This window comes from Watersipora subatra, chromosome 1, assembly GCF_963576615.1.
Source record: "Watersipora subatra chromosome 1, tzWatSuba1.1, whole genome shotgun sequence".
NCBI lineage: Eukaryota > Metazoa > Bryozoa > Gymnolaemata > Cheilostomatida > Watersiporidae > Watersipora > Watersipora subatra.
The window spans coordinates 62,585,027-62,729,205 of NC_088708.1; the positions used below are offsets into that span (position 1 = coordinate 62,585,027).

Sequence of the window (144,179 nt, forward strand, 5' to 3'; positions counted from 1 at the left end):
TCGTAATCCTCCTACTCGTGACTTACATGTACATTTATACCGTAAGTGTTTACTGGTATATAGACTATGTTTTGGAGTGATTCAACACTCACAGACGGGATGTGGTTTCGCCAAACCATGCGACTATCAAACAGAAACCATCTTTCAGTAATTTGAACCAATAAGCGAAGCTCATCGGTTTCGCCTACATACCTTGACCTCGACATTTTCAGTAATCGTCAGTTTACAGTGGTAAAATCATTGCCTTATACGTCGATTTAAATAACGCCAACTCCTAAAGTTGGTTTCTTTTCTATTTACACATCACGTTAGACTACGCGTCATAAATATGTGCGGCCATCGTGTTATAATCAGTTTAAAACGGCAGAAGCACAAAAACTCCGTCTATCGCATTAAACAGATGGTCTCCTGTAGAACCAGTAATATTCACATTTTGTCTACGGTTATTTCGCCTAGCAAACATCTACTGCTTGTTTTTTATATAATTAATATACAACATATACTTTATCATTGTTATATGCTTATTTAACGAACACGTTTTTCTTATGTGCTCATACAATCTGTAGCCTTTTACTTAGGTTTCTTCTGTGTTTTACGAATCTGCCTTTGTTTGCATTTTTGTCGGTAGGTTTTTTAAAGCTTTTTGGGCAAAGATGTTGTTTGATAAATTTAGTACAATGATTATTGTCTAGCGCTTTTAAAGTTATGGCTGTGTAAGTACCTTAACGGTTTAACAAAGTCAGTGGTCTAATTGGCTGGCAATATAATCAGGGAGCCTCAATATCACAGCTTCCTACTGTAACGGTGAAGTTCAAACAGAGTCGAGTTGTTGGCACAATAATAAGAGGTTGGGAGAGGGCTATAATGTTTGAATGATGCTGAGAGCTAATGCTACCAATAATCATGATCAGAAAACTAAGTCTACAAAAAGGAGCAAATGAATGTAATTTTTTGCTACGTGTTTGGATAAAACTAATTATTAAATGTAAAATTATAATTGTGGTTTTTTGTATTTTATAGAAGCTTTCAATTGGAGCGTTACAATTGTTTTATGTTGACGCCCTGTCCGTCTGTAACCCAAAAAGATGTATAAAGTAGCACTAGTTTGTGCGACCTTTTTGGTTGTGTCACTTGGTGCACCCGTCAATCCTGGACCTAACATCCCAGAGGTTAAAGAAGGCACAGACCCAATGGGGGTGAGCATAGTTTTAGCATATGGTTGGGTATTCACTGAATTGTGTCCACCTGTGACTGTGATCATATTTGTGGCTCCACTGATTGTTATTATTTATTGGAAGTTGCAATTCATATTTTTTACTTTATCTGATTTTAAAAGTACATTAGTATACATACAGAACTTACATCAACCTTTTTATTTGACTTAGGTAGCCATATTGTCTTTATTTTGTCACTAGAATTTGTTACTGTATGTTTGTATACTGTTTTCGTGTTGACAGGAGAATTTCATGTCATTAGAATATAAGAAGTATTTGGAGGAAGTAGTACAACTGCTTGAATCGGATGAAGCATTTAAAAACGAATTAGAGAAAATGGAAGCTGATAAAGACAATGTATGTTGCTCTCTTGTGCACTAGTGTGACAAATTGCCTTCTTTATCGCAGGATTCTAATCTTCTCGTCCTAAAATACAGAGAATACCTCAATCAGACTATTTATATCCTTGAAGAAGATCAACAGTTTCGTCGTCTTGTTTCAAATATTACTGAAGAGGATGTGAAGGTCTAAATTCATGTTGCTTATAGTCACACGGCGGGGGAATTGCTCTCTGTTGCCTTTGCATGCATTCTGGAATAACCCTACACTTCTTGACAGCTGCCAACAATATACATCTAACTCCGTCATGTCTTGTCTAACACATTTGTTCATTTGCCACGTTTTTAATTCAAGAACTATTGCATTGCTGGGTGGTTAGGTCAAGAATGCAATCTCTGTGATCTGTTCTGTATAACTTGGCTTCTGTATAACGTGCAGATGGCTTCCCTAGAATCAACCAAGGATAGGTTAACTACCTCGTAGTCAATGACCAGCCATCAATTGGTGTGGGGCCCGTTTTAAAGCACTCGAGTTCATTACTGATCTCTCATGTAGCATTCCTTGCATTAGCCCTGGCTTTCAAACGTATTGGCTATGGCTTTTTGACTCAAAGAGAGCTTCATCGAGAGAAGTGCACGGTCAATGCAAGGACCAATCAAGCATTTTCTTTAGTCCTGACCGAGATCTAAAGTTCTTATGTTATCAACCACTGAAGATGCTTGTAGGAATTATTGTATTACATGAAGTACAAAGTTTTAGATAAATGTTGAACTCGGTAGACTTTCTAAACCCCAAGTCAGAGGTAGTCGTGCTGATTGCAGACTGGACAGATCGCTCATTACCTTCAGTTTGCCAACAAAAACACTCGAACTAAGCTTGATGAATTGAAAAGGATGGAAGTTCGGAGACTCCGAGACCTTCACAAGAAGTTAACACAAGAGGCCGCTAGTGAGTGCATTAATTGTTCTCCAGGTTTTTCTGCTGCATGCTTGATGTTACTAATAGTTGGCTAAATCAGGTGGATGTCATAAAACCCGAATAGCCATAGAGGCTGCTGTAGTCTCTTTCATTTAGAAAACTTCCTGATGATTCATGACCTTGCAAATGAGTGCTGATAGTTTCATGTCTGGTTACATTTTATTTCTCTTACATTTTAAAGATGAAATAAGGGCTGGCAACAGACATCCACAAGGTATAATAGTATGTGATCCTAACACCTTGCTCGCTTTGTCCTTTGCATCACAGGGTGTGGTATGCGTATGCTGAGGCGCATGGCTTGCTCATTCTGTCTATATACGATTGTTTACTCCTTTAGGATATTTCTATTGTTTCTCCTTTTATGAAATCCATATTTATATATTTATACCCATAAAATGCTGTTTTTACATTTTCCTATAAGTTTGCTTTTCTGTTAAATTTTTGTGGTTATATAATGTTTTTATGTGTGCGTAACATTGTTTATTTTCACTGGTACATTCCAAGTAGGTTCTCCTCTAGCTATAGTTCTATCCACTTTTCTTATAACAAAAATTACTATGTTTTGCTACACTAACTACTGATGCAGCTTGTTTACTAACTAATGATCCAGCTTGTTGGTTGGCTGAGCTCAAGGTCACATGGGAAATGTTAAGTTGCATGATAAATCATTACTTTGATTTCTCCACTTCCACATTACATTATCCACTTCCACATATTAGTCCTTCATACAATGCTCTAAGCCTTTTCTTGCTCTACCAGCATGTTATGACATATTCATGCCTTGGATCATGCTATCAACAGCATAGTTCACATACTGCACAAACGGCAGCTTATGTCTCATGGAGCTTGTGATTTCCTTATAGATCTTCCCAATGTTGACACGGCTCACATTGACCATGAGAATCCTCACACATTTGAAATTGAGGATTTGAAAAAGCTTATCAAAAAGGTAAGTGTTGTTGGTCATCAGGCCAACTGGAGGCGGTATTGATACTTTGTACTGACTGGTAGCAACAGCATGTGTCCTTTCTAGCATTGCGTCATATTTTTAAATATCAAAATAGGGTTGCTGTTAGATACCTTCTTCCAATAATTTCTATAATTGTATGAGTAATCTGTAGTGCAAAGTCACCTGTTCTCTCCCATAATTTATCATTGTACAAGAGCTGATATTTCGGCTTGTTGAGCTCATCATGTTTATGACTGCTCTGCTTCATTTACTGATTGTTAACCCGTTTTTCTAGCTGTGTCAATGTCACATCCGCGCCCTGGCATATGCTAAAGTTAACTATGAACTATCAGAATTTAAGCCTTAACTAAACCTGCTTGCTGAATTAAATGAGCAGAGATTGTGTACGGGAACTGTGTTTATATTGCAAGTTCAGCACAGCGTAAGGTCTTCTTACACTCTGATTGGAATATTACTACATGAATTCATAAGCTGTAATAGCCACCTTGTTTAAAAGCAAGACCTACTGCCTTGTTCAATACCTTCCTGGTTCAACACCTACTACCTTGTTCGAATCATATAACTCGTCAAAGAAGAGCTATGCTAGCATCCTTGATGTGACTAGCTTTGAACAGACAATTTCTTGTTTGGTTTACACACAAACTATGTGATGCCCAAGAATACATTCTATTTAATAGCAACTAGATTCATCACACCATTCATTGCGATGATTCTGATAATATTTAGGTACGTCGATGTGCATTCACTAGCTCTATTCTTCAGCAATATATCTATTGCTTTTGTTTGTTTTACTTATTCCTCAAATAATATATTTGGTCCGAATATGGCAAGGATGTAATGGAGCTTCATGAGAGAACAATTCCATAGATTGTTACTTCATACAAGCTATTGCTCTGGCATTATATTCTAATTTGGACAATGGAGACAATAGTTTTATTGCCTAAACTGGGTAGTTATTTATAAACATTTATTAGAAAGCCATAATAAATAAACTCCATTGTTGCTCAGACAACGGATGACCTCAGCGATGTGGACAAAAAGCGTAAAGAGGAGTTCAAAAAGTATGAGATGAACAAGGAGCATGAGTATCGGGAGCAGCTCAAGCACGCTGCCGATCAGGAAGCCGCCGACCAACTGAAGAAGGAGCATGAAGAGAAACTGAAACGACACAAGGACCATCCCAAGATGCATCATCCGGTAAGTCAGCCTTTGATCTTTTAGGTTGTACAATCTCTAACTATGCTGGGCTGTAATACAACATGATCCATCAACATTTTGCTACTGAGGCTAACTGAGAGTATCATTAAACATGAACAGCAGGTTCATAGTGTTAACCATGGACTAGCTTTCTGTGGGCAAGGTCTCATCACCATCTAACTATTTGACAAGAAAAGCATGGTTATTTAATATCTCTTCTAACAGCCCCTGTAATTAATAATGTGTTCATGATTGTTATTGAATTTAGAATTGGAATCGTGGATAAAAGTCTTGTATAAAACTCACCATGTAAACTGGAAATCAACCTTGGTATTCCTGCTGTTTGCAATATATATTCATTATTGACTGATATGCTATAGAAGGTTACTCACTACGTTTGAGTAGGATAAAGCTATCTCCTGTAATCTGCATGACAAGTACTCAAACTTTATTTCTGTTTTGTATTGAGAACTAGCGGTTGAAGAGTTAGCGGCTGAGACCAACAGACTTAGCTTGAACAGGGTTGAAAATACCTGTGTAATAGAGTTGTATTGTTCATTACTGTCTAGCAGGCAGGGTCTGTGATTAATACTTGTCAAAGGTGACATGTTCAGGGCTTCCTTAAGACAACTCAATTTGCAGATGATGTAATTGTTATTAGTTAACATATTATTCAAATTCAGGTGATTTTAAAAACATTAATCAGATATGAAGCATATATGCAAAAACAATTGCATGGATTATATGGTGAATATTGGTTACAAATAATAAGGATTGTGGGCAGGCGTTTTATCTCATGAAGGTAGGAAAGTTATATCTCTCGTGAATCTGAAAACATGGCATGATTTTGCATTACATGGATTAAAAGTTTCAGCTCTTAATAACTCTTTCTTTCCAATTTGTGAAATTGTCTGGTTATAACTGGCAGTGTTGACAATTTCTAGTTCTGTCTAGTTTGTACCATGAAACAATTGATTGGGAGAGCTAATAACGAAAGTATTAACAAATATATAAACAAACCACAAATTGGTCAACTTACAGTTCTGATTTATACATGAACACCATAAGTGTGTTAGGTATGTTTACTGTTTGTCAGAAGATTACTGTAATTGCCTGTAAACTCCTCTCATCATATGTTATGTTACAGTTAGCTTTTACTATTAATATTAAAGGTTGACTCGCAACAAAATTCACATTACAGTTATTTGATATCAAAATGTTCACCATGTCTTTCTCTGCTTTGTTGTAGGTGCAAAATATGTGGAAATGTGATTACAAGCTCTTAAAAGCTCAAAAATGAATAGTTAATTGCAGCCATCACTAAAACGCTGTAGGTTGGAATCTCTTTATTTTGATGACATGCTCAACTTGACTTGGCTATTGTCTTGACACGTGATGTTATAACGTGAAATAAAAGGCTTATAAAGGGCTCAATATAAAACGTCTCGTAGCAATAGTTTATGGCAAACACTTCAGGTTCTATCGGAAAGCCCTTATCAAATATAGACGCTCGCTACTTTCCAGTTTTGTTTCAGCTTGGTCTAATCATCTAGTCGTAATCTGATCATGTGACCCATACTTCCTGCCAAATGGCGTGCACAGTTTCTGCAGCATTTTTCGACTATCACAGGTGACCAACAGGCTCCTCATGTTTATCAGAGGATGATATGCACTCTTTCGAGCAAAGGTTAAAAAATTAAATTAATTTTTAGGCTAGGTTTTAAGGTATTAGTGCTCAATGTGACAGCATTACAATGAGGATGAAATAGACGCATAAGAACAATAGACATGGTTTTTTGAATGCGTGAAGTATATTTGTGAAAATATTTTGATGGATCAGGCTGCATGAAAGTGCAAACAGAAGCACATCGTGTTCAATTACGTCCCATTTGAGCCGTTTTGGAGAGGGATTCCAATCTACAGCGTTTTCATGATGGCTGCGATTAACTGTTCGTTTTTGAGCTTTTAAGAGCTTGTAATCACATTCCCACATATTTGGCACCTACAACACAGCAGAGAAAGACATGGTGAACCTTTTGATACCAAATGACTGTAATGTGGATTTTGTTGCAAGTCAACCTTTAATCTGCGTTAGTCTCCTCCTCACTTCTCTTTTCTGTTCAGTTGGTGTCTCTCTGCATTCTGGCACTCGCTTTAATTTCTTGTTAATTTCTATCCAATGGAAAGAGGTGGTGCTCAAGAACCTTAATGCTCCTGCTATATTTCCTGTCTGCTGTGAACTGTTAATTTGGTAGGATCAACCGCCAGGATGTGTTGCTCAGCTGCAGTTGTTACCTGTAAACCGCTTACCCTCCTTCTAGACTCATCTCTGTCACTTATCTCCATCATTCCTTTCTCTGATGCCTACCTGCTCCTTGATGCCTACCTGCTCCTTGATGCCTACCTGCTCCTTGATGCCTACCTGCTCCTTGATGCCTACCTGCTCCTTGATGCCTATCTGCCAGGGTTTTCTCCTTAACATCTTCCTTAACATTTTAATGGTCACCAACTCTTGAAAAATGTTGCTACAACTTGAAATTGTCTTTAAATATAACAATCATTGCAGAGTTCAAAGTTTTTAGGGGGCATGCTTTGGTACAATAAGGTCAACGGTAGGTGCGTCAGCTAGTACCTATTGCTCACCATAGACTACTCCTGATGAATTACCTGATGGATAACATGGAAACTATCAAAACAGTTATTAAAAATTATTAAAGAGCTATTTTACTAATTCAAAATTACTAGGAAACAAATGATTGGCTATCTCTGCAATGCCAATTGTTAAGAGCTTGTATTCCAAAAGTTAGTGAAATCATGTCAGTTCTAACTTCCAACATATCCAGCTAACTAAGCCACTTTAAGCTATTCCACTTGGCTTACTCCTTAAACATCTGCTATCAGGGAAACAAAGCACAGCTGCAGGAGGTCTGGGAGGAAGAGGATGACCTTGATCCTGAACAGTTTGACCCTAAAGTCTTCTTTGGTTTGCATGGTGAGAATCCTGCTTCTTGTCCATCCGAGTCTGCTCTCTCTTCCGGTGAAGGTGCTTTGTATTTGATGCTAGCTCTTTTCCTTTGTTGTTAATGGTTGTCCGGTGTCCAGCTGTAACATTCTTAAATTCTTCTGCTAGGTGATAGTTGGATAATTCCTTGTTCGTAATTTGTATGAAAACTTTCTTATAATTTAAGGAGTAGAGAACTTTGTGGCGTCTAGGCTGAAGGCAGTAGTGTGGTTGCTTCTTGTTTCACCTCGCTCATGGTCGCTTCATTGGAAGTTGCTAAGAAGGTGTTTGTGTTGGCCTTAAGGGTTCTTGAAGCCATGGGATAGGCTGAGTTTGCAGCCCATTGTTGAGTTTTGCATGGAACATCTCTCAGCTCATCTCTAGGCCAATCTATCACCACTTCAGCTCAACCTCTTTTCGCACACCTCTGCATGCAGTCTCTTAATATTGGTTCTTCTTTCTTGTCATTCCATTCCATACGATCTCTTTAATCTTACTTTTCTTTCCGACTAATTCTGTGGACTAAGGTACCATGTTAATAAGAGCTAGAGTAATGCTCTCATTGCAGTCAGAGTTTATCGGGATAATCGGTGTTAGTTGTGGGTGGATTAGCTGCTCTGCTAGTAATACTTGTCCATTGCACTTAGGCTAACAAAGAACAGCTAGAAGAGGTTTGGGAAGAAGAAGATCATCTGAGCCCAGATGAGTTTGATCCTAAGGCTTTCTTTATGATTCACGGTAGGTCAGGAGCTCAGTTTATGCACCCGGCTATTCTTCTCATATCATTTCTGCTGGTTGCTCACTAACTGCTATTCGCTAGAGCTTTCTGACGAGCTATTGTGTAGATTATCTACCCTTGATCACGCATTACAATCTCAGAGTTTCAAGTGTGTAAATGCATGCTTGTGAATTGATTTTCACACTAAGATCCCCTTTGCTGTCTACAGACAGACATGGAGCTTTATTGGTTTAAATAACTGTTTGTAATGAGAGTTATATAATGTAAACATGCTTGATTTCAGTTGATCTGTATTTTCTCAACTCTGAAAACAGTGATCGTCTTAATTTTCAATACTTTCACTTCCATCTACAGTCGATGCATTTTACCTACTCCTAGATTTATCTGCTCTTGTATTGCAGTCTAATATTTATACTTTTGTCCAACCAGGCCTTGGCTGTTGTTTAAACTACCTATGTATATAATCTGCTTGTCTCTGCCAGTGTTATATGTATATTTACCTTGGTATTCTTTTAGTGAACTAGTAGTTAGCCTGTTAGTGCTACATGTATAGTAGTGACAGTCTAATCAGCATTTGCCTTTTTAACATCTGAATTGGGGAGAAAACAAAGGATTTACACTGTTTCATTGATTCACCTTTGTATCACATCGCACATTCTTATTGCCTTGTTTCCTTCCTATAGATATTGATGGTGATGGATACTTGAGCACACCAGAAATAGAAGCTCTTTTTCAATTGGAGGTATGATTTGTTTCACGGGCTGCAACTTGTATCATGCGCATTCACAATATGGTTCTTATGTTTTGATTCATACCACCATACTGGTAACATCTGTTTCCCTATCGACAATACTGAAGTAGTGTGTATCTCTATCTACAATACTGAAGTAGTGTCTGTCTCTATCTACAATACTGGTGTAGTGTGTGTCTCTATATACAATACTGAAGTAGTGTGTATCTCTATCTACAATACTGAAGTAGTGTGTCTCTATCTACAATACTGGTGTAGTGGTTTCTCTCTCTACAATACTGGTGTAGTGTGTGTCTCTATCAACAATACTGGTGTAGTGTGTGTCTCTATCTACAATACTGAAGTAGTGTGTGTCTCTATCTACAATACTGAAGTAGTGTCTGTATCTATCTACAATACTGGTGTAGTGTGTATCTCTATCTACAATACTGAAGTAGTGTGTCTCTATCTACAATACTGGTGTAGTGGTTTCTCTCTCTACAATACTGGTGTAGTGTGTGTCTCTATCAACAATAGTGGTGTAGTGTGTATCTCTATCTACAATACTGAAGTAGTGTCTGTCTTTATCTACAATACTGGTGTAGTGTGTATCTCTATCTACAATACTGAAGTAGTGTGTCTCTATCTACAATACTGGTGTAGTGGTTTCTCTCTCTACAATACTGGTGTAGTGTGTGTCTCTATCAACAATACTGGTGTAGTGTGTGTCTCTATCTACAATACTGAAGTAGTGTGTATCTCTATCTACAATACTGAAGTAGTGTGTCTCTATCTACAATACTGGTGTAGTGTGTATCTCTATCTACAATACTGAAGTAGTGTGTGTCTCTATCTACAATACTGGTGTAGTGGTTTTTCTCTCTACAATACTGGTGTAGTTTGTGTCTCTATCAACAATACTGGTGTAGTGTGTGTCTCTATATACAATACTGAAGTAGTGTGTCTCTCTATATACAATACTGAAGTAGTGTGTCTTTCTATATACAATACTGAAGTAGTGTGTCTTTCTATATACAATACTGAAGTAGTGTGTGTCTCTATCTACAATACTGAAGTAGTGTGTCTCTATCTACGATACTGAAGTAGTGTGTCTCTATCTACAATACTGGTGTAGTGTGTTTCTCTATCTACAATACTGAAGTAGTGTGTTTCTCTCCCTACAATACTGGTGTAGTGTGTGTCTCTATCAACAATACTGGTGCAGTGTGTGTCTCTATCTACAATACTGAAGTAGTGTGTGTCTTTATCTACAATACTGGTGTAGTGTGTGTCTCTATCTACAATACTGAAGTAGTGTGTGTCTCTCTCTACAATACTGAAGTAGTGTGTCTTTCTATATACAATACTGAAGTAGTGTGTGTCTCTATCTACAATACTGAAGTAGTGTGTGTCTCTATCTACAATACTGAAGTAGTGTGTTTGTCTCTCTACAATACTGGTGTAGTGTGTGTCTCTATATACAATACTGAAGTAGTGTGTGTCTCTATCTACAATACTGAAGTAGTGTGTGTCTCTATCTACGATACTGAAGTAGTGTGTGTCTCTATCTACAATACTGAAGTAGTGTGTGTCTCTCTCTACAATACTGAAGTAGTGTGTCTCTATATACAATACTGAAGTAGTGTGTGTCTCTATATACAATACTGAAATAGTTTGTGTCTCTCTCTACAATACTGGTGTAGTGTGTCTCTCTCTATCTACAATACTGGTGTAGTGTGTTTCTCTATCTACAATACTGGTGTAGTGTGTGTCTCTATCTACAATACTGAAGTAGCGTATGTCTCTATCTACAATACTGAAGTAGTGTGTGTCTCTATCTACAATACTGAAGTAGTGTGTGTCTCTATATACAATACTGAAATAGTTTGTGTCTCTCTCTACAATACTGGTGTAGTGTGTCTCTCTATCTACAATACTGAAGTAGTGTGTCTCTCTCTACAATACTGAAGTAGTGGGTCTCTATATACAATACTGAAGTAGTGTGTCTCTATATACAATACTGAAGTAGTGTGTCTCTATATACAATACTGAAGTAGTGTGTCTCTATATACAATACTGAAGTAGTGTGTGTCTCTATCTACAATACTGAAGTAGTGTGTGTCTCTATATACAATACTGAAGTAGTTTGTGTCTCTCTCTACAATACTGGTGTAGTGTGTCTCTCCATCTACAATACTGGTGTAGTGTGTTTCTCTATCTACAATACTGGTGTAGTGTGTTTCTCTATCTACAATACTGAAGTAGTGTGTCTCTCCATATACAATACTGAAGTAGTGTGTCTCTCTATCTACAATACTGGTGTAGTGTGTGTCTCTATATACAATACTGAAGTAGTGTGTGTCTCTATATACAATACTGAAGTAGTGTGTGTCTCTATCTACAATACTGAAGTAGTGTGTGTCTCTATATACAATACTGGTGTAGCGTGTGTCTCTATATACAATACTGGTGTAGCGTGTGTCTCTATCTACGATACTGAAGTAGTGTGTGTCTCTACGATACTGAAGTAGTGTGTGTCTCTATCTACAATACTGAAGTAGTGTGTGTCTCTACGATACTGAAGTAGTGTGTGTCTCTATCTACAATACTGAAGTAGTGTGTGTCTCTACGATACTGAAGTAGTGTGTGTCTCTATCTACAATACTGAAGTAGTGTGTGTCTCTACGATACTGAAGTAGTGTGTGTCTCTATCTACAATACTGAAGTAGTGTGTGTCTCTCTCTACAATACTGAAGTAGTGTCTGTCTCTATCTACAATACTGAAGTAGTGTGTCTCTATATACAATACTGAAGTAGTGTCTCTCTATATACAGTACTGAAGTAGTGTGTCTTTCTATATACAATACTGAAGTAGTGTGTCTCTATATACAATACTGAAGTAGTGTCTCTCTATATACAATACTGAAGTAGTGTGTCTTTCTATATACAATACTGAAGTAGTGTGTCTCTCTATCTACAATACTGGTGTAGTGTGTGTCTCTATCTACGATACTGAAGTAATGTGTGTCTCTCTCTACAATACTGAAGTAGTGTCTGTCTCTATCTACAATACTGAAGTAGTGTGTCTCTATATACAATACTGAAGTAGTGTCTCTCTATATACAATACTGAAGTAGTGTGTCTTTCTATATACAATACTGAAGTAGTGTGTCTCTCTATCTACAATACTGGTGTAGTGTGTGTCTCTATCTACAATACTGAAGTAGTGTGTGTCTCTATATACAATACTGAAGTAGTGTGTGTCTCTATCGACAATACTGAAGTAGTGTGTCTCTCTATCTACAATGCTGAAGTAGTGTCACCCTATATACAATACTGAAGTAGTGTGTCTCTCTATATACAATACTGAAGTAGTGTCTGTCTCTATCTACAATACTGAAGTAGTGTGTGTCTCTATCTACGATACTGAAGGAGTGTGTGTCTCTCTCTACAATACTGAAGTAGTGTCTCCCTATATACTATACTGAAGTAGTGTGTCTCTCTATATACAATACTGAAGTAGTGTCTGTCTCTATCTACAATACTGAAGTAGTGTGTGTCTCTATCTACGATACTGAAGGAGTGTGTGTCTCTATCTATAATACTGAAGTAATGTGTGTTTTTATCTACAATACTGAAGTAGTGTGTCTCTCTATCTACAATGCTGAAGTAGTGTGTGTCTTTATATACGATACTGAAGTAGTGTGTGTCTCTATATACAATACTGAAATAGTTTGTGTCTCTCTCTACAATACTGGTGTAGTGTGTCTCTCTATCTAAAATACTGGTGTAGTGTGTTTCTCTATCTACAATACTGAAGTAGTGTCTGTCTCTATCTACAATACTCAAGTAGTGTGTGTCTCTATCTACAATACTGAAGTAGTGTGTGTCTCTATCTACAATACTGAAGTAGTGTGTGTCTCTATCTATAATACTGAAGTAGTGTGTGTCTCTATCTACAATACTGGTGTAGTGTGTGTCTCTATATACAATACTGAAGTAGTGTGTGTCTCTATTTACGATACTGAAGTAGTGTGTGTCTCTATCTACAATACTGGTGTAGTGTGTATCTCTTTATATACAATCCTGGGGTAGCATGCATACATCTGTCTGCCTCTCTAAAGGTGTCCTGTAGAGTTCATGACCAGCTGCTCACAAGTATCTATTTGCAACTTTACTAAATCCTTAGGATATGTATAGTAAGACATTGGTTATAAACCATATCAAGTTAGTTTAATGTCAATAGTCTGTCCAACTTTCAATCAGTTTTTGCACCCTTTTCATATTTCTGCTTCGGCTAGTTGCTCCTTTTTAGTGTGAGTCACTAGAGCTCTAATGCAGCGGTACTGTGGTGGAGGTAAATGTAGAATTCCTATATGATGCTGTGTCAATGCTGGCATTTGCTCTTGTCTCACAGCTCGACAAGGTCTACAACTCGACTAACCCAGATGATGATATGGTAGAGAGAGATGAGGAGATGAATAGGATGAGAGAGCATGTTTTTGGAGAGATCGATACTGACCGAGATGGCTTTGTTTCCCTCGCCGAATTTATAGAGTCGACCAAGTCTGAAGACTTCGACAATGATGATGCCTGGGGGGTGAGAGGAATCACATCAAATGTCTCCGCTGTTCTATATATTGTGGGGACTTGTATGATTATTATGTGACAATTAGAGCGACGCATAGCTAGTCAAAGTTGGCAAACACATGGCTTGTAAAGAGACCAAAATTATGAAAACAATATACGGAGTATAGCAGTTGTGCCATATGTGACACACGTGTATCTGATAGCGAAAATGATTCTCATGATGGTTTATAAGTACTTATAAAATACATTCTGGTTTAGTAACACTAATTATTAGTACTACTTTTAATTAGTAGTAAAGTTTCAGATCAATTAGTCATTTACTATTGACCAATTGACAATATTCATAAGAGCTTTAGCAACAATAGTGCTGTTTCACTTGAAATGGTCAACACTAGTAATCTAGTAGCGATGCATATATTGAACAGAAGTAATAAGAGAGAGATACTATACAATCATACTCCATACCCCTACTTTACATACAGGGGCTGAGTAGCGAGGAGGACTACGACAGCTCGGAGTTCGATGAGTATGAGAAGGCTCTAGCAGAGCAAGAACGGCTCCTTCAACAAAAGCACAATGTGAGTATCACAGGCTATTATTCTTCTATCGCTACTTTAGCTGGGCAGACTTCCTTAGGTTTAGTAGGTTAACTAACATCCAAAATTAGCGAGAAGTTTTGTCATTTTGTTGTGCTGCTAATATTAATGTCATCTCTAAGTTAGCTAGTCAATTGTATATTATTTACTCAGTTAGAGGATGTTGTCTTAGTCTCTTTTAGTATATTCGCTTCAACCCTAATATTTATTTTAACTGTATGTTTGTTCATCTGCTTACTACAAAGCAAGTTTGTGAATACTTCAGTTTTTCTTTGATTGAGCATGTTTGTATCTCAGCATGTCAGCAATTCGGTACAGAGTCGAGTGATTGAGCGTGTTTGTATCTCAACATGTCAGCAATTCGGTACAGAGTCGAGTGATTGAGCGTGTTTGTATCTCAACATGTCAGCGATTCGGTACAGAGTCGAGTTGAGTGTTTCATCAGGTATTATCAATATTGCTCTAAAGAGTTGTGTTTATTATTACATTATAACTAGTATAACAAAAAGGTTATCTCGCACTAGGTCAATAGCATCAGGTATATAGCATCAGGGATATAGCATCAGGTATTAATAGCATCAGGTATTAATAGCATCAGGTCAATGGCATCAGGTATATAGTATCAGGCATATAGTATCAGGTGTATAGCATCAGGGATATAGCGTCAGGTGTATAGCATCAGGTATTAATAACATCAGGTGTATAGCATCAGGTATTAATAGCATCAGGTATTAATAGCATCAGGTATTAATAACATCAGGTATTAATAGCATCATGTCTTAATAGCATCAGGTATATAGCATCAGGGATATAGCATCAGGTATATAGCATCAGGTATTAATAACATCAGGTATATAGCATCAGGTATATAGGGTCAGGTATATAGCATCAGGTCTATAGCGAGTTTTGCTGTGTTTTTTAACATTATTAATAGTCCTCTTCTCCATCAGATTCAATGATTGAAGCAAGCATACCTTCATAAACAATTAGCTATACAGTCAGATTGTATTAAACAATAATTATAATATTTCACAGTAAATCAGCTAGACACGCAACATCCTTCTCTATCAGTAGGATTGTCTATCTATATTAGTCCTAAGAGCTTGTTTACTGATGAACATTGCAAATGGATGCAAAAAATCTAAAATGTGTTCAAGACCTTTTTGTGGGCAAATAATATCCAATAATAGGTGCCACTCCTAAATATTTACATATCCACTCGCTGTTTTCCAATATTGCAGCAAACCACTCCTCACCAAGGTATAACTTATATTATAGTGTCTGCCTTTGTCCTGTGCTCGTCATGTCACAGCAATGCGTTCATCTAAGATGCCCAATGCATCATCTACCACCTAGTTAAACATTATTTGTGCATTACAGAGGCTATCAGCGCTGCATAGATATGTTACTTGTATTCCGTCTCTAAGATGCAATAGCTTGATTCATCTGCTGCTCTATGTTCTTGTGCTGCCAACTGAAGGAATATCAACACTGGGTCATTAAAAAGGGTCTCCATTAGTAATATTTGCATAACTCTACTTTGCTCCATGCTTACATTCATTGCTCACTCTATTCCTAACGTTACAATATACTTGCAGCCTAATGAGGAAACTGAAGGAGCTGGAGCAGTACATGATAATATCCAAGTAAGTATAATATACAAGTATAATATACGAGTAAGAATAATGTACAAGTAAGAATAATGTACAAGTAAGTATAATGTACAAGTAAGTATAATGTACAAGTAAGTATAATGTACAAGCAGGGTTGGAAAAAACTGCGGTTTTTATGAAAAAACCGAAAAAACCAGGTTTTTTTTGTTTAAACCGGTTTTTATGGTTTTTTTTATAATTTTAACAAGGTTTTTGAAATTTTAAGTGTAATTAATATCACTAACTATAGCTGCATGATTGAGTATCGAACATACATAAGTGGAATCATCTGTTAAAGATGGTACTGTGGGAGTTGTTATGGGAAAAAAGAGAGAAAACATATGGAAATTTCAGAATAAGTCTTTAATCAAACATGATTGATGAAATACATAGCAGAAATCTTATCACATAAAGTGAATATTTTACGTACTGCTCTATATATAAGTAGGAAATTTAATCCAAGTGATTAGTCGTGTGGTAGTGTAGAGCAGAGCATAATGTAGATGCATTGCTAGTGCTTGGAGCAGTAGCAGATGACTCAACTTTTATCACCTGAATACTAGCATCACAGTCTAAAATGGTGTTTTCAACTTGACATCTGGCTACTTGAGCTTTCAGCCTATTTGCGTGATATTGCGTTACGACAGCACCCCTATTAAATTTTGTCTTAAAACTTTTGCCTTTTGCAGTTCGAGTGAAAAACTGCCAAACAAGATCCTGCTTGTGAGGCGTGTCGGAAAGTTGAGGCACAACTTTAACTTTTCAAAACACAAAAAACTTGATAAACTGAATTCTAACAATCCAACTACTTTGGCTTACCACAATAAATGAAATATTAGTTTGCAAACTGGAAGCTTTTGCCCAAAAGGATTTTATTGTTAATTTCTAATTGTAAGTAATCCTTTCTCAATGGCCAGACTTGTGAAAGTAGGTATTCATTCATTATTACAAACAATGATTGGATTAGTATGTTTTACATGGTTTTTATATTTCATCATAAAGGTATAAACACACTAGGCGATTTTATCGCGAGCGTCATGAGGAGGGCGGAGATATCGCTAGCGTGTGCATAAACACACTTGAGCGATTCACTAGCAAGCGATATAATGGGCACACCCACAAACTGCCAATAAAATTTCGTATCATTAGTTTCTTCGGAGTTGTTAATAAATTTAGGTCAGTCAAAATGGCGCCGTCTAGGCGACAACGTAAACAACTTACGCATTTGTTATTAAACCTATCTCACTTTCACGGATTGTACACTGCCTACACTACAAGGAGACATAAGAAAAACGATTATTGCATTTTTAACTGTAGTATTTTTCACTATTTTTATACATATCTTATTTTGTAGTAGTTTTTTATATTTAGGCCTAATGTATTAAATATTTACCGTTCTCAAGATGGTCAACCTGTGCAACGATTGATTCCAAATGTTGGTTTTCAACTTGGATTTTTTGTAATTTTTGTTTGTTATGGTGCACATGACTGGGAGTGCTATTATTAAATTTATGAACAATTCAGTGCTCGTTCTGAAGATGTTTCAATATTAACAAAATAGCAAATTGTCGCTGCTGTACGTTGGTGAACATCGATAAGAAATAATTACCCGCCATAAAATTGCATTCTGGTAAAATCCAACCAATCGAAATGCATCTCGCTAGCGATAAAGTTGTGCAGAGAAAGTCTAGCGTTATCGCTCTGGATGAGCACGCTGGGTGAATTCTAGCGCAGATTAGCGCCACGCAGCGCGATATCGCTCTAAATATTGCCTAGTGTGTTTATACCTTTAGAGAGATCATTATGTAACTCGATAAAAGCAATTGAAAATCAAATTCACTAAGTCATTGTTGTGCTAGGATTTCATGTAGTTTCAACTTGAGCTCTGTCATCAATTTACTACTTGTCATGAATAAACTTCCACAGCGGATAATGACATAGAATTGCATTTCTATCGCACATGAACGACTAGGAGCTTAAAATCTTATGTTTTTCACACAAAAATAATGAAAAAACCATAAAAACCGGGGTTTTTCAGCTGGTTTAAAGCTGGTTTAAACCGCTCGGTTTAAACCATTGGTTTAAACCGAGCCAACCCTGCCAGTACAAGTAAGTATAATATACAAGTATGATATACAAGTAAATATGATATACAAGTAAGTGTAATGTACAAGTAAGTATAATGTACAAGTAAGTATAATGTACAAGTAAGTATAATATACAAGTAAGAATAATGTACAAGTAAGTATAATGTACGAGTAAGTATAATATACAAGTAAGAATAATGTACAAGTAAGTATAATGTACGAGTAAGTATAATATACGAGTAAGAATAATATACGAGTAAGAATAATATACGAGTAAGAATAATGTACAAGTAAGTATGATATACAAGTAAGTATAATGTACAAGTAAGTATAATGTACAAGTAAGTATAATGTACAAGTAAGTATAATATACAAGTAAAAATAATGTACAAGTAAGTATAATGTACAAGTAAGTTTAATTTACAAGTATAATGTACAAATATAATGTACAAATAAGTATAATATATGAGTAAGTATAATATACAAGTAAGAATAATGTACAATTAAGTATAATATACGAGTAAGAATAATGTACAAGTAAGTATAATGTACAAGTAAGTATGATATACAAGCTGTAAATTATATGATACACTCGGGGATAGCCTTATTGGCCATGAAACAAGTCTTTTATCTCATTATGTTCTATTCTACCCCTTTCTTTGGTATTCAACAGATTGAGGTTGCTTTCAATAGAGTTGTTGCACATTTTCATGCTTTAAATCAACAATGCCAAAGTCTGCTGTGACTTACCCGATCAGGGATGAGGTTTTGTCTTTAGTCATAGCATTTAGGTAGGAAGTATCATGCATATTGGTGTAGTGCTTTGCACTCTTCGCTGTCAAGTGGGAGGTCGCTGGTTCAATCCCTGCAATCAATGAAGAAGGGCCTTTCTTAAATAGTTCTTGTGGTAAGAGAGACAACCCGACAGAAAACCAAAAGTAGGCCATGATAAACCACTTCACAGCTCTCCCAATAAAACTCATAAAATAGAGTTTTTCGAGCGAGTAAACTCGCCAACTAAACTAATAAAACGCTCCAAGTCATGGCCCAATCCAGGAGAAGATCATGACATCAGGGAAATGTCTACGGCAGAATGCTCTTAACTAACTAGAATGTGTGATATGAAGAGATAGGTAATTCACCTTTGTAAACATAGGCTTTATATGCTGCTTTGCTTCTTCTGTAATTTTGACACTTGAAAGATGCTTCATTGCGAAGCAACGTTTCGTACTTCTAATTTCATACTTCAAGTTTTGTACTTCTTGAGAAGCTGCGGACTCTTGCTACCTAGGTACACAGAGCAAATGTACCATAATTATTTACTATCGTATGCTATTATAAAAACAACTGTTATCATTGTTAACATTAAATTATCTTATTTATTCAGAATGAAGTGCCAGCAATTCCTGTAGAAGCTGTAGAGACAGAGAATGCAGATCAACCCGCTGATGTTGGCAACCAATAGAATTACGTCTCTAAGTCACAAAGATAATTGCTGATTTTATTTTTTGTTTGTATGATGTTGTCTGTTCTTATTTCATCATGATTCTTGATCTTAGTTGTTACTCCGTAACATAATTGTATCTTTTGTTAGACTCAATATGCACCTAAAATTGAATAAATTGATCACTGATCCTCTACACCAGTGTTTTGTGTACAGTCATTACTGAATAAGAACATTTATGATAATGAAATTGCAAACCTCACGGTTAAATTGCTTACATAGATGAGACTATTTACTTTTATTTATTCCTTATGGTTTTAGTGCAAAGTTTTAGCTGTAGCATATGTTAAAGATCGTTTAGCAAAATATTGCTCGCCTGTCATGTTAACTGCACTGGGTGTACAATTATTACAAAATTTTAAATTCAATCACTGGGACAGAGTACGAGCTCTGAGTTGATCGTTAAACATTTAATACATGTAGGTAACTTAATTGACCATACGAATGTTGCGCGCCTGCACATGTAGTTATCATAATTAATGGAGTTGCGCACCCTTTTAGCACATTGATAACTAGAATAACCTTTCCGACAAGTAAATGAACGCAATTGACATCAAAAACGCGCTTAGATTAATAAGTATCAACGGCTTGCAAATAGTGCCTTTTCGATGAAGATATCGGCACAATCGACCGAGCGATCGCGTTGTATCCGAAATGGAACTAGCATAAAACAGTTGAGAATATTTAAGAATCGAAAATGAATTGGCAACATTTTAAACTCTAATGTAACCCATTGGTTGGAACATCATATTGATATGACAGGGGCTACAGAGCTTAAAGAGCAGGGAAATAGATATTTTTGCGATAAGAACTATCCGGATGCCATTTCAAGTTATTCTAAAGCTATAGTAAGTGTATTTGGCCAGTGTGCCAAGCTATTGTACTGTATTGAAGCACTTAAAAATTAGTTTAACAACTATTGGTTTAAAGTAATAGTCTTTATTGGACCCTTCAGTGTGTTTGTTTTGTAATATAGTACACCTTCAAATCATCTACGACATTTTTATATTATTTTGCAACATGTTCATGAGTCAATGCCACTTGAGAAGATGTCGTAGCAGTATTTCAACAAGTTGTCAAACAGCTATGTGAACTTTATTCACTCACATATTTAATCGTCGAATGTGAAACTGGTGTATACGGTCCAGTCAGTATCCTTGTCATTACATTGTCTCATTGCTGCACAAAGCGTACAGTAGGCATGCGTATTAGGATAGTACAAGGGCGTGTACGTGTTTGTGGTAGGCATTCCTTCTAGGGTTGTGACAGTTACGAAAAAAATTTAGCTGTGCATTGATAAGTACTTGCTGATGCCAGCTGTAAAATGTGTTGCAGTTGCAAAAAACTTTTTGTGTGGATATTTATGTAGTTGCAGTGCATTGGCAAAAGTAAGTATATATATATATATATCTTCAATGATATACAGCCCCCCACTGGGGGGCTGTATATCATTGATATCAGTAAGTAAGTAAGTGATCTATTACAGCGCAGCAGTAGCCTATAATTGCATTTGGTACTTTTACTGCTATGCAGTAGCTATACGTGTAGTACAACTAGTTTTAATGCTTAGCAAGCAGTATTGGTTCTGTGGCAGCTGTATCCACAGCACAGTGTGCAGTTCTAAATGCAGTGATGTTGCTAGTATGCATTTTGTACTACTAGAAGCAGTATGAACTTTTCATTACACTGTACATACATGAAAAGCCCATTTTCCTGATAACTTATTGTATTGGTTTGACTTGGACCAATGATATACAGCCCCCACAAGGATAGGCTACAGGCATCATGTGGGCGGGGCTTAATGATCCAGCTCTGTTGGGATGAACCCGAACACAGCACCCGAACAAACAAATATGCTGAATAAAGCCCCTAGTAAGTTTACAAATATTATGAACAATAGTGGTTATTTTATTAATCCGTTGGTTTCATTTTGTTGTCAAATAAATATAGTTGCCAAATAATGTCACCGTTATGATCAGTCAGTTGCCATTCACAAGCATTCACGATGTTAGTAGTTTTGAAATCGTGAAATAGCCCAAATTCGGTTTCATATTTAGATTTTGAGTATGAAAACTACACTCCACAGCTTTTCCTGCTGTCCCATTATATTGGCCAGGTAAAACAATGTGACAACGATGAAATACTTTGTCATTTTATATTAGGGGTGGCAAAATATTATCAAAAACTAGGAAAAAAAGGTCGTTGTTCGGGTGCTTTTGGGTAAATTATATTCAATTTTAGGCATATACTACGGCACCTACCTACTTCAAAATTAGTTTCAAAAGTTCAAAAGTAGATAATTTGAAATTTTTTCTTTTCCATGGATCCATTTTTTAAGTTAGGTGTTACCCCTACATTGTAGAAATTCAAGGTTTGCTATTGTGAACCGCGGGGCCTACTGACTGAATGAGCTAATGACAAGATAACAGCGAGTCGTGTTTTCCAAAACCTAACAAGGCAACGCGACCGCCCCGCAAGAACTGTGTTAGTTCCGAAAACTAGGCTAGCACAATCCTAACAGAGAACGATCATTAAACCCCGCCCATATGATAGCCGTCGCCTATCCTTGGGGGGGATGTATATCATTGCTTGGATGCAACCACAGCATGATTGTAAGATGTGTATGCTGCTCAAATTTGAGTATGAGTGAAATTGTTCACAATCAATATTGGTTAAATTATGGTTAAAATGAGCTATCTATTATGGTTTTAATATATAATGTTAATGAGAGCACAATACAAAGACCTCAATTTTATCGCAATGGTGATAATGCCTGACTCCCTATTCCAAAATAATAAGGAAGTTACAACGCAAGCTAATGAGCTTGCTAAAGCTAGTATCTGACAATTTTGTACATAGCAGTACGAGTGCTTGGAAAGCCAGCAGTATCAGTTGATTCAGGTATTGACTTCATACTAATGCTTAGTTACAGTACACAGGCAGTTTCAAGCTTTGAATAATGCACATTTGCAGTATGCATGATTTGTTGGGTTTCAGGTAAAGAAAGCACCATGGGAGCAAATGCATAACAAATCATAGTGGCTATTTTCAGTAGAAGCGCGGTAGCAGTAAATGTCAACTTCGCATTAGAAAGTTGTAATTCACAGCAAAACCACTGCCTACTGCGCTGCAATGATGCCGTGTAGCTCTAATATGTCACAACCCTGATTCCTTTTAAATTAAGACAAGATACTTGAAGTAAAGTTCTATGCAATTACTGTAAAACCTCTAATTGAACGCTACCTCTATTTGAATGCCACCTTCATTTGACCGCCACCCTAAGAGAAGGGTTGAAATATAGAGCGCCACCTCCTTTTGACTGCCGCTTCGAGATTATTTGATCTTTACGAGACCATATTATCAATTGATCAATAGAAAAGTGTTCACAAAATTGTATTAATAATGAATCATTTACATCAATAACAATTAATTCTCTTGTTATCCAATTCCAAAGCTTTTCTTTTTTTTCGTTAAAACTTTGAATGCAACTCCATAGAAATAATTAATAGCTGTCTCAGCCTAATTGTAGTTCCTTGTTTAACTTGGTCTTGATAGTTCAAAGTACATTTATATCAAAATGGTTTAAATTTACGATCGTGGATGGACTTTGAAAGCAACGCCATAGAAATAATTAATAACTGTCTCAGGCTTATTGTAGTTCCTTGTTTAACGTGGTCTTGATAGTTCAAAGTACATATATATAAAAACGGTTTAAATTTACGATCGTGGATGAACTTTGAAAGCAACACCATAGAAATAATTAATAATTGTCTCAGGCTCATTGTAGTTGTTTGTTTCACGCTGTCCTGATCCTTCGGAGTACACATATATATATAGAAACGGTTTGCAAGTTTTTGGCCAAAGGTTACTCTTAGCGAGCAAAACTTTTAGGCGTTGCGTTTGCGCGAAATACAACACGTGAAAGTTTTGCTCTGCCAAAAATTGTTTGGACGCTTATATCGATTAGTTCAGCAGTGCAGAAGAGGATTTGAGGTCAGATGACATTGTAGAAGATATTGGACAACCAGAAGATGTTTGTTCAATCGAAAGCAACAATCAGAACGCAGCTATGTTAGCAAATGATGCAAATATTTTCTTCTTCAGTGTAATATAAGTATGGTTTATTTATGACACTTGTTCATGAATATATATTTGTAGCATTTGGTAGATTATCATTATATAACTTATAAATTTGCAGATTTATAGTATATTATTTGATAGCATCATTGCAGTAATCTGATCTTACAGTTGAATGACGCTCGTAACTCCTCTTCTATCACACATAAAAAGCTAGTTTTGGCTGCAAATTGTAGCAAACATATCAATAGTGCAATGAACTTTCATACAACATTGTTAAATATAGATATAAAATAAAAATATGTTTTCAAATTTGGAATGAAATATAAATTGAAAGCTCCACCAAATTGCAAAGCAGGACAGGCTTTAATATCATTGCAGGTTAATTGCAAGCAATAGATATCAAGTGTTAAATGATTACCTGATTGTTTAGTGAAAGTTTCACTTTTGGAAAACAACCATTAAAAATAGTAGCTCATATCAAGCACACTACTGATTCATTCATCACACTTGAAGAGGTATTGGCTTACTTCTAGATTCCAGCTTGTCATAGGCCTACTGCATTTAGTTTTCATGTTTTTGAAATATTGTTTTTAAATAGAATAAGAAATCCAGATATGTTTCAAACCATGGAATGAAGCTAAATCTTAAATGGGATCAATAGCTTCCAATTTGTCTTTTTATTGCAGATAAAAAACAATTCAGTTGCTACATATTACACAAATAGAGCTCTTTGCTACATTAAGTTGAAAAAATGGGAGGAAGCAATAAAGGACTGCAAGCGAGCCTTAGAGCTAGACAGCAACACCGTCAAGGGATACTACTTTATTGGGGAGTCATACTTGGAGCTCAGCATGTTTGATGAATCAACCAAGAACCTCATGAAAGGTGCGCCTTTCGTGTAACAGGAAGGAAAGCTTTGAAAAATCTTGTCTTGACTATATCTCAGGCATCTTCATTGTTACTTTCAAACGTACCTTCAATTCACACAGGTTGATTCTTAATCTATTCTCATCAGGCTTGTTCTTTAAATTTATGATCAGCAGATTTTCCTACATCCCAAACCTTATTGTTAGATGACTGTTATGTTATCATATATTTGGTACCATTGACAAGCCTAGATTTTACTTCAAACAGCTAATCTTGTCTTAGCTCTAAATTATTTTAGTCGCACTCGGACCAGTGACAACTTTGAATTATTCAATTTATCCAAATCTTGTAGTATTGTCGAGATTTTATTATTAATATTATGTTAAAAATGATCTAGTAGGGGTTATTTAGTTTTTGAAACTGATATCCTACTTACTATGTTTGTGTACGAGGTATTTTAGGTAGCTATGATGACTCTGTAGTTATGAGTCACTGTGATAACATTTGCAGGGCTCTATGGACTGAAAGTCTTTGAGGTAGAGTAGAACGATGAGATTGTTCAGATAAGATAGGAGAACAGGCATGGGGCGATCTCCTCTTAGATTTAGTTCTTTGTACAAAAAGAAACCATCATTGCTACTTGACAGGCTATCAAGTTGCATTTCATTCAAGAATTTTTGGTCTCTTTACTTCATGGGAAAATAACTACAATTTTGTAGTTTTATTTTAGAACTGTATTTTTATGCATGCTTATCAATGAACTTGTGAGTGGAATTTCATTTGTTAAAAGCTGGCAACAGGAAGCTCATTTTGAGTTCAAACATTCTTCAAGTTAGAAAGAAAATACAAATTAGTTATAGTGGAAAATTTTATTTATGAGAATAATATAGCATTTTATCATTTGTCATTTCATTTCATCATATTCTGTTTTATTTTGCCAGCATTCGATTTAGCCAAAGAACAGAAATTAAACTTTGGAGATGATATATCTGGGGCGCTGAGAAGAGCTAAGAGAAAACGATTCCAAGCTTTTGAAGAGAAAAGGATAAAACAAGAGATAGAACTACAGACCTATTTGAATAACCTCATATCCGCCGACAAAGCCAAGTATGTATTTGATTGGCTCGGACTTATTTATCGGATTTATCTCATATAGTGTACCTTGTCGATGCCACTCATTCAGACAGCTGACTATCTTTCATACAATTTGTTTGTTCACTTACATTGCTGTTTTATACTCGTAGCTATCTCATGTTTATTTGCTGACCTTGTCACTAGTTCTAGTTCTGCTTCAGTGTCAGTTTAAAATGCGGTCAGTCTGACATACTTTTCTTTACTGCTGGTTTGTTAATGCCAATAGTTTTTTCGACACTTGTACTTCAATTTGTTACTCTGCATCATTTGCCTACTCATCTCTGTCATCTTATTACGGAGACTGTTTCACAGGGTTCCTCACTGTATGTATTGTTCTAAGGCTTGCTAGGTATTTAAATGTTCTTCTGCATCAAAATCTTAGTATGCGCAGGATTTCCTCTTCATCAAATATTTGAGTTCCTCCTCATATAGTTCAACCTTATCATACAAAGTTAATCTATCCTAATAGTTGCTTTGTGTGTTGAAACCATTGTAAGTTAGAGCAAATTTTCACCTAAGAATACTTTTCATTTTCTTTAATTGGTTCTACAGCTCAGCAACTTGACAAACACTGGTAACTATTACTTAAATAATGATATTGCATAAGGCTATGTACAAATCAAATATACAAAACTATGTTATATGTATGGTAATAAATTAAATGAGTGAAGGAATATTCAGTAAAAATATAATTTTATTATCGCGTGGCCTTTACTATTAAGCCAGATGAGCAGAGGTGTAGCCTGTTCTGGTCTCAAGCTTTCTTTTTTCTCGTCGCTCTCACTGGTTGCCCTTGATAATAACTGGTCAGCTTCTAAGGTTTTTCAAAGAACTTGTTGGGTTTTTTATTACACTTTATTTCCTTTTACCACTAGCACCGCTTGCACTGCTGACCCACAAAACTTTAATGCTATAAGAGACTAGCTGTCATATGTCAGAAAATACTTCATACGTTGAGGCTCATTTTTGTTCAAATCTTACATCATACTTTGAAGAATTCACATGTTGAGGTGAATCGTAGGTAGAGGTTTGACTGTACAGTATCTTGCTTTTCACTTCCAGCTCATAGCCAGCAACCTGATATGTTTTTACCTAATGTCTTTGATATTATAAATTTATTGGTAGCTGGATTCAAAAGGCTTGTTGGTAAATTTTTATGCGTGCTTGCACTTATGTTGATGCTGATCGTCAGCGTATCTTGTATTTAACATACATTGTACTTGTCATTGCTATGCATGCCATAAATCAATAGCAGGTCATTCAATAATATTTTATTAATTGCTTTTTAATCAGAAAGATAGAAGAGGCTGGTGCATCCACAGAAAGAGAGCAAGCAGAAATGGACTGTGTGAGTTCCACCGGTTTTCTTTTTGATTGTCGTTTTGATGGATATTTTACATTAGCCTTCTCAACGAAATCTATCGCACAGCTTATAATGAGACTTTAATACAGCCTCTTCTCTGTATTTCCCAGGCAACAGAAAATGGTTGTATTCAGCCGAGAGCTTGAAAGCTTGCCCTAAATTGATTCATATTGTATATTATTTTATATAGGTAACAATCCTTGAATTCTTTGATAACTAGGTGTGAACTTCCTGTAACTATCAGTTAGCATTTTTTGTTTAAATCTCCCATAATCTTCTTCCCGTGCAGGCCATCGCAGGGTGGATTTCCAACAAACCATTTTTGGCACCAACTCCGTAAGTCTATTAAAGGCATAGAGAAGGTGGCCAGTTTCAAGAGAGAACTTGGGTTGTATCTTTTAACATGTGAATAAAACTGATGACGACAAACCCAACGCCACGACTAGCTATGCTATTGCGTATTATGGGCTTCATCACTCTTCCAGCTTTTTTTTTGCTTAACTAATTTTGTTGATGAAAATAAATCACAAATCGCATCTTGAACGTTTAAACTAAAGTGAATGCATTGATGAGCAATAAACATGGTTATTGAAATCATAAAAAATGGCGGAATCAGTAGAGTTGCCACCCATTTTTTTTATTTATGGTGACCCATAAGCGTGTGTGAAAGATATCTTATGCAGTTGTCTCATATCGTTGTCAGGATAGCAAGCTGGCGGAGCTGAATGACATGTTCAAGCAGTTGGATGAACGACGGCAGACAAGGGATGTACCGGACTATTTGTGTGGCAAGATAAGCTTTGAATTGATGCGTGATCCAGTAATAACCCCTAGTGGCATCACTTATGATAAGAAGGATATAGAAGAGCACTTGCATGTATGTAATCAGTTTCACTCACTACCAGCTATTCTTATAATTCATCCATAGCTGCTGACTGAAGCCGTCTGTTTGCTTAAATCAAGTTCTTTTTACATTTTGCGACATTGAAAGATCAAAGCGATGTTTGAATGAAACAGATCATAGTTACTATGTAAACACATTTTGTTTTGTATGTTTGTTTAAACTAAATTAACACTCAAATGGTTTATAACAAATATCTTTGAGTAAATATCTATCATCAACATTATCGTTCTTTTTACAAAACATTTTTGTGTGTCGAGATACCCTCTCATCATGTCGTGTTTCCTGCGATATTATCTTTTGTCAAAGTATGCTAGTCGGTTATAATTGTGAAAATGGATACTTTATCATTGGTGAAGCCTATCCCACCTTGACTTAGATTGTCTATTGCACTGGTCAAGAAACTTTCCAAAACATCTTTACTTACGATTCAATTTTGCATTTTTGAGTTTTTCTAAAAACAGGTTGTTTATAATAGATAGCGTGTTAGACCACTACCTTGCGGTAAGTGCTGGAATTTAAGCTATGTTTCCGCTGTTGATAAAAAGACCACATCATGATGCTATCCATCATTTAGTTTGATGATTCTACGCAGTAGATTATCAAACTGAATGATTCTGCAGGGGATAAGCCAGCAAGCAGCCGATACCATTGCTCGCTGGCTTAGAAGTTGTGTTCCGCAATGTTATACAGGAAGCGAGTCACTTACTCTTACGCTGCTGTCTGACATGAAAACTGGGTATTTGCCTACTGGCACTATTCTGTTTTTGTATTTACAGAGGGTGGGGCACTTTGACCCGGTAACCAGAGCAGAACTAACAGCGGATAAACTAATACCTAACCTAGCTATGAAAGAAGTAGTGGACACTTACCTGCAGGAGAATCCTTGGGCTGAGGAGTTTTAACTATTTTAATCAAGTTATTTCGAGTTTTATTTATTCACAGCTTTCGTCTCCATGTGGATGGTCTCCATATTTTAGGTATTCACACCCTTTACCAAAAAGTACGCTGAGCAATTTCAGAAGGTATACTAGTGACCAAGAGTTATTCGCATATAGTGCAGACAACTCTGATTACATTCACTTTATATCCTGCCTTATAAGTACCGGCTTCGACACGGACGTCTATAGCCTGTGGTCCAATTTTGAATCAGTTAATGGTATTGGTCTATGACTCTCCTTAAGCATTACTTTATAAATACTGTACGCTGTAGACAAGCAGCTCTTCAAGCATTAGTAATTATTTCATGTGTTTAATGCTGGTAACTATCATTAATTTACCATTTAATTGCTAGGTGATGTTACTACCACTGTCTGCTATCATAGTAGTATTCTTTGTTCGTGTCATGGCTGTCTATATGAGAAACTAAGTAATCATGGATCTAACTAGTCATGATATGATTCGATCTGGCATCAATCTATTTATTTTAGCATGTTCTCTTCTTAAATACTAACTTATGTAAAAAATAAAAAAGGAATTTTCTACTGTACTGAAGATAAATTAAAACCAGACAATACAAAAGCCAAACTAGAAGGTCGACAAGAGGCAGTTAACAAGGGACTGAGAAACTGACATGGAATTCTAATTCATTCAAATTGATTACATTTTCAAGTTTGGTGAACAAATGCCTATGGAAAAGTGAGAATAAATTTGCTCATCCAAGAATGCACAGTCAAGCATACCAGTCTCGAAAGCTACATGTACATCAGCTCAGTGCAATTATTCTATCAAACTTGGAATTCAGGAATACTTTATTTTATATTGGTACATGTAATTCAAGATGTTAATGCCGAAATTGGAACTTTTAGGTTTGCTATTTGTAATATTGTCGCTAGACAATCCACCTACTGGTATACATGCTTGAGTAAGAAGGTTGGCATCACGGGTGATAGCTACATACTATATTAGCAATCTTCTGCAGCTGCACACGATTTTTCATCTCTGATCGCTCTTTGTTGGCAGTTATGACCCGATAAAACATCGTACGCTTAGTTACAAAATCCTAAACTAGCCATTTTCAAATCGTAGAACAACAAAACTCGATTGCTTCAATTTTAAACAGCCACACAGTTTTTTTCGTGGTCTGATTCTGAATCTTGAACTGAAACAGATGGACAATTTTTGAGAAAATAGCTGAAAACTTGCTACAGCAATGTTAGTATTGCTGTGCCGTATATGTATCTTATGTTTTCAATCTTAGACAAATTGGAGATCCATTTTTCATTACATTTTTAAAAATAGCTTAACGTTTAACTGAAGTTTGTCAACAAGTATCATTGAGCACAATTACAAAGGAGCTATTAAATTGCAAACAAATGCTCACCTTTTGGTGGCCTTAATAAAAAATTCTATATTAAATTTGATGAAACATATGCCAAGATGAGAGGGAGTAGAACAAGAATAAACTACCTGCAAGGAAGGCAGTCATAATAAAAAAAGTGAAGTGCAAGGAAACTAAACAAGTATGTAATGAAATATATTAAAATATTCATTGAGTTCCATTTAATCTTAGATTATCAGAACAGATTACCTGGATAAGCAATGCCAAGTAAAATCTTCAATTGGCATGTTGTTAACACTTTTTTAACACTGAAGCCTGATCTTGTGTATACAAGCAAGTCCTCCAAATCCTAGATCGCATTAACAACTAATCAACTATGGAAGCACTCATAGCAGTTATGATCCTTTTGAACGGAATATCATATTGAAGCTCCAAGTTTGGAGCTTCAATATGATATTAAAAAATAATTTTACCAAGTTTTATAATAGTATACACATGTGACAGCAGGTCGTTATATTGATGGCTGACTGTTGCAGCTACGAACAAGCTTCATAAAGTGCAAGGAAACTAAACAAGTATGTCATGAAATATGTTAAAATATTACTTGTGTTCCATTTAATCTTGGATTATCAGAACAGATTACCTGGATAGGCAATGCCAAGTAAAATCTTCAATTGGCATGTTGTTAACACTTTTTTAACACTGAAGCCAGATCTTGTGTACACAAGCAAGTCCTCCAAATCCTAGATCGCATTAACAACTAATCAACTATGGAAGCACTCATAGCAGTTATGATCCTTTTGAACGGAATATCATATTGAAGCTCCAAGTTTTGAGAGCTCAATGAAAAAAACAAAGCAAAGACAGTAAAGAGTTTTTTTTCGCATTCTTTCAAATGTAATGTCTAACAGGTATCTGGAAAAACATTTGTGGATGTAAACTGAGCCTGATAGAGTGCGTGTATTTTATGAATAGAAAAATAGTTTTAGTGTAAAGCGCTTGTTGAGAAGAATTTTTTGTTTTTCTCTTCATTACCAAGAATTTCAATCAGTATGTCATTAAAAACTAATGCTCCGACAAGTAGCCATTTTTCATTTCTCTGTCGGTTGGAAGTGCATTCCGTATTTTGTTGATATCTCAAAAACTAATAGACCATTTTTTTCAAACTCGAATTATGCTGAAAACATTTATCCGCACAAAGCGACTAAAGTTTCCTTATCTTGTCAATCAAAAGACAACTAGTTTTTGGTCACCAGCCATTTTTCATTTCTCACTCAGTTGGAAGTGCCGCTGGTATTTTGGCAATATCTCAAGAATTAAAAGTCCAATTGGCTTGAAGCTTTGGAATGATATGGAAAACCTATACCGCACAGAGCCACCGATTTTTTTGTAATTATCTGTAAACCAGAAGTACATGAAAACAAGGTGAAACTACGAATTCGAGTTTACACGGGTTCGTAGGATCAGGTGGAGAAACATTTCTCTGAATTATCACAGGCCCAGGCTCTAAAGTGTTAACTAGGCTAATCCATAGAAATAATATCAAAAATATGGATTACTTAAAAAGTTATCATTTTTTGTCAGAGCAAATGATATCTTTGATTAGATTCTAGCTTAAATAGCACATAAGATACATGTAGTTTCAAGTTCAACATTGTTGGGTAGAATTTTAATGTAATTAGCTTCCGTCACTCATCACTCAAGGGATGCCACCAGCAAAGTTCACATAGTGGATCATAGAGTGACAGTAGTCTACCAGCAGCCTTAATACTTTGGAAACTAAATTAGGGATCCATCATTGCAGTTAACATCAAATTCTATGATTTGGTCTGAAAAGAATGAGCAAACGGAACCATTGAATAAAATGAAACTTGACGCTATTGTTTTGAGTAAATAATTGCTTTCTCCTGCATCTACAAGATGTAGTATAGAGGGCTGAGGAAACATTGCCTATCACAATCAATTTATTGTGAATATAATGACCTCGCCTTTTTCCCAATCGGGGACTGCCAATTTATTACCATGAACGCTAATTTGTCCAGCAGGTTCAGGCAGTCTATCGCTGTGAAGTTCTCTCAGTTTCTTACCTGCCAAAATAAACAAGCTATTAGAGCAATATTCTAACAAACATTTGTATGCAACCTGCAAGGGTAGATTAGTATGTTTGGACACCCTCATAGCCGTTTATGAATCAGGCATGCGGCCTATCAGTAATTACATATTCGAATTGTGATGCAAGGGCCATGATTTGTACAAATTATGGCCAGCATAATTTGTTTCAACTGTGGTTTAAGAACTTAGCGCACCCAATAAAAGCGATGTCCCCCTTCTGTTACGGCAAAGATAACTTTTGAACAAGGTTTTACCTTTGGAGGTCGATGTTATAAATTTATCTGGCTACAACCACACAATGTTCAAGGGTGCATTTGAATCAAACAGCTTTTAAAAGATGAGTTTGAATGGTCATTTACAAAATTTAACAAACAACAAAATGTAACTGTGCTACACAAAAATTTTCTACTCTCTTCCTGACAGCAGTTGTGATAAAATGAGAAGCGAGTTCTAGTTAATTACTTGTGCCAGAATTGGCAATTTTCATGTTATATATTGCCAATTTAGCTAGACTGCAGCACAGTCATCTAAACTTGCTATAACAATTCCTTGTTTACTGAGCATTCTTGGAATACAAATTACTGAGGAATGTTAGTTCAATAATAAGGTCAAGATTGACTAGCTTTCTTTTACATTGTAGTAGGACTCATGGACTTAGGGTGTACATTAGCAGCATGGAGTGCTTCTATAGACTTGCTAAGTTATCACACCTTTCCTTGTTATATAATTGCTCATATTTGTTTGATTTATATTTCTGTTCGTATTTGTATCATTATGTTTGGGCCATCTTCTAAAGAGTAATTTTTTAAATGGGTGTTTTTTAGCCAGCATAATTGGCTAATCGCTAAAAAAATAATTACTTGGCATTTTCACAGGAACTTTTATCTACCATCAGTTGTTGTGAAGTTGCACAAAATCTCTCAGAAAGTTCTAGAATAACTTAATATAGAATATCTAGGATTGTAACCTGGCGAGCTGAACTTTTGCTGAATGGTCATTTGCAAGTCTTTTTTTGTACAAGTATGCGATTGCACATCTAGAAGGTTAGACATTTTATTTGTTTTTAAAATGCAACAGACCGCTTGCAATCCTAAAAATATCCCTTAACAGAAGCTCGAACATACTAGAAACATAAAGCTGAATAAATCGGCTATTATTTTCAAAATATACAAACCATTAAAATATTGTGTAACAACAATATACAACACCTAAAGTAAAATAATTTAACCAAACTATTCACTGTTAACATCACTTTTTTGTTAACACCACGTTCAACTTCTTTTGTCGCATTACAAGAAATGCTATAGCAAGATTAAAAATTCATATCTGTCAAGTTTGCAAGCTTTATGAGAAAAAGTGAAATGTTTTTCAATGTCCTATATTTACAATCTAGAAGTTTGGCAAGTATTTATAACACAGACTTAAAATTCAACTATGTCATTTCACAAGCTGCGTTTTAATGCAACACTGTGTCACTTAGCAAATACAAATAACCATTTAGTCTGATAGAAATTTCAAACAACCATCATATTTAATTAATGAATATTCTAGTGAAAGGAGGTAAAATTTCCATTTAATAACGAATATAGAATTATTTCCTATTTCGTTATTATTTGTAATACGGCAGTGCCAAAAAGTGCCATAAATTAAGTTTATATTAAATATCTCTTCATATCTTCATATCAGCTACATGAACCGGCTGTGAGTGACACTTGAGTTCAAATAACTACAAACACTTTTTTGGTTCAACAACGAAAAGGTCTATTCTTTTATATGTCTGTCTTTCTATACAACATTTTATGTCAAATATTAGCCAGTTCAACGCTGATCATTAGCCAATCATTACCTATATATAGCGGAAAAAAACTCCCGATAGTGCAAGGGTAATATAACTAATTGCGAGCTTGCCAGTTATGAATTGTCAGTCTGTGTGGTTAAAGCACATCAATTACATAATTTTTTATCATATATTTCAATACATCAGAGTCTTGGCTTTTGAATGAGCCCATTGTTTGATGTGGTGAGACAGACGTTGGTCGGTGTTTATAAGATTTCCACAGAGCTCTACCGCAGAAATGTTCAATGGTATAGACTCGAAAATTGTGATGTCACAATTTTCATATGCGGTGTTGTGTGCTCTTACCACTTATTTTATTGCTTACCGCTTATATTGATGAACTACGATAATGACGCTAGTGTCAGGCGAAGGTAGGACAACTCCAGAGAACCAATGAAGATGACAAAGGAATCAGTGTCATTAGTTTTCCATGTAAAGATTATTTCTATGATAAATAACTCAGATTCCAAGCACCATACTATGTTTTCCCGATGATATTATGCACTAGCCCTCTCATTTTATTGTGATGTTGAGGGTCGCGACTGAGACTAGGGTAATTAATTTTAAGCATTGTGTGGTCTCGCGAAAGTGCGATTGACATGTATTCCTAGAGCCATGCAACTGCAGGTCACAATTTAATCGATGTGATTTCATTACCTTTATCAACGACAGTATATTTGTTGAAGCATAAGTAACCCAGAACATGTGTTTGTATTGGTCGGGCATTAGCACGATCCTCTAATGCACGATCCCCGGGCGTTGTTGATTATCTAGAATCCTCGTTTATTATTAGCACTCTCTGGGTTTAACAGCACTGATTGTCACAGAAAAGCGCAGCCTCAATGGCAGGGAAAGGGATCGACTACCTAAGGCTAAATAATAATTGTGACATCACATTGTGGGAACTGAAACCAAGTATTTTTTATTGCAGGGCATACTTTTGACACCCTGTTTTTCATAGTTCTATTAATCTTTGTGAATCTGAACCATATCAGAGGTTTAAATTTATTTCTCTAAAAAACCAATTACACAGACATAAACGAAAAGAAACAGATAATATAGTAGTGCTTACCACAGGGAGATATGATGTAGATGGTACGGTTTCTGAAGGTAGAGACATAGATGAGTCCAGTTGAGTCGTGGCTGACCCCGCAGGCATATGGCAAATCCCCACAAGACCAGATTTGAGTTAGACCTTTATCATCAACTCTGTACTTCACTAGTGAGTTGCACTCCGGGTAAGGCGTATGCCTACGGTAGTTCTTACGGTGTTTCCTCAGCTCGTCTTCACCGGTAGTTGCTAGCAGCTCGTCGTTAGGCAGGAAATATGGCACCCAAAGGGTGGGTGCGATTGTACAGGTCCTGCACTTTTTGCTTGCAAAATCATACATAACAACTTGCCGCAAATCCGGGTTTGTAACGATTATGTACTGGTTAGACACTGTAAGGAATGGCAAAATATTGCTTTGCACTGTGAATGTGAACAACTGGCTTGTGTCTGTTAATCCATAAACGTATTCCTCTACAAAATAGGAGTTGCCTTTTCCATAAAGAATGTAATTGACAGAATGTTTAGATGTTTGCATACAAGAACGCAAGTCCTTTAAATGTGTCACATAGGCAGCTCTGCTTTCTCCACGGAGCTGATGATATATTCCTTCAGCGGTTCCGATTTGTAGGTCACCATTTTGAAAGTGGCTCACAGAAAAAGAATTCTTCCCAACAATTATCCTGAAGTGAAATTTCACTTCCGTAGGAATGTTAACTAAGTTCATATGCAGCCCTGCAGTTCCTACAATAATACAGATTATAAAAGAATGGCAACATATAAAACAAAGATGGTGAGTGGAGAGCTGTGCCTGAGCAACCCATTTGACTATTACCAGTTCTACTAAAGCCTGCTCAAGGCGCACTACAGTGGCATGTGCCGATGAGTGTGACAATTGAGAAAAATATTTTTGCTGAAATTTCCGGGAAGTGCTTACCCTAGGACACTTATATTTCGCTAGTATTTAGTTTCGTGAGTAGCACACAGAGTAAAATTTCGCTGCAACTTAATTTCGCAGCTCTGATGAGTGCGAAAATATAGTCATGTGAAAATAAATACAGTGGAACAAACAAATTAGATTCCTCAGGTCCGGTCCTCTAGTAAAAAAAGTTGTTATATTTGCGACTAGTTTGTATTTGTAACCCGCAGGTATAAATGTTTGGCAGAAATCGATAATTCAACGTGATCGCTTGCTGCCATTTGTTTCTTGGACTATCAATGACGTCTCGGTCCTTTCCGTCGTGACCGATATGGTACCAATATTAGATCTCAAGTATTTATAGCAAGCGATGGCCATGGCACGCTTTGAGTTCACAATATTTCAAATTTTAAAAAAATCAAATACAGTACATGTCTCATAAAAAAGAAAATAGATAACAACCAACATCACAACCAGAGCTGTATAACATGGTTGGACCTGGTGAGGGTTGTTATCGTTTTTGGTTGGCAGTAAAATTCATCACTACAATAAGTATTATTTAATTGTATGACTTCACCTACCAGACTTTCATCCTCATCAGTTACAAATTCGGTGACTAAACTGATATCATCATCTTCTTCGTTTGTCTTGGCTTTTCCAAAAAAACTTGTTATCTTAATTTGCTTTGCCATGCTGCTCATTCGGTGTATTAACGAATTTACTAGAAATTTCCCAATGAGCTCAATCACACACAAAATTATCTGCATTTCTAATATGACGATTTTGTTGTGGATATCAATGAACTACAGGGCCGTATTCCCTTGGACAGCTGGCCGGCTAAGACGCCCCAACTTTTTAGGAATTTCATAGTCCAACGGCTATAGAAAGGTTTTTATCGCTGTAGAATATCACTTTATTCGAAGCCATAGATACAAACGTCAACTTTTAGTAGTTCTTAGGCGTCATTATTATCTTCATCAGCGGCAAAATATTTTTGTTAACGACTTTTATAAAGGTTTGCAAAATATCAAGTTTTAGCAAACATCTGCTTGCCCATATCCTACTTAATGAACTTGAAATAAAATCGGCAAAAATGATCTTTGTTAAAACGCTTAAAAGAAAAAGATGTCTTCTTTCTGAGCTTTTCAACTGCATACAAGTTTTGCCTGTTTTAATTTTAAAACGTTTTGTCAGTCACATCAGCTAAAACAAAGCAAATCTCAAAAAATAGAAAAATGTTGATACTTGCCAATAAAATTTTTTAAAACTTCACGTGAGAGGCCCGGCTGAGGCCCTGCATAAGAGAAACCAGTTGGGAGCTTACAGCACCCCCCCTTCTCTACACCCCAGATGTTCATAACTAGTCGTCTAACATTAGCCCCCCAACTTGCAACCAGTGAATACAGGCCTGCGTAGAACATAGCTATTTAATTTCGAATTTTCGCTAGTTCGTTATGATAGTTTAGTTTCGCGCATGAATTTTTCGCTTGATGATGACTCCGCGAAAACGCGAAAGTTAGATGCCGCGAATACTTAAGTGTCCTAGGGTAGTCAGCTGGCACTTGCTGGAGAACAAACTATGAAAAATGTCTTGATGCAAAAAATTAAAAATGTTCTGTAGCTTAGAGCATAATTTTTCAGTTTTCGCCCACAATTTTGGTAGAATAATTGGATTTTCGGTAGCTGAAAGCAGTACTAGACATAAGCCTATGCAATAAAACAGAGCCTGAAATATGTTGATCCGTTAATGTCTTACATTTATAGCTAGCATACCTATTATAGGCCACATACATAACTCAAGATTTAATAGCGGCTGGAGTTGATCAGTGGACCAAAATCTTCCTTTAGAAATTACTGGAATTAGTTTAAAGGTTTACTTGCCACAAAATTCACATTACAGTCATTTGGTATCAGAAGATTCACCATGTCTTACTCTGTTGTGTTGTAGGTGCCAAATATGTGGAAATGTGATTACAAGCTCTTAAAAGCTCAAAAACGAACAGTTAATCGCAGCCACACAAGACCGCTGTAGTTTGGATTCTCTTTCAAAAACGGCTCAAATGTGACGTAGTTGTGAGAGATGGTTTCTGTTCACACCTTCATGCAACCTTATTCGTCGAAATATTTTCAAATATACTTCACGCATTCAATAAAACCATGTCTATTGTTCTTACGCGTCTTTGAGCACTGATATCTCAAAACCTACCATAAAAATCTGTTTAATTTTTTAATCTTAGCTTGAACGATTGCATATCATCCTCTGATAAACATGACGAGCCTGTTGGTCACCTGTGATAATCGAAGTGCTGCAAAAATTATTTGCGAAGTATTGGGTCACATGATCAGATTACGACTTGACGATTAGTTCAAGCCGAAATGAAACTGTAAAGTAGCGAGCATCTATATTTGATACGGGGTCTTCAGTAAAACCCGAAGTGTTTGTCATAAACTAGTGCTACGATAAGTTTTATATTGAGCTTTTTATTGGCCTTTCAATTCACATGAGAACATCACGTGACAAGACAATAACCAAATGTAATGACAACGTCATCGAAATAAAGAGATTCCAATCTACGGCGGCTTTTCGTTTTTGAGCTTTTAAGAGCTTGTAATCACTTTCCCACACATTTGGCACCTACAACACAACAGAGTAAGACATGGTGAATTTTTTTATACCAAATAACTGTAATTAAAATTTTGTTGCCAGTCAACCTTTAAGAATCAAAACAAAGTGTACCATGAAGATGTATGTTAGTAGAGAACAACAAACACCAAAAAGTCAGTCAAACATTCACTACTTAGCAGCCATAATTGATAGAATAAGCAGGAGGCTTCATGAGAGAGCTGCAACACGATCACATAAAAATGACTCAATGGTGAAAACAAATCAGCGACATTTGACCATGTGACTTGGAACTATTCTTACAATAATTGTTAATACTAATTAAATCAACAACTATCATCTGTGTAATAGGCTATATTTTGGCCTATTATTATGTTGCTATTTGCTCAAAACTATTTATTCAAAATTATAATACGACTTTCACTATTATGGTTTTTAGTCTCTGGCATCAAAATATTAAAAACTCAGCCACCAGAATGAACACTTCATTTGGATTTCTGGTCACCCATCCTGAAAAGCAAGTAACAAACAGGGAGTTGTGTACTCATCGCCAATTCGGGTTAAAGGGTCTTGCTAGTCATTGACCTTTTCAAGAAAGTAGGACTTTGAATATCTTTTACAAATCACTAATACTGGCTTTTTCAATAACAAAGATCTGATTTTATAATTTGCTGGAAAATATTGCAAAATGCTAGTGAAGCGGTAAAAGAATTATGTTCAGCAACACGACCATCGTCTCAGCCATTTATCACTCTGCATACTCCTCCGTATCGCATACTGTTATTCTCATGCCTCTCTATTCTCTTTATATTACTTATGAACAAGCTCTAAAATTCTTATATTGTCATTAGACTCATTATTAATGCTTGATGAGCAATCAAATTGCATACCATCACACAAGACAGCAGGCAGCCTCTTAAATTGTTTCTGAATCTCAACATTTGTGTTTCGTATGAGCTCATCTGCCATCTGGGACTTCGCTTTGACTTTCTCAGTAACATGACTGTCTCTCAACCAGCTGTGTATTTTATTATATGATTCCTCTAAATGCTCTCTTTTAGCAAACAGCTCGGAGTTGTATGCCTCCACCTCCTTTGTAAGTTTCATCTGATGGGCACGTAATGTCTCCTTGAGCCTTTCACTCTCGGACTGGATCCGTACAATCTACAGGTGTAGCGAGACAAATCTTTAAGTGATAGGTATTTGCTAAGTATTGTTGGATTTTGGAAAACTGAAAACGGTTTCTCTCAAATAGATGGTGTTATATCACTATGCATAAGCGTCTGAAAAAATAGCCCTACAACATAATGCAATATATTCAGAGAGCTCCGCATGCATAAAAGTATGGTGATGCAGTGTGATCACTGAGAGCTACAACATAGCTCCATCTTGTCAAATCAATTGCTTCAGTAACATAATTGCAAGCATCGCATATAACTTAGCTGCTTATCTGTATATATAAATCTCAGAGTTTTTTTTGTTAAACCGCATGTCCAGGATAGCAATTAAAATCTAGAAAAAATGAAAAATCCGCACGAAACTAGATTTGATCGCGGCACCTCCATTTCTATAGGCGGCGAACTTAACCATTAAGCTACACGGAATACAATGAATGCCTTGAGCAAGTAGTCATTACATTGGTTAAGATACATACGCTTAAGAGCTTACTTGGGGTTAATAACTAGCACTGTTGACCATTAATGCTGGCCAAAATGCTGGTATTGTTTTAGTAAAGATTTTAGTAAAGATCTAGCTTTCCAGGTAAGTTACTTAAAGTCATCAAGTAATTATTCTATTACTCGTGCAACGCCAGGCATTCATCTAGTTTTTTATATATACATGTAATATGAAATACCAAATTCAGAAGGAGATGCTGTGCATTATTGTAAAAAATGAATGCATGTTATTGCCAGCTGTTCACCTTTGTAAAATACTCCTTACGAATAGCTTTACAAATTGTTTAGTGAAGCATGAATGAATAGGACATTGCTATGTATTGTTTATCTTGTCCACTAATATTCTTTAACAAACATTTAGGAAAAGTTTAATTTGTAAATACAGTAAAGCTTCAGCCAAGCCATCTATTATACTAGAATAATGCAGTTTTTCATTGTTATACAAGAGTTGCCGGTGAAAAACCAGCAATATCGAACCAACTCAAAATTTGCGCTTTATAAAAATTTTTGAAACAACGTCTCATTGCTCTAGCTCCACTGCATCAAATGTTTTGTTTCAAAGACTAACTTGGCATCAGTTGAAGCACTGAAAATTTAACATTGCAAAAAGGTGCGATTGAAGTCACAATTTAGAAACACTGGAGCAATCACCATAAAACCACTATTTGGAGCTCTATTTTTTAACCCTTCTCCTATAGTGGCACTTTATTAAAGGTAAAATTGCATTTTTACCTTTAATAAAGGTAAAACTTTACCTTACTTTTACCTTGCTTTGAGAACTTTAGTAGCAAAATAATCAGCTGAAATTTACCCATTCTCAATGAACAATTTACTGTTCACGAAATGATTTTAAATGTCCACATTTTTAAAGAATTTTTTTACTATTCCATACCATAAACTACACACAGAGGTAATAAGAGAACAGCTAATATGTAAATTGCAATGATTGTCTTCACAAGGTTGAATAATGTACTGTGCTGCTATATTTGCAGCAACTTGTACCTTGGCCTCGTCTACTCAGTCTCATGTACAAAAAGGTAATATACTATAAACGTGTCGAAATAGATAGCCTGTTTCATTTTAAATTTAGTAAAAAATATCCTATCTATGAACATAAAGATTTGATGTTTTATTTCTAAACTTTAACATTAAAGGTTGAATTGCAACAAAATTCACATTACAGTTATTTGGTTTCAAAAGGTTCACCATGTCTTACTCTGTTGTGTTGTAGGTGCAAAATATGTGGAAATGTGATTACAAGCTCTTAAAAGCTCAAAAACGAAAAGCCACCATAGATTGGAATCTCTTTATTTCTCTGACGTTGTCATTACATTTGGTTATTGTCTTGTCACGTGATGTTCTCATGTGAATTGAAAGGCCAATAAAAAGTTCAATATAAAACTTATCGTAGCACTAGTTTATGACAAACACTTCAGGTTTTACCAAAGACCCCGTATCAAATATAGATGCTCGCTACTTTACAGTTTTGTTTCGGCTTGATCAATCGTCAAGTCGTAATCTGATCATGTGACCCAATGCTTCGCAAATAATATTTGCAGCACTTTTCGATTATCACAGGTGACCAACAGGCTCGTCTTGATTATCAAACAATGACATGGACTCCTTCGAGGTAAGGTTAAAAAATTAAATGAATTTTTACGGTAAGTTATAAGATATCAGTGCTAAAAGTGACAGGATTACAATGACGATAAAATGGACGCGTAAGAACAATAGACATGGTTTTATTGAATGCGTGACGTATATTTATCCCACAACTACGTCACATTTGAGCTGTTTTGGAAAGAGAATCCAAACGGGGGTCTCGTTTGGCCGCGATTAACTGTTCGTTTTTCTTAGCTTTTAAGAGCTTATCATCACATTCCCACATATTTTGCATCTACAACACAACAGAGTAAGACATGGTGAATCTTTTGATATCAAATAACTGTAATGAGAATTTTATTGTCATTACAAGCAAGTCAACCTTTAAACATCAAAGAAACAAAGGCTAGTCCATGGTAAGATTACTATCTAAAAATTTTATACAGTAAGTGCACAGTAAGGTATCGTAGCAAATATCAAGTAAAATAGAAAAACCACCGTACGAACTTTTGTCTTCAATTTTTGACAATTGTAACATAATAACTTTAAATATAATAAGAAACAGACAGAAGACAAATTTTTTGTTGAAGTCTGAGACGTAAAAATCATGAATTTTGTGGTTGAAATCTGACTTAATTAAGACAAGAAATATGACTGTAGCTTGTTCCTAGTCAGTAGCCATGACAACACTTCAGCAACAAACTACTTGACACACGCATTTATTAATTAAACAAATATCAACAGCAAGCAAATGTTTAGACTGTTCAAACTGAATCTGATTTATTATGTTTTACTCTGCTAGATAGTGCACCATGGTTATTGTAAATAAACTTACTATGGGAGCAGATTGTTTGAATGAATTTGGTCTCCTCTATAATTTTAGAAAGTGACCTACCAAAGTGCTCCACCACCTGCAGGGTACTAGCCTCTTCTCTTCAATATACCAACTAAAGTAAATAAAATAGTAGTAGCAGGTAATATCTTACACTCTCCTGGCAGATCTTATCTATTAGCTTTAGACTTGCTCGCCCCTGCGCCTCACATTCATCGAGAGTCAACCATGCCTGCTTATTCAGCCTGCAAATCTCAGTGAGCTTGTCACTTGCTGACTTGAGAAGTCGCTCAAAGTGGGTTTTTATCTCCTCATTGTGTTTATTGAGAGAGCTGAACTTGTGTTGCAATTGGCGCGTGGCTATGGAACGAATTAATCTGATTAGAGTCTTGAACAAACAGAAACATAGATCCAAATTCGCTGAAAATTGGTTAGTGGATTCTAACATCAAATACCAATCAATGCAATAAAGATTTTTCCAGCTACCGCTAGCTTTCACATAAGTTCTTCATAATACTCAAATATAAAATAAGCTTTTTTGAAATTATTATAAAGTCTTACCAAAACTGAGAGCTCACATACATTCATTTGGCTTTTAAAAGTAAATAATAAGTGGGACCTATGAACCTTGAACAAAAGTATTTACCTGAACATGCTGCGGAGAGGTCACATTCAGCACACACCAATTCATGACACTTTTCACAGGCTAAGATAATCTTCTCATTGTGTTTCTTACACCTGACGGTATGAGGAAACTGGGAACTCTCATATATGGCAACAGATATGGTCTTATGCCTTTCACCAAAGTAGGAGTCATGTACCTACAACAATATCTGCCAGTAAAACAAATGGTTGAATACACAAATTCTAAACCCGCTGATAGAGTTTTAAATACTTTCATTTGGACACAAAGATAACTAGTAATAAAATTGGCTGTCAATAGAACTTGACAAATTCAAAGAAAAGACAACTCTGCTTCCAGAAGCAGTTGAAGCCAGAAAATGTATCGGTGCAACTAATTCACATACAGTTGGCTGCAATTAACTCAAGTTTTAAATAGCTCCAATCCCAATATTCAAAAGCTAGGATCACTCAGAATGACCCTGATTTTACACAAAGCACATCAAGAAAGAAGGAATTAATAGCTAATGGCAGTTCCGCAAGCACACTCATCACTTAACTACCCACACTTCCTCTGGTAATATATAATTATTGACTGCACTATTTGGCTTGTTGCTAAAAAGTCACAGAGAAGCAGTGAAGTGTACATAACAACACCATGTAAAAAAGAACATGAGCCCCTGAAGACTTGCTAACTTAAAATGACTGACTTGAAATGGCTGAATGTAGGGTTAGCTCAACTCTGGTATTTAATAGTACCATTTGTTTATCAATAGATCTGGAATGAGTTGCTATGGGGTACCATTTTCATATAGGTAACATTGAGGCGAAAGAACACCTCAATTGAAATCCATAATTTCTGATCTGAGTTAGGCATAACTTTTAGACTACCAAAGGTGACCTTCAATAGACATGGATTTCAGATCTATCCTAACTGTTATAAAATACAGCGACTTTGTACTGTGCATTGTACAAGCTTTTACATCAGTGATAAGCTGGTAAAACAAAAATGATACAATGAATTGTAGATGAGCTACGTATACAATTTTGGACTGCTTGTGAATTGCAGAGAACAGTCCAAGTGTTCATGGTTGACATGAATTTCATGGGTAAGTCCTTTCAATACTTGAAGTAATTGACTGATTAATAAAACCACCCCTTATGGAAGGGGTGGCCTTTAAAAGGGCAAAGGAGGGGGCAGGTTTACCGGTTTCTCTTCTATCTCTCCCTTGGGAAAGAAAGAAGACAGGCGTCATCACCAAGGGATCATTATGAGAAGATATGTGAAGATAAGAAGCAGAGGGTTATGAGAAAGATCAACAAAAGGCTGAGCCCTGGAGAGATCTGCTCTGGTTGTACCATCAGTATTTAGAGAGTGTCAAGAAGCAGCACCCAAAAACTGCTGGCACAATATTAGTTGACCTTTGTTAGAAATGTTTTAGAAGGTAATATTGGAGATGCTTTTAGTCCTTCGACTCTTACCAAAACAACTGAAGACATGACAATGATGGATGCGCAGGTGGCGTTTGTAATTTAACATGCTCACAGATGAAGCTGGAGGAGAAACAAGATTACATGGTAGATCCTTGGTCAATAGAAACATGGTTGCTATTGACCAAGGATATGAAAGAGTAAAATTGGACTAGTTAGCGGTTTCTATTAAACCTGAAGCCATCTAGTCTGAGCTGTGCTGCAATATGGCAGAGGGGGCATCAACTCTCAAACAGAAGTAAATGGATAGATGATGACCATACCAATGAAAGGAATAATTAAGGAGCAAAGGTGAAAGGAGTAAAGAGGAAACAGAAGCGTCTACTACTGAACAGAGAAGACCTGATGGCAGAAATGTATGAAATAATTTGTCTACCATGACAGAAGAGAATGCAAAGGACGCTTTAGTACAGAAGTTGTGTTAGTTTTTTTGGGTAAATTGATTATTATGTACGGGATGCTGAGAAACCTAGTTTGTGACCTAGTTTGTGAGTGTTATTAACCTGCTTGTGAAGTTGACATTATTTACATTCAGATGTCTTCAAAAATTTATGTATGGCTCAGAAATCTTGCAATTCAGCCAAGATTGCTTCATTTTCAATTTCTCGTTTCAATATTATTGTTTTCCCGTTTCTAATGCTAGATACTTACCTGCTTGTGGGTGTCACATATCTTTTCTTTGCACTTAGTGCAATAGCATACTGCTAGCTGCTCATCACAACCATCACAATCACATGTCAGGGTAGTACTGGTACCCTCAGGTTCCAATTTTACTGATGGTAGCTTCTTCAGGTCGATGCCATTATAAGCTCTCCTAAAACAAGTCATAATAGTGATAATCCATGTTAAGATCTGTGTGCAATCCTAGTCGCAAATATTCAAATCATTTTCACTTCAGAAACACATTTATCATTTCTTATAAAGTCAAACCTCAGCATACAAAGTAAATACATTCTGATATTTTATTTGTATGTGAAACTGTCATAGCTGGAGCAAATATTCTTACAGAGATACCTTGTATTTGGGTTAATTCGCTTCACAGATCAAGAACTTAACAATTGATACTTGAAATAATTATATATACCATCTATACAAATGCATTCAATAAAATTATGTAAAAACGGCATTGAAAAAAAACTATATGTAACAAACTAATCTAACAAGGTAAACTAACGACGTAAACTAACGAGGTAAAAGTTAATAAAAAGAGATTACTATTTTTACTTTGCATTTGAGTTAGAGACAAGCAAGTACAGGTGTTGCTCAGAGTTGGCATTTTTCCCGGGAAAAACTGTTTTTCCCAGGGCAGCGAGAAAAACTGGTGAAAACCGGGAACAACTGGTAAAAACCGGGAACAACTGAAAAATAATATAACGCCAGAATTTTTTATCCAAATATTTTGCTAGACAATGAAATTTAATAAAAATGGAAAATTTGACTAAACAATTAGTTGTGTGACTCCATATTTATATTAATCAATAGCGATCAATCAATCAACTTGCAGCAATGTACATGCAGCTGGCGTAAAACTAATAATTAAAATAACATAAAGTATGCCACAAATAATTGAAAATGACATTACCATAAAACCTCCAATTGAACACTATGGCGCTTTATTTTTCAACCTTTCCTCTATAGTAGTGGTCATTTGGAGGCGGTGCATAAATAAAAGGCTGGCAGTGTATTTTTTAAATGGTTCGTCAGAATTTTTAGAAAATAAATTTAGCCCGATTACGAAGGAAGCGAATGTCGCCTATATTTTGCTCTCTTGTTCCGTTGGAGCGATATTAAATCTTTTGGATGCAACAAACCTGCTAACTTACATCCAACTTGTCAAAGATCTCTTAATAAATATGCATCGATAAATCGAGAAATATCTCTACCAGTTGATGTCTACGGCTTGCAATTGGCCTGCGATGATACTATAGCCTGTATTCTTCTTTGCAATTTGTTGGCATTTTCAATTTTTATTCCATTCTAAATTTGAAAGCAGTTTTTGATTTTATATCTAAACTTAACAATGTTGCATGAAAGCTCATTGCACTCACTGATATGTTTGCTACAGTTTGTAGCCAAAACTAGCTTTTTATGTGCAATAGAAGCGGAGTTATGACCCTCGATTCATTATAAGCCATGTTAAGACAGCTGCAAGGATGCTATTACATAACATGCTATAAATCTGCATATTTCTAAGTTATGTAATGATAATCTATCAAATGATACAAATATATATTCATGAACAAGTGACATAAACGAACCATACTTACATTACACGCAAAAACAAAAATTAACGTTTTGAAAACAAAAAAATATTTCCACCATTTGCTCGGATAGCTGCATTCTGATTGTTGCTTTTGATGGAATGAACATCTTCTAGTTGTCCAATACCTTCCACGATATCTTCTGGCCTTAAATCTTTTTCTGCACTGCTGAGCTAGTCAATATTAGCATCTAAACAATTTTTTGGCAAAACTTTTACGGGCTGCATTTTGCACCAATGCACCGTGTAAAAGTTCGCTCGTTAAACGTAACCTTTGGTCCAAAACTTGCAAACCAATTTATATACATGCTCTTCGAAGTATTTAGACCGCGTTAAACAATAAACTACTTTTAGCCTGAGACAGATATTAATTATTTCAATGGTGCTGCTTTCAAAGTTTTAATAAAAAAAAGTGAAAAGCTTTGGCGTTGTACAACGAGAGAATTGATTGTTATTAATGTAAAAGATTCATTATTAATACGACTTTGTGAACACTTTTCTACTGATCACTTGATATAATGGGTTAATAAAGATTTTAAAAAATAGTCAAAGTGGCGGTCAAATGGAAGTGACGCTCAAATAAGGAGGGTGGCGTTCTATTTTTCAACCATTCTCTCGTAGTGGCGGTCAAACAGAGGCGGCGTTTAAATAGAGGTGGCATTAGAGGCTTTACGGTATATGTCTATATATGTATACAGTAGACGCTTCTACATTGTTAACAATCTGTTCTGGGAATGTTTACATTATAGGGATCTTACGTGATATTTTACAGTAAAAACATGTAAATTGCCTAATCTAACCTGTCTAAGATCATCCCTAACTCACCCCTTTTGCGTTTTGAAAAAGGAAAAGACTAGACTTAACTTTTTAATTTAATAACTGTCACTTAAATGAATTATTGATTTGTATCGATAAATTTACTCTTTTTTGTCACTTTCACTCAGCTCATGGTCCATGATTGCGGCAATTTTACAATAAGTTACAAGTAATGAGTTACAAGTAGGTTACAAGTTCTCCTTGTAATGAGTTACAAGGAGAACGCACACCTTCAATGTCAATTTGCCTTGAGTTTCTTTTTTTATTTTAGACAGCAAGGTCTATTTTGAAAAAGAAAATAAAAATGTTTCATATGTCTAAAATAAAGCAAAAGATATTAAAAAAACAACTTCGCTATCATAAGAGCAGTGTCTATGTGTTCATCTGCCTATCCATCAAAAAGTTAAAGGTTATGATAAAAGCTAACTTTCAAAGATCCTCTAAGTCGTGACATTAGATCGGTAGACCGATACTAACACCTATATCGAATAACTGCGCAGCTACTTAGTATATGTACATTATGGAGACCTGATAAATTACCAAATTAGACCGCCAGGGTATTGGTACATGCATATTTATTAGGGAAAACTCTATAAATAGTTTTCTCTTTGAAGTGGGGCAAGAGGGAAAGCGATATTTTTAAGACTAACTTTGTGATCCATGTTATCCAAATCGAATCTGAGAAATTGCGCCGACTTCATTATTTACGTTATATGGAATTTTTTACGTAGTATGAAGCAAAAACTTTACATAAATTTTTCACATTACATTGAATTTACATTATAAGAGGTATACAACATCGAAGCATCTACTGTATATGTATACGCATAAATCTTTCACGTTACATTGAATTCATGTTATAGGTGGCATACGTCATAGGAGCCTCGACTGTATATGTATACGGATATGTGTACATATATTCACGTAGTTGGCAATCATGAAGAGATAAATATCTCCTCTACTCACTGGCAAGTGGCGCAAGTGAATTCCAAACCACCTTTAAAGTCTCCTTCCATACAGGGAAAACAAAAGACATGATGGCATGGCAACTCCCTAGGATCAGTCATGTAACCAAACTGCTCATAGCAATATCCACATCTGTAGTCTTCAGAAACTCCACAGGCAGCCATTTTGTGAATACTACAAGATCAGTGACAGGTAGAAATTTATAATATATACAACTCTTCACATTGACAGAAATATTCAATAATCAATGTTAATTAAAGGTTGACTTGCAACAAAATTCACATTACAGATATTTGATATGAAAAGATTCACCATGTCTAAAGGTAGGGCCACACGAGACAAAATTCTCACGAAATCGGCGAAATTTGGACGAAACGATTCGGACGAATTGACATTTGGACGAATTCGTTCATTGTTGGTTGCGCACGATGAGCGAATCCTGAATTGGACGAAACGTCAGAAATTCCTACGAATCGTTGTTTGATTGGTCGGTTGAAAAGGTTAGTTGAATGTTGAAGGTCGTTTTCTTTGGCGCATATCCAGAAAAAAACGGTTTAGTTGAAATGGAATCGGCTTCAATTTATCACCGCGTTCTGATTGGCTAGTTGAAAGTTAGTTTCGCACGAGTCCGTGGTGGGGAAACTCTGTGTGGCAGGTAAGAAATTTCGTACGAATGGAATTTCCCAGATTAGTTGAAATTACACGATACGTGTGGCCCTACCTTTACTCTGTTGTGTTGTAAGTGCAAAATACAGTCAAACATGGATAACTCAAACTTCACGGGACCGAGCAAAAATGTTCAAATTATCAGAACGTTCAAGTTATCAGAGCACTGCCACAAGTCCATGTATTTACTTATTTATTAGTAGATAAATGTACATATACAATCTATAATATAAATCAAAAGCACAAATGGCTTGTTTCAAATTAAATGCTTCTAATGTAAAGTTTTAAACTTTTTCATCAAAAAGTATAGAGATTTTTCTGTCACTTGAGATTGGTTTGTTTTTTGAGGTGAAGTTATTGCCAGGACGTTTTTTAGATTGACATTGGCAAAACTTGATCGTTGTTGAAATGCTCAAAAGAAAAGACATCTTTTTTTAGCGTTTTACCCATGATCAATTTTGCCGATTTTTCTTGAAGTTTATGCAAAGATTTTCTTACTTTATCTGGGATTCGTTAAGAGCAACACTCCGAGGCAGTTCAATTAAAAGTTTTACGAGGTTTACGGTACATTGTATATCACTCACGCTTTTTGAATGGATACTTATTGAATGTACACACGTATTCTGTGTTTAGGTCAAACGATGAATAGTTTTTTAGCTAAGACAACGTATACGTTTAACTACAACACTTTTTAAGACGTTGATTCAACACGGAATCAACGTCGGAAAACTATTCATCACGGGCTAGCCGGGTCACGCACTCAAGGATTTTCGCCACGCTAATACAGAACAAAAACAACATGCTGTTTTTGTTTTGTATGTGCGTGGCGAAAAATCCTTGCGCGCGTGACCTGGCTAGCCCGCGCTTTTCATCGTATAGAAGTATAAATCAAATTTCACCAAACCTTTAGAAAAGTCGTTGACAAAAATATTTTGCCGATAGTGGTAATAACGACGCTTATGAATTACGAAAAAATGAGGTTTACCTCTATGGCTTTGAATAAAGTCATTTTCTAAAGCGATAACAACCGTTTCGGTAGCCGTTGGGCAAAAAAACAGTTCGAATTAACAGTGTTGAGTTCGAGTTATCTATAGCAATTTATCATTACGTGGGAACGGACCAAAGAAACCGTTCGAAACAACCATGTGTTCGAGCTATCCGTGGGCGAGTTATCCATGTTTGACTGTTCGTGGAAATGTGAATACAAGCTCTTAAAAGCTCAAAAACGAACAGTTAATCGCAGCCACACGAGACCGCCGTAGTTTGGATTCTCTTTCCAAAACGGCTCAAATGTGACGTAGCTGTGGTAGATGGTTTCTGTTTACACTTTCATGCAACCTTATTCATCGAAATATTTTCAAATATACTTCACGCATTCAATAAAACCATGTCTATTGTTCTTACGCGTCTGTTTTATCGTCATTGCAATGCTGTTACTTTTAGCAGTGATATCTTATAACTTACCGTAAAAATTCGTTTAATCTTTAGCCTTAGCTTGAAGGAGTACATATCATTGTCTGATAATCATAACGAGCCTGTTGGTCACTTGTAATAATCGAAAAGTGCTGCAGAAATTGTTTGCGAAGTATTGGGTCACATGATCAGATTACGACTTGCCGATTAGACCAAACCGAAACAAAACTGTAAAGTAGCGAGCATCTATATTTGATACAGGGTCTTCGGTAAAACCCGAAGTGTTTGTCATAAACTAGTGCTACGATAAGTTTTATATTGAGCTTTTTATTGGCCTTTTAATTCACGTGAGAACATCACGTGACCAGACAATAAATAAATTTCATGACTACGTCAGAGAAATAAAGAGATTCCAATCTACGGCGGCTTTTCGTTTTTGAGCTTTTAAGAGCTTGTAATCACATTTCCACATATTTGGCACTTACAAGACAACGGAGTAAGACATGGTGAATCTGTTGATACCAAATAACTGTAATGTGAATTTTGTTGCAAGTCAACCTTTAAGGGAGGTATACCAGAGATGGAAAAAATCATGATTTTTTTAATTTAAATCAGATATTGTTGGTTTTAATCAGATTTTTTTGAAAACATCAATTACCAGCTTTTTTTCATAACGCTAACATAATATTATTTTATTTTGTTGCAGTGTGCTACATGAATACTTAGCAACAAGCAAAACAACTTTGCATCACTTTAATTTATGAAGCTGTTTTTATTTCAATTTTAACCAAGTTGTGCAGTTCATTTGTGCAGTGTTGTTCAGTAGACTATCAAGTACTATTTTTTGACATAGAAAAAATTAAAAAAGTCATCAAACATGATTTTTTGAGGATCATTGAAATCATGATTTAAATCAGTTGACTTTAATTGGCCAACCCTGAGGTATACCTTTCAGGAGCATCTACTGCACATTTAATTAGACCTCACTCTATAAACTTTTGATTTTCATTTGTTTACTAGCAATGGAGTAGCAAACACGTGACTGATAACAGGCAACGCTTCACACAAGGTTGAGAGTAGTCATTGCACAAACACTGTAGTAAATGAGCCATCCCAAACGTCATTTAAAATATGTCAAAGAACTCTGTTTATCACATCGAGTAATAAAACCTTTAACTTTGAATGCTGTTTTTATTCTGGATAGCAAAGATTGATTCAGATTTGATATAGTTCCAGAATATTCTGGAATAACTGGATCAACTTATACATGAGTAATGTCTAAAATAATACATTTCTTTGCCTTGAAATGCCTATCAACTTATACATTATATCTAGGTATAAATCAATATATAAGGTATACAGCAAAACCAGTTTTGACTTACAAAAGTTTTTACTTACGAAACAGCTTCTAGAACAAATTAATTTTGTAAAGGCTCCACTGTAATTGTTTATATGTAAATAAAAAGTTGAAAATCTAATCAGGCTTAGTCTAGAACTAACCAAAAACACGATGATTAAGCGATTACAAGTAAGGTTAAATTTAACTTACAGCAATACACTGTAGAGCAGTGGAGTTAATAAAAGAACTAAGATTTGTCTGCCCAATGTAATCAGTATTTTGCTCTCGAAGCCTGCTACCACGAACTGTTACAAACGCGCGAGCTATCGTTTGAAGGCTGTACTATAATGCAAGTAGGTAAATGTGTTGTTTGACACTTTGAACTACTTTAATAAGGAAGTAATAATTAATTACTACTATGCAACAATTAGACAAATTAAAAATGACAAGGACATTTTATGAAAAACAGAACGCATTTGGGGCGCTGGCTGCCTTTTACCGCGACATTTCAGTACGGAGAATGCTTTACGCCTCCCAAGGACAATGCAACAATTGTATGAAAAGTAGAGCCATTTGACTTGTTCTAAATCAGTGTAACGTTTATCATCGCAGATGTAATTGATTTTTTTTCAATATGTTGGCGTCCTTGTCCAGAACGTGAACTGGGCAAGGACGCCAACATACTAAAAAACGGTGATTATAATAACTTTATTCGATAGCCAAATTAATTTTTGCTAAACCACACTCGTTGTAGTCGATAAAGAGCGTAAACGCTAGCAGCAGCACAAAGCTAATATTAAAACCATCCTATTAAATAATTGGATCTTTACCAGTAATAGCGATGAGACAGAGACTCTTCGAAGATTAGAAGATTCACGATCGAAATGGGGAAAACCCTTTATCGTTGCCGTAGCTTTTGCTCCGTTAAAATAATTTGTACGATTTATGGTTCATATTATCGTCGGCAGTACAATGAGACTGCAAGCTACTATTAAGGCTACCTCGCCACGCCGTGAACTATACAAACACTGCATAGCAACAGATATATACAGTATTAATTAAACATACGTAAACTGTACGTACCTACGTAAGTTTGAATATTATGTGCAACGAAAAAAATGTATCAATCCATTTGTTCGGTGAATTGTGAAGTGGATTTAGGTTAATAGGTTAATTAAAAAGGGTTGTCTGACCCCTGACTTTTTCTTTTAAAGGGATCGCAACTCCTAACTTGTTGCTGCTTCAGTAAGAAAAAATACCACGTCCATTGGGTCCTGACAAACGGAAATGACCAGAGAGATGCAACTGTCCTGCTCATGCACTGTCATGCTTGCACAATCTGAGATGCTGGTGCAATCTGTGAGATTGTCAGCTTAGTTGCTTATTGGAGGTTATACTTGCTGGTGCACTGTGTTGCTGGTGCAATCTAAAAGATTAACAACCTAACTGTTGATTGAAGATGATACTTGCTGGTGCAATGTGTGTGCTGGTGCAATGCAGGTGAAGTCAAGCTAGTTGATGTTTGTATAAAGATCCAGTGAAGGCTGCATTATGTCTTGTATTGTGCACAAGAATGAACATATCCGTACAGGCAGGGTATTTATATCCATAAAGGGTGGGCCTTAGCAAGTTCAACCAGGTTAAAGAGAATATCTAGGTACATAAGAGTTTCGAATGAAAAACAGGCCTTGCTCTCAACGTATGATTAGATAATGGCTACACATATAATGACTACTCATACAAAAACAAGGAATAATTATGGATATGTATAATTGGTTATTTGTATCAGTCCACATCACTTGACCGTTTGAATTGGCCAAAAAGAGACAAACGCTTGGCAACACTTTCGGTTCGAAAGAGAACAACTTCAGACAAACAGGCAATGCGGCGGGCTGAAAGATTTTTGCAGATTTGCTAAAGCGCATATATACTGGGTGTGGATCTTGATGTAACACAATGTTGCCTGCTTTTTATTTAGATATGTATTATTTTGTTTTTAAACTTGATCCCAATGCTTTCTATTACTAAATAACATCGATACATGAGTTGAAAGGCAACAAAGCATATGCACACTTCCCGGCACTAAAATAATAAGTACATATAACCAGTGATGTAGTGCTAACCTTTTTTTAACCATAACTGTAAAGTTGAAATAATTGGATGTAGGCGACCAAGAGTCGCAACGCAACTCCACCGCCACGCAGTGACAGTTGGAACAGCTGGGGGCCTGGTTGGCGCTGTAAGGCACCCAGTGGGTCCAGGACAAAGCCCTCGTCGCCAAAGCCTACAGGGCTTTGAAATCATATATATGGTATGAGAAATGAGCACATCTGTAGTAATAAATAAGTTGAGAAAATAATAAAAATTTAGGAATATAGTGTTGCCAAGAGCCCTGGGAAAGACAAGCAACTACTGTGACATAGTCGACTATAATGACATTAGTGTACTTGAATAAATGAAATAGAGCTATAATATACTTTGAGAATTGGCAGTCTAAAAATTTTTAACTCCAACTATAGTTACACTTAAAAAACACACAAATTTTCTAACCATAACTAAGTTAGGGAAAGTTACGGTAGCACTACATCACTGCATATAACCTCCGCAGGTTGAGGAGTGAACCTCAATGAGGTTCACTGAGCCAATGAGGAAAACTTCCTCAGCCTACATGGTCAATCTATGGGTAGATTTATTCATAACACATTTATTACTTTTTTGGTATCTTTTCACTTGCTGACGTCAGCATTAATCTGGATACAAAAGTTTTTCATACACAGCAGAATTTCATATTGTATTAAGTTTGTACCAAATATTCACCTAAATGTAATAGTTATTATTTAGAAGAAGCTGCTAAAATTAATCTATCATCCGTCACCCAACAATTCTTCAGTTAATCAGTTTCCCCAGCTTTAAATCTTGCCAGTTGCCAGAAGCCAGATTGCTCATTTAGACAGCCAGTACTTTTTTTGCCTCCTTTTTTCAACTTTCTTCAACTACCTTGAAGCGATGCATTCTTGAGTCAATAACCTGCCCTGATTGATGGATTACTATACTAGGCCATTCTTGGTTCTACTATCGTATATTTGAACACTCTTTAGTAGATCTCTCTTAAGCCGCCTTATACGCTTCTTTTAGTTGCAGTGTGAAAATGAATACATACAATATTTACCCTATACATTTTAATAAATGTGTTTGATATTTGCTTTTTGGTATATTTATATAAATGCTTAAACCTGATTTTTATTATATAAAACTTCCACATTATGTCAATTGTTTGCGTCATTAGCTTTTTTAGAGTGGCCTGATGCTAAATAATCTATCGATTGTAGATAAATTACCTAGCGATGGACTTTCTCTATCCTATAGAAAATGACTAGATCAAGCTTTCTATTAGTTATCAGGTTATAAACTGGCAATTGAATATTTTCTTCTACTAATACCAAAAATGTACAAGCAGATATAATTCGAATTACAGCAGTAAAGTATACACATAGATTTTTTCATTTAAATAAATTAACTGCTCAGCTCCATGACTAGCTATGTTAATGCACATGTAGGTTCTCATTACACCTATTTTCTTCTGTCTCTCACAGTTATGTAATTTTCAATGAAATGAACTAAACAGACACATACAGATACAGAATGAACCTGCACTTCCAGCCATACAGAAACATAATAGCAAGAAATGCCCTACACCACTGTTTAATAAAACAGTCATTACTGTTCAACCCGATGTCTGTACATGTACTATTTTTCATTATTTTATGAAAAAGTACCCTTTGTTAATGTATCCATAAGAGTATATAAAAGATTTATAGTGCATGTTAAAATGAATAATATGGTCTATGATGGGGACATGGCAGCAATAACCTACATCTGCTGCTAAGTATTTATCTCAAAAATCTTTGAGATGCTGACTGCAGGTCTAATTGTCTCCCACTACAGGTTGTATGTGTGCCATCGATATTTGTGACGAGGTGGATTTGGTTAAGTATTTTAAGTTACTTTACGGGTGACTTGGCATCAGGGCAGGTCATTCTATCATTTTGAACAAACTATTTTTTATAAGCTTTCTGTGACACTGTATAGTCTAATTGCGGCAAGCTGCAGAATTAGTAAAATATGGATATATCTCAGGCACCCATGTCACAAAAAGCCTTTGTTCTTCATACTCAAATAAAATCTCAATAATCATGAGAGTGGGAATTGCAATTTAGCCTTATGAGTCTGCGTTATAATGCCATTAGATCCATATCATGGGTGTTAAAGAAATAAAGATAGTGAAATCATACTTACTATAAGTAAATCATAAATCACAGTAATGGGGTCTTTTCATCTCACACAAAGAGCAAACTTACATCTCTTGCAAGCCAATGTAAACTTTGACGGTTGAAAACATAAAAATTATTTCTTCTTCACAGGAGATAACTCTAAAACTTTGATAATCCAAAACAAAATTGTAGACTATATAGCCTAAAAGATGGCTAATCAAACCGTATTGAACACGTTGATGCAGAACCTAGTTTTATTATTGAAAATGAATATAATAAGCAATATATAAGAACATAATAATAAGCTAGATGCTTTTGTTAAAGCTTACCCTTACACTGTTAAATATCTGGGCTAGCGTGATCAGCATGATATGTAATATAAATCATGATATAAACTACATACATGCTATATATAGCCTGATATGTAATGACTAAATTTAGTGATTTCATACATTTTTGAAGCAGACTCTTGAACGTACATGTACTATTATTTTTTCACTTTTCTTTTTATAAATTGAAATGATTGCGTCGCCTAAGCGTCTGTACCCCTATGGTACAATTACCCATTTTTCCTATCTAGTCGTCATGCTACGTCACTGTGGTTACCCCACATGGTGTGTAGATAATTAGAACGCAGGGTCAAAACTGACACCACCAACACAAAAAAGTCTGAGTCATATTTGCACTTGCCACGCAGACTTTTGGCTTATGCATATATCTTGTGGTTTGCGCCAGCAAAAAGATATTTCTTCATCATGATTTGCGTAAAGAAAATAATTGATAGAAAATATAAATGGTATGGGAGCAGTCATCCAGCTTACAAAGCATTTGAAACAGCTTTGGGAATGTCGCCCTTCAGTCTTTTAATACTGTTGCACCTGCTGTGTGGCACAAGGTTTAAAGGTGGACATGTTTTGCCGATCAGCAGTGATGTGCATTGATTGACGATAACCTAAGCTGGCTATCTGTATATACTGTTCCCAATGGTAAATGCCACCTTTGAAAAAAAATACAACTTTGTTCTGGTTCTTTTGTTGTCAGATGCTCTCGTTTCTTATGGAAGGCTTGAATCAGAGGAAAACAGTTCCTCAGGCCAAGCCAGCACCTCACTACACTAACAAATAATTTATTACAGTAGATTTTACTCAAACCAAAACTTTAAACTATATAGCTTAGGGATAGTTCATATCTTACCTTTAGCTGTTTGATCAAAGTCTAGTTTTCTCCCTACTGGCTGAACAGCTTTTTAGCCAGATGATAATATACATTGCTGTGAAAGCTTGTAGTAGTGTGAACTCATAAAAGACAACTGCCATAACTACTGATTGTATTAGCTCAGCGGTAACCTTTAATTATTTTAATTCTGAATACGTAACATTGAACTGCTTTTATGACTATATACTACTTATGCATGACTAATATAGTGATCGTAGTTATCTCGACTAGTAAATAAATACTTGAGAAGTCAAAAAGTTTTCATGTAAAAAGCTACTCATCCTTTTTAATAGCCACCACTAGGGGTCACTTCACAGATGACCTACATACTCATAGGTAATCGTATTGTTGCATCTTGCCTGCTATTGCATAGTTGTAGAGCATAGCCTTCATTCTGGAAGAATTAAGAAATGCCTGAAAAAGTTGGTGCAGTGTGGAAGGTGAAAGAGAAATATTTTTTTGAAGCGGAAGTGGAACCATTTTGACAAAAGACTATTATTATTAGCCAATCCTTAAAGGTTGACTTGCAACAAAATTCACATTACAGTTATTGGGTATCAAAAGATTCATCATGTCTTACTCTGTTGTGTTGTAAGTGCCAAATATGTGGAAATGTGATTACAAGCTCTTAAAAGCTCAAAAACGAAAAGCCGCCATAGATTGGAATCTCTTTATTTCTCTGACGTAGTCATGAAATTTATTTATTGTCTTGTCACGTGATGTTCTCATGTGAATTGAAAGGCCAATAAAAAGCTCAATATAAAACTTATCGAAGCACTAGTTTATGACAAACACTTCGGGTTTTACTGAAGACCCCGTATCAAATATAGATGCTCGCTACTTTACAGTTTTGTTTCGGTTTGGTCTAATCGGCAAGTCGTAATCTGATCATGTGACCCAATACTTCGCAAATAATTTCTGCAGCACTTTTCGATTATCACAGGTGACCAACAGGCTCGTCATGATTATCAGACAATGATATGTACTCCTTCAAGCTAAGGCTAAAAAAATTTCACGAATTTTTACGGTAAGTTATAAGATATCACTGCTAAAAGTGACAGCATTACAATGACGATAAAACAGACGCGTAAGAACAATAGACATGGTTTTATTAAATGTGTGATGTATATTTGTGAAAATATTTCGATGAATAAAGTTGCATGAAAGGGTAAACAGAAACCATCTACCACAGCTACGTTACATTTGAGCCGTTTTGGAAAGAGAATCCAAACTACGGCGGTCTCGTGTGGCTGCGATTAACTGTTCGTTTTTGAGCTTTTAAGAGCTTGTAATCACATTTCCACATATTTTGCACCTTCAACACAACAGAGTAGTACATGGTGAATCTTTTCATATCAAATAACTGTAATGTGAATTTTGTTGCAAGTCAACCTTGACGAGAGGACTGGGTATGTAAGAGAGGACTGGGTGTGGCTATGATGATCATTGTTGCCGTTATTGCTTTTTATCGCCATTCTCAACGAGGGCTGCTGACTTTGCTGGTGTTTAATCAGGATTCTTGGAAGATATAATTTATATGCCTTTCTCAATGATGGGTGAGCTGAGCAATTTTTAGTCAGGCAGCTTGCTTAGGTGTTACTTTGCAGATGATTGGAGCCACTCAAAGGAACAAGGCTAATCAATGAATACATCGGAAAAATTTGATATGCCAAATTCATTAGCTTTTGCCAATAATGTGCCTATAAGGATTAGTTTGCCATTGGCCAATTTCAACTACAACTTGCTGGGATTTAGTTCAGGTTGGAAATTGTACACAAAGTCGGCATTGGAGACGTGGGTTAAAAGTTTGTCAAGCGATCTCATGTTGCTATAGCAAAGTTCCTTATTGGCTCTGAACTTTGTTAGTTCTTGTAAACAAAAGAGCTGATAACCTTGGCTCCCTGGAGCCTAAATATGTAATGTATTTTTGTTGGCAATCACATGGGTTGTTGACAGTCTAGTAAGAACTGCTAAAAGTACAAGTAATAAACTCACACGCACAAGTGTTAAGTTGCAAAAATTGTTTGCGACGAGAATATTCTGAGCTAAAATGGCAAACAACAAGAGCAATCACAAAGCAAAAAAGAAATTTTATGTTACCCAGATTAAAACTCCTGCACTGTAAAACTAAAAATACACGCTGCTTACCTGAGAAGCGTTACACTGTACAGGTATAAAACACACTATAATATCAACAAATGGACTGAATCTATACAAAAAGACTCTTGAAAGGCACAACGCTGTAGAATATATTATCTATCTGCCAGTACATACTAGCATTATCTTTTATTGATTATCTGGTGGTGGAAAATATGCATTATATAGCTGCTGCCTACCAATATTTTCTTTGTATTTATTCTATAATAGACCAGCAACATATGAATAATAATGGACGTGCACAATATTAAGAATATATTTACGTGATACAACTCTGTGTTGTATCATGTAAATAGAATTTGAGATTTATTAGGCTATCACTAAACTTGTAGTTAAGGTTGTCCTACCATACAAACCACACAAAACAGATCCTAATCATCATTTTCTTATAAGGACGAAAAGTGCATAAGACTCCAATAACCTTTTAAATTGGAGGTAACAAGTGTAGACATAACGAGTGCAATAGTGCTCTCTGTCGACATAGAACCTAGTTCTAGCGGCTAGCATGTTTTTTCGTTAGCAAATTGATCTCATATTTTGTTGGCATATTATACATAGCTTTTTTTCTAGTTAGAATTTCTGTTACCAGATTTTTATTTTAGTCTATTGCATAGATGACATAAAACATCAGTTTTAAAATATGAATTTGCAAACATTATGTTATGGCGACAGTCTAATGCAGATACTGATACAGAATTTCTTAGTTTCAGAACTCAGCACTATCTATGGTTAGCTGAGTATGAAACACAAACTTAACAACAAATGTTTTTCCTGATACCGTAATTTAGCCTTGGATCTTATGAGAAATATTTAAATAATTTACTCTGTTTAGATAAGTATAACAGTCCTTAGTTATTTGGGGTAAACATCTACACGTAATCCCTCTCTACCATTTGTGGTTACACTTGAATGGACAGAACACTCTCAGTCCTACAGAATGTGGACGTTATTTAGTACCTTCATTACCTATTACCTGTCTCTTTGACTCAAGAGCCTCTATAAACTATACTTTAGTATGAGGGTTTAGCTGCAGTAAAATAAACAACACCAGATTGCCGAATATTATCAAAGGGCTGCTTATGAAATGGTATGGTATCTTTAAGTATTTATATACTGAGCTGCCTAATGGTTTCAATAGACATAACCTGCTGATCAGCAAATGGCAATATTCTTTTAGATGTTGCCACAAATCTTTATATCAAACATGTTTCTGGAAGTTTTAGGCTATGCTTAGATTTGGAGAATATTCAAGGGAGCCTAACAATCCATGTAGTTGAAATGCAAACAAATCGTGAGCACTTTTCACAAACAACTTTACATGAATTTCTGCTAAGTTAGCAAGGATATCGTAAAAAGATAGTTTTATTATAACTTTTCACCATGTATTTACTCAACGATGTTTGTATCGAGTCAAACCACTCAAGATTTTACTCAGCTTCTAAAACTTTAGACCTGTTGTTCCACATATAGGTTAGCCTTCTCCTTTGTGACTATAATATCGGCGTAAGGTTTCCTGTTTGAGGTGAATACTTCGTTTATGGGGATAATAAATTTGCCAAAATGGCTGCTGTAGTAATACATTTGTAACAGCCAACACAAGTTAACAAATGAAACATTTTGGAGATGTTTCTTGTTTCTTTTCAAGTAATCTGAAAAGATAATGTGCAAACATAAGGACACTAATTATATGCCAATAAACTCACGGTAGCTGATTCTGATCTTACTACTATTGGTCTTGCTGCCATTGCAATGAAAGATATTTGCAAGTGTGTTTTCTAATAAAATATAATAGTATTAATAAAGATATTTGAACTTAAAATAAAATATGAAGCTACTTTCAAATGAGTGTGTGTGTGGTTGCGCAATTGTGGTAGTCTGAGAAAATGGTATGAATTGTCATAGGTTTTGACTGATTTCATGCAAACCTCACACGCATATGCTCTACTTTTCACCACTTTGCAAAAAAACATTTGATTTTAAGACTCTGTCTAGCTCCTGAGAACCTGTCACTTAAAAACCTATCTGTGGGCTACCTGTGTTGAAAATGAAAAGTAACTGTGAATATTGCTGGGCTTAATCCTAGTAATGCCTAAAAGCATCCTTGTACCAATCAAACTAATAAACATTGTTTTAAAAACATCTACTCTCTATGCAAGTTTTATGATAGAATATCGCATATATAAACATAAAGGACAATGCTTATTATTGCTCAAGTTTTAGGCCTCTGATATTATTCACTGAGTAGGTGCGGCCAGGCTTGTACAGCTTGTGCAAGCCTACAGGCAATTGAAGCCTACACAGCTTATATAGCAACCAATAGATAAATTGTTTGCTAGTACCACTTGTGTTATTTGTAATTAGCTGATCCATGCTAAGAACTAGTCTTTAAGTCACTCTAAATCTTTTTAATTATTATAAATTTAATAATCAGTTTATCGATATTTTAAACTATAGAAAAAATCAAACAACAACACAAGCAGCCATTTTATTTTCTGTTCTTAGCAAGAAACCCAAACACTCTTTTGGACCTTTGTAACCTTCATATAATTCATAATAAACATTTATCTGTCAATGGATTAAGCATTAATCCTTGAATATAGGCCACAAAGCAGAGAATCATTAAATTGTATGCGTATTTATCCTTATAAGTGTGCCTCGCTGCTCTTCATCTGACAAGAGCTATGTCAATACTTATATAGAGCTGTAACAAGCAGTAAAAGCAATTATAAATGTCATCAGCAGTGAAAACAGAAACATGATTGGCAATAAGATAACAATATAAAAAGACGAAATTGAAGGATTTTATATAGAGGTCTTTTTTCCAATAATCGTAAGCTAAGAAGTTGTATTAACAGTAAAGGGTCACCTGCCTGAAACTGCCCTGGTTCTTATATACAAGTTTTGCTGGAGCACTTCTAGCTCCTGGCAACATACATATCATCGCAAACATTATAAAATTCCTGATAAGCAAGTGCTCAGTGTTGAGTCCTAATTAGGGGAATTTTTTTATACTTTTAGCAAGAAAGAGTGAGACTGCCAAAAACTAGAGCGCAACGGGATGCTGAGGCTGGCTACATCTCTATGATTGGTGATCCTTCAGTTGGGTGAGTTTAAAAGATTTTGAAATCAACATGACAGGATTAATTCTAGAGTTCTTGTTCCTATCACTTATAAAAAAGGATGATAATTGGTATACACGCACCAAAACAATTTTGGCAAAGAATACATTGTCTGCATCTTGAATGCCTTCTCTTTTGCTAAACTCCATCTTTTTGGAAGTTCTAAAATTTTCCAGTAGGAACAGTGTTAAAGGTTGACTTGCAACAAAATTCACAATACAGTTATTTGGTATCAAAAGATTCATCATGTCTTTCTTTTAGACGATTAGACCAAGCCGAAACAAAACTGTAAAGTAATGAGCATCTATATTTGATACGGGCTTTTCGATAAAACTCGAAGTGTTTGTCCTAAAATAGTGCTAAGAGAAGTTTTACATTGAGCCTTTTATTGGCCTTTCAATTTATGTGAGAACATCTCATGTCAAAACAATAACCCAATGGATTGACTATGTCAGAAAGATAAACTAATTCTAGTCTATGGCAGTTTTGTGGTGGCGATTACCTGTTTGTTTTTCAGCTTTCAAGAGCTTGCAATCAAATTTCCACATATTTTCAACCTACAACCCAGCCGAGTAAGACATGGTGAATTTTTTGGAACCAAATAACTGTAATGTGTGCATGAAAACATTCTGATGCTTATATGGCTCTAGAATAAAAAATGTGAGAATTTTGCATCAAAGACAATAAAACTTTGTACGAATTTACTATTTAACCAGACCAAACCAGTTTATCTGACTAAAAACAAACTCTTTCCAGAAAGTTTATGTTTTAGTTTCCATTAACTATACATTTTGGACTAATGTAATTTAGACATTGTGCTCAAATAGAGTGCAATTTTAATTTATGTAACGTAAATTAATGTTTCAGGGATTTTGAGTATTTGGATAATTTTAAAAAGTAGTATGTAAAGAATTTGGGTAGGTTTTATCAATGTGGGTTGCTTCTGAAGACCCCCTTCTCCCGTGTCATATTGAGACTACTACAAAATAATTTGGACTTAACCATAGGTTGCAACAAAATGTGGAAAAGCAAGTGTTATAAATGATAAAGCTGATAACAACTTTTTTCTGTTTCTTGTAAAGCTGACAAAAGTTGCTCAGAGGGCTCGTCTTAGCTATAGCCTAAAATGTTAACAAATGAAAACTTTTCCTTATAAGTTATGGCAAACTAAAAACTCTTCTATTGGTAAAGTTAATTTATGTGTCCTGTTTTGGCAACATTTATAAATCTATAAAAAAAGGTTGTAGTTTTGTTTGTAAATTGGTTGATCAAAAGAGACATCTCAGTTAAAAGCCACTCCCTGCCTAGCATCAACCCTTAAATAGAATAGAATACTACAACCGACATAGATTGGCTTAAAAAACCAAAGCAAATAGTAAAATAGTTTCTAGTGATGCATTCATTTTAAAAGATCAGAAGGATACTCAACAAATATAAACGTAAGACTGTCAAAACATTTAAAAAACTACATTGGTTTCATCAGAAACAGAAGAGAGCAAAATACTTGTATAACAACAAACAATTGAAAAATCTCTGCTTGCTTTCTAAAATGGGACAGTAGGCTACCGCGATTGCCAGCAGGGAAATCCCCTAATAGTTGATCCTTAATCTCTTGATAAATGTGTGACGCAAGATTAAGAGCGCTTATCGCTACTCTGCCCTTTCCCGACTACTAGCTTGCGAAGTAGATTTGTGTGCAGAGTAGGTATTGTGTGCATTTTACTTGGCATTTCGTTCTGGCACTACGGGTTGCTAATATTACGCAATTCTTTGTTTGATAGAGAGAAAGGTAAGTGTCATTTATTAGCCTCGCATTTCTTTATAGCAAGAGTTTCTAGACATGATAGTCCAAAGTTCCTTATACAGTTTCATTTGGCCAACACTGCAACTAATAAGCAATTAAGAGAACATCTCAATTTGTTCACAGATTAAAAGTATGTGGTTTTTGGTAGTTCCTGTGAACATAGGCTTCTGTGAGAGCAGCCAGTACTGGTGAATGCTTAAAACTGTCATTAGAAATCTTTATTTATCTTTTCTTCAAATTGTGACAAATTGCTTCTTAAAACACATTCAATTTAGCCTTATTTGCAACTTAAAACTAATGTTATTTGTCTTGACAACAATGTTTGAGTCTGCAAGCTAAATAAAATAATGGCATCATAGCAACAAACAAGTGAAAAATGTTTTTGCTTGCTCTCTAAAATAGAGACAGTTCCTTGATTGCCAGCAGGGAAATCCCCTAATAGTTGATACTTAATCTCTTGATACATGTGTGGCGCAAGATTAAGAGCGCTTACCGCTACTCTGCCCTCTCCTTACTACTAGCTTGTGAAGTAGATTGTGCATAGCTCCTGCAGCTGACTGTAGGTATTGTGCACATTTTACTTGGTATTTCTTTCTAGCACTAGAGTTGCAAATATTGCTTACTTCTTGGGTTCATAGAGAGAAAGCTAAGTGAAATTTATCAGCCTCATATCTATTTATTGCAAAAGTTTCTAGACATGATAGTCCAATGTTCTTTATACAGTTCAAAAAATAGGAGAGATACAGTTATGCAGCAACCTAAGAAGTGACCTTCTAACTCTGCTTGTGATTTAAAACACTTTCAGATAGTTTTTCTATTCTACTAGAAAAACTGTTTGATCTCTAAACCAGCATACCATTGAAAGCATAGATTATACTAAAACCTTTTGTCTTAAAGAATAGAGAAAGCATAATATTATTATGCTTTATTATTCATCTTGAGGTGTTGACTGATGTTTTAAAAAAAGAATCAAGGAGATTGACCAACCAGAAGCTGAGATATGGCCAGCCAAACACAGGTCTACCAAAAAACAAAAGTGTTTTGGTAATCATCAATATATGACGTATGAAATCGACTTGTGTGCCATTGGTCAATTAAGCCAACTAATGCGCTCTCTTATAACAATCACGGCGTTTTAATTGGTTTAATCCCTGGGAGTATAGAACAATCAAATTGGGCCTAACAATCATCGCTCCTAGAATTCCGAACCAGTCCCTCTGACGTGTAGATTAGTTTTAGCATAAAATAATTACACGCATCTATTATTTCGCAACATTTCGCTATCTTGCTAGTTCAGCTCAGTTTTGTTGTTCTCCTACTTAGCTTCCCTATTCAGACTCATCTTTAGCGTTGTTCAGATTTTTTTAATTATAGCTAATAAATGGAATCAATTAAATCAATCATCAATCTCGGTTATCATTTGGAATTTTCTACAAATTATATTAGTTACATCATTTGTTCTATACGCAGTTATATTATTATTTTGTATAATATGCATTATGAATATTATATAAATCATAAAAAATAATCATAGATAAGATAATAGATCAATAGAAAAATCAAAGCAAAAGTTATCGTTTTCTTTTCTTATAGCAAGAGCAGCACGGTCAAGTTAGTCTTTTTAAGATTATTGCTGTAGTGAACTTCCAGTCTGTTAATAGTGACGATAATCATGAAAATCAACTGAATGCTGCAGTAGATACACAGTAGAAGAATGCTGCAGTAGATACACAGTAGAAAAATGATGAAGGAACAAAAAGTCCCATTCCTATTTCTTATTCTAACAAACTGCAACTCGCGGATATCGCATATAGACTATACACGCGCCGTTCGTTGAACAGATGATCTTCGGAGCAAATCCGTGGAGATCGAGTTAAAGTTTGAAGCACAATAGTCAACATCTGCTCTTCTGCTTTGAAAAATCATGGCGAGGGGTTGTGGGCAAATGCCTTTACCACACAATGTTTGGTTGATTTTTCTGAGAACCCAGAGCTAGTATGTAAATTATTTACTATCGCGAGAAGCGTTTCACATCTCGTAGCCGAAACAATCATTATACATAACGGCGGTAAGGGTGCGCAACTCCGGCACATGACCATTAAGTCGATTTTATACGTCACAGTTTTCGGGATTTTTGAAGGGTTTTCCTCTGATTCTTTATTAGGTAGACCTGTGTTTGGCTGGCTATATCTCAGCTTCTAGTGGGTCAATCTCCTTGATTCTTTTTTTAGAACATTAGTCAACACCTCAAGATAACTAATAAAGCATAATAATATTATGCTTTCTCTATTCTTTAAAACAAAAGCTTAGATAACTTGGAGTTTGATTACACCATCAAAACTTTTGTCCGGTAAGGGTTGGATTATGACCTTTAAAAGAGGGGTTTATTCCAATAGCTGTAGATTTTGACATGGCCATAAATTCTAAGAAGAAAATTCAATATATATAGTAAACATATTTTTATGCTTGAACTTGTTGTGTTATGCTTCAATAGCAACCTCCTCACTATTTCTTGACTTCACATTTATGTTTAACACCCTATTTGTTTGCGAGTGATATTGTCTCATTACACAGTGATTATTATGAGGTCAGCTAGTTAACTTATCTTTTGAAAGTTCTTGTTTACAATTTTACTGGGAGACACACTATTTAGTGCTGTTCAAATTTAGGCTCACTGCTGCATTTTGGTTTCATCATTGCTATGAATTGATATGTAGCCTCTGCTGACGCCCAAACAAATTTTAGCGGTTTTAGACTTATAGATTCGGCTTATTAAACAAGTTGGTTGTTTTCACTTCATGCATTGAACTCTCTCAGTAGTTTTAACAATGTTTCAAACATACAGTTTTGTATGACAACTTTAATCTAATGTATGATGTTCTCCTTGAACTCTGCAGACCAACTAATGGAGATTTTGATAATGCGGGATTTACAAGCTACCAGAGTTCACTTCATCAGTCTAACAATTCTTTAGAGGTAATTATTTCAAATTATCATTTGTGTCAGATATTTAGCTTAACAAGAAACTGCTCACATGTAACTAATCTAAAAATCATATAATGTGAAGGTAAACAACTCTTATGACATAAGCAACTGTTTTTAAACTGCTGGCCACAAAACTAATATAATTTAGTTATAGAATTATTAAAAGCCTCTCTGAGTGCAACATATGCTGTTGCTGTGTCAAACTTGTCAAGGCATCTACTGTTGTTTCTGCATTTAATTTTGATAATTTAGAAATAATTATAATGAAGATTTGAAAGGGTTTGCCAAATAAGGTTGACTCATTTAGTCTCAATACAATGAGGCAGAAGGCGAGAAGTGTAGAGAAGACCATAAAAGTTGTCATTCCCCATACCGGCCCTGGTGAAACGCTCACCACGTATCTATACGAAATGAACACCTTGACTTCCCCGAGTACCAATATTGATCACAAGCATTACATCCTATTCAACTTTATCAAGCAAACCACAGGAAAAAACAGTTTTAAGAAATATTGAACAAGTGAAAGTTAGAAAAAATTGCTATCTCCAAAGATATCAAGGTTAATATGTATTAATAATTGTATCTAACAACTTTCATCTCCTGTTGCATGAGAACAGCTATTTTTAAAAGTCTTTGTATCAGTATTGCAGCTTTATGATGTGATTGTCGACAATACAGACTTATGTGATAACATCTGAGTAGTGTTTAACAAGTAGCTGATAGGATAATAGTAGATGAGTCTTTCACCATTTTGTTTTACTGTGAAAGGTTGCTGCTGGAGTCTCACAACCAATATGGGGACCAGAATTTATACCATTCTAAAGACTAAAATGTTCATGTGCTGGCTAGAAATCTACTATTCAAGTTTCTAGCTATCAAAAGGCTAACACTGCACTGAAAGTATGATAGCTGCAACATCTAAAACTCTCTTTTAACCCTACATTATATGATATGACATAGATGTAGCAACAGTTTTGTAGAGTTGCCCTATCATAAATAAAATTGTGGAAAACCTTTATTTGGTCCAAAAAGAGTAATCCTTTTGCTACACAATGATACTAAATTAGGTCAATTTACATCAAGTCATTTGACCTGGTAGGCATTTTAATTTGGCTCACTCCTACTTTGAGTAAACTTCTTAAGCACACCAAAGCTATCAAGCTGGAAATATTCTAACATGACAATATACCACAAAATGAAAAGACTTAATTAACCAAAAAAACCCCAATTCTTTTTGTTTTCATGTGATAAAATCGAGGTGCGAAATGGTGTGAAATGAAGTAATACATTAAAGAGCCTGTCTGGGGCTTATGTGGTCTGGGTATTGTGAGGTTAATTTTATTCCTTCACTATTCCTTCATTACCTGTTTCTAACATTTAACTTTAAAAAAACTAAGTTTTCGAGAAGAAATACTGTTTAGTATATACCTAGTATCACCTGATGTATGAGAAGTACATAGTTGCTTGCTAATTGAATCTTGCCTCTACCTGGCAGCCTCTAAAAATTCTGATGTCATGATGCATGCTACAGTTGACAGGCCCAATTGCTCCTCAGAATGTGCGCACAGATGTACCTGCACATGCGGTTATTCAACCTAGATCGAGGTCACACTCTCCGACAGCCCCGGCAAGGGCCCCTGCTAGGGTCCCACCAAAAGCCCCACCAAGGGCCTCACAAGGATCTGCATCACAAAGTATGCTCATAGCTGGTTTCTAATCACAACTCTTGGCAGTAGTGGTGACAATCACACTAGTAAAGTGAAAGATTAGGACATCTAAAAGTCTGAAATTTAAAACACATTGAACATTTTTATAAAATTTGTTTTTTAACTAGACTGCAGATGGATACATTAAAATGGTACTTAAAGTTTACCAGTCATTCATTGTGCTGTTCATTGTGCCATATATTGATCCTTTGAAAGATGATTATTTGTGTAAGGACTCGAAATATGAAATATCATTGTTGCACTCTGCATAATGCTGTATATCATGTTTATGTGAACGCTAAAGCTTTGTCATAACTTAATTTACAGTAAAACATTAAACATTTTTAACTCATTGCTTTCCACTCTTTATGACCAAGTAGTTAGTTCTTCCAATTAATATGTAATGACAAATGTTTAACAAGAGAACAGAGTGGTGAAATGTTTTGAAGCAAATTACTTGCTATAGGAATTCACAGAATGATGTGTTTTGCGTACAACTGCAACCTTAAGTACCTTCAGAATCTTGTTGGGTTTTCAGAATCCTTCGGGATTCAGAAGTCATATTATATACTAAAATAGAGATGAAAAAATAAAAAATCCCATCTATAAATAAAAATGGCAGGTAGAGGAAATAAAATGAAAACTATCAAATTATATTTATTTATATTTATTATAATTATATTTGATATAACCATGCTATTTGATTCATACTTTGAGCTCTGCATTTAAATATCTTGGTTATCTTAACAGCATTCTAGCAAACCGAGGATAAAACAACTACTGCAAATGCTAAATGTATACGCAAATCACATTCTTTTTATTTTTAAAACTCTCCTCAATCCCAACAAAGTTTTTAAAAATATTTTCCAAGTTTTACAAGATGTATAGAAATATTGATGATTTATTTACCTTAAACATGCTACTTCAACAGAACGTCACAAGGAAGTTCTTTATTAAACTTATATATTCATTATATGTATAATTATGATAGCATGTTTAAAAAGACAAAAACCAAATACAAGCATGGCTTCACAAAAACATTATCTGCCAACTAAAGATATCATCTGATTCTGCCCATTCAATGTTTGTTTGCTTCCTTTGAATGTGCAAAGCAAAGCGAGTCTTTTCAGTTTGTGATTCCCTCAAGTTTGGACAAGGTATTTTGTCTACTGAAAAAAAAACTCTGTTAGTTTGCTTTTGTTCTTTGATAAAATTGATATTTTCATAAGTACTCAGTAGTTGATAGTCAAATATAGGTGTGGTTGACAACAAAATCAATTTTTACCAAAACATAGTCGAAAAATGATGTCCAACAATTTCATCTTATTTTGTCTATTTTAATAGTTATATGTTGATGGTTTATTAACTCTACACATTGTTTTTCTAAAACTATTGCAACAAAAGAATTCTTGTTTTGCTAAAATTGCTTCAAATTACTCAGTATGTTGGAATTGCAGATGTTGTTATAGAGAAGAAGAAATTCATCGTGGTTATCATCATTATCATCTGTCTGTTTGTCATATTCATTGTTGGAGGACTTACCTTCATGGGAAAGTATTTATCAGGTTAGTCTAAATACAAACTACATGTGCACACCTACCAAAGTCGGTCAGAGATGTAATGTTATTGATCTTGCTTATGATGCATGTATAGACCTTTTTATTAAATCATGTTCTATTAGGTATTAAAAGTTGTTCAGTATTTCTGACTAAAGCGTAACTGTATAATTTAAATTGCAAATCTATAGTCGTTTAGTTATCTTAATTGTGTTTCAGATACAAGCGTGATAAGAAAACCTTTTGGTTTTTTTAAAGAAGATCCAGTACACTTGTGAGAAACTAAACATAAAACTGTGATAATACATGTGGGTATATTTGATGACAGCAACTATAAATATATGGCTATAGAGCCATTTATCATTATGGTACAGATTAAACGCATCGCTGGCAGTGCCAAGTGAGACAAATAAAATGGGTGGAACTCTTTTGAAACTATCTAGCCATCTGGCGTATGTCAGAATAGTTTAACCATTAGTGGACTAATTCATGCTATTGCAGCTGTACTTATAAGGCTGTTGTATTAATACCAGCAAACCAGTTTAAATTTGTATTTGCTTTCCAAGAACTAAATTCCTGATAGCTTAGAGCAAATAATAAAAATACAATATTACAATAGAAAACAAGCAAAAGGATATTAACCCATAATTCAATATCTGTAGAACAAGAGATGCAGCATTACATCCCTCTCACTGCTAGCGTAAACTTTAATAGTGGCCAGCGCCTTATCCTATCTTACTAAATAGTGCAGCTGCCAGCAGTCCAACAGTTAGCATTTTCAAGCGCTTTTATAACAAGTGTAATTGCTTGTGATAGTATGGGCATTCTGTGTGAGGCTCATGTCATATTATCAGCTAAATTCTATTAGCAATGCATAAAAATATTTCCTAGCAGACAGTTGCTGATTTATTGTAGGATTGATTGAAAGTTTATAGAATCTACTTATTTCAACTTTATGGGGATCGTGAAAAACATTGTTTTTTTTCAAAGTAAGAACAAAATCTGAGTTGCTTCAACCTGAAATGTGTTTTGATTGCATTCTTTTTTTACTCGCAGGAAAAAGAGACTTTTCAGAGAATCTAGAAACTTCTACTACCACCAAATTTGTTTACACTGAAGACGATGATTGGACAAGTACAACCTCTGTTGTCGCAACAGCTGAAAGCACTCACCATGACTCCTTTGTATCCTCAACACCTTTTTCCAATGACAGTGCAGCAATTGGTGACCTTCAAGCTTGCCAGACCGCAACAAATCTAACTCGTAGCTGGAGGATGGATCACAATGGATCAGACATAAGACCAGGATTTGGGCCACATGCTAATGACGGATATGCCTGTGACTTCCATGAAAACTTGAAATGGTTCAGGTTTACAGGAGAAGCAGGTAAATCAATCAAACTTGAAAATATACTCTATAGTATAATTAGTTATTATAATTTATCATTATGAAGCCATTTCGATAGTTTCCTTTCATGTAGTTTTGCTCCTGATTAGCTCTTCTCTATTCATATATGTAACTTCAATTAGACAGAAGTTTTTTAATTTCCATAACAAGTAAGGTTTTTTCAGTGAAGGCAAAGCGGTTCATCAGAAGATATGCAAAGGAAAACTGTATGTATGTTATTTGGCATCAGTCACATATTTAAATACTTCAGTTTGATAAACGTCCTTGATATACGATTAAGCCTCATCAGTGCAGCTCAGAGCTCAGGCAAGGGACACAAATCCCATTACCAATGAGAGTTGACTTCCTGCCATAAAACAACTAAGTTGCCTCATAGATATATATATAAAAATATATATATATATATATATATATTATTTGACATCAGTCACATATTTAAATGCTTCAGTGGGATATAAGTCCTTGTGAAAAGCCTGCAGACATTACAGAATTAAGTTGAGTTGATGCAGTGAAAACCTGTCAATGAATTTTTGTCTTTTAGTATTTTATAATTCAACATAAAATAAGTTCCTTTCCTTTACAAGTAGAATAATGTATTCTATTGCGACAAGCAGCAATAAAATGAAGCAGCTATAAACCGTTCTGCTTATGCAGAGTTGCATCAAGCAGCAAACAGCAAATACATTATGAACTGTCCTTGCATTTCAAAGGCAATCGTCTCCTAAACACCTGTCCACCATTGAGAAGTTGTGGAGGATTCTACTCCTTTTGGACTGATTCAAAGATGCCTCAACAGGTTGGAGCTGTATCTCCTATATTTGTATATTCAAGACACGCGGAGGAGCCTGAAGGGGACTGCAAAGAGATCGCTATAGATGCAGTTGTAGTAAGATGTTCATGGGACACTGATCATGATTATATATACAATATTATTGGTAAAAAATATGAACAATGCGTAGCAACACTTTGTGGCATGAGGTGAGTCAGAGGGCTAAACAATCTCCAGAATCAAATTGTATAGTACATGTGTTAGCCTCATTTTTGCACACAACATGCTTTCTAGGTCTACCAGAAACGGTTACTTTACTTTCTTGTAACATCCATAACAGTGCAGTAGGTGTAACAGTTTCAACTGAAAAGGATAAAAACAACACAAATGATGATGAGGTAATATGACTAAACATACCTTTGTCTTAATACTAATTGATGTTTTTGTGTTCCTTTTTTCTATTTATAATGGTTGTACCAAGAATTATTACAAAAGAAAATTATTTTATCAGGCTTCCACAATGCAAACACTCTAGAGAAGAACTTCACTTAAACATCTGCATGACCTTTTGTCAGTAAATCTTTGTTTATGCAATGTAAAAGCTTTAAAACAATGATTGCTATTTATTTTCGCATATGCTCACATGAATGAACACATGTAACAGAGGGTATAGGACTTTATGTACTTATAAGTTCAGTGCAAACATGAATGCACACATGTAACAGAGAGTATATGACCTTATGTACTTATAAGTTTAGTGTGAACATAAATGAACAACTGTAACAGAGGGTATATGACCTTATGTACTTATAAGTTCAGTGCAAACATGAATGCACACATGTAACAGAGGGTATAGGACTTTATGTACTTATAAGTTCAGTGCAAACATGAATGCACACATGTAACAGAGGGTATAGGACCTTATGTACTTATAAGTTTAGTGTGAACATGAATGCACACATGTAACAGAGGGTATATGACCTTACGTACTTATAAGTTTAGTGTGAACATAAATGAACAACTGTAACAAAGGGTATATGACCTTATGTACTTATAAGTTCAGTGTGAACATGAATGCACACATGTAACTGAGGGTATATGACTTTATGTCCTTATAAGTTCAGTGTGAACATAAATGCACATATGTAACAGAAGGTATAGGACCTTATGTACTTATAAGTTCAATGTGAACATGAATGCACATATGTAAAAGAGGGTATAGGAACTTATGTACTTATAAGTTTAGTGTGAACATGAATGCACACATGTAACAGAGGGTGTAGGATCTTATGTACTAATAAGTTCAGTGTGAACATGAATGCACTCATGTAACAGAGAGTATATGACCTTATGTACTTATAAGTTCAGTGTGAACATGAATGCACACATGTAACAGAGGGTATAGGACCTTATGTACTTATAAGTTCAGTGTGAACATGAATGCACACATGTAACAGACGGTATAGAATCTTATGTACTAATAAGTTCAGTGTGAACATGAATGCACTCATGTAACAGAGAGTATATGATCTTATGTACTTATAAGTTCAGTGTGAACATGAATGAGCAAGTTCAACATTATGTTGGCAGCAAAACTAATCTTGCGAAATATTAGCCTGCAACAGCAATTGCTGGTAAAGTTATATGTTGATAGCTTTAACAGCACTTTGAATTGCTCTATGTTAGTGTTATGACTTAAGGTTAGACATGCCACATAGATTGTAAACACTCATACAGTATAGCCAAAGTATATTAGACTTCCCTATTTTAAGCTAATAGCTTTATAAAATTTATCAAATCAAAATTCGATAGGATTTCATCATAAATTTAAGCTTTTCTTGGACCTCTGTGTACTGAACCATGTAACAATATTGCAGTTAAGCCAAAGATGAAGGCTGATTCCATTACAACCAAGTTAATAAAATCATAAGTTATTTGATAACTTTATAGAAAAAATAACTAGCAAACTATCGCCTCATTTCATTTCAAACCAATGATGCTATATACTCATTAGACTACAAGAAATATGCGACTGCATGTGAACAAAAAAGAGCAATGAAAAAGGTTTGCCATTGTTCATGGACATTAAAATTTCACTCACATGCAGTCAAAAAAGTCACATCTCTTTAGCTGCAAAACCGGAATTGGTAACATTTAGAAGAAGTATTAAGATCACAAATAGTTTCATGTTATTTACTTATCGGTTTCTATAGATCAACATTTTTCCTGCAACTCAATAATAGTGCATATTTTATATACAGTCTTACTAGCAATACATTTGAAGGTAAGAAAAAAGCAGTGAGGAGAATGTAAAGCAAACATGGTATGTGGTTGCTGATGTTACTTGTGACAATATTAAATGTTATTTGTGAGCTCAATACAGAAGGTGTCAAAATAGAAATATAGATATGCCCTGCAATGATCAACATCAAACAATTTACACTGCTTACAAAGAGAGACAATCCGACAATCTGATTCCTGAATAATGAATGATAATTTTTGACAGAGTTGATTACTTGGAAACTTTACTTTCTCTTGAATTGCTAGAGCAAATAGTACGACTATAGTTGTACTATTTGCTCTATAGCAATTCAAGAGAAAGCATGCAAGAACAAGAATGCGATAGCATTCTTGTTCTTTTTCTTGGAACAGGCACTATGCCTAGTAATTTTGTTTCTCTATTTTAGTATGGCAGGTAATACAGCAAGTTCTTTTTTCTCTTTCTATGATATCACAGGTAAAACAGGTACTTTTCTCTTCTCTTTTGATATGACAGCTAATACAGCTAACACAGCAAGTACTTTTCACTCCTCCACTGATATGACAGTTAATACAGCTAGTACTTATCTCTCCTCTTTTGATATGACAGGTAATACAGCAAGTACTCTTTTCTCCGCCTTTGATATGACAGGTAACACAGCAAGTACAGTTCTCTCTTCCTTTGATATGACAGGTAATACAGCTAGTACTCTTCTCTCCTCCTTTGATATGACAAGTAATAGAGCTAGTACTCTTCTCTCTTCCTTTTGTATGACAGGTAATACAGCTAGTGCTCTTTTCTTCTCTTTTGATATGACAGGTAATACAGCAAGTACTTTTCTCTCTTCCTTTTGTATGACAGGTAATACAACAAGTACTTTTCACTCTTCCTTTTGTATGACAGGTAACACACTAGTTCTCTTTTCTGCTTCAACAGGCTAAAATCCATTTCAAATATTTATGCTCTATCAGTGTGTTTCATTGTCAATCATTGGCCAGTTGGTCAAGTAACTGTTGTTATTTTGTTGGATCAAGTTTAGTTCATCTTGAATGCTTTTAATGTTGCCTATGCACCATACCTACGAAACATTATTTTATTTAAAAACCCACTTGTTTAACACTGTAAAGTGTTACTTTAGACTAATCGTAACAGAAATAATGGCATTATAATAGTCCCATGACCAAACAAGAGTGCAACGATTGATTGGGAGAATTATGATAAATGCACATGTGCACACAACTCCCGAAAAATTATCCGTTAACGGCTGTCACCAAACCCTTGCAACGAAATCCTATCAACAAATTTAACTATTTTTCAGTAAAGTCGTTTAAGTATAATAATAATACAAGACGCATATAAACCTATTTAAATATGTTACCAAGCCTTTGAAAGGTTACAGCAAATTCCTAAAACTAACCCATCTGATCGGATTCTACACAAAAAGACAGATTTTTAGAACGAAAGTCGCCACAAAACGCTTGAAAAGCTTGGATTAATAAAAGTTAAGACAGGAAATTGAAACGCCGGGCGACAGAGAATAGAACGATAAAGTCTTGCGCGTTTCACGAAAAAAAACGTGCACTTTTCACCAATCTATAGCATTGTCGAATTGCCGAAGGTTTCGGCAATTAACATAGGAGTACAGAAATCGTTTCATTCTTGTCGATTTCACCTTTTCATTTTCAATTTCATTTGCTGACACATTTGAGTACTTTCGTATTCTAACTGATGTCCAACAAAGTATAAGTAAAGGAAATGACGATAATATTTTTTAACAGTTCTTATGAGATTATTACAATAATTAATTATAAGTTTGGATGACTACAGAACAATGACTACGTAGTACAGATTTTATAAAAATCTATTTAAATATCACAACTTCGCGATATTGTTAGCTATGCCGTTTTGAAATGTAAAAAAAGTGCTTTGGTTTTATATTATTACTATATAAATAATATTGGTTATTCTAATAATATCAGTGCATTTTACTTCTAATATTGGCCCATATTGCATTTCTCTTTTTGCAGGAGAGATATAAACATAATCTTTTCCTTTCATTATTGCTATTTGTTGTATATAATAACACCCACACCCAGGACATTACAGCTACCATTGCAGTTATCCTATTTGACTGCTAATATTGCATTTCTCAACCATCAGCACCCTTTCTTTTCCAATATCACTTTGGTTGCGGGCTGTATGACAGTAGAATTTCTAGTATTAATACTATAACTTTTTAGAGTTATTTTAAAGTCAGGAAAATGTTTACAGTGCTTTAAAGCTCTTTCAATTTTCTTTCAAAAGCAAATAGAAAAAAATAGTTGAAAATGAATTACAAGCATAACCCTCACTGAGCACTCATTGGACAATAACTTTACAACCTGAATTCACCATTAATCATTACACTTGAGTGACTCTACATCGTTGCCACAACGTAATAGATTTCAAAAACCATCACTTCTTTTCTGCATTAGATATTTCATGTTATTGTTAATACAAGCCATAGACTACGGATGAAGAGACAAAAAGGTGTTCAATAATAACAGAGGAGTACCAGGAGGCTGCTAACAGATTGGTATGATGTCACAAAAACTTTCTAAATACACTTTGCTATAGTTTAGTAGTGAGAGTTCACAGGTTATCGCTCTCTTTAGCCATAATTTAGGTGTTTGATTTATGCATAATAAAAAAACTTCATGATATAATAGTTTTTGTTTTAACAACTGGTTTCTATGCTACATTTACTGACTTCCCAGTTAAAGAGACACCGCAGATGCATGTCTATGAGATCATTGTAGAATGTCAGTGCATAAATGAATACAACAAGTTTAATACAGGGATTCTATATGTAGATCTAGATTTTTTTGTGTGAATCTAGATCTCACATTTGTTATAAAATACAAATATTCAGATAATAGATATTGGAGAGGGCAAGTTTGTCGTATTGAATGCAGCATAGAGCTTTTAGTTGGTGCTTGTAGATCTACGGTGACTGTGATAAATGTATTATAATAGCCCTGACAAGCACAGATTGAATACATGTTACATGCAGCTATAGACAGAGCTTATGTGTTACAGTTATATTACATAAAAATCCATTATTTGTAGTTCATACAATTAACACTATTAATTAGTAACTAGCAGCTGAGACATTGTCAATTATAATTGCTGAAAAAATAGATGCAACCATTGAGCCACTCGCTATAGACACTTATTTATCTTTTGTACATAAAGTTTTACCCTTTCTCTGTTTTTGCCTCTTACTTGGAAATCTTTCAGCAATCTCTTCTCTGTGCCTCTCATAGAAGTTTTCTTACTATGTCTTATTTAAGGTATTCATAGGTTCCTATTAGTTGATATTTGTTTATCATAAACCTGGTCCTAAACAGCAGCATAATTTTTAACTGGCATAATTTCTAGGCTTAAAGGTAACTTTTTCATAAAATAGTATTGACTTTGTAGTTGATAAGATGAAATTTGAGTGATATCTTTACACTCTTTACTGTAATAAGAGCAGAATCCGACTGCTTGTTAATCTGAAGCCTAGCTAAAAGCGGTAAGAAAAAGGATGAACTCTCACCAGATTCAAACACAAGGTCTGAGATTCAAAGGCACATACAGTACCACTACACCACTCAATCACCTTGCTGCCCCATAAAATAATCACGGCTTTAGTGATTTACACATGACGATCTCACATCTTACAAATGAGAAATATAGCATAAATTTCATATATACTAGTACGCCGCTAGTGTTCTAGTATATATTAAAACATCATGCTTGTCATCTTGCTTAACCATTAGCACAAAAGATCTCTGCTGAAATGAGGACTGTATGATGCTCTTCTATGAAAAACCCTGAACCAAACTATTTATTTTAAAAGGTATACTCTTTGTATAATTTATTTTATAAATATCAGACATCATATTGTAACCAGTGTAAGCTAGGGCTATATTTTTGAAAGTCTGAGCTGGCTTGATTAAAAATGTAAGATCAATTGTTGTCAGTGCAGGTAATATAAATTTAAAAACAGTCATTGACTGAAAACCTGCATTAAACAAAGTTTTTGTATCTGTGTGACAGTCAAAAATTAGCCAATGGATTTGTTTAGCTTACTTTTTACAATAGCATTTGTGTTTTTGCTTTCTGTATGACTCTAAAAAAATGCTTTAACTTCATACAAAAAGCTATTAATTAGCCTGAAAACTTTAGCTCGGTTAAATATGGATGAATTTTTTCCATTATCAAATATATTAGTTAATAATGAATAATATTCAGTTAAATATGGATAAAATTTATTCAGCCAACTGTGGTGCATTAATCATGAGATAAATTTATAGCCACTTGAGCAATATCTCATCTGTAAAAAAATTGTTGTAGTCGGTTTAACAGAGTTCTGAAAAAAAAATCAAATCATCGACTCAAAAAAAAACTAAAAATTGAACAGCTATAGCAGTTATATCTATGATAGCAGCAGGCTAAAAAATGTTATGTTGTAAACAACTTAATACTTTATATGAAATGTTTTTCTGTCAACATAAAACAGGATAATCCTTGGTGATAAGCTTCCTACCGTAGGGTAATTAAAACAGAAAGCCTAGAGTTATTCACATTTATCATTATAAAACATTCCTCGCCAATCTTGTTTTGGCATGAACCAATGAGCCACATTCTACTTAACTGGGACAAGATTCGTAGATGGCTCCAAACGAGGAAGCAGGGAACCTTAACTGGGCCACTGGGTAAACACGTGCACAGCTCACTCTCCACTCAACCTGTTACTAGAATGTAACAATATAGAACAGACAGATGTAACTCCATCCTTCTATAAGGATTAAAATAACCATCCTACTCCGTAGCTGCTCTCAATGTAAAAATCAATTACCAGTCTAAACATTTAAAGTAACACTAGGTCTTTCATAGATTAGCTGGATCAGAGCAACTATAGTCACAGGTCATGCATGCTTGATGGTAACTTTTTTATAATTGATAAATTACAAAAAAATCTCGAGTCAGTGTTATTGTTTTTATATGATATTTCAGCTATTGACAGAAAGCAAAGATAAAGGTCAATAAATCAAAAAATAAAGGCAGATACAGAAAAGGTACTGGCTGTGTTACGATGGAAGACAGGTGAGACAGAGTGCTGTTCAAAATAATATGCTTATGTTTGCATACTAATTTTTGTTGATTAATATTACTTAGTGTTATAAGACTGTTAGAAGATGAAGTTTGGTGATAAGATAATTAGAAAATCTTGTAAGCTGTGACACGCTGAACCTCCTTTTCTACAGTATGAATGTGACAGCAAGGAAGCAGCTGTAATGTAGTGATCTAGAACACCTGACCAGCAAACAAGAAGACGGGGTTCTGGTTTTTGAAAAGGCTATCAATGCTAGTACTAACATCATTTAATCTTTATTTCCTGAGATTGTTGGCAGATACAGGTCTGGTACATTTTAGGCGCCTGAACTGATTTTTAACTTGGCCTAGTTCATGCCCTGTGACTTTTGCTCAGATGTATTGGCAGTGCCTTTCATTTGATGCAGATAAATCACCAGTGAAAGAAGAACTCAGCCTAGTCATGCTTTAATGTTTTGGCAGAGTTGTAAATCTTTGGCAATATCCTTTACATGCAGTTCCTCATACCTAAATATAATGAAATTGTGTATGCCTACTGTATGGTCTCTAACATGATCTGGGCTGCAGACTGAAGGCTATATAGACAGTTGTATAAAGTGGTTTGGCAAGTAGTTTGAAGGTTATTTAGCAACAGCTTACAATTTGTATAACTAGTTGGCAAGGCAACAGCACATTTTTGAATGGAAAATATAAAAATTAAAATTTTTAATCTTCTACAATACTATTAAATTACCAACTTTTAAAACACATTGGTTCAACATTGGTTCAATAATTCCTGATTTTTGTTTATTATTTTTCTTTTTTTGGCATGTAATTAAGAACATCCTTTTGCTGTTGATTACCAATGTTGATTAAAAGTTTTACATATATAACAACTTGAAGTGAAATTGACGAAAAAGTTCGAGGCGGTTTTGAAAACTAGTGAAGCCATCTAAAAAGAGCTTTCTGCACTAATAAAATTGATGGAAGTCTCTGAATTAAAAATAAATTTTTTGAACAAAAGTCTAAAAGAGTAGATTAACAAAAATGCTGCGTTCCAGCAATTTCTTCACCATTTCTGTCTCTTCCATCTTTTGGTGTTAAGTGTCAATATTAATGTCGCAAAATCTAGTTTGTGTTCAGCTATTTTGAGTGCCAAGAATATGAATTACTTCTTAGGAGGGCGTAAAGAAATACACACATAATTAACCAAAGAATAGGCAATGTTTTGATAGACAATTGTTCATTATAGTTCAATTCTTTCAACAAACCCATCAAAAACATCACTCTCTGCACCATGTACGTCAAGCAAAATTTTTAATGGCTTTCCTGTAGCTATGCATAATTTAAAATTATTTTCATGAATTGATTTTTACTATCACTTACAAAAAAGTACATGTAGTTTTTTAGAGCTGTTCTTCACTAATTTATAAAGATACAAAGTCGTAAATTTAGTAAATGCCAAAACAACTCATAAAAAATCAAAGTTCCAATCAATATAACCAATTAACGTTAACCAATTAACATAATCAATATGCCTAATGCTATGGAAAGATAATGAAAAGAACACAGCAGACATAAAATTAACACATGCAATCAAACCTCTATTTACCTGTATTAGAATTTCTAACATACAATGAGAATTCCTTTAAGCAACGTAATTTAATATAGTGATAAAATTTGGGGTGCTAGAACCACTTTATTCTTTTTGTAAACTACCTTGTATTAAGTTGTTCATTTGCCTAATTTCCTTTGGTTGTGTTTCAGGTACTTTTGGCATGTTACACCATATTTTTATACCAGTTGTTTGAGTTCATGTACTTGTTTACATGTAATTTAGCAGACGGTTTGTTTGAACTGAAGTACTTAACAAAGAGATGTATAGCTTAATATCATACACTTAAATAATTAAATTTGAGTGCTTTTACTTTAATAATGCCGCCAAAAGCTAAAGAATGAAATAATTATTACTAATAAAAAATTCAAAAACTAAATGACAGCTGTATAAAAAAGTATCAGCTTGTTTTATTAGTACATTGACTAACTGATTTCACAATATTACAAATAAAGAAAAGTAAAATATAATTTTATTTGAGCAACATTCATTAGTAAAACTAATATTTCAATTGTAATTTGTCTGAGTGTTTAAACAAAATTAACTTTCCAAAATTTGCTGATAGGAGACCGTCTTAAAATAGTTTAAAAAGATTTCATATACATATTTTTAATATGTCAACAAAATAGTATGCGTTATATACAATAAACTGGGCATTTTTAAAGCTGCTAAGATAGTCTTGTTAGTGACTCCTATTTTCTTTTAAAAGTTAATGTTGTCTTAAAACCTCTTTCATTGGTGGCTTCATTAGGTTTAATTTTAATTTGTAGCAATGGTGCTACTACACAATCATGATTACATAATTAGACAATTCCTTAACTAAACCATTCTCATTAAGCTAAACCAGGTCTTGATAAAATAATCAAACATAATGCTTCTGGTTTTATATATGCAAAACCAAACTTTTGATAAGATTTGTAGAGTACTGCTTGCTTATAAAAAATACCTGATAGTCTTATTTCTAAACTTAAAGGCAAATGTTATCTTGAGTGCGGCTGATATAAGTCAACTAAGCACTTGTATTTTATTAGTGAGAAATTAACTTTTTACAAACATATTTTTACAGAAAAAACTGGTCATTTGTCATGTTCTGATGGCAACAGTTCAGTTTCTGCATAGTTCAGTAAAATCTGTCTGGTATATCTTTTTGATAGCACAGGCAAAATAACGGGCGCTTATAAACATATACAGTTATAGGAATATATCTGTATATATGGCTAAATATATAAATTTTTGGAATTTTTAACAAAATATTTTCAAAATTGTTTTAGAATCTGTTTTTTATATCTAGAGTAAAAACAATATGTAGACCTTTAAAAGCCCTCTTACCTAGCTTGATTATCAGACTCGTATGCAAAATGATACAATCATATACACATACATACTTATAGCCAAAAAGTAAAAAGCTAAGCTTCGATGAAGTTATATGTAACTAAAAGTTCAAGATGTCGTTGACAAGAAAAAACGAAGAAACAGTATGTTTTTTAGTAAAATTTTGACTGTTTTTCGTTCAATAAATTTTGTGAAATATTACCTAGTGTCACACTATTTGTGGTTTACAGCAATCCGTTATGTTATGTTTGTTACTCCTCTGCCCATGCCTCCATTGTTACAGACCCTTATTTTGTATTTTTCTAAGAGAGTTGAAAGATTTGCAGGTCTAGACAATCACATTGTAATATGTGATAATCTAAAGTTAGCTGTCAGATTAGCATGCTAAGCAGTTGCAGGAGATCTGGTAAATTAGTCAACGGAAAAACACATTTCTAGTCAGAAGAGGTTATAATGTGAGATTTAATATATTTGCTAGTACACTCAACAATTTATTGTTCTTTGTAATATTTTTAAAGACGATCATCATTAAAATGGCTCAAATAGTGTTGAAAAGTAAAACAGTCTTTATTACTCTATAATTGATCCTAAAGCCAATATTGCATTTTTATACAATAAATAATCATCAGGCTCTACTTTCTTATATTTGTGTTCATTCCTTTCTATATTTTGCCTGCAGCAGAGGTAAAATATAGACTTGTCACTATGGCCATTTTTATATTAAAAATGAGTTTGACTCTATTACCACTTCTAAAACAAGACATAGCTTGACATTTACACTCTTGCTACAAGAGAAAAAAATTTGATGTTTTTACCTCGAATCTATGGTTTGAAAAGTCGATAGTCTTACATCACAGCCACATCTCATCATATATAAGTCATCATCATATCAAAATAATAATCTTCTATTATATGTGTCAAGCCTAACTCTCTTTCCAAAGCCATATATGTCATTGTAGTATATGACAAAGTCATATACTACAATGACATAATGAATATATATGACAAAGTCATATATATTCATTACAGCACAGGTGTTTAGTATTATTAATTAAAGCTACATTTTGTAGTTTTAAAATTCATGTAAGATTGAATCTTTCATTACTCATGCAGACACCAAAAGGGACAGTTTTGCAGGATCTCATATCAACTTGTGTGTGACACCATCATCTTGGAATATTGCTCGACAATAACCCAATATTACAATTAATATGCATGCATGACATTTCTCCCTGTTGTAGATGTTGCATTGGTTAGATTATCAGATACTTATTGAGTAGATCTATGTAGATCGACTGATAGAAATCTGTAGACAGTAGATCTGTGTAGCAAGGCTAAACAACTTTTTAAAACGGATTTAAATTTCTAATACTATTTTGTTGTTTCTGCAGACAGGCAAACAACAGTTTTCCCAATGAGGGATTCACAAGTTCCCAGAGCCAGCTCCATTGGTCCCACAGTTCTCTAGAGGTAAATATGTTACAACCATCAAAAGCTTAAAAATTCTGAGGTCATGCTAATACGTAGTTATAAGACAGACTTAAAAAACAGCATAAGCTATCATCGCATAGGCTTACTTAGTAAAGCTCATAAATCTACTTTGTCAGAATCAATAAAATGCATTTGCTACTCTGGCTCGCCAGTGCCTTCTATTATCAGTATATAGTACAAGTACCGTAGGCCAATGGTTTGGCTGCCTTCATCACTTTGTCGTTTTTAGCAGTAGTATTATGTATCTTATAGTGAGGGACCAAATTTTCTTTACTTGTTTGTTGATTTAAGATAATTTCTGAGATATTTGTTAGGAGTCATTCTTTAAAGCATTGTTAATTTAAAACTGCATAATGTTGGGTGTAAAATGCTAAAATAATGATGCAGTGATGTAGAAATTTCTCGCTCAATGAAAGAATAACACATTGCTACAATTATTTGGTTCAAAGAATGCTAATAGTTTTTCTTACAGTACGTGTCAAGAGGGTTTTGCTCCTAAGAAGCATTTGAAATGCAAACATCAGTTGAACCAACTTGAATCATTTTCTGTTTGCCAGTCTATTTAGTTACCATGAAAGTTAAATGAAGCACATTCAACAGAAATTCAAAAGGGTGGCAAATTTAACACCCTGTGTTCTGTACTCTGGCATACGTGGATCTTTGCAAACCATTATAGATTTCCAGCTATTTAGTAAAATCTTATGGTTATGTTAAAATCAAATGATCACAAAGTTGTGAATTTGAGATGAAACTAAGGGCAACGTTGTAGTAAATTTAGGCACAATGAAACTCAGTAAAAATAATGATATTAATGAAAGTAGTCATATTGTGAAAATTTGTCTGCATCGAACGATGTTTCCAAATTAATGGTTGTAGATAAAATACTTTTATGCTATAAGCTTGGGATTGTTGAAAAGTTCAATACATTTTCCCCAAATTTTTAATGGCTCAAACAAAAACTTCAATTGCTTCCTCCACTAACACTGAGTTGACAACTCTAATCATACCTGCTAAGACTTTAGAACTCAATATTGTTATAACTAAAGCTTCTCTAACTTCTGTATGTAATAATACACATATTCTGTTTGTAGCTGTGATAGTAGTGGTCAGCACTCAACAATAGTTAGTTGATTATTGTATAGAGTTGAGGTGTGCCATAAAGCTTGCATATCAAATATCATTACTACTTAGCAATACGTGAAATAATAATGTAAGCCATGCTATTTGTTTTTCTTTACTTATATATTTGAATTTAATATATTCTATATTGTGCAACCTGCTCTCAAAAACATATTTAATGTAATACCTTATTAATATAAAAAATGTATTTATTTTTTGCACATATATTGGTCGATTCCAGTTATTCATGCTTGTTTCTGGATTTGAATATGCTAATTTCATACTGCAATAATATTTTAACTGCATAATAAGTTAGCTTACTCTTTTAAGGTATATTGCATTTAGTCCCATGCGTGTAGCAGCTCTGTTTATAGCCTCTTGCAACAAATATGGAACGCACACCTGTTATAGTTGTTAGTAAAATCAAAATATAAAAACTAGCAACACTTTCATAGAGACTGATTGCTAATCAATTCAACATCCTCAATGTAAGTTATATGCATTGTAGATTTTCTCATCGGCTCTTGCCCAGCAAAGCTGTAATGACTATTTGAAACCCAAGAATACACCAAACTCAGACCCAAGCTATTCAACAGCTTCAGGAAGTGCTCAACAGAAAACTTATTCACAAAGTATACAACTTACTTCATTGATAATTCACATTTATAGATCTTTTGACTCAAATATTGAAATGAGGAAAATTGGCTATGTAATAAGTTTAAATCAAAATTGCATTATATTTATTTAGTAGCAGTTCGACATTACTGACTTTTAAACTACCCAAAAATATACTGCCCAGCAAGACAAAATGGTGGTTAAATAAACAGTTCGTAAAAAAATGAATGTTGGTTCTCACTAATGTTCATAAATGACATGGATATGTCATTCGCTGATAATTCACTAAAACTGGTGTGTACACCTTTTACTTTTTATTTTTGGTTAGCATTGTGAATAGATATACATCTCACAAATTTGTTTTTCAATGCCTAGTACTGAACCGTTAACCAAATAACTTAAAGCAGTTTTGGTATATCTATTTCATCAGAACTGAAGTCTAAAAAAATTGACTTACAACAAATAACTTGCTTAGTTAACTTATGTCAAACATCTTCTAGTAAGTTGACATAGCTGTTGGCTCTTTTGATTTGTAGTGAGCAAATCATCCAAGTATTGCCTTACTAAAATGCATATTCACAGAGTTTGTGTTCAGAAAACAGTATTCAATGACAGGTTTCTTCTCCAGAAAAATACATCACAATCATTAAAAGTGCTGATTTGTTTCTAGGACCTTAATTTCTAAAAATAATTGAATCCGTAATTGAATTGGGGAAAATATTTTGACCAGTCTCTGTCATTCCGATAAAATTGTCTCAAGTTATAAACCATGTTGGTTTTGTAGATATTGTAATAGAAAAGAAGAAATGCATAGCAGTTACTATCATCCTTGTCTGTGTGTTTACCACAATCGTTGTTGGCGGTTTTACCTTCATGGGAAAACATTTATCAGGTTGGTCGAGATATAAACACATATTTATCATATTCAATCGGAAACACCATTGTGTAAATCTTGATAACGTCGTTTGTTCGAAAATCTTTATTTAGCAATTTTGTTCCTCAAGTATAAAACATATATTTGACATTGCTTGACTGAATGCATTTTTTACACAAGAAAGCAGTAAAAACGCTTTGTTTTGGATAAAAAGTGATACTAAAAAAAGTTACGTCTTAAAGGTTGCAATGACCTTGGGTTGACCTCGGTAGATCTACATGTAAGTGTTACTCTCAAGGGCACCACTTTGTGCACTGTGCTACATTTATACATTGATGAGACAATAAGAATACTGCGAATTCTTAAAAAATGGATGATTTCAAAAACTACTGTTTTTAAAATCATCAATTGATTTCCGGTGATTTTAAAAACTACTGCTTTTAAAATCACCGGAAAGAGAAAAAGTTCTAATGACAAAGATATAAAAGAAAAAAAGTTGCAGAAAACGCTCGTCAAAAATCAACAAGATAAAATATGCTCTGTGTATTAGGACAATCAAACTATCACCAATATTTTGGAGTTAGCTGTCAAATAAGAAAGCACTCCAGCAGTCAGAGTAAGCAAAATACTGTAGCAAAAATACTGAGTGAAAGTTATCTCTACAGAAGACAAGTCTCAGAAAAAACTGCCGTTGATGGCTGTGAAAAAATAAAAGGATTGGAATAGGTAAAAACTCCCATGAATTGAGCTGCTGAAGAGTTCTCTGCAGCTTATCAGATGCATGCTAAATAATATTTTATGTTTTACTAACCAAGTGTGCTTGTTCCTTTTTTTCTTGTAAAGGTAGCCTATGAAGGGTGACACACAAAAATATTCAAAACATGTGTACCTATGTTTCTTATTAAACTTAAAATATGTAGTGACTCTCAAATTTTGCAGAAAATGCTGGCACTGATAGCAATATTGATGCAGTTCTTAAACCTTCCACCACCACATCAGATTTTGGTGAAGACACTAGCTGGCCAACTACTACAGAAACTCTCTCAACAATGAGCATTTTCGTTGAACCTGACACTACTCCATTCACAGCTACCATTCCTGTAGAGTGCCGCACTGCTCAAAATCTATCTGAATACTGGAGGATGGAGCACCATGGAGGTGATATAAGACCACGACTTGATCCAGAGTCTGAGATTGGGTACGCGTGTGATTTCCATGAGGGCTTAGAATGGTTTCGCTTTGTAGGAGCAGCGGGTATGTCATTTAGACATTTGAAACTTAGTAATGACTGAATATCTTGGAATATACAAAGAATAGTCCACATATAATATTTTTAGAATACAGCATAATCAAAACATAATATTAATCAACATAAATCTGATTGAGTTACAGAATTCATGCAAATGTAAAAGCTTATCATTATTCTATAATAGCTGATGTTTCCTAACCTTGTTTTGGTTTCACATGATTTCATGAAGCACTGTACTGATAGAAAATAAGAGCTGCTGCTTCATTTAACACTCCATATAATAAAGAGCTTTTAGTGTGCTCAAGTCACTTATTGCATAAAATAAAATTGATTGTTTTTTGTTATTATTGCTGCAAACCAGTAGATGGTTAAGTAAGATGATGAGTACACATGAGATGTTTTTTAACAACTTTACATAGAAAAGGCTGAAGTAGGCAAATAAATTTATCTTACAAAACACTTTTTGCAGTTAGATGTGAAAATGTGTTGTACCTTTATTTATTTTTGATTTTATGAAAACCAAGTTAACATATTACATAGGTGCCCTTTTCTTCGTCGCACAAAGCTTCTGGCCATTCTCTAGAATTTACAACCCTTTATGTAACCGGACTACATAGTTAATTACAGTTGCACTGTCTTAATAGCTACAAGTCATCTGCCATTTCCATATTATGTGTGTTTATAAGCTGGCTTAGGAGCTTTTATTAAACACTGTTTAACCGCCATTTTTATTGCTTCTTCACCATTTGAAAATTGAAAAATATATCATAGGCTGAAAATGGTCTTTCTTCCAGTTGCAGTTGGCTGTAAAAAACATTATAAAATTTATTGACAACAATAAATGCAACTCATACTTGCAGGAAACCGTTTTTTAAACACATGCCCACCCTTCAGAAGTTGTGGAGGGCAATTCTCTTTCTGGACAGATTCGGAAATGCCTCAAAAGATTGGAGTCGTCTCTCGTATATTTGTATATTCGAGATATTCTGAGGAAACTAACTGGAGCTGCAGAGGGGCTATCGAGGATGCATATGTAATAAGATGCTCATGGGACACTGATTATGATTTTGTGTACAGAGTTGATGGCCCAAACGAGAACGAATGTTTTGCCGCATTCTGTGGCATGAGCTAAGTTTACTGGCTGGTGCAGTTTCTTACAGTTAATCTCTGCAAGTCGGTATTCTGGCCATAAATACCTTGTTGCTTGATATTCTGTTAGCTTGCTGAATGTATTTATATTCCTTCATTTTTTCGTGACGTCATTTTATCGTTGTCGGCCATCTTTCTAGACAATTTTATTGTTAGAAACACAAAGATTTTGCAATGATAATTTGAAAACAATGTTTTTTGTTTGCAATTTTTTTATTATAGTATCAAAACAAAACTTAAAATTACTAACAAATCAAAGAAAAACAATCGTTTTCTACAAATATGGCGGCTTTTTCTTGAATGAGCGCATGTGCAAACGACTTGATGACGTCAAAAAAATGATGGATAGGTTTGCATCACCTACAAACAATAACGAAATACCAAAAGCATACATATTCAAGAGTCACACACCCAAACATTGTTTTGATATGTCATGCATCAAAAAAGCTTTCCAGCATGTACCAGACATCATAAACTAAAAATGCATGCAAAGCAACAAACACTATGTTGAACATTTTTTGTATTTTTATGACTTCTTGTAATGTTCACAATACTTGTAATAAAATATATGGTATCTTTTATATCATAGGAGTGTTTTGAGTTGTTGAAAAAACTACTAGTTCGTTACAAAAATTATTAGCATATAAAATATTATGTTGAATTATTCACATATTTAGTTACCTGTTTTCTAACTTTATGTCATTGCTCAAAGTAAAAATATATTATTTGAACAACTTTTAAAATGTGGAAATCAATAAAAAATGGTTGCTTAGACAATCTGGTTAGTTTGAGAATCCATACTAGATTTTATGACTCAAACATTAAAATCCTCTCACTCAAGACTTTCATTCATTATTAATGAAGGCTTCATGATGGTTTAACATTATAGAACCTTGTTAGCCTTGTCAATTCAACCACTGGAGTTACAATTTATATATAGGAAACAAACAGCATTCTATTGTGCGTAACAAATTTCTTTCTGAAGTAATGCTTTTTCTCATAAACTAGTTCTTGACACATTGTACATTGCACTGTTTCGATTAGCTCCTTTGTACAATTACAAACTTGCTGTCTTAGAATATGTTTATTAAAACATACATATACTAACTTAGTTATTAAACATAGAAGTTATAACACCACTAAAACTGAAAATTTTTGAAATACATGGAAGTTACAAAATGAGATAAAAATTATATTATTTTATATATGCCATGGAATTTAGTATTTTAGACGCAGAAGTCAGTCATTATTCTGCAATGTGTAACTATCAAAATTTTGGTGTTGATAAAAGAGCAATGAATATATTACTTATGTAGTTGTAATATAAAACCACACCAATTTTTCAAACTTTTGAAAAACGCAAACTTAGAATTTTTCCGCATTAAAGCCATCAGACAAGCTTGAGATCAAAAGAAGTATTATTTTTGCTTTTTGTAATAATGATCTACGTCTCTATCACTTCCCTTTTCAGCCAAAATGAGGCCTGTCAGAAAATGTCAACAGTCTTGTACTGAGTGCTTTCTGTATTAAAACTTCTGCCTCTCACTTGGCACCTTCTTCCAAAATATCTCACAGTTCATTGTGCATGCACACAAAATAAAAGTGTGAGCTTTGCACCCCCTATGCATCGCTTGCTTTTTATAGAAAATTCCTGACTTGAATGCATCTAGCATCAATACATGCACTAGGTAATACTGTAACAGTGTGTTATATTCACACTAGTACCCTGGCAGCTCATTGCACCGTGAGAGACCATCATGTATAATCGTTATTTGAACAGTTATTCCTAAATACACCAGAGCAGTCACATGATGCAGTTGGTAGTGTGCCTCTCCGTTAAGTTAAATATCTGAGTCCAGATCCTATGCAATGTAACCTTGGTTTCCAATATCCTCTATCGCTGGTGTCTGATGCCTATGGCTGTCGAGCCATATGTGGCTCTTTTGGTGATTGCATTTGGCTCTTTGATAAATCAGTTAAAATTAATCTATAATTTTGCTGTTAATTTAATCCCACGACCAAAAACGAGCGAAGCGAATGTTTGGGAGCTTTATGATAAATGCATATGCGCACACAACTCCTAAAAAAATTATTTGTCAACAGCTGTTACCAAACCCTTGTACAATAATCCCATCAAAAAAATTTACCATTTTTGTGTAGAGTCGTTTAAGTATAATAATAATAATAATACAAAACACATATAAACATAATTAAATATATTACCAAGTCTTTGAAAGGTTTCCGCAAAAACCCTAAAACTAACCTATCTGATCGGATTATACGTAAATAGGCAGATTAATTTGGCCGAAAATCGCGATAAAAACTTGAAAAACTTTTTTTAATCAAAATTAAAACCGGCCAATGAAACGCCGATAAGGCCGTGCAACAAAGAGTAGAGCCATTAAGTTGTGCACATTTCACGATAAAAATGTGAACATTTCACCAGTCCATGGCATCGTCCAATTGCCAAAGGTTTCTGTAATTAATGTAGAATTAAGTACTGAAAAGTATTCGTGTTTTTTTGCTGATTCTACCGAACTCTGACATTTTGGACACTTATAATGGGTACTTTGGTATTCCAACTGATGTCCAAAGCAGTAAAAGTAAAGGAAATGACGATGAATTTTTTTTAACGATTCTAACAATATTTAATTATAAAAATATTTATTCTGTTTTATAGGATTATTATAAGATTTAATTATAAGAATATTCACTCGAATTTATAAGATCGAAGTATACAGTGACCGATGGTGTGAAATATGTTACTGTTATTACTTTTCTAAAGATTATATTGATGATACTGCGGCTGTGCCCAATATCGCGGTACTGCCAAGCCATTTTTAATATCTGCAAAATTAAGTAATAGGCCGACATTTTCTTATAGATATACAACTACTTCTATCACAACCAGCTAAATTCTGTTTAGATTTTTAAACTTCTTGATATTGGTTTCCATGACCAATGATATACAGCTTCCCCCAGTCGTGTTTATTACACAGTAGCTTGCTATTTTACTTTTAATATTGCATGTCTCCTATTGCAGGGAGAGATATAAACATATAATCTTTTCATTTCATTATTGATGTTTGTTGTACATAATAAAACCCAGTACATTACAGCTACCATTGCAGCTACCATTGCAGCTACCAATGCTGTTCTCCTATTGCACTGCAGTGCCATTTGACTGCAAATATTGCATTTCTCAACCGGCAGTACCCTTTCTTTTTCCATTATCACTTTGGTCGTAGCCTGTATGACAGGAAAATTTCTAGTTGTATTAATAATACAAATAATGCTAAATTACAGTAATAATAGACCAAATAAAAATAATGTTCATTTGATAAAAATAAATCTTTATTTACAACCTTTTGATGCGGCATGCAGCAAAAAGTTTTTAATGATTTCTGTACTCCGCGCTACTCAGGCCGCACAGAGACCACACAAGTCATTTTTAGACCAAAAGGTAAACCCTTCAAATCTAAAGATGGCTAAAAGAACAAAAGACGAGTAGTATCACACATTTCAGCAAGATTGAACGGAAGAATTTGCCTTTGTAAAAAGAGCTGGTTCTGCAGTGTGTCTAATATGCAATGATAAAAATTTGTTGATGAAATGGTCAAATATAAAGAGAAGCTTTGACTCCTGCCATGCTACATCTGTCATGAATTATTTGATGGGAGACAGTCAAAAAAAGGCTGGCCAAGAACCTCTGTCTAGATTAAAAGCTAGCCAGCAGCAGCTCCGTGTATGGGCCCGATGATGTGATTTTGATTCCGCTAGCCTTGCTGGTTACAAACATATTAGATTTGTTGCTCTTCCTTTTTATGTTTTCATGATTCAAAATATACATATGGCCTTCATAGACTTGGATTCGAATCTTGGATTCAAAATAAATCTGTCATACTTAGGATGCAATAATGATATTTAAAATAGTTTAAAAATTTAAAAACTTCAATTGTTTTTGGTGCTTCAGGCTGCAGTTCAATAATGTGTTTTTTACTTGAATACAATTTCTTGGCAATTCCTTGGTTATTTCTGAGCTCATAATTTTGTAGAATTGCAAAAAGTTAATCATTGCATTCATAAATAGTCGTGATTTGCATGTATGTAACAAATTACTCACTCAGTTTTTGTAAGGTATACTTTTATTAGTAGTAAGTGACAGCAGTGTTAATATAAATGTGAGCCAGACACAAAATGAAAAAGAGGGTATGAAATACAGCAAAGGTTTAATATGTATTGGATCATTAGAAACATCAAACTATTATTATACACAATCAAAGCCTGTATTATGATCACCCTGCTCTGTAATAGATCTGGTAATGAAACCAATAAATTGGTTAATGTATACTACGTATTATAAGACAGACAAACCTTGGGGTAATAAAGAACAAGAAAGGTTAGACATGAGGGACAGCAGTGAATGTTAATATCATATAAAACCTGTTGGCTATAGATGATAAGGTACACAACAGTTATGGTAGTTTATAGCACGAAGCTGCCAATGAGCTCTCACCTATTACTTGAAGTTGGCATAGTCTGAGAAAGACTCTGTAAAGTACTTGAGGAAGTCATACAGGAGAGTATACTCTTCCTGAAAGGAATAATCATCTGGTTTAGAAATGAAATTAAACTTACTAGCAAACATTTAGGGTTGGTTGTAATGCTGCCTTATTCTGAGCAGTATCGATTAGCTTTACAGTCCATAACTTTATTGATACATGATTATTGCTTTGTGTGAACACAAAACGTTGTGTACAGTATATTATACAATTTACTACGTTTTATAAATTATGAAAAGGTGAATGTAAACCATAAATTTAAGTGCGATCATGATTTCATAGTAATTAGAGAAATATATTATTTGCAAGTTTTTGTCCATGTCATGCTTTGTATTGAACATATTCAATAAAAATACAGCCCCTTGTTTAGAATCTCTATGGTTACTGCCATTCCAAATGTTTGTATTTAAAGATATAAAACTGCTGAGTCCTTATGTGATTAGCTACACTTTAGGAGTTTAATTCTTTAAAATGTAACAAATAAATTTCCCATAGGCATTTCACTAGCAATAACCAATTCTCTCTACCCAAAGCTTTAGTACTCGAAACCTGTGGTTTTTACAATTTAACTTTGTGTTTTCAAATTTATTTTCATTTCAAACTATAAAATAAAAGTCATGACAAATGTCAACTAATCAAGATATTTCATGTATTGAATAGGTTGTTTAACTGAAGTGAAAGCATTGCCAATTGAAGCGGGTAACATAAAAATAGCTGAATATGATCTCACAATAGTAGAGATGAATTGTCTTCTCCTGCACCTAGCCATGAGCACTGTATTGTACAGATCTACTTCCTGTTCAGTTTTGAGCTTATCCAGGGCGTTGCATGCAGTTACAAAAAGCCCACACCTTGTTGTTCCAAGCCTGAAACAGTTGGTTGTTTAAGCATATATGCAAGTAGAAGTACAGTAGCAGTGAGCTGTTTCATGGATTATCTACTCTACCAAATTATATGAGCGAACACAAACATGAATCAATAAAGTATAAAATTGTTGGCTTGATAATTCCAGGATACTACATTTAGAAGGTAGAAATATTTAATGCTCAAAATCTTTGTCTGCCATGAAGCTTCGAATTTAGAAAACAAAAATAACAAATTTGCTTATTCGACAACATTGGCAAGATGAGAGAAAAACACTCAAAGTCCTCACGCAGTTATTGGTATCTGTTTAAAACAAATTTAAAATCTGCCTTAAATAGGAAACCTTTGCTGAATTGAAAAATTGAAGATTTAAAAGACTTCTTTCTTGGTGAGTTTCTTCAGAACCATTCAGTTCACTGTTTTTTTTTTGAATTTTTGCACAAAGTTTCCCACAACCATATCAGCAACTCATAAAAAAAGTATTCATTGCCATTAGAGCAACCAATAAGCTTTCTCTTACAGTAACATTGTTCAATTGCAACTTGACGATTTAGAAAATTTTTCATAAAATTCTAACATTTTATTAAATATATAGCTATAAACCATAAAATGGTAGAAAGTACATGTACATGTAAGTATACATACATGTCCATCACACAAAACTTTCCATCTCTATTTTGCCTTCGCAGCCTTTCCACTGCCTCCAAGTGGTGAAATAGAGCAGCATGGTTAGGAAACTCATTGATGTCTCCATGCTTGTTCCATTCTTTCGTCAGCAATAAGGACACTGTCTTTGTCTGAATATAGCATGAAGCTGATGATATAGTTCGAATGATACCAGACATCAGCTTAAGGCAAGGAAAAAGTACCAAAAAAAACCATGTTCAGTCGTCTATAAACGAAAAGAAAAAATAAAAAGTTTAAAGAATACCTGTTGACTATTTTGTTTCAAATTCTTTAAAGAAAGATTTTAAAATAATATAGTCAACGGGTATCTGACTACATGGCAGCTCCTGAATATTTAGTTGGTAGTTTATGACTACAAATGATACACTAGCTCATATAGCAACATCTTATTTCATTCTATCAACCCAAACATAACAAGTGAATACCCCCACATGATGGAAAAACACACTACTTTCAGCTTATTAACACTACCTGATTACTGGATGTACAAGTGACGGCCAATGAAATGAAACTCAAATATTCATTTGTCTCTGTGGCCAGTCGAGATATCTTGTAGTTAGCGGAGATCATGGGCTCATCATCAACACCAGGATAAAAGTCTGTGTCCTAGCATAAAATTGAACTTATTGGACAAAAGTTATCTCTGCTTTTCAACTTATTTTATGAGAATAAACAGCATAGATCGATGTGAAATATAGAGAGGTAAACTTTATGACCTACCTGTTGCTCAAGTTGAACCACTATCTTGATTTCCTGTTCTTCCACCATTCTCCAGAAATCAGCAACCGTGTTTGCTAGCGGCAACTGAGTGCAAACAATTTGTCTTGCAAGCTGGTAGCCCTGAATGCAAAAGTAAGTTTTAATTATGGTTATGCTACTTTTAAAAATGCTAGCATAACCAAGCAAACATTTTATACTATAAATACAATGATGATACTCACATCAAGAAGTACAGCATTTATGTACTCTCCCTGGTTTATGTAAACACAGTGACTTTTATCTACAGCACAACAAGGCAGCTAATAAGCTTGTATGAACCAGTGATATGAGTCTTTGACTGGAGTGACATTGGTTTATGACACAAAACTTTTTATTTTGCTATGTTAAGGGGTAACTTTGGGCTGATAACAATCTAGCAGAAGTTCTGACCCAGTCAAAGAATTTATGCCTTCAACAAAATGTTAAAGCATAGCGTCACCACTAACCATGAAGTGTCTGTATGTTGGTTTTGAGAGTATGTTATATCATAATATACTAGATTAAAAGCTTTAAACTAATACTTTCTGATAAAAAAGTAGTTTTGAAGTGACATATGTCTCCACCAACCAAAAATAAAACCTCACAATTATTTCACTAATTCAGGTGAGTCTTGTATAAAACTATTTATTATATTGAGCGTACAGAATGTAAGCTGTCAATAATCTCTATCCACTTGTCAAATATTAATTCACAAACTGCAAGAAGCGTGTAAATATTAGTAAAAAACAATTGCTATAGCATATGAAACAAGTTTGCATGCCAGCATAATGCTTCCCGCACAGCATACAAGTTCAACACTACACCAGGTTTGAGTAGAATAGAAGCCAAATTATTTATTTTGTCTGTAAATGCAACTTCAATTTGTACATTCTGGCAAATACGCTGGATTGTCAAAGTTTTGAACCCAGTGAACCCTAGCTAGCCTAGCTTTTTCAAAGTAAAAGCTGGCTGTTAACTGGAGTAGGATTATCTTAGTTAATGCAGTTTCTGTTTGGCAGGATATTTCATGGTGGCTATGTTGTAGCTAGGGTTAAAGTAACCATGATACAATTGTAAATAGCTCCTCTCTATTACCATAACTAGGAACTCAAAAAGCTAGATATTATTTATATAAAATCCAATTTACCTAGTTGGTCTTATATTGAGCTTTTGATCCAAATTTGACGTAAATCAAGTCAATGCATTGTGAATTAAACTCATTTTTGTATTAGAGGCGAAAGAAAATAATGACAAAGACAAGGCTACCTCATGAGTTAATATTACAAAACCGCAAATATGAATCTGTGGAGACATTTATACCATGTCATGATATGTACTTACAAATTAAACCAGTTCTGTCACTTCATAAGCTTACACCTTTACTCTGTGGGCCTTTATCAATTTAATTCTTAACAATTTGATGCACTCCTTTTGCAACTGACCTGGTAGAACTTCCATAGAGCGGTTCTTGTCTCTATTCTTAGCCTCCGAGCCAGACAGGCTTCTCTCACCCAAATCTGTTAACCTCATATCTATTCTCTATAAAAAGTGACTTTACCTTACAACAAATAAACTGCCACAGCAAACAATAGTCAGACTACAGAGTCAAGAAAACATAAAAAAAAATATTCAAAATGTTGCCAGTTTTGAAAGAAATTGTCTCGTCAATTGTGATATGAATGCATAATTAAAGAAGTCAAAACGTTGTACTTTTTATTTTGAGTTAAATCTAAAACCAGAGACCTACATGTAATTTAATAATTTCTAAGACCAAAAATGGACAAAATCCCCAAAAAGTTGTCCAGTAAATAAAGGATAATCACGTTGATAGTCTAAGCAATGAACAAACAATAGGCTTTATGTCAGTCAATGTGTTGGCTAGGCTATCTAAAAAATCTTTTGACCTTATCAATTAATATCCTCTCATAAACAAAAGCAGGTATATGAAGAGTTGTAAATTTTCTTTTTTGCCTAATGTGTGAGAGAGTTGTCATTTTAGCAAGTGTTTCAGCAAACCCTAGCTGACCGGGCTTTGATTTTGGTGTCAATATTGAGAAAACAGAAAGAAAAAAAAATTAGCGGATGTCAAAACCAATAACAATTTGGGCAAAATAAAATTGATGAAAATATTGACACTATTTTAAGCAGATCTTGCATTATTTCAACATTGCAACGAAAGATTATCTCTAAAATAAATGGAATGTTTGCATTGCTAGTTATTGAGAAAACCGAGTTTTATAAGCAAACATTCAGATAACATGATTGTGACAGACCAAACACATTTTTTGAATTTTAACCCATAAATAAGCAAAGACCATATTTTGCACTAGTTCTAGTTTTAATATCGTATCATGTGAGCTCATTGGTCAGTTGACACATGATCTGCATACATCTGTTATCAAACTTAACGATGTACTAGCAATATAAAAAAAACCCATAATAGAGTTTCTTTTAATATAGAATTTCAATTATTGTTAGCGTTTCATAGAACACATGTTCTTCTCTAATCATTGTATCAAAATATTTTATTCAGTTATGTTGAAAACTGAGCTGTATATATGAAGATATTGAGGAGATTTTACAAGTTAGATTTTATTCTGATTTTATTCCATTTTATTATGAGTATTCTTAGTCAGATTTTCAATTAGCTTTGTTAGTTTGGGAGTATTCTAGATATACAGGCATTTGATGCTCATGCAATGCCATATAAGAAGTAGATAAACATATTAAATTAGTTTTTTACTGGTTACTAGTTGATCAAACTTTAATAATTTCTAAACAAACCAGCAACATTTTTTTTGTCTTTCCCAATTTTACATTTATCATAATCTTACTGTCTGTAAGGCGCCAAAGTGTGATAGATCCTTTTTTAGGTGATACTACGTCTTTTAGAGAGCATTAATTTAAAAACTACTAATTTTTGATTACTGATTTTTCCAACTTTATTAACTTAAAAAAAGGATAAAAAAAATTTCTTTGCATCCAGCAATATTGTACTGTTTGTGAGACACCACGATGTAATGGTGATGAAACCTTCTTCGAGCAAAGTTGCTTCTTTCAAAGAGCACGTACAAAAAGACTTGAAGATATAGCGCAGGTGGACCAGTAAAGTTCAGCCTATGATGTTACAATTAAACATAACCTCTATTCTTACAGAGTTTATTATGTGATTTGCTGGACATATAGTATGTCATGTGATAGCTTAAAGTTTTAGCAGACATTCTAAATAGGTTAAAAATAGAAACATATGTTCTTATAAACTAAAAAAAGCCCAAAGATCTTAGTACAAACTACCAGGATGAATTGTAATCAAGAAAATATTTGGACAATTAGTTTTAGATTGGTAATCTTTTTACAAATTTCTTTGTATGAGTGCTGATTTAAAATCGATGTGATTTAAAACGACTTATCTACCAAAAGATTTGCATTAAAATCTGGTATGTGAACTTGATTTTTGTAAAAACTCAAAAACCTGAATATATTGAACAACCCATCAATTTGTGTGCATTTAATGCGCAGGTGTGACAACCAAAACTATATAAAGTGACTATTATTATTGGTTATCAAAATAGGCAGTGAAAAACTATCACACACCTGTTTACATTGTCAGACTTTCTTATGCTCAGATAGTTTAATTTGAAAGTTTATACACATGTAATAACCTTAAACTCAGCAGTGATGGTGTCATTAGCTCCTCCGTTTTGTTCGTAATAGAAATTGATTTTAGCCGCTGTACCCAGTGGAGCGCATGGGAACATCTCAGTTTTAAGAATCTCATCGACCACGCAGTGAAGGAAGTAGTATTGCTCCTGTAAATACAATTGAATAAGCGTAAATGTAAACTTGGCCAGAAAACTAGTCTAACCACCAAATATTTAAAGGTCTCTCAAAAATAGTCTATTTTAATCATCCGTGATAGTGAACCACTGAACATCTTCAGTAGAATGTTACAGCTGTGGATTAGTAGTCTAAAATGCATGACCTGTGAACAGCAAGTCGGGGTTCAATTCCCAAGAAGGTCACTAGTGATGACAAGTATGGTGTACAACCTTAAGTTGCTTTATGCAACTGGGCTGGCTAAAACTGTTGCCATCCCCTTACCACTGGGTTGAGATGTAAGTACTGAAATTGTAGGAATAATGTTTATGCAGCAAATCGTGTTAAAATTAACAAACTCAGCTTGCAGTGAACAAAGCAAAAATATTTGATCTCTAAGAGACACACATCTCTACTCACACACTAATGACTACACAATTTTTGCTACTCAAAACTGAAACTCCGAAATACTTCTACAACAATTGTAGTAAGTATAGTTTTTTGAAAACCTATATAAGATTGTGATCATAAATATTGAAATAGATCTACAATGTGAATAATTAAAATTTGATATGTAAAAAAGTGTTTTTTGTATAATTAAATTGTTAGCTGGTCCTAAAAATTATTCCTCCAACCTTTAAAAGAGCATGTTTTAGGGCTTGTAAACACATAAAAAGGAAACCTGTTTAATAGACATAGATAAAAACTTCGGTATAGATATGCGTTCTCGCGGCCACGAATATTTACCATTTTTGGACAAGCAGACCAAAAACAGACTATCATGACAATACAGAGTAAGTTTTATCTCCCTAAAACAGAGAACAATATTACTAACCCTACAGTAAAGCATTTCCTCCAAATTGGAGAGACAATGTACAAAAGAACAAAACAGAAAAGCAACCATATACATACATACATGTAGTAATAAATGTTGACTATGTGTTTCAATTTAGAAGGCTGTCTAAACGCAGGACAGAGCTGGACAAAGGTGGACTGACAAAGTTTAAATTTCTATAAGAGAGCTTAAACCATAACTGTCACATACAACTTTTATTGTATTTACTAGGTAAATCAGACACGCTGATTCTGATTTTGCACTGAAAATGAAGATTGGTCTATTAACTTTTAGAGTAATGAAGGCTTTTTTACAGCGTTTTAATATTGGTCTCAAAAACAACACGATAGGCTCAACAAGCTCCGCCCATAAATTTGTGATGTAACCTAGTTTTTTAAGAACGGAAGTTAGTGATGTTTAGTCCGATTTAGAATGATAGATATGGGTGTCTTCAAACCCATTATTATCTAAGTTCAGCGTTCAAAATAATCTCAGTATTTTCTAAAAAGTAGATAAGCTATTTAACATTACATATTTAAAAATGAGCTCAAAAAATGCGATAAAAAGGCTAACTTGTGATAAAATCACACTTTTTATAGCTCATTATTTTTGGCGTACAGCCTATTAAACATCATATAACAAGCTACGAGCAATTTTAAACAGTTTATCTGCCTTTCATAAAATACTGAGTATATTTTAAAAGGCTGAAATTAGATAATAATAGGTTTTAAGCCACCCATCTCTATTGTTCTAAATCAGACTAAACATACTTAACTTCCGTTCCTAAAAAAGCTAGGCTACGTCACATATTTATGGGCAGAGGTTGTTATGCCGATTGTGTAGTTTTCGAGACGAATATTGATACACTTTAAAAAAGCTTTCGTGATTTTGAAGGTTAGTGGCCAAATCTTTATTTTGAGTACAAAATCAGAATCAGTGTGTCTAATTTACCTAGAAAATATGATAAAAGTTGTATGTGACAGTTATGGTTTAAGTTTCCTCTAAGAGTTGTTATATGTAACCAGAAGCATTAAATGCTGAGGCATTCAGTGTAAGGCTTTTAGCTCTATCAATTAGAATCAGAAGTTTGCTGATGCTAGTTTTGCTATATCTGATAGCAATTGTAAAGTGTTTGCTTTATTCTTTGGGTTAACAATGTAGTTATACTGACTCTATACAAGTAACCAAAACAAGTTCTGGATAATCAAAGATTGAATTTCCAAAGATTTTACACAAAAGCACTTTCTGAATTCCTGTAAATGCACCAACAGTGTGTGTTCACAAATAATTACTATTAAAGTTATACATAAAAAGAGCTGTATCTCCATGACATAAATCTATTTCGGTGGCATTTCAATTTTCAGTTTGATGAACAGTTTACTTCTGTACAAATCTCTCATCAAACTATAAATAAATTATAATATATCAACCATAAATTTTGACAGAAAAAAAGTAACGATAGTAAAATATTGTGCAATTGCTAGTTACCACGACTTAAACAAGGTCTGCTGTAGAAGACCTTGTTTAAGTCGCTTATAAAACCGATTTCATAAGCGGAGCACCACGGTATCAAATTTTTAATAATGTTTGACCTTGACGCAGCTATGTTAAAACTGAAATTTTCAAGCATTTTTATTTGACATAATCATGGAATACAACCATCACACATCAACATCCGTAAATAAGGAGCTATTCAATACTTACGTAGCTAGCGTCTTCCCAAACGAGCAGTAATTGTGAACAGCACACTAGCTAGCTTTACACAAATATATCTACTACAGTCTGCTAAAGGTCGTTAACATAATGATGAAGTGCACTCAACTACTGAATTGAAGCCCTTTATACCGACCTTGACCTGCACCATGCATGGTCGCCTCAGTCTCATAGCTGCCACACATCCTAGTACATCTACTGCTTGTGTCTTCTTTGCTTCCTTCAGTAAATTCCAGCAGGATATAAAAGTACCAGTTCGTCCAACTCCAGCGCTAAAACAAGAATAACATGTTAGGTTTCTCTCACTGAAAAACTGTTGAGAACATTGCATGTCTACTTAAAGCTTTGGCATGTTCAGTCATGAAAACTTAAATTGAGTCATTTGAAATGTGCTGATCCAAAATAGACAGAACATGGCCACAAAAACAAAATATTGCTTAAAAAATTTAGTAAATTTGCATACATCTTTTGATATTTAAAAAGAAAAAAAACTGCACCAAATGGTTACAAACTTTTAAAATGCTTCTCTAAAAACATTCTCAAGCATTACGGAACTATTCCTTATTTAAAGTTCTTTAATTGCACTAAAATGTTTTATGATCAAGTTAAATGTATTTAAAACTAGATAATCTAACATTACAATTAGAAAAAGTCTTTTAAAAAGTTTTCTTTGTCAAAGTGTACTAAAATAATTGTGTGCTTGAGAGCATTATCAGCACAAAGTTTGTAACACAACAGACAATGACATTCTCACAAAACAGTTAACTGGTGGTTGAAAAACCCTCAAAAGCAATATTACCTGCAGTGAACAAGGATAGGTCCGGTGAGATGCTGAGTACCTTCTTTGACCTTCCTGTAGAAACTCACATATGGCCTCATCTCTGCCGGCACACCATGATCTGGCCAGGAGGTAAAATGAAACTGTTTGGTTTTAAATGTTTCACCTCCCTATAAAAAATAAGAAACTGTTCAAAGCTCTGATCAATTTCACTGAAACTAGGAACTTCATTGATCTATAAGGTCGCTTATTGATACTTAGGTAACAAAGTTTTTTAGTCTATCTGAACTATACAGCAGCTTCACAAAATATTGACAGTATTATATGTTTAAAAAAGTCCGGACAGCTAGTTTTTATGTTGCAATAATTCTAGCTAAATATTGGTCTGTCACAATTACTGTGGTAACAGATTTATGCTGCAATAATTTTAACTATACAATGTTTATTAGTATCTCACAATTACCTTTGTAACAGAGAGAGACCTGACTACATAATCAGCCCAAATATCACAGGTAGTGAGTGTCACCTTGATGTTTCTAAACTTCATCACACCACCTACATCATCTGGCCAGTACTGTTCACACTTGTGCTGAATACAATAGCAAAACACAGGAATATACTGAGTGTTTTTTAGTATTTTGCAACCAGAGGCAAATATGGTAGCTATTCACTCTGGCACACAAAATATTATATAGCCTAATAGTGTATTACATTAGAAGTATTATGTATGTGTGACAGAAGAGTAATACATGTATGACTTTGCTCAAAACATTTAAAGGGAGTTATCTCCCTCACTCAAGTTGACCATATTTTAGAAATCACAACCAGAAACAGGAAGTCTATGATTGTTTGACATAACAGCTAACATAAATGTAGAATTCTTGCAACATGGAACATGAAACAGTTTCTCAAACTAGTAACAACAAATTTAAATAAATGGTAAAATCATCTGAGCAAACATTTACTCCTTAAACAATGTTAAAAGATGATGTGTGTCGAAATGCAACCAATTAGTCTAACTACCTACTTTATAAGCTGCACATATCTGATATACATGTATTTTCTACAAGTTAACAGTTTTATACATGAAACTAAAAATTATGCTGCTACAATCTATCACTTGAGTGAGAGGGTGCTATACCCTACTTACTCTGCCCATCTCAATAATGTTTGTAACCATCACTATAGCCTTTGGTCTTTGCTGGAAGATCATCAACCAAAAGTCATTGATTGTAGTTTTTAGAGGCCCTGAAAATAGAAAGGTAAATTTGTTTAGCCATTGTTATAACATGGTGTTGCAAACTAATAAATTAGTTTTACACCTGATGTATCTAATGTGTTGCTTATATGTGGAATCATTTCCAACACTGGTATACAAGCGATCTTTTGTAAGGTCACCCATGATGTATTCACTTTGAGCATTTAGTTATGATTTTGAGTGTTTTTATTACTGTGTTTAGTTTCTTCAAAACCATGTTGTGTAGTTGGGCGACGAAACTTATATATTGCTTTGCTTATATAGTTTTTTATGTACTATTGAAAGGGTATATTGTAGTCATTTGCACGGTTTTGTGAACTTTTTGAAAAATAGTTGTCATACTGCCAAAAAAATGTAAGACATTGTATTTAAACACCAAACCTTAACCTGTGTTTTGAATAACAACAGGTGCAGCTGGATCCTACTTCTAAATAACACAGTTTATAATTATTTGCATAGCTACCAACCTTGCGCAGCTATGAACAACTCCCCTTCATCGTAACCCTGCAAAAGAAAATGCTTATTTTAGCCATTGACTACTCCATAACATGGACTGGTCATTTAGGCATCCATCATCTCTTGTTTAGCAGTGGCAAAAGCCAAGCTGTATGTTTCTTAATAATATAGAGGTGAGTTATGCGCATGTGAAAAGGCTAGGCACTGTAATAAAACCCTATATACAACCATTGTCAGAGACACTGGTAAAACAATGACTCACTTCAAGGAAGGAAGCATTGATAAAGTCTGTTTCATTACTTTCTGGCTTATCTAAGATTACCCTGTGTCCATCCTCTAAAATTGATAAAAGATAACATAAATAAAACATTTTACCTTAAAAGCAAAACAACAAAGACATGTGGACAAAATATCTGCTTTGCGTTAAATTAGTACCGGAAAGGAAACTAACACAGATTATCACAAGCTTCTTAAAAAGAATATTTATTAGAATTTTGTGTGTTAAACTTACTTCACCTGTGGCAACAAATATCTGCATACATTTGTGTCTGCTTTAAAACACTTGAAATAGTTGATAACTGGTATGAAAACAGGCCAGTCATTTTTGGCTTCAAAATTATTGTTTGTCTATTGATACATAAAAATCCGAAAGCAAGCGCAACAAAACAAAAGGGACTAACCTGGATAGAGATTTATGTATTTACACTTTCCACGGTTTTCTGGCAACTGCGCAACATCCATTGTTGGTTTTGGCATCTTCTGGAGAACGTCCTAAATTTAATAAAATAAAACTCAAGCATGTTATTGTTAATTGTTGTTCTTAGTTAGTACTTAACAAGAGTTCGGTTTATTAATATTGCCACTATTCACACATGTCACACTGCTGTTACTCAAGTGCTTTGATGTTGCTAATATTTACATCTAGGCTAGTGAGTGGGTTTAAAAATTATATCATCTAATTGCCACAGTAAAAAATACTCAACTATATCAATCTTACATTGTATTCAGAGAAAATAGTTTCCTTATCTGAGATGTATTCTGTGAGGTGAGCCAGTGGTATTGCTTGTTTTGTAGGATAAAGAGTAGGGTTTGTTGGAACTGGTCTAGGATTTGACTTCAAGTTTGCAGGCTTCTCTATGATAAATACAGACCAATACAGAATTAAAAGTAGTTATTCATATGATGGAAATGCTTAAAATTTCAGTTAAGTTTTTTGAGGCAATGCCAACTATTTGGAATGATTTTTGTGGCTTATGTAAAATACAAATCATAAAAATAATAGCTTTGTATTCAACACTTTATGACTACTCCAAAAAGTGATGGGCCGACAAAAAAATATTATTCGGGCATGCAATGTCAGAATAAAGTTTTAGGTACCAACTAAATATTAATATCAAAAGCAAAAAAAAGTAAGAACAATGAACAAAAGCATCATTTAAATTAAATAATATAAAAACAGTTAAACAAAAACCTGTTAACATGAACATTCGGTTACATAAAACTGTGTTTATAGAAAAATAATTGCTAACTGCTTTACACAGCTATAAATACAACCAGCGTATAATGTTGGATACTAACTAGTGTAAGAGGTAAGAAAATTGAAAGTAACTGAAACCTACTATGAATCTAGACATCTGCTTGATAATTAATTGAATCTCTCTAATAAAGTGTTTACATATCCGATATAATATAAAAAAATGTTTTGGACAATCACAGGCTAGTGTAACACAAACATTTTTTCTTTAATAAAAAACACTAAATACTGTAGTTTGCAAATCTGCTAAAAACCCAAATGTTTGCATCGAGTCGTAGCTGGATATCAAATAAACAATGTGAAACATGAAATTTAAAGAGGTCATAAAACCAAGTAAAAACAGTTACTCACTTCTTCACCCTCAAACATATTGCAAATTAGCCAACATTGTTCAGGTCACTTTGTTCAATAAGAAATAATTGTCTTGCATGAATCATATTTGTTTATGTTCAAAGCGATAATTAAAAGCAAGGTTATACATAATTTTAGAACAATTAAAGTAACTATATTGTTGCTGTTTAAATATTAAAAGCGCAAGAGTTATATTTTGCACCAGCCAGTCAGCGAGGTACCCAATAGGAATCTGAACAAAGTATTAGAAATTGGTTGTTTACTAGTTGGCCCTTGGTGTTCCTGCAAATATAAACTGAATCAATCGTAATAAAACTATTTGTAAAGAGTGTTCCAAGTTGGTATTCAGCACAACAGCAAACTTATCAAGTGATATAATTTTTAGTTGTCAAGGATAGAGCTTCTGTTGCCACTAAAGTGGCACAATATATAGAATTGCAATTGATAAATTTAATGTTTGTTGCTACCGAGTTGCATTTAATTTCAAAGAAAAGCAATGATCTGTGGTATTATAAACGCCTATTTTAGACACTTACAGTAACATGACCCAGTGATAATGTTGGAAATGACTATAGAATAAATTACTTGTATGAAAAAATGAATACAATAAAAAAATATTTCAACAAAGCACTTTTACCATGATTATCCTGGCATTTCACGTTCCAAAAATATATGATGGGTAAACGCCTCTCAATGAGCAAGCTCATGAAGAAACAGTTTGGTAGCATCCTCACCATCACCCTCTATTTTGTACATATACATAAGGAACAACTATTGATCTATTTTGGTTAAAGGTTGACTTGCAACAAAATTCACATTACAGTTATTTAGTATCAAAAGACACACCATGTCTCAATCTGTTGTGTTGTAAGTGCCAAATATGTGGAAATGTAATTACAAGCTCTTAAAAGCTCAAAAACGAAAAGCTGCCGTAGATTAGAATCTCTTTATTTCGATGACGTAACCATGAAATTTGGTCAATTCAAAGCTCAATATAAAACTTATCGTAGTACTAGTTTATGATAAACACTTTGGGTTTTACCGGAGACCCCGTATCAAATATAGATGCTCGCTACTTTACAGTTTTGTTTTGGCATTATTCAATCGTCAAGTCGTAATCTGATCATGTGACCCAATACTTCGCAAATAATTTTTGCAGCACTTTTCGATTATCACAGGTGACCAACAGGCTCGTCATGGTTATCTGACAATGATGTGTACTCCTTCAAGCCAAGGCTAAAAAATTAAACGAATGTTTACGGTAAGTTATAAGATATCACTGCTAAAGGAGACAGCATTACGATGACGATAAAATAGACGCGTAAGACAAATAGACCTAGTTTTATGGATTGCGTAAAGTATATTTGTGAAAATATTTCGACGAACAAGGTTGCATGAAAGTGTAAACAGAAACCATCTCTCACAACTACATCACATTTGAGCCGTTTTGGAAAGGGAATCCAAACTACGGCGGTCTCGTGGGGCTGCGATTTTCTGTTCGTTTTTTAGCTTTTAAAAGCTTGTAATCACCTTTCCACATATTTTGCACCTTAAACACAGCAGAGTAAGACATGGTAAATCTTTTCATATCAAATAACTGTAATGTGAACTTTTTTGCAAGTCAACCTTTAAAGATTATAGCACTCTAGCCATAGTAATGTTACTAGGATAAATGAAGCTTCCTGCCAGTACAACAAGTAATTAAACAAACTGTTATTAATTTATTTTTGGTTTAGATGAACACAGTACAGTGCATTATACGGAATACCAATATGAAGCAGTTATCAATGGTGTTGTGGTATTTTTAATTTTTCTCTGAGAAACAACCAAACAAAATAATTGACCAAACAAAATACAGTGAAATAGAAAATGGCTAGTCTATTTTCTATGTTACAGTGACATCAAAATTTGCTTTAAATCAATAGTTTGGTAACAGAAGCATACAATAATCAACCAGCAAATAACTCTTACCAGGCACAGGAGGCCCAACACTTGGAGTGAGGAAATCCGTTCTGTTTAAGGGAAAATCACCTGTTTCAGAATTCTCCTTTGAACTGAACCTAATCAAGTAAATAAAGGCAAAGTAGCAAACTATATAAACTTTTACTTTCCAGTCGCTGTGAAATCAATACCTCTGTTACACTAATTGTCATGAAAAGTTTATCAAAACACTTTATCGACAATTTCCTACAAAATTGCCTCAGACACTGAAATGTCTATAAGCTGATGTATGTGGTTCTGAGAAGATTATTGAGTTTTAAAGTACGTAAAATTATTTTTGTGTAGAACTGGACATAACTTGAACTCAAGCTGCATTGAAAGTTATACATATTTTGCATTCTCGGTGAATTCATAAGTAGAGTTTATCATAAACTAATAGGTAAAAGAAATGTGTATAAAATAGTTTTCATTTCTAATCACGAGAAGTTACAGTAAAAAAAAGTAAATCAGCTTGCTGCCTACATGCATGTACATGCATTATGCAGATACAGAGGCATATACACTACTTTCAAATTGTTAGTTTTAGCTGAGAGAAATCAGCTCAAAATCAGGATGAAGATTTGAAGTAAAAAGTTTTAAACCTTCAACTCAAAACCAAGATGCTACGTTACAGCGTTAATTAAAAAAGAACTCTTAAAACAAAAAAGAGCATTCTAACTACTTGGGTATTTTGTCGTTTTAACAATTTTCAGCTATGTTATAGAAAAGTTACATAAATAAATCTAAAAAATCTCATTATAAAATAGAAAAATTAAATTTGTTGGTAGCAGAAAATTTAAGATTTGTTTCTTGGAAATTACTTTTTTAATTTTCTCTGACAAGCAAGGCTTTATTGAACTACAAAAGAGCCTAGCTGTAATATCTTAACTACCCAATCCAACAAAAATTTTACCTTCTTTTATGGAGAAAGATTAAAACAGCTCCAGTGATGATGATCACCCCAACAGATAGTCCAACACCAATACCAATGTTACGCGTAGAAGGAGATAGATCTTTCTCAGTAACCTCAATATCAGGATAGCCTACAAAACCAACATTAAATATATAAAGATACTTAATAAATAAACTGATATAAGTTGCACATCGACTAAAGTATTCAACAACAATTCCGACAATTTTGAGTAAAGCTAGCAAGTAGTGCTAATATTTCAGTCAATTTTTAAACCCACTACTGCGATCTACTTATTCAAATGGTAAAATGTTCACCTATGTAGAATACCATTTCTAAACTGCCTACCAAAACAAGATAGGAATGGAGAGAACATACATGTATGTTTTGCTTAGAAAGAAGCCTAACAACACTTTTTATCACCTTGAGTACTGATCTGGGACGTAGGCTAAACCAAGGAGTGTAGGTTAGAAGATCAGATAGTTTCCCTACCATATTTTGATGAGTAACAGCATTGCATCTTAAATGTGCAGGTATATCATTATATCAATACCGTACAATTTTTTGATTCTGAAAACTGCTTGTTTAAAAATTGAATATTCGTGAATCATACCATGAGGTCGCTGCCCAAAAGTAAACATATATTTTTATAATCTCCACAATATTACAGTTTATACAATTGCTTACACAAACTGTTCATCAATTAACTGTTTTTATTTGGATAAGTAACGGTTAGACCGCGATTTTGAATTATTCACAGTTGTCGCCAAGCTGTGTGTTTACCTTTGCTGTTAGTATAGTATTTGTTGAGCAGTTTGCCAGGAGAAACCAGGAATTTTTTTATTACATCAGACTATCATTTTGTTGTTACAGAAAGCAAACTTTTCACAATTCTGACTAGTTTATACTGCTAACAGGTTAAAAAGTATCAGTTTGAATATCATAGAGTCAAAGATTCAGTAAGAGGTTATAAACTCGCTAATTTTTAAAGTAATAGAAACTTTTCATGTCATCATCATCTGCTTACACAAATACAATGCTTTTGCAAATAAAACCTAACCGGTTATCCATAGAAGTTCTAATTATTATTCGCTCAATGCACATCTATAGTTATTGAGAATGAACAGCTGTGCACTACATGTTTGCAGGCAAAACAGTTAATTTTCAAAATTAAAATGATACCCAAAGTTTCAAAAGTTTGATGCTATATGGCTAAATGGCAGCGAGTCTAATCATTAATATTTTTGTGCAGCTATCTAAACAAGTATATATATTTTTTTCTATTGTCTGCACAGAAACTGTCAACGATAAAAATTTTAATTATGTCCTGCAGTCCAGGACACAGATAAAAATAAGAGATGTAATAAATAAATATAAAAATATTCACGCGAATTTAACGTGACCTGCATAAATACATGTATGCTTCTTTGTATCTAAAATTGATGACAAATGTTGGTGCAACTTTACACGCTATTAAACTTCATTTTGATTTGCACAGCCAGAACCTTTTACTACTAAACTTATTGTAAAGCTCTGAGAGTTCAAATATTTTATCAGAGTCTGCTGTAAGCAGTGACTACACAACACCTAATGATACAACAGGTTAGCAATGTTAAAGTATTTTAGAATATAATGCTATTCACTTAATTGTGTGCGAGTGTCACACCCTTACTCATTCTGTTATCACAGATGTTGCCAACAGTTTAGCATGCTGAATAGTTAATCTATGAAATAGACTTGTAAAGTGCGCAGCAGCCCCACGATTAAGGATAATTAAATGTCTATGAAAATGGTGAGAGCGCAACCAAATATACTTATTGAATAGTTAGCAATTAGGAGGAGGTTTTTGGACTACACATGGTATATAAGTGCAAGTCATAAGATTTTTCTAATGCCAAGTCAAAGATTAAAAAAACAACAAAAGCGGAAATGATTCTAATAGTAACACTTATTCACCATTATTTGCTGCTTAAATTGCATAATAATCAGTTAATTAATTACATATTTTGATCTGCACAAGTATTTTATGTTAAGAAATTTACAGTGCAGCAAACAGAAAATGCTGTTGCGTAAAATATTGTGAGGCAGGCGCATGAAGCAGATAGATGGCAGAGTAATTCATTACTGATTGTTATAAGTCAACCTGGCTAGTCAGCAACTTGCATCAAATACCTTAAAACCGCTTCTGGCAAAAACACTAAAAGAAACTCATTAGAAAAACTCTATAGCATATGTATACTTCATGGCAAAACACCTAAAGTTTATGGAACATAAAAGCGACAGTTAAAACTGAGCACTAAAGGTTGGTTTTGTTCTATTTATTTTTAGTTTCATTTGTCCGATTCGAAATCAGACTTCAAAAGTAGTAAAATTAGCATAAAATTTCCTACTAGTACCCTGCTCTGTCAAACACAAGCTTTAGCTGTGCCTTTCCAAGCAACTAAAAAGTACCAAAAATAAATTGTTTTATTACAAATGCATTGCTCAATTTTAAAAACTAAAACTCTCATTAAAGCAGTGAATATAAAATGTAGCATAAGCTCACTAAAAGCAGTTAACTGGTTAATTTATTGGCATGTTAGGAATTGCCATAATTTATCTACACATGTTTTTTACACTGTCATAGCACAAATGTATCGAAATCGTTAAAATATCAAACATTTATAGGTGCTAACAGTTATACTGCCATGATAGGTTGGATAATTTACAGCTAACAAATAATATTGCTTTATCATTAAAATGTAATTTTTCTGTTCAGAGTATGACTCATGTTTTTACAACTCAAAAATAGTTGTTTACAGGTCATTGTTGTATTTATCCATTTACTTACTATAAAATTGGACTGGCTTCAGGAGCAATGTGAGTGGGTCATCTTCCTAAAATATAGAACACACGTAAATGTGTAGTAGGCTTATAAATAATTTTTCCAAATTGAATTTCCTCAAAGCAAAATAGTTTTAAACCCCACATGACCACTTTAAAACATTGAATAGTAATATGATCCTTGTTTGTCTGACTTTCTATAGAAGACCAAAGGTTCTGACAAACTGTTATTTTTAAATAGTGAAAACTGTCACAAGTTATGTTATTAGTATAATCATAAGCGGGAGTTCTTTTTTGATCATGTAACCAAAAACTGTATGTAAGATTGTATCAGCAAGCATCTCACCAACTTCCACAGAATTGTTGTTTACTAGTAGTAATGCTCACTCTAAATCATCACTCTTAATGCCTATCTATCATATTATAGCTTCTGTTGCTTTGAATATTTAGCATAGTGATTTTACTTCTGAACTCAGTAGGAGCTCCATTTCTAGTTTAACCAAAGGGTTTCATCCTTTATAAACTGAGGGTGTTTCATCAATGTGAAAACTACTGTTTCTATAGACTGCTAACTGTAGGGTCTTTAAAATGTTGTTGTTTTTATTAATTATAAAATAAAACATTTCTAGTTTTGTAGCTGCACATAAGGTCTCTCTCAGTTTTTAACAAAGTGGTTTTATTGAGTGCATTAGGTGTCAAGTGTGCCTTCTAACTTTAAGAAAAGGACACAATTTTTTTAGATATTGGTAACTAGATGTAGCTCATTGATTGGAAACATTTTGTAGTGCTCAAAGTAACTCACTAACATATGTTGAAAATAGCTTGAAAAATCCAAATAAAATGCCTCAAATTAACAAACACTATAGAATACATTGAATACAAGCTGTTTAAACAAAGCTATTAATTTAGGGCGCCTACCTCAAGGTAAACAATGAGACCAACCACAAGAGAGTAGTTAGTCTCAGGTTCAAGTGGCGCATTATAGTAGTTATTTAGTGCTTGTCCATCTCCGATATTCACTATCAGCCCATCATCAGTTACCAATGAACCTGGAATCTCTGCAGTTATGTAGCAGGTCAAACCAAGTTCAGCTGCTTTCTCATAGCCATATAGACTATCAGAGTCACATGCGCTGTTTTTAAATACAGCTTTTCTCATTTGTCGGCTTCTGGTTGGTTCTTTAATATTTTTGATGATCAACTGGTAATTGCTGAAATATATAGTTGATATTTTATGTTTGAAAGCAAGATTTATTGTAGGCAAATTAGATTTATGTTAAAAGTGAAACAAACATTTTAGTTATTACAATTGTGAGATTGAAAATGTTTTGTGTTAATTGAATTAAATAAAAAAATGTAAAAATAAGAAACTTGCTAGGGACATACACACCTTTGATTACCGAGTACATTCATCAAATCAACAGGTTTCAGAATGATAGATGTGTGAGGAAAGCCCTTCATAACTTTAGAGAACACTACCACATGATCTGTGCTGGTGAATGAAGTATTCTTCACTAAAATAATTCATAATTTGAGATACTAATATTTGTTACAGCCAGCTATTTTATCACTATTATTGATTCTACATGTAGTTAAAAGTATTTGTTGATGTCAAAAGTTCAGAAGGCTTACTAACCTTTCACCAATATGATTGGCACTCCGAGACTCACTAGTTTGCAAACAAAACATGAAAAATTGTTTAAAGGATCTACATTGAAACAACGTGCATTAAAACCAGTAAATACCGGTAGTTGACCAATAAAATCTGATTAAGGCAGCACGATGACAGTGTGTAATTGATACTACAAGATACTAGCTTTTAGAGATAATAAGTTGAAATATTCTTCAGACTACTGATGTGAAAATTCCCTAGACGACTAATAAAACACAATTAGGGTACAATAGTAAAGTAAGACCTGGATCATTTAGTAAACAATTTTTTTGCTGTTTCACGAAAATAATTTACAGAGTATAGTTACTCAAAGTCAGTCATATTCTAGTCATTTTAGTAAATTTTCCAGAAAATTGTTCTAATTAAACAAATGATTATATACGCTGTTTATTAATTTCTCCTCAAAGGTTCAGCATTTTAGCATACAATATTACACTTTTTACTTCAAGTAGCTTTTAGGATTAACACAAGGCGCTAAAGATCGAGCAAGTATTTATTAAATATGTGCTAAAAAGATCCTCGAAGCCGCTCAAAACAATTTCAGTTGATGAGATCATAACTACTCCCTTAATGGGATGATCAGTCTAGCAGCAATATTGTTTAATTAATATATTAAATACTCAGAACGTGCTTATCTAAACTATTCTTGCCAGTACAACTTCATTTTACAACAAAAAATGAATTATACTCTCTTTTGAGCTAGCTGTGTGCCATTTACTTAAATCAATTATTGTGTTTATAATCAAATTACGTCAAAAAATGTGTGATAAACCACTGTTGTGCTAAAAGTTTTGTCGTCAGATGCTAGTCAAGCCAACAGGTTAACACTGAACAACTCTTTTTGTATACTTTTTTAAAAGTTCCTTGTTATACATATCAAAGCTTTTCATAAACGTTCGTGGTTATATAAATTTTTTGTGCTAAAAAGCTAATCAAAGGCCGACTAAATCAAAGTTTGTGGGGCGCAATCCACGAGGCGCAGTGACACGTTCAGCATTACACACTATTCTAGGACTTTCTTTTGTCTCTTCCATTTCTAAAATTATATTTTGCACTGCTAATTAAAAGATGAAAGTTTCACATAATAGATTAATTTCATCACAAAGCGTGAATGCATTTTAAGCTTAGTAATTATAACACTAGGCCAGACTCATGCTTGAATCATTTCAAAATATCACAGGTCAAGCGGTCGTTTTTTTAGCAGTTTGATTAATGAATGTCGTTCTACCAGACTCACAAATTTTGTTTCTAATACTGAAAGCCTCACACTACGCAAGTACTTATTTGTGAAATACATATTAGTAAATAAATCTGTAGTTTTGTGCACCACAGAAAGTTTTAATTATTTAGATCAACATTCTGTGGTGACTGATCGCTGGGACTAAAAAAAGCCGAGAGCATGAAGGGACACCGAAGCGTCCGATGGCAGAAACGAGCTAAGCTATGACTCAGTCGACAGCACAGCCATCACTAGAGATTTAGTTGGCTGAAGGTCAGCCACTGTTTTGGCCCTACAATCGACAGGCCTAGCCCAACGGCACCCAAACATTAAAGTGCCCTGATGTGCAAAGAAAAGCACCGCACAAGAAAGTCTCACACCATATAGTTACTTATATGCCTATTACATCAGTAACTGTCCTCATATATTTATATATATATATATATTTGTGAAATATATATTCTCATTGCTCTGCACTGAAGTGGTTTAATTCTTGAAGAGCGAGTAAAACATCGTGTTTGATTCTTTACAATTTCACTCCCAAATCGATTTCTTTCCCAGGACATAATTGCATATTACATATAACCTAATATTTGACAAGAGCACAAATGAGCTGCTATAACTTTCAAGTCATACAGTGTGTGAAAGTTTTGATACCGGAGTACCAAAATAAAGTTTTACATTAGCAGATGCCAAAAAAATGATTTTGAACCAATTATCAAACAATTTTGCTAATACCGTGAGAAGGTCTGAATTGAAAGAGTTATCGATATTATTACTGCTAAAATAAAAAATAATCACATTTGGTAGTACTATTGTTCAATAAAATTTATCCAAAGCCTAATAATCTGCAGTTCATGACACCTCCATACCTAAAATGTGTTTGTCATGAATGCTCATTGCTAAGAAAAATACGTAATAGGAAATGAAGTTATTAAACAGTGAAATTACCCTCACAATGTACTGTATACATATTTTTGATTAGGTCAACACTGTATATAATAGTTTCATTTTGTTTAAAATCAGATGAGACTGGCTAATTCTTTAACTACTCACTAATTAGAAACATCCTGTATGGAGCCACTAAAGTTGCATCTCAAAGCTTCTGGTCATTAGCAAATGCTTACTAAGCAGGTCAAAGTACACAGAGAGTCCAAAATGACATTTGGCAAAAAGACATAGTTTCACAGCAAACCAAACTCTTTTTTTTGCTTAACTACTTATGTAGTTAACATATCTTGAACTTCATGATAAGATGGAAATAATTTTTTTAAAGAATTCCAACTTTATGATTGAGTATACTCGGTTATATGCTTATAGGAAAGATCTGCGCCAATAAAACTATTGCTTGAGTATAAGTTACAACAAAATGAATTTATTGCAAAATAATTATGAGTCAACTTACGTTGAAGCTGAGTATATCCTGTGTCATTAGAGGTTGGGCCATCGCCAGCCATGTTTGATGCATAAACACTGCAAGTAACTTTTGAAGCAGATTCGAATTTGCAGAGTTTTGGAAATGAACCTCTGGTGATGTTCGATGTGTCTACTGTGAAGTTAGTAGCACTCCAAGGCTGCTGATGATTGTATTGACAGCTGTACTGTTTAAAAAGTGCCAATGTAATCAGTAAATTCAGTTTTATTGTAGGTGAATAGAATAGTCTTACACTAATCAAAAAATCTTTGTGAAAAAAAACTATTTCCTGAATTAATTACATTATAGTATAAACATAAAAACAAATGGCTCAAAAGTGTGTTATAATCTCTTTGTAACATGTAATAGGCTAACTCTCTGCTTCACGGTTCTAAAACTAGATCTGAATAATCAGATAAACTATTCTTAGAGGATTGCATCATGACTTTACCAAGGGCACTTAAGCATTACAATTTCTATGAATACATCAAATGGATTAAAGCTTTTTCTCAACACCAGTTGAGAAAAAGCTTTCATTCATTTCAGTAATTAGGATAAATACTGAAAATTTACCTGTTGTTAAAGCTCATTTCAAAATTTGTTAGATTTTGATTCAGTGTTTGGTATTACGTGTTACAATTTATGAAATATATCAGAACTAAGTTAGATTTTTTACACAGACAATTGTGACTTTTAAATAGTTTAAACTGTCATCAAAAATATTTTAAGTACTTGTATTTACATTTTTTAAATAAGTTACTATTTATAATAGACTGTTTCAATTAAACTTCTCACAACATCAATTATTTTAAATCATATACTTTAAGAATCTTTATTGGTGAACCAACTTTGAAACTCTGACCTGCCGTCAAATTTAAAAACCAAATACAACCTTGAAAGAAGTCAGTACAAAAAACTACAACACTCTATTAGTTCTCTAGGCAGTACTTACAGTGTAATCCAGAATAAGTCCATTTGGTAAGTTTGGAGATCCAATGATTAGTTCCACGCAGGAAGAAGAGAAATCAAGTACAAGAGATGGAGAATCAGTTGGAACTAAAATTGCAGTTCAAATGAAACTAACATGCCTGAAGCCGTTGATACTAAATAAATTTGTGAATGAATAAAAAAAACAACATCAGTAAATGTGTGAACATGGTTAGGAAATAAGTTAACAGATAAGAGATCTGAATACTTTAGACTTGATAGGAATTGAAAAGCCACACGACTAAGGAACTAGCCATGTTAGCCTATGATCATACACAAGAGAGGTGGCTAATTTTAAAAAAATGCAAAAGTTTTATACCATTGGTTGCTATGGCAAGCTGTTTGGGCATTGGCTAAACTCTTTGGTACCACACAAAAGGAATTTAATAATAAAACTTTATTAAGAAGTTTTTTTGCATCAATAATGGTCTGAGTTAATTAATAATGCATGTAGCCTATCTTTAAATTTTTGGTGTTTATTTTATCTTGTACGAAAAAATTGATTTTTTTTGTTAAATTCAAAATCACCAAAGCAGCATTTTTCTTTAGCAAATAAAATCAAAAGAATGTAAGCAATATGAGTGCTTTGTATGGCTAGTATCAATTTATATATACATTAACATCAGTGTTTGTATTATTGTACACCATGAGTCTAGTCACAGTGATTACATTCTACCAATGAAAGATCTGCTTGATAATGGGATTGAAGTTGAACACAGATTTATTTAGAACATCCAACACACATTCAACCAACTACTCCACTCGGCCATCTTATCCCACTTCACCATATCGCTTATACTTATTGCAGCTATCAATCCTATTGGGTGTGACTGCGCATCCGGGCATCTAAATGCAGCCAGTTTGATTGCTAGAATGTGCAATCTACTTACCAACGCTTTAGCTACGCGATATATCAATTTTTTTTACCGCTTCAAGTTTTTCTGTGAGCTGCATCCAGTTCAACAAAAGCTGTTTTTAAAATGTACCCTTCTCTTAGCTGACTTTTGCGCTCATAGAAGTGTACACGATTTTGACACACTGAACAGCCGATGTGTCACAGTCTTTAAATATAAACACGACTTTGCCTACTTTCTTCATTAAATATTTTCAAGTCGTTTATTTATTCTTATTAGAGCTTATTTGTTATAACCATCTTCTCTCAATTGCATTTAAAACATTTTTGTTTGAATGCATGTTATTGCATGCTATATGGATATAATACATTAACATGCCAAATTTATTTTCACCAACAAACGATTGTTGAGTTCATCATGAACATGCATCACAAAAATTTGTCACAGTATTTGCTTTTTTCTATTTTACACATTTGATCCTTCGAATTTCACAAATGCACGAATCACATTCTTTTTATTTAATCTTGGCCAGACCAAGAGCATTGTTCACCCTTGAGTGCTTTAGTGATGTATTTAGTTATGATACCTCATTTTGACATTGGTACCAGCATTGCAGCATTCAAAAGTATGATGTATAGCTTTTACAGAAACAGAGATATTTCTTATCTACACACTTTTATGTACTCACTGTTAATACTAATTACACATATTAATGACCCTTAATTAGTTTTCTCAGTTTGTATTAAATATATCTTTATATTTAATGTATTTTTATCACAACCATTGTAGTAGAACAGATTTTATCTTGCCATCATATTCTAATTACTTCATATTCAAACACCTTTACTGTTGTGGTATTTTTTCTTTAAATCTTCTGAACAGCAAAAAGCAATTCTCTTATGTTGTGAAGTTTTAGGAGGTTTATAGTCTCATATATTGAGCTTGGTGTGCAACCATCAATTTTTTCAAATATTAAAAATTATATAAAATTTTGGCAGTTGATACGCCTATTGAGGAGCCTAGCATCCTAAAATGTTTAATGCATCATTTGCTTACCTTCAAGTAGTGGAAAGATTTATACTGTACCAGCTGAATTGCCTGCTACAGTTTTATATTGATTGTGCTAGTCTTGCTGCCCCTGTGAGTTTAGGCATTTTGCTTCTGATCAACAATTCTAGCATAATACTAACTGAAATATTTAATGAAAATCCATAAAAACTGAAATGGGTAATGAGTATGTGCACATGTTATTTCATAGTATAGCCAGTTGGACAGCATAGTGTATTAGATATATACATGTAGCTGTTTGCAGAACTAGAGGTTCAAGGTTCAGCTCCTGTACTTGGTGGAATTTTAACTGTTAAACTTTAATTGCTATAACCGGACACAGGAAGAATAGGAGAAAAAGATAAGCACTTCATTTAAAATTGAGAATGGTAAATGTGGTACTTTAAATTAAAAATCAAGTTCCTTTGCAAAAACTTTTTTATTAACCATGCAACACTGGGTATTCATCTAATATCAGAATAACTGTTAGTGCTGAATATGTCAGTCTATAAAATTATATTGATTAAAAATATTACATACTTTTACTGATGGATCATCAAATCGAACTACAAATGAATGAAAGTAGTGCTAGTGTTTGATATATTTATTAATATGCCAAATGTCGAATTTATCAATATCATAACTAATCATTATTACATTGTTTAAAAAGACCTTCATCATTTTATAATGTAATTGAAACAAAGTATTCACTATATAAACTTTACCTGAGTCATTGAACTGTTCAAAAAAGTTAAGACTGGATGAAATCAAAAAGTTTACACAGAAATGTATGGTGTATCAAAAAGACCATCAAATGTTTTACATTTTTGAGCGCAAGCAGAACAATTCAAATAATGGTTCAATTTTAGCATACTGACTACTTGCCAAATACTTTCAGTTGATTTGCTAAACACACTCACCAGTTTCCTGAGTTATTAATGTGTAGAATGAGTGACTCATCAATTCCTTATTATTAGTGGTTGTTATCTGAACTGTGTAGTTAGTAAATGGGTAGAGACCCTCTACGCTGAGTGCTCGTTCATCTGCTCCATTGGTTTGGCCTTTAAGAACCTCCTCTTGATATGAGAGAGATACATTGTAGTTGACTATATTCTTGCAGTTTGCTGTGACTGCCTAAAACATACAAGCTATCAAAAACTAGAAAATAAAATTATTAAGTAGTAATTTTATAGATAGTTTTACTTGAAATCGCAAAACACGCAAAACTAATTATATATCTACAGTAATACCAACTTTCTCTCTCGCACATCTACAAGTTTCCGCTTACCATCCAAGTGATGTTTACATTCACTAATTCCCTCTGTAGTTCCTCACTGTAAACTACAGTCTGTTCATCAAAGACTGCGGCTTTTTCAGGGTCTACAAAAACAAAGTTTATAATATTGGGTGTCATTTTGAAGTTTAAATTCCAAAAGAGAAAGCACCAAAATTTATAAACTAATTTTTTCTGTGTTATAACCCATCATAAGTTACCTCCACAAGACACTGTGGTCTCATTCATAGATGCTGGTCCATATCCAATAGCTGTAAAAGCTCTTACTTCACAAGTTACTAAATCTCCTGACTTATAATTACATAGAACAAGATCTTTTCTTTCTCTGGTTGTTGCGTAGCTTGGATTAGGTGAATTAGGAGCTCTGCACCTGTACTGAAAACCATGAAAAATTTGTGATGCCAAGACATAAACTCTCGGAGTGAGAGTCTATCTTATGGATCGAGAAATAAAGTGAGCTTAACAACATGCAACTAAAACTTATATTTAACTGAAACTCTACAAATGCTTTTATGGCTTCTTAATATCTAGAATTCACCGGAGGTTACCTACAGTTTTTAAGCAGATATACAAGATTAGACAGCAAACAAAAAACTTTTTTTTTGAGTAAAATTAAACCATGCTAAATAACGTACGACCAATATTTTATGCAAAGGCTCAAACAGCTTTTTTCATAATTATGTAACCAACTTTGAATATTAATAAATTTATTGTTTTAATTTTTTCTTACCTAAAAGACTGTATGCAAAGTTTTTATCACAACAACTTATCTAAGTGATTAGTTATTTAGGAAATCTTCAAAAAATCTACAACAGTATATCATTGTTAAAATCATGAATGTACGTACATCTATCAAATTTTTCGAATCAAACCAACCTCCAATTTACAATTAGCACAGTTTCAAAGAGAAAGTTATGTCATTAGTAAGAAATCAAAAGCGGGTTATTTACTGAGCAGATCTTTTGAGCTCAAAAACACCATGTATTTCTAAAGCTATGGTCCTGTCAGCTTATAAAAACAACAAAGACAAAAACCGAGAGCAGAATTTACAAAGAATGTAATGTGTACTTACACATTGTTAGGTAGATGAGCTTCTATCAACTAGAATTATGTTTAGAGATTTTCTAATATAATTTGATAACTATGAGTTATTAGTATAACTTACTAGATGTAGTGTTTTAAATAATTTATTGTATGTTCATCATTATATACTACACCATTATTGGTAGCCAACTAATAAAACATCATCAACGATCTCCAGCAGAGTAGTGCAATGTTGAAAAAACTACGGAGCCCAAATATAGCAGTTAGTGATTTATTCAGCTTCTTTATAATTACATGTAGCTATGTATTTCAAACAACAACTATTTTCCTAATTATCCAGACTAGACTTCTTGTCAATCTCTAACAACTGATAAGACAAACTAAAATTTACTAGAAAGTAACAGCATACTTGAGTACATAGAGCCATATATTGTAATATTGTTTACAATATCACAAGAAAGAAAGTTTAAGCTTTGGCGTAATTAATTGACACCAAAACAATTAGGCAGTTCAGTGGAACCTTGTTTCTTGAACATAATCCGTTCTAAAAGGTTGCTCAAAAACCGAGTTGTTCGAGAGCCAAAACAATTTTTCTCATTGAAACTAATGTATGTAAATTTTAACCAGTTCCAAGTTGAGAAAAGAACTTAGGTAAAGTATTTTTTAAACTTTTCACACCATCAACTGTACAGTATACTGCATACTATAAACAAAAACTGTTAGATATAGATCGGGTTCAATTTTAATAAAATATTTTCTATCTATGATGATGAAAAAACAAAGCAAAAAGTAACCATTTTGTATGTTTTGCTCTTAAAACATTGAAAACAATTAAGGTCAAAATACAATACAAAAAATTGCGGCAATTAATAATGAAACAGCAAAAAATGCAACGAATCAGTTCTATCAAATATTGTGTAGAAAAGAAAATATGAACAGCAATGGCTCGTTTACGTCACATTTCTGAAGGAGAATCCTCCTCCAACGCAATTTACGGTAATTCTATTGGAGAAGTTGTCTCCCTCACAAATTTCTTCGGTAGAAGATATGCCATCCCAGATGATTCCTTAATTTTTGTAAATAATTTGTGAAGCGTCACTTGCTTCTTCCTTTGCTTGAAATCTTTCTGAACGTGGCTCATAATAACGTCGTTAAACATAAAACAGCCCTATTGCTTGAAGCTCTAATTAGATGGCAAACTTCTACAAAACTTTTGGTAATATTCTATCTTGCGCAAATTACTTTCATATCCATACTAGAGGCATCCTTCTTGACGTCATCCTCATCAGAAGACATCTCTGTCAAGAATTATGTTTACTCTTTCTGAAGGTGCGCAAGTTCTTTGTTGGTGAGGGTATCACTATGTTTGTTAACGCGTTCGTCGACATCGCTGCTGTCCATTTCTAAACCAAGATTTTGGCCTAGACCGACAATTTTATCAATCTGTTGAATGCTTTCTTGAAGTTAGGCTTTGACGTCACCAGCTGTGTTTGTGCAAGCCACACTGTCCAGCCCATCCAATGCTGGTTCAGTCACACATTTGAGCCACAATTTTTTCTATGCCGAGTTTATAGTCTTGTATAACACTTGGTTCCACGCCTTGTCAATGAAGAAGATGCAGTGGTACATATTGAAAAGATTTTTCCAAAAAATGGAAAGCTTAGATTTTTGTCACTGGTCACCTCGAAGCATTGTTGAAACAAGAATTTAGTGTTCAACTGATCAAAAATTTGTGATGGTTTGCTGGTACATAGGCTGAATCAGAAGTATGGTATTTGCAGGGAGAAAATTTTATCTTGATATAATCAAATTTCTCTGTCAAGTCTTTCTGCAAGCCTAGAAGGTGGGCAGGAGCATTATCAACAAGTAGACAGCAGCGTAATTGCAATTTCTTTTCCACTAAATACTTCACCCAATTTTTTACATTTGTTAGGGAGTATATTGTTTGGCATTGACATAATATGTCAATGTTATTGTTTGACAACAATGTTATATGTTATATGTCAATGTTATATGTCAACAATACTATTGTTTGAATTCTACTTACAAGTCATCAGCAGCTGTTTTTTCTAAACTTACTGCTTTCTTAGAATAAACAACGGTGTATATACCACTTGTTTTCTTAAACTTGTCAAACCACCCTCTGCTAGCTTTAAAATCGAACTTTTCAAGGACGATAGTGGGATATTTTTAATTAAATATTTATGCAGAAGCTTTGCTTTGACACAAATCGCATCTTCACTCGAAGTGTCTCCTGATAACTGTTTCTCGTTTATGACAATAAGCGAGAGCATTTCTACTTCTCCCTTCACCTGCAGTCTTTGTTTGCTAAAGATACTAGATCATTTAGCCAAATCACTTGCTTTAAGCTGGTCTTTGTTTTATACCATTGTACTTATGGTTGATTTCGCCATGCTAAACTTTTAACCAACACAGATACATGCACGCCAGATTCATATTTAGCTATCAATTTCTTTTTAAATTCAATTTTTTTGCGAAGAATGTTTCGTTTTTTTTCAGCGCGTATTTGTGTATTTAAATCCATAGTAATGAATGTTTCTATGAAGTTTCCGAAGCTGTTCTAAATGTTTAACTCTAATGCCCATTCTCCGGTTTGGCTGAGAACCGAAATTATGTTCAAGATCCAAAAAGACAAATCTAAAATTTTTTGATCAAAAACCGAGTTGGTTGAGAGCCGAAACATTTGAAAACCAAGGTTCTATTGCATGCCTTAAAACATGGTTATTAGCATCAGGAATTATATTGGGCACCTGCAAACAGATAGCAAATTCTGGCCTAATAAACCGATTATTTTTGACATCCTTTTAATCCCTAAAAAACTCAAGCCATATCTAGTGTGACTTAGAGCAAACTCCTATCTCGTTCAATTTTCTGAGTGCATGTCTCACAAATATGCTTTGCATACAACGTGAAAGAATTGAAGGAATAAACTATATTGTAAATTATCACTGTTTGTACTGAAACACTCTAAAAAAGATTTTGATTGGACTAGCCTGTGAAATTTGTTTTTTATTTTAATAATTCATCTATATGTAGTTATACTCTTTGATGAGTTCATAATAGGTATTGCAACTGAATCCAGCCCTTACTAGTGTAAATGCATAGACATACAACTCTCTGAAATAGCTCTGCTAAAGAAAGATACGTCATGGTTTAATCATAAGAAATATGTGCTTGATAACATGAGAAGCAAGAATGATGGTTATAGCATACACCACATGTTCTGTATTAAAATAGAACAGTTCAGTGTACTTATCTGCAACTGGTGTAACAAATCAGAGTTAGGCAGCCATAAACAATGATCGTGTTATAGCATAAGCTATCATTTAAAGAACACTTTAACAACTTGACTGCCACTGAGTGCACGTCAACACTATGTAAGACTTAACATCATTTATAGTTACCTGGTAGCCAGTAATAATTCCATTTGGTTGCTGAGGTTCAGTCCACGACACACTGATGCAGCTCAAGTTAAATGGTTTCACCGAAACTCCAACAGGTCCTGGCTCTGAACAAAAAAAACCCACAAGATTTATTTGCGCATTCATTCTTTGAGCATATATGGCATGTAAAAACTTGATAAAAGACATACTAAGCATAAGTCCATTTGAGTGAATCAAAATTGTGAGTTGACTATAAAATTTATTTAGATAAATAACTGAAAGAATTGCTTCCTAAGACACTCACCAAGTTCTCCAGTTTTAACTACGAGAGATCCAGTAATAAAGAAACCTTCATCATTCACAGCATTATACACAATAGTATAGTAGGTAACAGCATTCAAGTCATCTATGGGCTGATTGTCTAATGTGTAGTCAACAGATCCATTCAGTTTATACTGTCTGAGTGTAACATCTCTGCAGTTAGCCAGAATATCCTGTAAGAAAGAGGTATGCAAAATCTAGTAGCATTAAATACAAACTACATCTACATGTGTTTTAATAACAGTGCTTCTCTCTAGAAGTTTGTATGGGAATAAAACAGAATATGGTCTCATAGAACTCTCTTTTGCAGTAGCAAAATCTCCCTTTATATATGTAATTTAAAAACATGCAAACAAAATGAAACAAGAACTTCAAATTAAACACTTCAAACAATTTATATTTACATGTTACATTTTTTGAAAAATCAATAAGGTTAAGTACATAGTTTCATTATATCTGTCACCTTTTTAGGAATGTACATTAGAACTCTTCTCCTGTGATATTCAGAGTCATCCTGTTTGTAACTTGTCTCTGTGATGTACTTTGATAAGTTTGAAGGTAGAGTAGGAACTGCAGAGTATAACAGAGTACAAATAAGTTTAATTATATTTAACCTAAACTTTGCAATTTGGTCACCCGGTCAAGCTTGTGGAAGAAAAGTGCTTCTTCTCATCTTTAAAGTAAAACCTGATTGTAGAGTTGCAAAAATTTAAATTAGGAAACTGTAAGTTGTGCTGATAAACCAATATAGGTGAGGATATAAATAGAGATATAACCAAAAGAGTGTAGACCTTTTTAGTGATGGTTTGAGGTAACACCAACCCAATTCTGATAACTGACTAGCCATTTTACATCAAACTCATCACTCTGTTTGATGACATATTGATAATTAAAAGCTGATAGCCCTTAAAACTAACAAAAGTACAAAATATGATAGAGAACCACAAATTTTTACATACTACAAATATAAACCAATTAATAGTACTATATTTTAGGCCTTTTTGTTAAATTGACTATTGTATTTGCTATGATAGAATGGAAAGGAGGCAACTATGTTACATTTTAATCTTTTCACACGTCTATTTCAACACGAGAAAACGCTGAAGAACCAAAATGAAACTATGACAAGTGATTGATCTGGGGTTTTGTTGAAAAAACTGTCTAAGAGACAACTGAAAGTGTTTAATCTAGTAGTTGAATGTCTGAATATGTTGATATCGGTGTTTCATTGCTGTACCTAAACCTTTCAAGTTCTATAAATATTATTGTATTTATTAAGCTACGGTTCGGGGGATGGTTACTAAAGCAAAGTTTGCGTTTCAAACGTTTGAGAATGTGGAGAGTGTTTCATTGTTGTACCTAAACCTTTTAAGTTCTATATATATATTTGTATTTATTAAACTACGGTTCAGGAGCTGGTTACCAAAGCAAGTTTTCAGTTTTAAAAATAATGAAACTAGTAACTTTTCAAATATTAAAATAAGCTACATCTGGCTTTTACATGTATGTTGGCTCATTATATCTTTTATGTAAATCATCATTAAGGATTAAAAGACATGCCAAACACTATACAAGTAACTCACCATCACAGTCAGTAGTGACTGAAGGAGCAGCAGTTGAGTTACTATTTCCAGCACTGTTGACTGATCTTAGTTCACATTCTACTACTTGATAAGGAGAAAAGTGGCAGAGTTGATACTGTCTCTTTTCTGCAGAGTTTTCTATGTCTGTCCATGAATCATCATCATTACACTTGTGCTGTCAAATTATAAAGTAGAGCAGACTCAAACAACTCATTATAGATATTTTCAAAATCTGTCGGCTTCACTTGAAATCAATATGGTTGTTGTAAAATTTTCTCAGCTAAATATGAAAGCATTTTTCGATTGATTCCTTGACTAAATTAGCTTTATTGTGATCATAAAAAACTAGAATAACAGGTAAACAATTTTTGAGCTGATTCTGAATAATTAAATTACAAAGATTAAACCCTAGAAAATATGATAGGTATCAAAAATATTTAGCGTTAAACAGGGTGTGACACAAGTATTTGTTTGGTCCTGCAGTTATTTATAGACTTGGAGTTGTCTGTTAGACGTTGCCTTCAGCACTCTGCCCCATACAGAGCAATTTACAAGTATTGACTAACCATGATTGCAATTGTAAGTAAATATGCATTTGGTTATCAGTCTTTAAAAACATTGAATTATTTGCAAATAAATATAATGCATCAAGCCAGTACTGTTACTGCTTTATATGTCATGCATGCTCTTGTTTTCCAGTCAACAAGGCATACCTGATGAAACTATATCAACCTTATGCACAACCCTTGTCCAGGCTGAAGCTATCATACATTTAATTATTCTACAGTTGGGTGTAGGAATAATGAATAACATATCTAGTTGATCACATACCCTTATAAGTATAGAAGCTACTAAAACCCTACATATCAAACACACCTAGCTCATGTTTTAATATTACTACAATCCTTGAAATAACAAAATTCATAACTACTTGAGCTATAATCTGATCTTTTATAAATAATTATAATAATAATTTGGTCTAACCTGGTAGCCTGTGATTGGTCCATTAGGCCACCAAGGAGGTAGCCAAGAGAGAGTTATACACGTTGAGTTATTGACCATGCTACTAACTGATGTTGGGTACAACTGAGGACCTACAACAGAATGTATGCAGCATTTCAGCCTATTGAATCAATCCTGTCATGGTTTCTGACAATAGACTGTCGGTATAACTATTTTAGCAGACATTTTATTCTTTTCTACCAGGTTGATTTAACAATTTTTGCTGGCTATTTATAACAACAATATATGTATAAAATGTCTTGAAATATGCACCAGCATGTGAAAGGTCACCTGCTGCTTCAGAAATTTTCACGCTTTTTTTAATCAAGAAATTTAACGCCTTTTGATGTTTCATAATTATTTATCTTTCTAGGACTTTCCATTGTGTTACATTTTAGAAAGAAATAAAAATAGTTCAAATAAAAGTGGCTGCCTACACCACCAACAAAGCTTTTTGTCTAAAACACCTTTTTGATTTACTAAAATTATGTGACATGCATTAAATATATTGTAAAAGTTTTGTGCGCTACCTTTACTGCTCCACAAGCATAAAACTCAGTGCAAAAGTTTCTACATATATTTGTCTGCTTTGTTCATAAAAGTTTACAAGAGATAGCATGCAACATGTAATGAACAGGCGCAGAGAAGCTCTGCCCTTTGATCGGGGAGCGTGCTCTTATATAGTGAGAGGCCCCGCCTCCTGTTCCACCTGGCTAGACTCAACTGGTTTGGCTTGGCTCGGCTTGGACCAAGTCTGGCTCAATATGACTTGTACAGCCCACAACACACTCCCCTGCATTGGCGACTACGGTCTCCAATTTATGTCCCCTGAGAGAGTCATATTGGCAGGTGCCACAGTGGAGGCGCTCTCTTTTATCTCGGAGGAGTTGTCGATCCTTGCCCCCCAAATTATTCTTTTCGAAGCGCTCATGGCAGTCACTCGGCAGATTTTGTCCACCCCTTCAGTTAAGGCTTTCTTCAATAGTGCCTCCGAGCCCTCGTCGTTTATTTCCAGAATGACCGACTCGGAGTGGCTTATGTTAGCTTCGTTCATGGTCTTTTCTTCTTTTCTATTTCCCTTACTGTAACAGGCTATGATATTTTCCTCAGCTTCTTAATAGCCTTTTGTGACCAAAGTCAATAGTTCTTGTAGAAAGGTCTCGCAGGCCCTGTCCATGTTCTCCAGTAAACTGATAGTGCTCAGAGTGAACGAGTGCTTTAATAGGAAGGTTTTGGTAGCGGCTGTGAGAGCCGTTTTACCGCTTTCCTTTTTGACCTCCAGACTGCTTTTTGGTGACTCTAATAAATAGGATATCTCATTTCCATACTGACCTGGCCTCCTAGTAGCTCTGGCCGCCCTAGGGTTGAGCTGGACCGGTTCCGATGGGACTATTTCAGTCGGTACTTTTCCGAGCTCAGCTGGAGAAGTCACGGGTTCTGACGCAGCCGTCTTGGATTCGGCCTAATCTTCTGCCGGACTCGATTCTTGACTTTTTTTTTCTGTGGCAGTCAACTGTTTTTGCAACAATTGTCCTCTGTTCACGATTTCTTTCGACTTCCAAGAGCAGTTTCTGGGTCGGTGTGTTGTAGCATTGGCAGGGGTTCGCTTAGAGCCTCTTCCAGACTCTTTTCTGCCCTGTCTGATCTGGCCTCTTTCAGGTTGGGCCTCATTGGCTCCAAGGTGGCTGGGGCCTGTCCTAACTTTTCTGGGCAGGAGTGGTTAGGCTTAGTCTTTCCTCCCTTTGTATCATTGACTGGCCCTGCTTTTCCACCAAGTATGTGTGATTGCTTTTAGGGTGATGTGCAACTTGGGGGTGTGCTTCCCGTTGCCTGCGCTTGTTCGTGAGCATTGCCCAATTGCCAAGTGCAAATAGCGGAGCCTCCTTTTTGTCTTTTTGTCGGATTTATATCTGGATTTACCGCAGGTCTTCGGGTACTGTTTATAAACTCCGTTGTGCTCTTAGCGCGTGTTCATGAGTTAAAAATAATTCGTTCGGCGAGGATGGATTTTCAGCTGGTCTGGCAACTTCAGCTCGCATCTCAGCATCAGCATATTTGCTGTTTCTTTAGTTGCAAAGTGGTGGGGGGGGTGGCTCGATACGCTCTCATCCGCTGGGGAAATAGCACATCATATTCATCCTATTCTTAGGCTAGCATTAGTGCCCGTAGCAAGTCTCCCAGTCTTCAGTTATTGCTTTCCACTATTCCGGTTGCTTGTAGAAGGTGGGGGGGTTGTGAGTTTTCTCTGAGCTCGAGATTTGGCATAGTTTGGCAATCAGCTTGCTTTTGAACTGTGCCCCCGCGTCTGTGTGAATCTGCTCTGGCAATCTCAAGTAACAGAATACCCGCTCATCCAGGGTGTTTGCTACTACTGGTGCTGTCACGCCGGGCAGTGTCAGCAAGTCTCCCCACTGGATAAAGTGAACTGTGAGGACCAGCACCTATTTGTTCATATTCAGCGTGGTAGGGAGTAGGCAGACCAGCTCGATGGATACCTTTTGCCAAAGCCTGCTCGCATATAGCCCATGCCACCCTCCAGCTATCCTGGTTTCTTCATTCTTTGCGGCCTGGCACACATCACAACTCTTTACTAGCCATCTGACAGTAAAGTTAAAGCCTGGCCAATACTATTTTAACTGGAGGCAGCTTGCCGTTTTTCCTATCCCAGAGAAGGCCTGAGCGTGTGTTTGCTACACTAAAGTTTCCCTCATGGCTGGCGGACAGACTGCGCACCATCTGACACCGTTCTGAGGGGCCAAACGTGCCTCTAACACACCATCTTGCCGAATGCGGAGAGGACTTCGCATGCGGTTGAGCACGTCCCGTTCTCTGCTTCCTACTTCCAGATGTTTGACTGGCACTTCGTTTCTTGTAGTGACAGCCTGATACATAATGGCCACTGGCCCATTTCCAGTGGCCTGTAGTTTTACCGATTTTTTCCTTCGGCTCAGCTCTCCAGATGTCATCTGTGCTGTTATAGGTGTCGGGCATCCTCTTGTCCAAAACTCAGATAAGGGAGGGGGTCGGCAACCCTCTAAAACCATCGTTATTGCATAGGTTCAATCCCGCCATGGTTGGGGAGAGAGTCCTGTTCAAGCTACCAATCGATGTTCCGGGGTATGCAATGTTGCCCAGGTTCAATCCAGCCTTGTCAAGGGCGAGAGTCCCATTCAGGCATTTTGTCAATACCCATGTGGCTGGCATCCCTCGTTATTTGGCCAATTGCTTCCTTTAAGGCCACCATCCCTTTGTTTGATGCTCACACACTGCCAGCAGTCTTTGCAGGTCTGCCTATTTTAGCCACCTGCGTTGCCATGCTTTGGGCCTGACCTGTGCGATAGCAAGTACCAGAACTCTGCCAAGATCTCGAGCCATCGAGCTACTTGATTCAAGGATTCCTTCCTTTGGCATAGCCATCGAAGAGAGGCGTGGTCAGTTTAGACGAAGAATTTTTGGCCGTACAGATAGGGTCCAAAATGCTTTACGGGCTTGATGACTGCAAAAAGTTATCGTCCGGTGACGCAGTAATCGCGCTGTGAGGGAGAAAGTCTTGCTGTAGAATGCAATGAATTTTCCTCGACCCTCTTGAATTTGAGTCAGCACGGCTCCTATCTCGTGTCCACTTACATCAGTATCCAGAATGTACTATTTCCGGGGATCTGAATAGCTTAGGACCGGTGCTGAGCTGATTCTGCTCTTCAGCTGGTCAAAAGCGGTTTGTTCCTTGTGGTTCCATTTCCACGGTTCCCCTTTGGCCATCAACCGATGCAAAGGTGGCTATTGTGGCGAACTATGGGATATACTGTCGGTAGTAGCCAACAGTCCCCAGAAATCTCTGAAGTTCCTTATTCCCGTGCAGTTCGGCCACTCAGTGTCTGTCTGCACTTCTGATGGGTCTGTGGAGACCCCATCTTGGCTGACGATGGGGTCCAGGTATCGTATCTTATATTGCAGCAGCTTACACTTTGAGGGCTTTAGTTTTAGTCCAGCCTTGTGAAGTCTCTGAATGACCTCTTCGAGATGGCGGAGATGCATATCAAAATCTGTTGCAATGACCATAATGTCATCAAAGTACAACAACAGCAATCTCCAGTGAAGATAATGCAGGATGCGTTCCATAAGCCTCTGGAAAGTGGCCGGAGTAGAGCTCAACCCAAAGGGCACCTCACCTTTCACTTCCACAAGCTAGTCCTGGTAAAAAAGGCTATTTTTTCCTGTGGGTTTGCTTGCAGCGGCACTTGCCAGTACTCGCTGACGTGGTTGAGCGTGCTGAAATATCAGGTGCCTGACAGGGCATCCAGACTAGCATCAATCCTGAAGAGGGTTATGCATCCTGTTCAGAAACGGCATTTAATCGCTGGCAGTTGATAAAAAAGCGCTATTTCCCATTCTTCTTTTTAATCAGGACTACAGGGGAGCTCCTAGGTCCACCGGCTGGCTCGATTAGGCCTTTGGAAAGGAAGTCCGGCACCTGTCGTTCAGCCTCTGCCTCCTTCATTGACCCTAGCTTGTAAGGAGGTGGTCTGATTGGTCGAGTCCCTTCCTTGAGAGATATTGAGTCCTCCACCTCAATGGTCTGTCCTATGTCCCCGTCCCCTGTGCTAAACAGGTCGGCATAACGGTTCAGCAGGGTGGCCAGCCTTGTTGTTTGACCTGTTTATACACAGTTTGGCTGGGCCGCTTGAAGCAACTCCTCCAGGTGAGCCGGCAGTCAATTGGTTGGAGTCGAACCAACTGTCCACAATAGGGAATCATCCACTTTGAACCATGGAGTGTGTACTTCAGTACATGTGACAATGGTGGTACCGGGCTTAGGAATCAGCGGCTGTCCCGTAGTGTTCAGGCATCTGGCTATGACTTGGCCTTTGAGCGCAGGCTGATTCAAGCTGCTTGCTACAGGGGGTCTGTTGGGGAACCCCTCAATCGGTCACATAGGACAATAGTTCTAAGTGGTGATGCAGCAGTGCAGTTTCATCTCTGTCCGGGCTGAAACCACAACCTTCATGATGACTTGCACTTTGCTATGAATCAGCCATCTGTGCTTGTCAGTGCACAATAGCAGTTTTCTGTCCACTCGAACCACTGACTGCACAAGTTCCAAAGAACATTGATGTGCCACTAAGAGCTGCATGCCCAAAAAGGCATCTTCACTTAATTGGCTGACCACAAAGACCTCCTCGGTCTTAACTTGTCTTAATCGAATTGGCAGCCAAATAATGCCGTAGGATGGAAATCTAGTCCCATCGGCTAACAGACCATGACTGTCACTTTCCTCCAGTTGTTCCCGCACAGCTCCTGGCAGTCGGTCAAACACTCGCTTGTTCAACAGGTTTGTTGTGCAACTTGTATCTAGCAAAAATGGTATGTGCTGACCTTCCACTCTTCCGGGAAGAAAGTAACTAGTTGAGTGGAGTCAGCTGAGAGCTTGCACCATCATTGGTCAGCTCCTGCAGAGAACTCGTTGAGGGGTTTTTGACACTCTTCCTTTGTAATTAGATGAAATTGGTTCCTGGGGTTGCCTGGTTTTTAGGGTCGACCTGTGCTCCTATCAAGCGCTGTCCCTGAGGTGGGAAGGGTGCTGGCCCTGCTGCTTTTTGACAAGCTTTCGACTCTCCCGTTCGGTAGGATGGCTTTGATGGTTGTCAGTGTCTTGGGCGAGGAGGATCTGGTGGTCACTTCACTGCGCTTTCAGCTATGTCTCTGTTGTTTGCATAAATGGCCGTAGGCTGTGTCCGAGACCGGGAAAGGTTTTAAGTTGGCCTCGCTCAAGGACTGATAGTAGCTTTATGTCTTCACAGGATCCTCCTGGGCACAAAACTCTCTCAGCTTAGTCCTCGCTGGGCAAGACCATTTTTCAGTGTTTCCTAGTTTCCGGGTGACTGTCAGGTTTCTGAGGTTTTTTTTGGCCTTTGCACAGGCATCCACCAGAGCTACTGTTGTAGGCTTCCTTTGTTTCCCAAAGCCGGTTTTGGATGATGGGGGCAGTTCTAGCAAACATGCCCTCCTCCGCCACGCTCCAGCAAAGGGTGGCTTGTGGGCTCCTCCCCCTTCTCGAGATTGGACTTGCTCCTGAAGTTGCTTTACCATTTCTGTAAGAGATTGGACCAATCTTGCAACTTGCCCCATAACTTCCGTCTTGACCGAGTTTACTTGGTTAGGAGGCCAACCTTCCACGGCTCGCACAAAAGAGCCAGCAAGCTTGCACTCTCTCCCCTGTATCTAGAGGTAGTCGTTCCCAAACCAAACAACATCTGCTGGCATGGGTGTTGGTACTGCCAAACATTGTCATTGCTAAACAGGGTCTCCCAGTGAGCTGCAAAATGTCTTCATGGTCATGTCTTTTGGTGAGGGTTTGGGAGGTATCCGTACGCAATGCGTACTAGCCTCTTCACCTCCATGAAGTGCTACTGAAGTGACGTTTTCCGCCTCGTTTGAGGCTGTTGAGTCGGCTCAATGTCTACTTGACAGATAGCCCAACCCTTGCCTGAAGAGCGTTGAATACAAACTCTGGGCTCTCGGCCCATTCACAATCCTCAGCCTGTTTGCTCAGCACCTCTAGGAGGTGTAGCAGAGTTGCTTCTTTTACCCAGCAATTGGCTTCGGCCACCTCCAGGAAGCGAGCAATGAAGTACTTCACGTCCCCTTTTCCCGTGTATTAGAAAGTCTTAAATTGATGTGCTGGCTCTTGAGGTCTTGGCATCAGCAATACCTGTTCTAGAGCCTCGACTGATTGAGCGGGGCCTGAATCGAAGCTCATTATCCTCCTGTTAGCCATGTGTTTAGCGGGAGATCTCCAAGCAGGTTGCTGCCGCTTCTATGGAAGTTTTTCTACTCTCTCTTTTTGTTTGTTGTCTTTTCCCTTGGAAAGCAGCTTAGTTAGTGAGGGGTTCCCAGTAGGTTTCTGCCACTTGTATGGCCGTGCTTCTACTGGCTCTCTCCTTCCATGTTATCAAGTGACTTCGTACTGCCATTTTGCAGGCAGGACTTACACAGCTCTCTCTGGGTTTCTTTCTGCTGCCACTTTGAAGGCAACAGAAAGTTCTTCCAGCAGGAGCTGCGCTAACATTTTTTAAGCAGGCCCTACTTCGTGCTTCCTGGGTTTCTTTCTATTGCCACTTTGAAGGCGGCAGAAAGTTCTTCCAGAGTGAGCCTTGAGGTGAAGCTCGTTGGGGATCACCTTATATCACTGCTGCTACCAGTGTTATAGTTTTGTGTGCTACCTTTACTGCTCCAATAGTGCAAGACTCAGCGCAAGAGTTTATACATATTTTTGTTTAGATAGCATAGCATAGCAATAGATAGCATTCAACATGTAATGAACAGGCACAGAACAGCTCTGCCTTCTGATCGGGGTGTGTGCTCTTATACAGTGAAAGGCCCTGCCTCCCGTTCTACAGGGGTGGACTTGGCTAGCTTGGCTTAACCTGGCTCGGATCGAGTCTGGCTCAATATGACTTGTAGAGTCCACAACAATACCTGATTAAACAGTGCCTTTTGGAGAAAAAATGAGGTCAACCCTTGGCAAAACATTTTAAGATATCTTAATTATAGCACATATTTTGATAAAAATTAGCATCATTAAAGTAATTTAGATGACAAAACAATGATGCAGCTAAAACCAAATAATTGAAATTAAACTTACTTGAGTTTGTTAAAGTAACTATTATAACGAATAATTTGTTTTTTTTTAAATGTTTGACAAAATACATGCGAAAAAATTTATAATAGTTGAAAGAATGCTTCATGTTGTCAAAAACACTTCATGAGGAGAGTTAAAAATATGCTTCATGTTGTTAGAGCTAGGTAATAATCCATAGCATTTTGCATGATAGACCCCTCAAAAGGTATACTATAGAAAATACAATTTGCTTACTTGTGCAGAACAAATAATTTTATATTAGTTTACATCAGCTGGAGCAACACAGAGCACTAAGTAGGCAGCTATTAAACATTATTAGAACTTTAGCTAATTGAGCATTAGTGTAAACAGCAGAATAAAAAACTTTAACTTGATACTCTGTAATGTTGCTCAGTTTATCTGATTTAATGCCTAAAAATATTAAAAGGCACAAATTAACTGGACTTTATTTTACTGACAAGCAATCATCAGACTTACTTTTTTTGCCCAAATTAACTTTATATAGCCGAAATTTATAAAAATTATTTTGCGAGAATGGTTAAAAAATTCTTACAAGATGAAAAATGTAACAAGCCGCTTAATCATTGCTCAACTAATTGCCAAAACAAATTCATGTGCGAATAACACATTAATATTTAATAGCTATTAAATACCTGATTAATGTTTGTTGAAAACTAGCCCTCACTACATCGCTGGTGAATAGATCAGAAAGTGATGTCACTGCAGCAGTTTTTGTTTCATGAAAAATACATATTTCAACTCTCTTCAGAATACCAGCTCACCAACTTAATGGCTATAGCAGAATTTTTATGCACATGAACATGTTTTACATACATTAATGTCCTCCAAATTTCCGAAGTTGAAAGTTAATCAACTATAAATGCTAAGAATAGTTATCAATTTTTGTGAGTTCTCATCGCTTAGCAACTTTTTATAGAATTGATCCATCAAACTCATAAAATACCATTACATTAAAATTAATTTTTTTGCCAAAAAAAATGTAACCGCCAAAATAGTACAATTTTACACTTATAATAACTAAACCTTCACATTTATTAGAATGAGTCAATTAAAAAATATTGGTTTAGGTATAGCATAGCACTTGGGCAACAAATTAAAATGAAATTTTGATTGAAACCGTTCATCATATTATTTGTACAAAAAATTAATAACCTTATCATATTGTGTACACGGCTATTTATGTACATCCAATCTGGTTATCATGCCAGCTCCAGTAACACATATGTGACACAAGCAACTCACGAATTTCAGGAGTAGTTATTGAAATGACGGCAGCTGCTGACTCCAAGTTATTATTATTCACAGCTGTTACATGAAACTGTACTACTGTGTTACCATCTGCATAGACATTTCTGGTGGTAACTGATCTGGGTTTTACGGTAGACTCCAAGGCAGGGTATCTGGTATTATATGTCTCTATACTTTCACAGTTCTCCTTCAGTGGTTTCTACAAAGTTTCCATTGTCTTTTATTACAGTATTCATATAAAGAAATTTCAATGACCTTTTTGATATCAGTGTTTCCATGCAGAGTATGAAAAGTATGCAAGACATCACCTTTGTATAGTAGCAGCTTTAGCAGCAATATTTAACAAACAACTATGTACTAATAAATAGCTCACCTGCCAGTTAACAGTATACATCAGTCTCTCTCTACCAGCTTGTCGAGTTGTAGTTGGCTCTCCAAAGGAAACGCTGCGAGGGGCTGATGAGGCTGCAATAAATTTTCTAACAGTTTAGTAGTTGGTGATGTGCCAAAACGAAAACAAAAACTTTACTGAAGTTTGTAACTAGACCTGTCAACCTGGTGCTATGCAAATGAGGAAGAAATTAACCTCTAAAGCCTCGCGGTAGCAGAAAAGTTATTAAATGAGGCCTTAGGCAGGTTAACATTGTATTTCAGCTCCCAAGTTATGCTTAAGTGAATTACAACAATATAAAAACAAATCATGGACAACTTTTACGAACTTAATGTTCTACAATTCAGTTCTACAAAAAAAACATTGTATCATATCCATGGTGATGAACATAACATAAACACAAAACTCTCAAAAGATTACTGTAAATGAATTTGGTAATTACACAGGAATGCTATATCATCTCTACACTTGAGTTGGCACTAGTTTGAGATGAGGTAGCTGCTGCTCCTTGATGTTTCTTGTTGTAGGTTTTGGTCCATTCTGGTTTAAATTATGATTCGTACTTGACTTTTTGGACATGACTAATTGGTGGATTGTATCTCGTGACATAAAAACGAGAACATGTCAAGGCCGTAGGAAACGCCCACCAAAGGGCTATATATAAATATTTGTTTGGACCTATGAGGCGCATAAGCCTACAAAAACTAATGTTCTGAAATGTTTGAGTGCGTAGGTCAACGGCCAAAAAATTACCAAACGATAATTCTATGGACGAAACCATAAGAAAGTGTCTTTGGCAATACAGCGAGTCTTTCTTTATCATTAGATTGCGCGCATCGCGTTAATGCTATAGTAACTGATAGATAAATGGCTCGGCATTTTGTTCTAGAGCACAAAACATAAATCTGGGAGTTTGCCAGGAAACTTTATTTTGCAGGACCCTCAAATATTGAGATTTTTGAGGGTCCTGCAAAATCCATAAGAGTTGACAGCGCTGTTGTTAACTTGTTAGAAAACTGCAAAAAACTTAGTGTAAGTTCCTTTGTGTGGGAAAATGAGCGTATGTGCAAACCTGGATAGAATGAAAGGATATGAAGAATTTTCTTCTAGTTAGATATGAAGAATAAAGTAACTAATAGTTTTCCTTTCTTCATATATAACTAGAAGCAGTTGTAAAATAAAAATGGGTTACCTAAAATCAAGTACTACACTGACTAATACATGCTTTCTAAATGAGAAAAAGAACTAAACATTCAGTTTACCTGCACATAAAGTTCTTATCTTCCCTGTAGTTGCTATATCACTACTTCCTTTATTATTCATTGCTCTAATCTGATACTGGACTTTCTCATATGGTGAGTATTGACAGATCTGTGTACTTTTCATGTCTCCAATGCTAGTCCATTGTGTACCACTCTCCATGCTTTGTTTGTACTAACAGTAACAAAAGGGATAATCATTCTTTTTAGTTATAAAATTTGATTTGGAGATAAAAATTATCAAAAGAAACCATTACGATTAAATGATCGATTGCATTATTAATCCAAAACTATTTTTTGTGAGAAAAAACGATAACACGTAGAAAGGTTTGCAAACGTTGTGTAATTCACTAAATTTGTTTTTCAACAGCCTAATGTGAACCCTAAAACAATTCAGGAAAAAAACCGCTAATTTGCTAGAATAAATGGCAGATTCAAGATCCACAAAAACTCTCAAATGTTAAATAAATGCTAAATATGTAAGAAAGGGAAGTGAATGCTAACTAAATGCAAGTAAGCAAAAACTAGCTGAATGCACAAGAAAAATATCCTAAAACAACTCCTAAAAAACAGCTGATGTGCTAAAGCAAATGGCAGAGTCTAGATTCACAAAAATTCTGTAGGATGCTAAATAATTGTAAATATGTAAGAAAGTGAAGGCTAGCTAGATGCAAGTACTTTTAGTAAGCTAAATAGTAAATGAATACACAAATATTTGAAAGCCTTAGAGAACAGGTATTGTTTAAAGCAAAAAGCAACATTTACATCAAACTATGTCTGGATAGCAAAATGTTTAATTATCTATATACTCCATGTAAAATTAATAACTAGCCAAACATCAAATGAGCATAGTCATTACTGTTGACAGAGACTATAAAATTATTTTCAAAGATAAGCTGAGAAAATAAATCCCTGACTAAAGAATCTCCTGAGAGCCCAAGCAGTTTTTACCATGGAAATGTAGATATAATGTACAGCGCTCCCTCGCCATGAAATTTTCATCCATTCTAGGAACTAGGCGTGCAACAGCAATTTTGAAAATTACAAATTTAAAAAAGTAACAATAAAAACTAGCTTTTTAAAAATTTCAACAAAGTAAAAAACACAAACGGTAACACGATGGACCCTTACCATAAGGTTTTATCTAATTCCATTTTTGGTATCGTTAAACGAAAATGTCAAATAAAGAGGTACAAAAAACCATACTAATTATATAACGCAAACATCCTCTGATAAAAATCATAAAAAATCCATAAAATGTAAGTAATGCACATATTAAAACTAGTACCAAAATAGTATGTTAACCTTACTAACCGTAGTTACCTACAGCAACTTTTGTGTGTTTATTGGTTACGATCTGCAATAAATTGTTATTATTTGAAGTGATCTGCGCAGTGCGCACTGTCGAGAGTTCTCACCCTTGAGGCAGGCGTGTAAATAAATTTAGTTCCCTAAACACACACTTAACAATAAGTTTCAGTACATATATGTATTTTTACCTATTTTATTTAACTTCAACTTTTTCATTGCTCAAATTTTATCTCTTATCAGTTTTCTGCTTTTTAAAAATATACAGTAGAATTTCAGTTCTCGAACCCTTCAGTTCCTGACCAATTCGGTTTTTGGCCAGAAAAAATAAAGATTTGGTCGTTTCAGATGTCAAACATAAATTCGTTGGTCGATCAAACCGGAGCATGCGCATTGGAGTTAAACGTTCGGAACAACTATGGAAACGGCATAGAAACAATCGTTAAAAAAGGGAGTAGCAAGCTACGCTTTATAAATTCTTTACAAAAAGGAAGGAACCATCTGGGACGATGTCTTTCAACAAAATATATTTGCTAGGGAAGCAACTCTTCCAGTCGAGTTACCCTCAATTGTTTTGGAGAAGGATTATCTTTCAAATATGTAAAGTGAACGTCCCATTTCTGTTTATATTTTCTTTTGTACACTATTTTTGACATAACTGATCTGTTGCATTCTTTACTGTTTCATTATCAATTTCTGCAATTTTTGGTATTGTATCTTTACCTAGAATTCGTTTAATGTTTTAAGAGAAAAGCATACAAAATGGATACTTTTAGTTTTCTGTTTTTATCATCATAGATAAAAAATCTTTAATCAATAATAAACACAATTTGTATATACCCGGTTTGTGGTGTGAAATATTTAAAAAATACTTTACCAGAGTTGTTTTCTCGACTTGGAATAGAAACAAATTTACACACATTAATTATAATTGATCTCAGATCTCAAACAACTCAATTTTTTAACAACCTTCTGGAATGGATTAAGTTCAAGAGCTGAGGTTTTACAGTACCTTTTAGCCAACGTCATTAAAACCTTTTTTAACCTTATTTGACAAGAAATTTTGAGCGATGCTGTTCTCATAATAAAGTGAATTTTTGCTAGCAGATTAAGGGAATTTGCTTAATCCTTGAACCTGTGTTTGAAAGGATCCCAACTCCAAGTTTGCTACTGGTTTAATAGATTAAATATTACATATCACTTTTTACACGAAGAATTTTGAACAGAGAAAAATTGTTCATCATATCTTTTTCAAGCATTTTCATGCTTTTGATAAAAAATAATGGCATCTTACTTATTTCAACGTAACATGCACACTAACAGCCAAATTTAATTTTCAAGGAACTTTTTTTGGTAAATTTGATAGTGAAATAGTATTTATATGGCGAAGTTAAAAAACAATTGTGTTCGATTTTGTAAAGTAAACAAATAATATACCAGCAAAATTGTAACCCAAAAGTGCACTGTACACAGATCCAACTAATAGATGAGTTTTATGTTGAAAACTGGAGTTATTTGAGCTTTTGTCTTTTTGGCCTTTCTTATAATATTAGCCAAAGATCAGTGGTTCAAATCATGGAATCATGATTCGAGCCACTGATTTTCGTGTGTGTGCGTGTGTGTGTGTGCGTGCGTGCGTGCGTGTGTGTGAACTACAAAACTTATTACTAAATGTTAGGATTTAATAAGAAGATAGCAGGACCTCACCATTGGATTTCACAAGCAGTATCAAAGAAACCTGATATTGCAAACTAAATTACTTATTTTGGGTGCTCTAACCACTAGTTTAAATTGCTAGCTCATAAGTTTCTAACCTCTGAAACAACAATAAAACGACAACTAAAGTTTTAAAAAATTGGAAAGTGGCCACACAAAATTTAAATTTCAAAAACAAAAATAAATATAAAAGCGCAGTAAAAGTTACTCATGCAATTGAAAGCAGTACTACCAGACAATAGAATCTTAATATAGGGAGCTCAATATAAAGTCTAAAAGAAATGGTATCAATCAAGCGTTGTCAAATTTTAGCTAACAGTGTGATCAATGTATTGAATGTCATACAATGTGATCAATGTATTGAATGTCTTACAATGTGATCAATGTATCGGATGTCTTACAATGTGATCAATGTATTGAATGTCTCACAATGTTATCAATGTATTGGATATCTTGCAGCCAGAGTGAATCTTTTTAGAGAGCTGTTTTAGTAGACTTTCTCTATCAAACGAATAGTTTATCTCAAACTAATGAGTTAGTGGATCAGCTTCTACAAGTCTTACTAAAGGGTAATCATGCGGGTAACTGATGGGTAATAATGGCAACCTAAAACTAGATCTTCGAATTTTTGATTTTACATCATTTTGTCTTTTAAAAAGATGTGACATTAGAAAAACAGTAGCATTTGATGAAGTGACTATAAAACTGGGAAATTAACTTTAATCAACAGTAGACTTTTGATAAAATAATCTAAAGCTTTATTGGCTGTCTGTGCAAAACCAGTAATTCAGGCTAATAGAAACATAGTGTTATCATAAAGGTGCAAACACTCTAGGTGATTTTATTGCTTGCATCATGAGGAGTGTGGATATATTGCTGGCATGTGCTTGAACACACTTTATCAATTAACCAGCAAGCCAAAAGCCATTAAATGTTGTATCATTAGTTTCTTCGGATTTATTAATAAATTAAAATCCATATGGCGCCTTCTATGCCACAACATAAACAACTTCCACTTTTGTTATTACGCCTATCTTGCTCACATGGATTGTTTTCACTACAAAAAAACATGAGAAAAACGCAACTCTTGTACTTTTAATAGTAACAGTTCACTATTTTTATATACTTTATTTTATGGAGATTTTCATTTTTAATTTAATAAATATTTCCTGTTCTAAAGATTGTCAACCTGCG

The 144,179-nt window shown here is 34.8% G+C and overlaps 8 protein-coding genes across 12 annotated transcripts; 4 read left to right on the forward strand and 4 right to left on the reverse strand.

The window, feature by feature from the left end:
* The first annotated feature begins 923 nt into the window (after positions 1-923).
* LOC137396635 (nucleobindin-2-like) lies at positions 924-19,731 on the forward strand. 3 transcript variants are annotated; one of them, XM_068082953.1, is made up of 13 exons: positions 924-1,196; positions 1,458-1,571; positions 1,623-1,739; positions 2,375-2,501; positions 2,713-2,745; positions 3,395-3,480; positions 4,510-4,698; positions 7,600-7,690; positions 9,122-9,180; positions 13,586-13,768; positions 14,241-14,336; positions 15,953-16,000; positions 19,481-19,731. In XM_068082953.1, exons 1-13 carry the CDS (start codon positions 1,086-1,088, stop codon positions 19,556-19,558), a joined length of 1,332 nt encoding a protein of 443 aa, XP_067939054.1. In that variant the 5' UTR covers positions 924-1,085; the 3' UTR covers positions 19,559-19,731. The 3 variants fall into 3 exon arrangements, with proteins under 3 accessions (XP_067939054.1, XP_067939065.1, XP_067939061.1); XM_068082960.1 differs by lacking the exons at positions 1,623-1,739; positions 7,600-7,690 and adding an exon at positions 8,347-8,437 and having other exon boundaries at positions 940-1,196; XM_068082964.1 differs by lacking the exons at positions 1,623-1,739; positions 2,713-2,745; positions 7,600-7,690 and adding an exon at positions 8,347-8,437 and having other exon boundaries at positions 936-1,196.
* LOC137385418 (uncharacterized) lies at positions 10,051-13,376 on the reverse strand. Its single transcript, XM_068071872.1, has 3 exons — positions 13,325-13,376; positions 10,501-10,676; positions 10,051-10,230 (listed from the first exon to the last, which is right to left on the reverse strand). The coding sequence occupies exons 1-3, from the start codon at positions 13,374-13,376 to the stop codon at positions 10,051-10,053; spliced, it is 408 nt and encodes a 135-aa protein (XP_067927973.1).
* Positions 19,732-20,219: 488 nt separating the features above from the next.
* On the forward strand, positions 20,220-29,431 carry LOC137392038 (E3 ubiquitin-protein ligase CHIP-like). Of its 2 annotated transcripts, XM_068078651.1 has the most exons (7): positions 20,220-20,445; positions 24,364-24,562; positions 25,486-25,651; positions 26,972-27,026; positions 27,745-27,918; positions 28,722-28,799; positions 28,923-29,431. In XM_068078651.1, the coding sequence occupies exons 1-7, from the start codon at positions 20,353-20,355 to the stop codon at positions 28,974-28,976; spliced, it is 819 nt and encodes a 272-aa protein (XP_067934752.1). In that variant the 5' UTR covers positions 20,220-20,352; the 3' UTR covers positions 28,977-29,431. The 2 variants fall into 2 exon arrangements, with proteins under 2 accessions (XP_067934752.1, XP_067934759.1); XM_068078658.1 differs by having other exon boundaries at positions 28,722-29,431.
* Positions 29,432-31,949: 2,518 nt separating this feature from the next.
* On the reverse strand, positions 31,950-39,749 carry LOC137385445 (uncharacterized). Its single transcript, XM_068071908.1, has 3 exons — positions 39,653-39,749; positions 35,245-35,964; positions 31,950-32,310 (listed from the first exon to the last, which is right to left on the reverse strand). The coding sequence occupies exons 1-3, from the start codon at positions 39,729-39,731 to the stop codon at positions 32,183-32,185; spliced, it is 927 nt and encodes a 308-aa protein (XP_067928009.1). The 5' UTR covers positions 39,732-39,749; the 3' UTR covers positions 31,950-32,182.
* Positions 39,750-42,218: 2,469 nt separating this feature from the next.
* LOC137390130 (uncharacterized) lies at positions 42,219-44,045 on the reverse strand. Its single transcript, XM_068076399.1, has 4 exons — positions 43,986-44,045; positions 43,519-43,693; positions 43,027-43,232; positions 42,219-42,335 (listed from the first exon to the last, which is right to left on the reverse strand). The coding sequence occupies exons 1-4, from the start codon at positions 44,043-44,045 to the stop codon at positions 42,219-42,221; spliced, it is 558 nt and encodes a 185-aa protein (XP_067932500.1).
* A 17,014-nt stretch (positions 44,046-61,059) lies between these two features.
* LOC137410536 (uncharacterized) lies at positions 61,060-74,039 on the forward strand. 2 transcript variants are annotated; one of them, XM_068095967.1, is made up of 7 exons: positions 61,060-61,174; positions 63,106-63,191; positions 67,908-67,986; positions 69,527-69,689; positions 71,159-71,266; positions 72,314-72,643; positions 73,375-74,039. In XM_068095967.1, exons 1-7 carry the CDS (start codon positions 61,172-61,174, stop codon positions 73,644-73,646), a joined length of 1,041 nt encoding a protein of 346 aa, XP_067952068.1. In that variant the 5' UTR covers positions 61,060-61,171; the 3' UTR covers positions 73,647-74,039. The 2 variants fall into 2 exon arrangements, with proteins under 2 accessions (XP_067952068.1, XP_067952069.1); XM_068095968.1 differs by having other exon boundaries at positions 71,171-71,266.
* Positions 74,040-78,166: 4,127 nt separating this feature from the next.
* Positions 78,167-90,734, forward strand: LOC137410468 (uncharacterized). The gene is made up of 7 exons (XM_068095884.1): positions 78,167-78,268; positions 80,737-80,826; positions 85,153-85,231; positions 86,880-87,003; positions 87,771-87,878; positions 88,800-89,114; positions 89,970-90,734. Exons 2-7 carry the CDS (start codon positions 80,816-80,818, stop codon positions 90,239-90,241), a joined length of 909 nt encoding a protein of 302 aa, XP_067951985.1. The 5' UTR covers positions 78,167-78,268; positions 80,737-80,815; the 3' UTR covers positions 90,242-90,734.
* A 4,043-nt stretch (positions 90,735-94,777) lies between these two features.
* On the reverse strand, positions 94,778-107,868 carry LOC137390137 (receptor-type tyrosine-protein phosphatase alpha-like). Its single transcript, XM_068076412.1, has 16 exons — positions 107,851-107,868; positions 106,646-106,736; positions 106,228-106,301; positions 105,977-106,013; positions 105,402-105,499; positions 104,715-104,840; positions 104,273-104,421; positions 103,610-103,745; positions 100,772-100,918; positions 98,552-98,648; positions 97,313-97,371; positions 97,092-97,211; positions 96,843-96,977; positions 96,330-96,481; positions 95,551-95,686; positions 94,778-94,852 (listed from the first exon to the last, which is right to left on the reverse strand). Exons 1-16 carry the CDS (start codon positions 107,866-107,868, stop codon positions 94,778-94,780), a joined length of 1,650 nt encoding a protein of 549 aa, XP_067932513.1.
* Between the last annotated feature and the right edge of the window lie 36,311 nt (positions 107,869-144,179).

Bases quoted from the DNA above. Each gene is read 5' to 3' on its own strand.
- LOC137396635 (XM_068082953.1), top strand. From the start codon at position 1,086: ATGTATAAAGTAGCACTAGTTTGTGCGACCTTTTTGGTTGTGTCACTT. The intron at 4,699-7,599 runs GTAAGTCAGCCT...ATCTGCTATCAG, and splicing joins ATCCCAAGATGCATCATCCG to GGAAACAAAGCACAGCTGCA. The intron at 7,691-9,121 runs GTGAGAATCCTG...TCCTTCCTATAG, and splicing joins AGTCTTCTTTGGTTTGCATG to ATATTGATGGTGATGGATAC.
- LOC137385418 (XM_068071872.1), bottom strand. From the start codon at position 13,376: ATGTCTTACTATACATATCCTAAGGATTTAGTAAAGTTGCAAATAGAT. The intron at 10,677-13,324 runs GTGAGCAGCTGG...TCAGTATTGTAG, and splicing joins AAAGTTGCAAATAGATACTT to ATAGAGACACACACTACTTC. The intron at 10,231-10,500 runs GTAGAGAGAGAC...TCAGTATTGTAG, and splicing joins AGACACACTACTTCAGTATT to ATAGAGACACACACTACTTC.
- LOC137392038 (XM_068078651.1), top strand. From the start codon at position 20,353: ATGACAGGGGCTACAGAGCTTAAAGAGCAGGGAAATAGATATTTTTGC. The intron at 24,563-25,485 runs GTGCGCCTTTCG...TTATTTTGCCAG, and splicing joins AACCAAGAACCTCATGAAAG to CATTCGATTTAGCCAAAGAA. The intron at 25,652-26,971 runs GTATGTATTTGA...CTTTTTAATCAG, and splicing joins ATATCCGCCGACAAAGCCAA to AAAGATAGAAGAGGCTGGTG.
- LOC137385445 (XM_068071908.1), bottom strand. From the start codon at position 39,731: ATGGCAGATGAGCTCATACGAAACACAAATGTTGAGATTCAGAAACAA. The intron at 35,965-39,652 runs GTATGCAATTTG...GTATTATTGTAG, and splicing joins GCCTGCTGTCTTGTGTGATG to GAACTGCAGGGCTGCATATG. The intron at 32,311-35,244 runs GTAAGCACTACT...TTATTTTGGCAG, and splicing joins CTACATCATATCTCCCTGTG to GTAAGAAACTGAGAGAACTT.
- LOC137390130 (XM_068076399.1), bottom strand. From the start codon at position 44,045: ATGAGTGTGCTTGCGGAACTGCCATTAGCTATTAATTCCTTCTTTCTT. The intron at 43,233-43,518 runs GTAAATACTTTT...TTCGTTCCATAG, and splicing joins CCTCTCCGCAGCATGTTCAG to CCACGCGCCAATTGCAACAC. The intron at 42,336-43,026 runs GTAAGATATTAC...GTTGTGTTGTAG, and splicing joins ATAAGATCTGCCAGGAGAGT to ATGCAAAATATGTGGGAATG.
- LOC137410536 (XM_068095967.1), top strand. The intron at 67,987-69,526 runs GTAATTATTTCA...TGCATGCTACAG, and splicing joins AGTCTAACAATTCTTTAGAG to TTGACAGGCCCAATTGCTCC. The intron at 69,690-71,158 runs GTATGCTCATAG...TTGGAATTGCAG, and splicing joins ACAAGGATCTGCATCACAAA to ATGTTGTTATAGAGAAGAAG.
- LOC137410468 (XM_068095884.1), top strand. The intron at 87,004-87,770 runs GTATACAACTTA...TTGGTTTTGTAG, and splicing joins ACAGAAAACTTATTCACAAA to ATATTGTAATAGAAAAGAAG. The intron at 87,879-88,799 runs GTTGGTCGAGAT...CAAATTTTGCAG, and splicing joins CATGGGAAAACATTTATCAG to AAAATGCTGGCACTGATAGC.
- LOC137390137 (XM_068076412.1), bottom strand. The intron at 106,014-106,227 runs GTGAGTCATTGT...TTTCTTTTGCAG, and splicing joins TCAATGCTTCCTTCCTTGAA to GGTTACGATGAAGGGGAGTT. The intron at 95,687-96,329 runs GTATGTATACTT...CAACTGTTTCAG, and splicing joins AAGTTTTGTGTGATGGACAT to GCTTGGAACAACAAGGTGTG.